The sequence below is a fragment of the Rhinoraja longicauda genome, chromosome 10 (assembly GCF_053455715.1).
Source record: "Rhinoraja longicauda isolate Sanriku21f chromosome 10, sRhiLon1.1, whole genome shotgun sequence".
Classification (NCBI taxonomy): Eukaryota; Metazoa; Chordata; class Chondrichthyes; order Rajiformes; family Arhynchobatidae; genus Rhinoraja; species Rhinoraja longicauda.
Window position 1 is genome coordinate 10,377,895 of NC_135962.1, and position 121,896 is coordinate 10,499,790.

Genomic DNA, 121,896 nt, shown 5'->3' on the forward strand with positions numbered 1-121,896 from the left:
AGACCATGGCCCTTGGTTCTCATTCCTTCTCTCCAGAGATGCTACCGGTCCCGCTGAGTTACTCCAGCACTTTGTGTCGCCCTTGGTTCTAGATTCTTCAGCAAGAGAAATCCGCTTTGTTACATCCCTTCTGAGAGTTTGATAAAATGAAATCTTTCCTTTTCTAAATTCCAGAGAATAGAGGCATGGTGTAATCAATCTCCCTTCATACAGTTAAGTCTACCTTCTAGAGACCAACCTGGTAAATGTTTGTTCCACTGTATCTTTGCCAAATAGATGCTGGTCTACAAAAAAAGAGTGCTGGAATAATTCAGTGGGTCAATCAACTTCTTTAGAAAGACAGAAATACATATCTCTAGCTTCACAATTTGCAACTCCTCTTCCTTTTGTCTCACATCTTCTGTCTTTTCATCCCTGCCTTTGTCCAACCATCTGTCTATCAAACCCACCCTCATCTGTATCCACATGTTATTGCCTGTACTGGCTTTGTCCTGCCTCTGGCAGGCAGGTTTGCTTGTGTTACACGTGTGGGTTTAAACTAAATAGTGGGGGGGAGGGGTTGACAAATTGGGAATATGAAGATGGAGTTAAAGGGGAAGCGAATACAGGAGAAATTGCAAAGGACTCTAGAATAAATGGGAAGGAAAGTTCTAGATGGGATAAGAGAGTAAGGTCAGGGCCAATGGTGCGAGAGGGGAGGTGAATACCGAAGTTAAAATGTTGTATATAAATGCGCGAAGTATAAAAAATAAAGTGGATGAGCTTGAGGTTCAGTTAGACATTGGCAAGTATGACGTTGTGGGAATTACAGAAACATGGCCACAAGAGGACCAGGGCTGGGGTATTCAGGGGTATACAACCTATCGAAAAGACAGACAGGTGGGCAGAGGGGGTGGGTCGCTCTGTTGGTAAGGAATGATATTCAGTCCCTTGCAAGGGGTGACATAGAACCAGGAGATGTAGAATCAGTATGGATAGAAATGAGAAATTGTAAGGGGAAAAAAAACCCTGATGGGAGTTATCTAGGCCCCCAAACAGTAGCCGCGATATAGGGTGCAAGTTGAAACAAGAGCTAAAATTGGCATGTCGAAAATGTAATGCGACGGTGGTTATGGGAGATTTCAACATGCAGGTAGACTGGGAAAATCAGGTTGGTACTGGACCCCAGGAAAGGGAGTTTGTGGAGTGCCTCCGAGATGGATTCTTAGAACAGCTTGTACTGGAGCCTACCAGGGAGAAGGCAATTCTTGATTTAGTGTTGAGTAATGAACCTGATTTGATAAAGGGAACTCAAGGTAAAAGAGCCATTAGGAGGCAGTGATCATAATATGATAAGTTTTAATCTACAAATTGAGGAGAAGGGAAAATTGGAAGTGTCAGTATTACAGTATAGCAAAGGGGATTACAGAGACATGAGGCAGGAGCTGGCCAGATTTGACTGGAAGGAGGCCCTAGCAGGGAAGAGGGTGGAACAACAATGGCAGGTATTCCTGGGAATAATGCAGAAGTTGCAGGATCAATTCATCCCAAAGAGGAGGAAATATTCTAAGGGGAGTAAGAGGCACCCGTGGCTGACAAGGGAAGTCAAGGACAGGATAAAAATAAAAGAGAAGAGTATAACATAGCAAAGAAGAGCGGGAAGCCAGAGGATTTGGACTCTTTTAAAGAGCAACAGAAGATACCTAAAAAGTAAATATGGGGAGAAAAGATGAGGTACGAAGGTAAGCTGGCCAATAATATAAAGGAGGATAGTAAAAGCTTCTTTAGGTATGTGAAGAAGAAAAAAATAGTTAAGGCAAATGTGGGTCCCTTGAAGACAGAAGCAGGGGAATTTATTATGGAGAACAAGGAAATGGCAGACGAGTTGGATCTGTCTTCACTAAGGAAGATACAATCTCCCAGATGTTCTAGTGGCCAGAGATCCTAGGGTGACGGAGGAACTGAAGGTAATTCACATTAGGCAGGAAATGGTGTTGGGTAGACTGATGGGACTGAAGGCTGATAAATCCCCAGGGCCTGATGGGCTGCATCCCAGGGTACTTAAGGAGGTGGCTCTAGAAATCATGGACGCATTGGTGTTCATTTTCCAATGTTCTATAGATTCAGGATCAGTTCCTGTGGATTGGAGGGTAGCTAATGTTATCCCACTTTTTAAGAAAGGAGGGAGAGAGAAAACAGGAAATTATAGACCAGTTAGTCTGACATCAGTGGTGGGGAAGATGCTGGAGTCAATTATAAAAGACGAAATTGCAGAGCATTTGGATAGCAGTAACAGGATCGTTCCAAGTCAGCGTGGATTTACGAAGGGTAAATCATGCTTGACTAATCTTCTGTAATTTTGTGAGGATGTAACTAGAAAAATGGACAGGGGAGAGCCGGTGGATGTAGTGTACCTTGACTTTCAGAAAGCCTTCGACAATGTCCCTCATAGGAGATTAGTGTGCAAAATTAGAGCACATGGTATTGGAGGTAGGGTACTGACATGGATAGAAAATTGGTTGGCAGACAGAAAGCAGAGTGGGGATAAATGGGTCCCTTTCAGAATGGCAGGCACTGACTAGTGGGGTACCGCAAGGCTCCGTGCTGGGACCGCAGCTATTTACAATATACATTAATGACTTGGATGAAGGGATTAAAAGTAACATTAGCAAATTTGCAGATGACACAAAGCTGGGGGGCAGTGTGAACTGTGAGGAAGATGCTAGGAGGTTGCAGGGTGACTTGGACAGGCTGTGTGAGTGGGCGGATGCATGGCAGATGCAGTTTAATGTGGATAAGTGTGAGGTTATCCACTTTGGTGGTAAGAATAGGAAGGCCGATTATTATCTGAATTGTGTCAAGTTACAAAAAGGGGACATACAACAAGATCTGGGTGTCCCAGTCACTGAAAGGAAGCATGCAGGTACAGCAGGCAGTGAAGAAAGCCAATGGAATGTTGGCTTCCATAACAAGAGGAGTTGAGTATAGGAGCAAAGAGGTCCTTCTACAGTTGTACAGGGCCCTAGTGAGACCACACCTGGAGTACTGTGTGCAGTTTTGGTCTCCAAATTTGAGGAAGGATATTCTTGCTATTGAGGGCGTGCAACGTAGGTTTACTAGGTTAATTCCCGGAATGGCGGGACAGTCGTATGTTGAAAGACTGGAGCGACTAGGCTTATATACACTGGAATTTAGAAGGATGAGAGGGGATCTTATTGAAACATATAAGATTATTAAGGGGTTGGACACGTTAGAGGCAGGAAACATGTTCCCAATGTTGGGGAGTCCAGAACCAGGGGCCACAGTTTAAGAATAAGGGGTAGTCCATTTAGAACAGAGATGAGGAAAAACATTTTCAGTCAGTGAGTTGTAAATCTGTGAAATTCTCTGCCTCAGAAGGCAGTGGAGGCCAGTTCTCTGAATGCTTTCAAGAGAGAGCTAGATAGAACTCTTTATTCACAAAATGCTGGAGTAACTCAGCAGGTCAGGCAGCATCTCGGGAGAGAAGGAATGGGTGACGTTTCGGGTCGAGACCCTTCTTCAGACTGATGTCAGAGGGCGGGACAAAGGAAGAATATAGGTGGAGACAGGAAGATAGAGGGAGATCTAGGAAGGAGGAGGGGAAGGGAGGGACAGAGGAACTATCTAAAGACAGATCTCTTAATGATAACAGTCATCGGGTATGGGGAGAAGGCAGTAACGGGGTACCAATTGAGAATGATCAGCCATGATCACATTGAATGGTGGTGCTGGCTCAAAGGGCCGAATGGCCTACTCCTATTGTCTTCTTCCTTTTCCCCTCCCCAATCAGTCTAAAGAAGGGTTCCAACCCAAAACCTATCCATTTTCTCCAGAGATGCGGCCTGACCCACTGAATTACTCCGGCACTTTACGTCTTTTGTTTTATCAAGTATGTTCTTTATTAGACAGAGACCAAAACTGTACACAATGGTCAAGGTTCCTGCTCACCAAGTTCAAATCATCTCATACATCAATATATCAAGTGTCTTCTTAATTATTAGCTGAACCTCACTTTCACCATCAGTAACAAGTCATTTAAACATCAAGATTTCCCTGTCATCATTTAAAAAACTCCTTTTCAGTTTTGTGCACCAAATAATATTATCTCTCCATGTCATTGCCCAGTGACTATGTTGACCATAATCCTCCCAAAGCCTTGTTACACACCTTTCTTCTTTATAATTACTCTAGTTATGAGCAGAGATTAGACATTTGATTTCCTTCAGCCAAATTACTGATGTACATCATGAATAACTGGGGGGGGTGGGGAAGCTACGTTAATCCCTGTAGCATCCAATTCATCACAGCCTGTGAAAGGCTCATTTATCCCAACTCTTTAGTCCTGTAGGATATCAGTGTCGGGCACGTCACACCTGACGCCTGTGGAGTGAGGCACCACTACAAGTGATCTCAGGTATCCACTAACTCAGCTGTTTTCTAATTGTGTTTCACACTATTTCCTTGTTTTATTTTGTAGCCTTTATCTTTTCACAGCTTTGTGGACTCAGTGCATATTCTACCTTCGGTGAATCTGCATTCTTGTGATGATCACAAGATTTTCATTGTACCTGCACCTCGGTGCACTTATACACTTGACAATAAACACAACTTGACTTGGCCTGCATTTTAAAAAAAAGAGACAAGACTTGGGTGAAAGAGCCCAGCCACTTGGCTTTGCACGGAACCATTACTCAGCAGGAAGAGCGGGCGAGCCACCCAGCTGATGGCCGGCACTGGCACCGGCACTGCCGTCAGTCCCCTGAACCACAAGCCCCTGGCCCGGGCAAAAGGTCAGCCCCACCGCAGGCAGGTGGCGGCCACCAACTCTAGATAGGCAACAGTGCTGCGGGGTCGGTGCCGTGGCCGTGCCGCGCCGCCATGGACGTGGGCGCGACCCCGGCGCCGCGCTTTAGCCGTTACATAAACATGGGTGGGGACGGCGGGTCAAGGCAAGGGGGCGCCGAGTCAACACCTTACCTCAGTGACCGAGCGAGCGAGCGCCGCTCTCAGCGCCTCTAAGCTTAACCCAACGTCCAGCGTCCGACAGGCACATGTAGGCACGGCCGGCGGAAAACAAACTCAAGTCTAATTCAGCGCCAGGGACGTGGCGGAGTCGGCAGATCCAGCCGCTGTCCCTGCCCCGGTCCCAGCCCCACTCCGGCCGCAGCCTCACCTGCCACTGCGCATCGAGCGCCGAGTCTCCGTCCGTCGGAGGGAGGGAGGAGCGATTGGGCGGGACCAAAGACAACAGCCCTCACGATTGGTCAGCCGGACGATCGCGTCGGTGGCATCTCCGCGGCGGATTGGCCCGAACGAGGTGTCTGTCAACGCCTACGTCAACCGCGCAACGCCGGCGTCTCCGGTGACGTCAGCGCGCTGGAAGTTTGTCCAACTGCCGGCGCTGCCGCCGCCGCGGCGCATGCGCCTGCAGTCCTCTCCTGGTTCCCAGCCGGAGGATGTGGAGGACAGGTGAGGCACTCAGAAGTGAGGTCCTGGTATAAAAGTTTAACATTCACTCTTTCCTTCAACGTTCGAGTGTAAATGTTGATTAAAACCTTCAGCAACTGCTTCTCCTAACTGGCCATCTATTAAAAAATAATTGGGCCACTTTCCAAAATTACATTCCAAGAGAAAAGGGCGGATTATTGGTGTCCCTGATCCGTGATGTCTCATTATTATTGCCAACGTGACGGAGCAGGCAAAACCTGGAAAACCACAATATGCCTGAATTGGCCAATCTCGGAAGTGCCCTCTGAGAGAAAAGCTGTATTTAGAGGTTTTAACAGAGTACAATGTGGGAATAGGCCCTTTGACCCACCATGTTTGTGCCAAACATGATGCCAGGTTAAACTAATCTTCTCTGCCTGCACATGATCCATATCTCTCCATTCCATATCCATGTGCCTATCTAGAAGCCTCTTAAATGCCACTATATCTGCTTCCACTACCACCCCTGGCAGTGCCTTTTATTTTAGATTTTTTTTTTAGATTTAGAGATACAGCACGGAAACAGGCCCTTCGGCCCACCAAGTCCGCTCGGCCCAGCGATCCCCGCACATTAACACGATCCTACACACACTAGGGACCATTTTTACATTTATCCTGTCAATTAACCTGCATACCTGTGCGTCTTTGGAGTGTGGGAGGAAACCGAAGATCTCGGAGAAAACTCACGCAGGTCACGGGGAGAACGTACAAACTCCGTACAGACGGCGCCCGTAGTTAGGATCGAACCTGAGTCTCCGGCGCTGCATTCACTGTAAGGCAGCAACTCTACCACTGCGCCACCATGCCGCCACATTTTATAGGACCATAGAATGTCAAAAGAAGTAAAAAAACATCTGGGATCCAAGTGAACATGAAAAGTTGAACCCAAAATTAGCTCAGAGAAAGCATTAAGAAAGAGAAAAGTAAAATGTTCAACAATACTGGTAATAACTAAACATTGGAATGGAGATCCAGATGATTATACAGAAGATTAAGATCGAGGATTCATGATGACTTGATCATATGGATTAAGAACCGACTTAGACAATAGACAATAGACAATAGGTGCAGGAGTAGGCCATTCAGCCCTTCGAGCCAGCACCGCCATTCAATGCGATCATGGCTGATCACTCTCAATCAGTACCCCGTTCCTGCCTTCTCCCCATACCCCCTAACTCCGCTATCCTTAAGAGCTCTATCCAGCTCTCTCTTGAAAGCATCCAACGAACTGGCTTCCACTGCCTTCTGAGGCAGAGAATTCCACACCTTCACCACCCTCTGACTGAAAAAGTTCTTCCTCATCTCCGTTCTAAATGGCCTACCCCTTATTCTTAAACTGTGGCCCCTTGTTCTGGACTCCCCCAACATTGGGAACATGTTCTCTGCCTCTAATGTGTCCAATCCCCTAATTATCTTATATGTTTCAATAAGATCCCCCCTCATCCTTCTAAATTCCAGTGTATACAAGCCCAATCGCTCCAGCCTTTCAACATACGACAGTCCCGCCATTCCGGGAATTAACCTAGTGAACCTACGCTGCACGCCCTCCATAGCAAGAATATCCTTCCTCAAATTTATTCATGAAAGACAAGAGAGTTGTGGTGGAAGGTAGATATTTCAGCTGGAGGTCTGTGATTGGAGTTTTGCAGGGATCTGTGAACTTTACTCTTTGTTTTTGCCTGGACGTGAATTTAGATGGGTTTGTGACTAAATATGCTGAAGACACCAACATTGGAGGAGTTGCAGACAGTGAGGAAGGCTGTCAGAAGGTGTAGCAGGACACAGCACAGCTTAGGGCAGCATGGTGGCACAGGGGTAGAGTTGTCTTACAGCGCTTGTAGCAATGGAGGCCGGGATCGATCCTGACTATGGGTTCTGTCTGTACGGAGTTTATACGTTCTCCCCGTGACCGCATGGGTTTTCTTCGAGATCTTCGGTTCCCTCCCACAATATAAAGACGTACAGGTTTGTAGGTTAATTGGCTTGGTATAAGTATAAATTGTTTCTATTGTGTATAAGTTAGTGTTAATGTGCAGGGATCGCTGGTCGGTGCGGACTCGGGCTGAAGGCCCTGTCTCCGTGCAGTATCTCCAAACTAAACTAAGCTGCAGAAATGAGCAGAGAAATGGCAGATGGAGTTTTACCCGAGCAAGTATGACGTGTTGTACTTTGGGAGGTTGAATGTAGGGGGAAAGTATGCAGTTGATGGCAAAAGCCTTAACAGCATTGCAATGCAGAAGGATTTGGAGTCCAAGATCATTGCTCACTGGAGGTGGCAGCACGATTGGACAAGGTGGTAAAGAAGGTGTATGTTATGCTTGTCTTCATTGCTAGGGGCATTGAATATAAGTGTCAGGAAGTCATGTTCAACTCTATCGGAGCTGTACTTGGAGTATTGCATGCAGTTCTGGTCGCCCCATTACAGGAAAAATGTTGAGGCTTTGGAGAGGGTGCAGAGGAAATTTACCAGAATGCTGTCTGGATTAGAGGGTTTCAGCTACAGGGAGAGATTGGGTGAACGTGGAATGTTTTGTCCAACATGTCAGAGGTTGAGGGGAGGGGAGAATTTATAGAAGTATATAAGATTGGATCGGAATAGTCAGTAGACAGTCAGAACATTTTTCCCACGGTGGAAATCTTCAACACTAGAGGGCATACCATCAGTGGTGAGAATACAACAGGCTGGAATCCAACCGTCCATCCACGACATTTTGCAGCTTTACAGGCTGTGTCCCTACCCAGTCGCCATTAACCAGAAACCTAATTGGATAAGTATTGTGGCTACAACAGCAGGTCAGAGGCAAAGTTTCCTGTGGGGAATGATGCACCTCCTGACTCTCCAAAGATTTCCCTCCACCTGCAAGCCATAAACCAGGAATGTAATGGAACATGCTCGAGTTGCCTGGTTAAGCTCGGCTCCAATGGCTCAAGATCAAGTTCTAGGCCAAAGCTGCTCTGTTATTTGGCCTTTTATCCACCACACAGAACAACACTGCCTATCACAGTGACTGCAACATGTCACATCTACAAAATAATTCCTTTCCCTGGCAACTTAGACATTACTTCTGTCAACGAAACCAACAGCAGTAGGGCCCCAACTGTAGGTCCCCCTCCAAGTCGTATACCATCTTGAAGAACATCAGCGGTCCTTCATAAGCCGAAGCACTGCTGAATGACTTGCATCACAAGCTTTGCAGCAGTTCAAGAAGCTAGCTCACATCTTTTCAAAGGTAATTAGGGGTAATGACAGTGAAATGTCAAGCCCAAAATTAACTTGTGGCTGTTATTTCAGTTTTCTAAGGTGAGAGGGACAATTTTAGGAGCAACTTTTGATGGAGGATAGGGCATTGGTTGACAGAATGAGTGCCAGAGGAAGTGATGGAGGCTGGTACACTTATGGCATTTAAAGGACATTAAACTGGTAAAATTGCAAACTGCTGGAGGTACGCAGTGGGCCAAGTAACATCTGTGGAGGAAACTGGGCAGACGATACTTTGAATCAATACCCTTCTCTCTATAAATGATGTCTGACCTGCTGAGTTCCCCAGCAGTTTGTTGTTTTTTACCCAATCATTTGCATCTCCACTTGGACAAGTACATGGAAGGGTTTGGAGGGGTATGGCCCAGCTGCAGGCTAGTGGGACTAAATACACTTGTCAGCATGGATAAGTTGTTCCAAGGTCCTGTTTCCATGCTGTACAGCTCTAGGACTCGAGGCCTCTCCACTTCCCCTCTCTCACGCTTAAAACTTAATCTGTTCCAATATCTCCTTATGTGGTCTTGATACATGGAAATGTATCAAGGTTTGTTTCCTAATTCACCCTGGCCATTTGGTGTCACATGAACAAACGTATGACGCCCAGCATTTAAAGCCAGATTTGGGATGGCAATGTGCATTATTGTTGATGATGATATTGGGCGGCACGGTAGCGCAGCGGTAGAGTTGCTGCTTTACAGCGAATGCAGCGCCGGAGACTCAGGTTCGATCCTGACTACGGGTGCTGCACTGTAAGGAGTTTGTACGTTCTCCCCGTGACCTGCGTGGGTTTTCTCCGAGATCTTCGGTTTCCTCCCACACTCCAAAGACGTACAGGTATGTAGGTTAATTGGCTGGGTAAATGTAAAAATTGTCCCTAGTGGGTGTAGGATAGTGTTAATGTACGGGGATCGCTGGGCGGCACGGACTTGGAGGGCCGAAAAGGCCTGTTTCCGGCTGTATATATATGATATGATATGATATGATTGCTTGACATTGCATAACATCAATCTCATTGTCAAAAACCACCACCATCATGAGGCAATGAATAAGTTTATTGGCCAAGTATGCATATACAAGTAATGTGCCTTGGTGCTCCGCTCACAAATGGCAACAGTTAACAATTAAGAATAAAGCATAACCACATCAAAACAATAAGGATACAACATCACGGTCTAAACATGTGGGTGAAAATAAACCAGAGCAAAAAAGAGACTACAGACTTTGGTTATTGAATAGAACTATCACTCGTGGAAAAAAGCTGTTTTTATGTCTGGCTGTGGCTGCTTTGACAGTCCAGAGTCGCCTTCCAGAGGGAAGTGCTTCGAAGAGTTTGTGGCCAGGGTGAGAGGGGTCAGAGATGATCTTGCCCACTCGCTTCCTGGCCCTTGCAGTGTACAGTTCGTCAATGGGGGGAAGGTTGCAGCCAACAACCTTCTCAGCTGTGCGAACGATACATTGCAGCCTCCGGATGTCGTGCTTGGTGGCTGAGCCAAACCAGACCATGATGGAGAAGGTGAGGACGGCCTCCATGATAGCAGTATAGAATTGGACCATCATTCCCTGTGGCAGATTGTGTTTCTTCAGTTGCCACAGGAAGTACATCCTCTGTTGGGCCTTTTTGACTGTGGAGTCGATGGTGGCCCCCCATTTAAGGTCCCTAGAGATGATGGTTCCAAGGACTAGTTCCAGATGTGACTATGGTGTTGTTGATGGTGAGTGGGGGGAGGGGAGGGTGATCTCTTCGAAAGTCTACAATTAGTTCCTCTGTCTTGAGAGCATTGAGCTCCAGGTTGTTGCGATGGCACCAGGACGCCAGCTGTGTCACTTCCGCTCTGTAGGCAGATTCCTCCCCATCCTGGATCAGTCCAATCAGGGTAGTGTCATCCGCAAACTTGAGGAGCTTGACAGAGGAGTCTGTAGAGGTGCCGTCATTGGTGTAGAGAGAGTAAAGGAGAGGGGAGAGTACGCAGCCTTGCGGAGCTCCTATGCTGAGGGTCTGCGGATCCGAGATGTGCTTTCCCAGCCTCACATGCTGCTTCCTGTCCGTCAGGAAGTTGATGATCCACTGACAGAGGGGTTCAGGCACAGTCAGCTGGGAGAGTTTGGAGTGTAATAGCTCTGGCACAATGGTGTTAAAAGCAGAGCTAAAAATGTAATGTAACCATCTACCCTTGTTTTTTCTGGTGTGTTACATTGCTGAATTACTCATCAGCATTAACCATCAACTTCACTGGATAAATACTGTGGTTGAAACATTGGTTGACTGCTTTACACTGTATGTTCATGATGACCTGAGTCACATAATGGGGAAATTCTTATTTTTGTCCATATCTGCCTTGATATGTGTAGGAATGATCCAAACAATCCTCCTGTGGGAGGTCACAGCCAGGGACACGCTTTGTCACCTTTCGCAACCAGCTCAAGAGTCATGAGTGTTTAATTGTCAAGTGCAGCAGGACCAGGCCAATGAGATTCTTTCTTATTGCACCTTTACAGGCACATTAAAGTATCAACAAATTAATATACAATAATGCAATAAATTATCAGTTATGCTAGGTAACCAGACCACAATACTGCACTCCAAACTATGTGGTGTAACCTGATACAAAATCCATAGTAGTTCTGTGCTGAGGAAGGGTTGTAGTTAGGGTTGTGCAGGGTGGCTCAAGTGCCGGATGGTTCATGGGAAGAAGCAGTTCTTGTTTCTGCAGGTAACTGTTCTCAAGCTCCTTGCCAATGGCAGCAGCAAGATGAGAGCAGAGCCAGGGTGATGTGGGTCTTTGGTTCTAGCTGTATTCTTGAGGCCGTACTTCATAAATAACCCTTTGATGATGGGTATGTCAATACCATCCACCACTATCCACTATCCACTAGTCATTATCCACTACTTTCCTTCATTCTAAGTTTAGGGGCAGCACCGTGGCATACGGGTGGCACAGTGGTGCATCGATAGAGTTGCTGCCTTACAGTGCCAGAAACCCAGGTTGTATCCCGACTACAGATGTTGTCTGTATGGGGTTTATATGTTCTTCCTGTGACTGCGTGAGTTTTCCCCGGGTGCTCCAGTTTCATATTATATTTTATTTCATATTTCATATTTCAGATACAGCGCGGAAACAGGCCTTTTTGACCCACCAAGTCCGCACCGCCCAGTGATCCCCGCACACTAACACTATCCTACACACACTAGGGACAATTTTTACATTTACCCAGTCAATTAACCACATTCCAAAGACGTGCAGGTTTGTAGGTAAAATAACTTCTGTAAAAATTATTCCAAGTATGCAGGATAGAACTAGCGTAAGAAAATAACTGCAGATGCTGGTACAAATCGAAGGTATTTATTTCACAAAATGCTGGAGTAACTCAGCAGCATCTCAGGAGAGAAGGAATGGGTGACATTTCGGGTCGAGACCCTTCTTCAGACTGATGTCAGGGGGGCGGGACAAAAGAAGGATATGGGTGGAGACAGGAAGATAGAGGGAGAACTGGGAAGGGGGAGGGGAAGAGAGGGACAGGGGAACTATCTAATAGATAACTAACTCATAGAACTAGCGTATGAGTGATTGCTGGTTGGTGCGGACTTGGTGGGCCGAAGGGCCTGTTTCCATGCTGTATCTCTAAACCAAATGAAAGTTATTGAACCAGGATGTGAAGCAACAATCGGTACTCTGGATTGTACACCTGCAGAAGTTCAGTAGAGTATTAGGCAACGTTCTGAATCTCCTCAAAGCTCTGAGCAAGTAACAACGTTAATGAGCTTTCTTTGTGATTGCATCACTGAGCTCAACCCAGGCCAGATTTTCAAAGATATGCACACCCAGGTACTTGAAACTGTTGACCCACTTCACTGCCGTCCCACTGATGAAGACAGGTTCATGAATCCTTGGCTTTCTGTTCCTGAAGTCAATAATCAGCTTCTTGGTCTTACTAACGATGAGAGCAAAATAGTTGTTCTAGCACCACTCAGCCAGATTATCCCACTTGTACTCTGATTCATCATTGCGCATTGACTGTCTAATGACAGTGGTATTTGTGAATTTAAAGGGGGCGTTAGAGCTGTGTCTGACTTCACAGTCACGAGCATGAGAGTAGAGCAGGGGACTGAGCGCACAGTCTCAGTGCCCCTGCACTGATGGTCAGTGAGGAGGAGAAGGTGTTGCCAATTCGTACTGATTGAGCTATGCCAATGAGAAAGTTGTGGATCCAGTTGAAGAAGAATGAGTATCTACGCAATTCCTTGAGTTGGACGATAAACTTAGAGGAGATAATGGTATTGAGCGCTGAGCTGTAGTGAATGAGCAGCCTGACATGCAAGTTCATGTTGCTTAGCTCAGCTTAGCTCAGCTCAGGCCTCATGAATACATCTTACATCCAATGTAGTGGAGTGCTTTGAGGGGTTGGTTCTGGCCCAGATCCACTCTTGCTTCAGAAATGACCATGATCTGCATCAATCTCCTCCTCACTGACCAACAATATAGGTGTACCTCAAAGGCTGCCTGCTTAGCCACTGCTCTATTCTCTTTACACCTATGACTGTATGATTTAGCACTTTCTCCATCTATACATTCACAGACCATACCACTCTTGTTGGACGAATAATGGTTGTGATGAGCTAGCGTACAAGAGTCAGATAAAAAGCCTGGTTAAGCTCTGCCAAAACAACAGCATGTCACACAATGTCAACAAATCCAAGGAACTAACTCTTGACTTTAGAAAAGGGGAGTTGGGAACCTACATGCCAGTTTTCATCAGTGGATCCATTGTGAGAAGAGTAAGTAGCTTCAAATTCCTGGAATTGACATCTTGGTTTACCTGTCCTGTGCCCAGTACGGAGATGCAATCATGAAGAAGATGTTCTAGCATACCTACTTTCTCAGAAGTTTAAAGAGATTGGTTACAGCAGGATTCTGATCAGCTGGGCAAGTGCGCTGAGGAATCGTTAATGGAGTTTAATGCAGATGTGTAAGGTGTTACATTTTGGGAAGTCAAACTAGGGCAGGATATTCACAGTGAATGTTGTGGACAGAACAGGTTTAGAAGGATATGGGCCAAACGCAGGCAGGTGAGACTAGTGTAGATGGGTCATGTTGGTCGCTGTGGGCAAGTTGGGCTGAAGGGCCTGTTTCTACGCTGAGTGACTCTATAACTCTTTGACTCTAGTAGTGGGATCTAGGACTGCAGGTACATCGTTCCCTAGAGTGGTGTCCCAGATAGATAGGGTGCTCAGGAACACTTTTGATACATTGGCTTTCATCATTCAGGGTATGGAGTATTGAAGTTTGGATTCTATGTTACAGTGTACAACAAGTTGGTGAAGTTGCAGTTTTGGTCATCCTGCTCTAGGAAAGATGCTGCTAAACTGGAAGGTTTAAGGCCAAACATAGGCAGGTAGGACTATCATAGATGGGGCATCTTGATCGGCAAGGACAAGTTGGGCCAAAGGGCCTACCTGTGTTCAAGAGGCTATATAGAGTGGTGGACTCCACTTAGTCCATCATGGGCATATCCTTCTCCTCTGTTGAATGCATCCGAAGTGCTGCCTCAAGAAGAAGGTGTCTATTATCAAGGATATGCACCATCTGGGTAAGGCCTACTTCTCACTTTGACCACTTTGAGGTGCAGAAGTCTGGAGTTCAACACCACCAGGATCAGGAACAGCAACTCTCCGGCTACCATTCGGTTCTTGTACAAACCTGCATAACTCAGATCCTACCTCAGCTCAACGGACCATCTCTTTCACTACATGGACTTATCCTCAGATTGTGGCTTGCAATAATGTTTTGTATTTTTGCAGCCTTTTTCTTTTCACCATCCTGGATAATTTATGTTTTATTGATGTACAGTGCATTCTGAAAGTATTCAGACCCCTTCACGTTTTCCACATTTTGTTACATTACAGCCTTATTTTTAAATGGATTAAATTCATTTTTTCATCATCAATCTACACACAATACCCCATAATAAAAAAGCAAAAACAGGTGTTTCGAAATTTTTGCAAAGTAATTAAAAAGAAATAACTGAAATATCACACCATTCAGACCATTTACTCAGTACTTTGTTGAGGCACCTTTGGCAGCGATTACACCCTCAAGTGTTCTTAGGTATGACGCTACCAGCTTGGCACACCTGTATTTGGGTAATTTCTCCCATTCTTCTCTGCAGATCCTCTCAAGCTCTGTCAGGTTGGATGGGGAGCGTCGATGCACAGCTATTTTCAGGTCCCTCCAGAGATGTTCGATCGAGTTCAAGTCCGGGCTCTGGCTGGGCCACTCAAGGACATTCACAGACTTGTCATGAAGCCACTCCTGCATTGTCTTGGCTGTGTGCTTAGGGTCATTGTCTTGTTGGAAGGTGAACCTCCGCCCCAGTCTAAGGTCCAGAACGCTCTGGAGCAGGTTTTCATCAAGGATCTTTGTACTTTGCTCCGTTCATCTTTCCCTCGATCCTGACTAGTCTCCCAATTCCTGCTGCTGAAAAACATCCCCACAGCATGATGCTTCCACCACCATGCTTCACCGTAGGTATGGTATTGGCCAGGTGATCAGGGGTGCTACTTGGCATTCAGGCCAAAGAGTTCAATCTTGGTTTCATCAGACCAGAGAATCTTGTTTCTCATGGTCTGAGAGTCCTTTAGGTGCCTTTTGGCTAACTCCAAGCGGGCTGTCATGTGGCCTTTTACTGAGCAATGGCTTCCTTCTGGCCACTCTACCGTCAAAGCCTGATTGGTGGAGTGCTGCGGATATGGTTGTCCTTCTGGAAGGTTCTCCCATCTTTACAGAGGAACTCTGGAGCTCTGTCAGAGTGACCATCGGGTTCTTGGTCACCTCTCTGACCAAGGCCCTTTTCCCCCGATTACTCAGTTATCCTTTCGGGCTCACACCTGTCGTTTCATCTCTGACTTTTGTCCAACAATTTGCCCACCAAAAAAAACCCTCATCTCTGTTCATCTAATACCGGCCATGCTTTGCCCTGCCCCTCCTCTCTTCCAGTTTTCTCTCCTCTCTTCCAGTTTTCTCTCCTGACCTCTCTACAATCAGTCTGAAGAAAGGTCTCCATCAGAAACGTCACTAATCCATGTTCTCCAGAGACACTGCCTGACCCAGATTATTCCAGCATTTTGTGCCTTTCTTTGGTAAGGTACAGTTGCAGTTCATTATTGTTACAGCATTAATCTTTGTATTGGCTCATCTGTTGAAAACCATTGTTTTCGTATTATTTCCAATAATATCCCAGCAACTGTCTCCTCTTGAATGATGAACAGCTCAGCCAAGGACAATAAAGATGAGTAAGCTCTACTTGTAAAGTTACAAGAGTAACAGTGAATTGAATGAGTGCAACGCTACACAAGAAGTAGAGAAGAGAAAGGTGTAAAGTAGGTGTAGCAGAGATAGCCTAAAATTCAATGAGATCTCATCAGCCATGAAAGTCCCTAGACTCCACATTCACACTTGTTTGAATTCTCCAGTGAACCGCAGGTGTGTACACTGAGTCAATGTCACTCCCTGCTTGATCCTGGGATATTCAACTTTGAGCTGAATTATTTTGAATTGTATCTTATGAGCAGAAATGTGAGACCATCCTCAAAAAAGTAATCATATCTGTGGCTTGGTTTTGCCCCATTCTCTTGCTCCTCCCCTCTTTCTGTCCTTGCGATGTGCAAAGAGCAGCAACTGTTAACAGAAGTCGCTTATCCCAGCATTGTTACCTTGTGCTTCAGAGTCAGTCAACAACAGTTTACCTTCTCCCCTCCACAGGCAATTGCCAAAGATATTCATGACATGATATGACTATATAAACTAGATAATAAATAATCTACATATGTATAGATGAAACATCTTAGAAACGTTTCAAAGGAGCATTGTAAATATGTCATAAATTATGTTTAGATACCTTGTTATATTTTACAAGAACCTTTGCTTTCCTAATCTAACCTTTGCTCCACTCATTCTCACAAAGTTGGCTCGTCAGACAACCTGTCTCCAAATATTCCAGATAAGACACACTGAAAGAATCCACTCCGATTAACACCTCAAAAAGCAATGCTGGACTTTGCACTGTGGAACGTGTCATAAATTGACAGATCTTGTCAGTCAGTCACACAATATATTTAAATTGTATCCCCAACCTCCGGTTCCAGATCACCACCCCACCACACTGGCCAACCGTTATCCCACCCACCCACCCACCCCCGGTGCCCAGCTTCTCCCACACCCACCCACACTCTACCCCTGACCCATCCACCCACACTCTACCCCCGCAACCCCCACCCACTCACACTCTACCCCTGACCCACCCACACTCTACCCCTGACCCACCCACCCACCCACACTCTACCCCTGACCCACCCACACTCTACCCCTGACCCACCCACACTCTACCCCTGACCCACCCACACTCTACCCCTGACCCACCCACCCACCCACACTCTACTCCTGCAACACCCACCCACCCACACTCCACCCCTGACCCACCCACCCACACTCTACCCCTGACCCACCCACCCACACTCTACTCCTGACCCATCCACCCACACTCTACCCCTGACCCACCCACCCACACTCTACTCCTGACCCATCCACCCACACTCTCCCCCTGACCCACCCACCCACTCTCCACCCCTGACCCACACTCTACCCCTGCACCACCCACCCACCCACACTCTATCCCTGACCCACCCACCCACTCACACTCTACCCCTGACCCACCCACCCACATTCTACCCCTGCACCACCCACCCACATTCTACCCCTGCACCACCCACCCACCCACACTCTACCCCTGCACCACCCACCCACCCACCCACACTCTACCCCTGCACCACCCACCCACACTCTACCCCTGCACCACCCACCCACATTCTACCCCTGCACCACCCACCCACCCACCCACGCTACAAGGATGCCAACAATGGCATTAGTAGGATGACTTGGGGTGGCCTGGCGGAAGGGAATGGGTGGGAGAGGGAATGCAGGGGTTACTTGAAATTATAGAAATCAATGCTCATACCTCTGGGTTGTAACCTGCCCAAGTGAAATATGAGGTGCTGTTCCTTCTGCCTCCTTAGAGAGCATCTTAATTGATTTGTATGAAGGAACTGCAGATGCTGGTTTAAACCAAAGGTAGACACAAAATGCTGGAGTAACTCAGCGGGACAGGTAGCATCTCTGGAGAGATTGGAATGGGTGACGTTTCGGGTCGAGACCTTTCTTCGGACTTAATTCAGACTTCAGATCGTAATTGATGGGTCTTCCATCCCTTTGCAATTTTATTTCAATTTCAACCAGGTGACACATTTTGATTTTGTTTTAGTTTTGTTCAAAAAAATCCCATTTTGGTTGTGGTTAATCTTCAGAGTTGGTTGTGGCTGTGGTGTTTATACTTCGTGTGGTTTATTTGATGGACTGTGCTGCATTCACAACTCTGCAATTTCTTGCGGTCTTGGGCAGAGCAGTTGCCATACCCAGCCTTGATGCATCTAATAAGGTTGTTTTCTCTGGGTCATCTATAGAAAATGATGGGAGTGATTGGAGACTTGCTGAATTTCCTCATCGTTCTGAGGAAGGAGAGGCATTGGTGCGCTTTCTAGATTGTAGCGTCGGTGTGTTTTTAAAGACTGTAAGATGTTCATACCTTCTGGAGATTTGACTTTGCAAATCACTGTTTAATCATTGAGTAGTAATTTTGTAACTAACCTTGTGTTTACATGACATTTCTTTGTGTACATAATATGCCACTTGTTTTTCAGTTAATGTTGTCGCTCCATGGTCTCCAGTACTGACAGTGTGTCCTCTACATTACAACAGGCCACTGATGTCCCACTGTCTGCCCTCCCACTGATGTCCCACTGTCTCTTGTAAACATCGGGTAAGTGATCATGCCTGTTATATTGTATAACATTAAACAAACACGTGATTTGTTGGTTCCAGCTGTTATCATGCCCATGCAAAAGTTCAGAAACATTTATACATAACCTTTATACATAAACGTTATAACCATCTGACTGCTGCTTTGTAGTGTAATTCCTCCTTACCCAGTCAGTTAACTGGAAACTAGGGCATTCGTTTCAGTCTGGTTGTTGGTAACTCCCCCGGGGCCAACAGCAGCTTTGATCTCCCTTCTCTGTTTTGGGGAAGAACTTGAGGGCTTCTCGTGTTTTTTTGAGCCATTAATGAGGAGTGACTGATCGTTTGCAACAAATATTTGCACAGCAGATCCCAGAGACCGATTATTATTCTCTAAAGTTAATAGAGAAAATGCTGGAGATGCTGAAAAGGTCGCTCAGCATCTATGGAAAAAGGAACTAGTAACATCTCGGGTCAATAATTTTTCATGGGAACAAGAAAAGCGAGAAAACAAATTTGCTTTAAGTTGCGGAGAAGGGGGTGGGAGGATAGACAGAACAGCAGGAGAAACCTAGGTTTGATCCTATCCTTGGGTGCTGGCTGTGTGAAGTTTGCATGTTCTCCCTGTGAATGCGTGGGTTCCTCCGGGTGCTCTGGTCTCCTCCCACATTCCAACAACATATGGGTTTGGAGGCTAATTAGCCTCTTTAAAATGCCCCAAGCATGTGGGAGTGGAGTGAACGTGTGATAACATAGCACTGGTATGAACGGGTGAGTATGGACTTGTTCCATGCTGCATCTTTCAATGTGGATCGGATGGGCCAAGACTATCTCACTGACACAGTGCCAACAAGGGAAGGTGGTGAGTGCTTATTAATCACATTTAATCCATGGGTAGAGGTGTAAACATAGAGATGAATGAGAACGGTGGAGAGAATGCTGGGACCATGAGATGCAGGGCAGCAATTGCTGTAACTCTGACCATGATCGGATAGTATCTGTGGAGGGAGTTAATGTCACTAATGGGTAACTTTGTATTAGAATCTGCCTGTTCTGACACAAACAAGAAAGGCCTGTGATCTGGAATTGTTGCATTTAATATTTTGTCCCAAGCATGATGGCACACGATGAGCTGTTGTTCCTTACTTTTCAGATGGACATTGTAGGAACATCAAAGGAAGCCAAACTCACACAGGTTAGAATGGGAGTTGGATGGACAGTTAAAATGTCAGACTGCTGGAAGCATAGGGTCACCCTTGTGAACTGAATGAGGGTATTGTGGAACGTGGTTACCCAACCTGTGTTTGGTTTGTCCAATGTAGAGACCATTTGTGAGCAATAAATAGAATAGCTTAGATGGAAAGAAGTGCAAGTGGATTGCTGCTTCACCTAGAAGAACTGTTTGGGTCGCTGGATGGTGGGAACGGATGTCATGAAAGGCCAGGTGTCACGTCTGGTTTTTTTTCCAGATTTTCCAGCACTTCAGAGTTTTCCTTTGTGATTGTTATTGGCCAGAACTTCCCTACCAATGATACAGTGAGAGTAAATTAAACCTTGATTTATTGTCAGATCTGGGAGATGACAAATCCAGCAGGGCAGCAGTCCATCAGCACTGCAGCCAACACTGTGCAGAAGTCCCTGGACTGTGACTTGAACCCACAGCCGCCCATAGAGAGGGTCTGTCACTGAGCCAAAGGTGTCTGGTAACCGGAGGGGCAGGTGTTGGTCCTGCTGTTGAATGGTGAGATGGTGGTGATTGTGACAGAATGGGAAAACAATTGGTGGTTGCGCAATTTCTATTCTTTCTGCCCTCTTACCGTGTGCTTATAGAAAGCATTCACAATTCAGCTTTAAATTTTCTCCCATTGAATTTTTTTAATGAGATTCCACCATCAGGTCCTCAGGGATCAATATTTCAAGATGAAATGAAAACGTTATGCTTCTTAGGATCCATGTTGTGAGCAAGTTGCAATCACAGTCTATGACCCAGTTAAAAATGTGGAATATTTGAAATAAAATTGGGCAGAAATGCTGCCTTAATCATTTTGAATATAAATTAAGCAAGATTCATAAAGACCATAGAGTCAGTTCCTCAGTATAGCAACAGTGAACCTGACCATGGAGTCACCTCCTCAGTGCAGCAACAGCTAACCTGGCCATTACATTTTGTCCCATCTAAGTGAGTGCTGATGTGCTGAAGCCTACATGAAGTCCCCACAGCCACGGCTTGAAAAAAAATTGGTCCTTGAAGCAATCTATTGTCTTTGGATCAGTCTTGAGTTAAGGAACAATGTCTGCCTTCAAAATTGCTGCAAAAGTTTAAATCAGCCACTGTTACATGTTTTAGAGAAATAGAACTGATGTGCCTGAATGTCTGATATTTGTTGTTCACTTGCTTTCTATTTGCACTCTGGAGATGATTTGTCTTTTGATCTTTGAGGCCCTGTCCTTGTGATTTTACGCTTTGCACATTGACAATCTTTTATGTCTGGAATTATACAGAAAAGATAGCCCCGATTTACATTTCAAAATGCACTATCAATGGAGATGTATCTAAAGTACGTCAGAGTTAAATCCCAAATGGTCCTTTGATAATATTAAATCTCAAAAAGATACCGAACTCTGGAGAGATAACTGCTCATTAATATTAATGTGTTCCAACCTGCACTGACGACATCTTCACTGAGCAAACTCACATCTCCCTTTTAATATAGTTTCATTTGCTTTGAGGCGGTCGTCCTCTTTGACGGACCTAGCTTTTTTACTTTAAAAAATACCAATAATTTAGGAAAGTTACACTAATGCTAAAAGTTTTGCTTTAAATATTCTTATGCCTTTTCTTTCTACTTATGCCGTGGTGCCTTTTTAAAATGACGAACCACACAATTCCTCCTTGAGGCTTTTCTACTGTTGGCCAACTGGATATTGTCACTCTGGCCTGCTCTCTTCTTTTTTCTTATTTAATCGTATCTCCAGTCATGTCTTCTCTTCCTCTGCCCCTGTGATTACTTCAAAGACACTCACACAGAGGCAGTTATTCCTCCGCTCCAGCTAGCCTCTCCTGCGGAGTTCCACAAGGCTCCATCCTAGGCCCCATTCTCTTCTCTCTATACATGCTCCCCCTTGGCCAAATCATTCAAAGGCACGGCATTTCTTTCCACTGCTATGCCGATGACACTCAGCTTTACCTCCCCCTGAAACCCAACAACCAGTCAAATTTAAACAGCCTCTTACACTGCCTTGAAGACATAAAATGTTGGATGGCACAGAACTTCCTCCAATTAAATGAGAACAAGTCTGAGGTCATCCTATTCGCCCCCCCCCCCCCCCCCCCCCCCCCCCCCCCCCGACTCCATCAAATTGATAACAGGCAGTCTTGGAAGTCTATCCTGCCTAGTCAAACCGCATGTCAAAAACCTCGGCATGATATTTGACTCTGCATTAAAATTTGATAAGCAAGTCAACACTGTGGTAAAAGCCAGCTTCTTCCAACTTCGAACCATAGCTAAAATCAAACCTTTCCTCCAATTCGACGACACAGAAAAAATCATTCACGCTTTCATTTTCTCCCGCCTAGACTACTGCAACTCCCTATACACTGGGATCAGCCAATCTTCCCTGTCCCGCCTGCAACTGGTCCAAAACGCCGCAGCGAGACTCCTGACGGATACCCGTAAAAGGGACCACATCACCCCGATTCTGGCCTCTCTCCACTGGCTCCCTGTACGGTACAGAATCAACTTCAAGCTCCTCCTATTCACGTATAAAGCCCTAAATGGACACTCCCCCCCCTACATCAAAAATCGTCTAACCCCCCTCTCTAACTCCAGGTCTCTCAGGTCGGCCGACTTGGGGCTACTCACTATCCTGCGGTCTAGGCTTAAGCTGAGGGGTGACCGCGCTTTTGCGGTTGCAGTTCCTAGACTGTGGAACAGCATCCCTCTCCCCATCAGAACTGCCCCCTCCATCGACTCCTTTAAGTCCAGGCTCAAAACCTATTTCTACTCCCTAGCGTTTGAGGCTCATTGAGGAGGCGCTGTGAACTGTTTGCGTGCTACTGTATGTTTCATTTTTTTCCCCATTGGAACCTAATCAGATGTACAGCACTTTGGTCAACGTGGGTTGTTTTTAAATGTGCTATACAAATAAAATTGACTTGACTTGACTTGACCTCTTGTGCGCAGTAGACCAGGCTAACATCATCCCACCTTATTGATTTCCAATCTCCACCTTCAAATCAAATTCTTTTTTTTTCTCTGCATCACCTTCCTCTGTCACTATTTCCACCCTTCCCTCCCCCACCTGACATTTACCCACCAAACAACCCTCCTCTCCTGCATCGACCCACCACTTGCAGCTTTTACCCTACTTCTCCCTCTACTCTTTCAGACCAGAGGAAGGGCTTTGACCTGAAATGCTAATGGGTCATTTTCTTCCACACTAGCAATATTGAATGTATAGATACTAAGAATGTGTTAAGAGTTTTGCACAGTTTATTGCTTTTATAAATATTTTTTATCACAAATAAAGTTTATTTGTGAATTTAAAAAAAATGTCTATATCCTTTCACAGATGCTGCCTGAACCACTGAGTTAGAAACATAGAAACATAGAAAAGTAGGTGCAGCAGTAGGCCATTCGGCCCTTCGAGCCAGCACCACCATTCAATATGATCATGGCTGATCATCTAAAGTCAGTACCCCGTTCCTGCTTTTTCCTCATATCCCTTGATTCCTTTAGCCCTAAAAGCTAAATCTAACTCTCTCTTGAAAACTTCCAGTGAATTGGGGTCCACTGCTTTCTGTGGCAGAGCATTCCACAGATTCACAACTCTCTGGGTGATTTTTTTTTACCTCATCTCAGTCTTAAATGGCCTACCCCTTATTCTTAAACTGTGAGCCCTGGTTCTGGACTCCCCCAACATCAGGAACATTTTTCCTGCACCTAGCCTTTAAGAATTTTATGTTTCAATAAGATCCCCTCTCATCCTTCTAAATTCCAGTTCCTCCAGCAGCTCTCCCTTTTTTTCTAGTCCAGATTCCAGTATCTTGTCGCAACAGCCCAGACTGCCCACTTGACTGTCTCACCAAACTTTCTGCCCAGAGAGTTGGTTTGGGGGTCTTCATTTCAGCTAGTTCTGACTCAATTCGTACCATAATTCGCCAACCAATCCCCCCAGAGTATCATGTCTTCCATGAACTTATTGTGGTGGATCAGATGAATGTCTTGACATTGAGGGGGATCTGGCTGAGTGTTGCTGGCACCCTCCCACTTCATTAAAGCTCCCTGCCTGCTTGGATCTTCTACCTCTGGCTCTGCCCTGGATCTTGGCACCATATTACATTAGTATGCCCAAAACCGTGTTCTTGATCTTCCTCCGAGCTATTCACCTTGTCCCCCGAGCACTCAATGAAAATTTTGCTATCTCTTTGCACAAAAGACAGACTTATTTAGAATAAAAAGAATGTTGGTTATTCTCAGCAGGTCAGGCAGAATCTGAGGAGGAAGAGAAGGTGTAAGTACTTCAGGGTCAATTAGCCTTTGTGAACTCTGAGAAGTTTAAAGGTAAAAAGGTTTTAAGATACAGACAAATGAAGAGGGAAAGGCAGGAGAGATTTAGTGATCAAAGTATTATTTGTGCATAGCTAAAGAGGAAAGAGAAGATCACACTGGAAGGGCTATTGGGAGAAATAGAATCATTATCTATAGTTAGAAAAAGAACATGCTATGGGTACTGGAGACCAGGAATGATGCCAGGGATTGCAGGAAACGTGGAGACTGTTGAGCATAGTGCTGGGCCTTGAATGTAACGGGAACATTGTAGGAGGCCAAGAACCAGCAGGTCAGAATGGAGGGTTGAAAAAAGGAAATGCAGATGTGGGTTTACAAAAAAAGACACAAAATGCTGGAGAAAGTTTGGCAGCATCTCTGGAGATCATGGATGACATTTCGGGTCTGGACCCTCTTTCAGACTGTTGCCTGCATATTTTGGGATATGGAGTGTTGCCTGGACATTTCCGGAGGCAGGAAGAGTAATAATTAAACAGAGATACTCGGCAAAGTAATCTGTGGTCAGTATTTAGTCTCCACAGTAAAATAGACTGCCCATTGGTGTTCTCTGGTGTCCTTCCAGATATCCGGTAACCACAGCATGTTCCTTTTGTAATTATAGATAATGAAGGCAATGTACTCTCGCTAATGAAGTGCTTGTGACCATTTTCCTTCATGTGCTTCATCTCTGCTTCTTCTTTTTCCCTTCTTCGTTTAAGGGGATAGGCCAATGATAACCACTGGCTGTAATCTCATCTACTTCCATGCATTCCATGCCATTTCCTTCTCCGATCCTGTTTTCTGTTAAGAATCCGTTCACTCTCTCATTCTCTTGCTGGTCGTCACATCATCTCTGGTATCTTCACCTCTGTCCCAGTCCTACTTAACCTCACGTTGCACTCTACCACCTCCACATCAACGAATCGTCCTCCACTCTTTCAGCAACTCCAACATGATGCTGCTTCATCTTCCCTTCTCCTCCCCTCCCTCACAACATCCCTTCATCTTCCCTTCTCCTCCCCTCCCTCACAACATCCCTTCATCTTCCCTTCTCCTCCTCTCCCTCACAACATCCCTTGCAGCATTCCCATGGCTTGACCTGTCCTGCACGTGATGTTTCACTCTTCCATCTCCACCAACATTCACTTCGATTCCCACATCACCTCCCCGTGTAACTGCACGCAATGCAAGAACCTTTCAATTCCTCCCAAAACATCTAATACTGGGAAGAATTAACTCATTATCTACAATTACAAAGGAACATGGTGTGGATACTGGAGGAAAGAACTGCAGATGCCGGTTTAGAAGGTAGACACAAAATGCTGGAGTAAGTCAGCGGGTCAGGCAGCATCTCTGGAGAGAAGGAATGGGTGACGTTTCGGGTCGACTGATCAGTCTGAACAAGGATCTCGACCCGCAATACGGGGAGAAAAGATGAGGTACGAGGGTAAACTAGCCAATAATATAAAGGAGGATAGCAAAAGTTTTTTTAGGTACGTGAAGAGGAAAAAAATAGTCAAGGCAAATGTGGGTCCCTTGAAGACAGAAGCAGGGGAATTTATTATGGGGAACAAAGAAATGGCAGACGAGTTAAACCGTTACTTTGGATCTGTCTTCACTGAGGAAGATACACACAATCTCCCAAATGTTCTAGGGGCCGGAGAACCTAGGGTGATGGAGGAACTGAAGGAAATCCACATTAGGCAGGAAATGGTTTTGGGTAGACTGATGGGACTGAAGGCTGATAAATCCCCAGGGCCTGATGGTCTGCATCCCAGAGTACTTAAGGAGGTGGCTCTAGAAATAGTGGAAGCATTGGAGATCATTTTTCAATGTTCTATAGATTCAGGATCAGTTCCTGTGGATTGGAGGATAGCAAATGTTATCCCACTTTTTAAGAAAGGAGGGAGAGAGAAAACGGGGAATTATAGACCAGTTAGTCTGACATCAGTGGCGGGGAAGATGCTGGAGTCAATTATAAAAGACGAAATTGCTGAGCATTTGGATAGCAGTAACGGGATCATTCCGAGTCAGCATGGATTTACGAAGGGGAAATCATGCTTGACAAATCTACTGGAATTTTTTGAGGATGTAACTAGGAAAATTGACAAGGGAGAGTCAGTGGATGTGGTGTACCTCGACTTTCAGAAAGCCTTCGACAAGGTCCCACATAGGAGATTAGTGGGCAAAATTAGGGCACATGGTATTGGGGGTAGGGTACTGACATGGATAGAAAATTGGTTGACAGACAGAAAGCAAAGAGTGGGGATAAATGGGTCCCTTTCGGAATGGCAGGCAGTGACCAGTGGGGTACCGCAAGGTTCGGTGCTGGGACCCCAGCTATTTACGATATACATTAATGACTTAGACGAAGGGATTAAAAGTACCATTAGCAAATTTGCAGATGATACTAAGTTGGGGGGTAGTGTGAATTGTGAGGAAGATGCAATAAGGCTGCAGGGTGACTTGGACAGGTTGTGTGAGTGGGCGGATACATGGCAGATGCAGTTTAATGTAGATAAGTGTGAGGTTATTCACTTTGGAAGTAAGAATAGAAAGGCAGATTATTATCTGAATGGTGTCAAGTTAGGAGGAGGGGGAGTTCAACGAGATCTGGGTGTCCTAGTGCATCAGTCAATGAAAGGAAGCATGCAGGTACAGCAGGCAGTGAAGAAAGCCAATGGAATGTTGGCCTTCGTAACAAGAGGAGTTGAGTATAGGAGCAAAGAGGTCCTTCTACAGTTGTACCGGGCCCTGGTGAGACCGCACCTGGAGTACTGTGTGCAGTTTTGGTCTCCAAATTTGAGGAAGGATATTCTTGCTATGGAGGGCGTGCAGCGTAGGTTCACTAGGTTAATTCCCGGAATGGCGGGACTGTCGTATGTTGAAAGGCTGGAGCGATTGGGCTTGTATACACTGGAATTTAGAAGGATGAGGGGGGATCTTATTGAAACATATAAGATAATTAGGGGATTGGACACATTAGAGGCAGATAACATGTTCCCAATGTTAGGGGAGTCCAGAACAAGGGGCCACAGTTTGAGAATAAGGGGTAGGCCATTTAGAACGGAGATGAGGAAGAACTTTTTCAGTCAGAGGGTGGTGAAGGTGTGGAATTCTCTGCCTCAGAAGGCAGTGGAGGCCAGTTCGTTGGATGCTTTCAAGAGAGAGCTGGATAGAGCTCTTGAGGATAGCGGAGTGAGGGGGTATGGGGAGAAGGCAGGAACGGGGTACTGATTGAGTGATCAGCCATGATCGCATTGAATGGCGGTGCTGGCTCGAAGGGCTGAATGGCCTACTCCTGCACCTATTGTCTATTGTCTATTGTCTATTGAAACGTCACCCATTCCTTCTCTCCAGAGATGCTGCCTGTCCCACTGAGTTACTCCAGCATTTTGAGTCTACCTCCGTGTGGATACTGGAGATAGTTATAGAGCTGTACAGCACAGAAACAGCTCCTTCAGCTCAACCTATCCACGCTGACCAGGATGTCTATCCAAACCAGTGTCATTTGCTTCCATTGGAATGGCACCAGGAAATGCGGAGATCATTGAGCTGAGTGGTGGGCCTCGAGTGTGAGTCAATCAAACTTTGCTTCCGCTTGAAACAGCGATTTTATTTACTGTGTTGACTGATCAAAGATCAGCAGACTGTGGAGCATCTCCCTCCAGTGTAACCTTGAGCTTCTGGGTCACTTATCACTGTAAGGGAGGAAGACAAGTATCAAATTAGGAAAGACAATTCATCACCAAAAAAATGTTGACTGACTTTTCATTTTAGCATTGTGTCCGTAATGTAAACGTGTTTATTCCAAGGGTGAAAACCACTCGTGTTCTATTGTATACTTGGCACATCAAAGATGATTTCTGGTGGGAGCTGACCACTGCCATAGCATTCCTCAACCTAACTGCTACAAATGACAGTTCATCTCTACATTGTTAACTCCAAACTTTTCCGAACACCTTTCTGGGAGTAATCCATTTCACAATTTCATGACTGACTTTACCCATTCCTTTTACTGTTGACTAATCCCAGTATTGCAGCCCAAGGCACTGAGAGGAGATTGTTTGCCGGCTGGTGCTTTTGCAGGGGTAGGTAATCATCCCACTCTGATCTTGCCTTTTGTGTACATGTGTGTCAGAATCATGAAGTCCATGCTGATCAAGTTGCCTAACTTTGCCTGCACCTGCCCCATATCCCTCCAATGCTTTCCCATCCACATACCGATCCAAGTGTCTTTTAAATTTCATATTTGTACCCACCTCTACCACTTCCTTTGGCAGCTCGTTCCAAGTACACACCAACTTCTGGGTGAAAAGGTTTCACCTCAGGTCCCTTTTAAATATTTCCCCTCTCACCTTAAACTTATGTCCTCTAGTCTTAGACTGCCCCACCCTGGGGACAGGATTGTGACTCAGCCTCTCCAGCTGCTCCTTATTACACAAATCCTCCCGACCCAGTCATTATTTTTGTATCCTTTCTATAGCAAGGTGACTGGAACTGTACACAGTATTCCAGATAACGATGCCTAGTACAGCTGCAACACAGGTCCCAACTCCTGCATTCAATGCACACACTAATGAAGGGAAGTGTGCCAAATACCTTCTTCACCATCCTGTCCACCTCTATTGCCATTTTCAGAAAACTATGTACCTGCATCCCTTTATTTCTCTGTTCTGCAATATTCCCCAGGACCCTATCATTTACTGTTTAAATCCTGCCCAGGTTTGTTCTGTAAAAACACCTCATATTTATCTGAATTAAATACTTTTGCCATTACTTGGCTCATTGGCCCACTTGAACAAGATCCCAGTGTAATCGTCGATAAGCTTCACTGTCCATTGTGCTACCTGTTTTAGCTTCATCCGCAAACTTACTGACCATTAGCAAAAATAAATAATGCAATCGCATCCAACTTGTTAATATAAATAATGAACAATAGTGGACTCAGCACCTACCTCTGTGGTTCACCACTAGTTACATGTTTGCAGTCTGAAAAAAACACCTTCTACCACCACCCTCTCTGTCTGTTACCTTCAAGCCAATTTTGTATCCAACTGGCGAGCTCATCCTGATCCCGTGTAATCTAACCATCCAGACCAGCCTGCCATCGGTACTTTGTCAAAAGCCTTCCTAAAGTCCGTCCACATCAATTTCTCCCCATTGGATATATTTATTTTTACATCTATGCCATATCTTTAATGATCTTTACTTTAATGATCCATATTCTTCCATTATCTCCATATTCATGTGCCTATCTATTAGCTTAAACACCACTGTCATATCTGCCTCTAGCAACTCTCATGGCAACACATTCCAGGCACCTAACGCTCTCTGTTTTAAAACACCGCCCCGCACATCTTTAATCTTTCCCCCTCTCACCTTAAAGCTATGCCCACCAGTGTTTGACTTTTCCACCCTGGGAAAAAGGTTCTGACTACTCTATCTATGCCTCTCTTAATTTTAGATGCTTCTGTCAGGTCTCCTCTCACCCTCTGACGTCTCCACATCCTTCCTGTAATAAACAGCACACAATATTCCAACTGTAGACTTCCTGATTCTTATACTCAATGCCCCAACCGATGACGGCATGCATACCATTCCTTGTTCACCATTCTTTCTACTTGTGTTGCTACTTTCAAAAAGCTATGGACTTGGACCACAAGATTTCTCTGTACATCAAAGCTATTAAAGGTCCTGCCATTCACTATTCTTTCTCCTTACATTCAATCTCCTAAAGTGCACATGCACCCAGATGAAACTCCATCAGTATTTCTTCTCCCACATCTGTAACCAATCTATATCCTGTACCATTTAGTGCATTTCACCTCAAATATAATCCATATCCATTTCCTCTTCTCTGTACACAGCATCTGACAAAGGGTTCTGAGAGGTCAACTGTCTATTTCCCTCCACAGATGTTGCCTAGGCCACTGAGTTACTCTAGCACTTTGTTTCTTGCTCAAGATTGTATTATCTGTAGTCTCTTGTGTTTGTCCCGCCCCCCTGACATCAGTCTGAAGAAGGGTCTCGACCCGAAACGTCACCCATTCCTTCTCTCCCGAGATGCTGCCTGACCTGCTGAGTTACTCCAGCATTTTGTGAATAAATACTTGTGACTGTTTGGATCAGTTGGTCATACAATAGACAATAGACAATAGGTGCAGGAGTAGGCCATTCAGCCCTTTGAGCCAGCACCGCCATTCAATGCGATCATGGCTGATCACTCTCAATCAATACCCCGTTCCTGCCTTCCCTCCATACCCCCTCACTCCGCTATCCTTAAGAGCTCTATCCAGCTCTCTCTTGAAAGCATCCAACGAACTGGCCTCCACTGCTTTCTGAGGCAGAGAATTCCACACCTTCACCACTCTCTGACTGAAAAAGTTCTGCCTTAAATCAAAAGATCATAGAATTTAAGCCTCTTCCAAGATTTGAGCACATGATCCAGATTGACACTGGAGTTCAGGAATGAGAGTGTTGCCTTGTTCAGAATTCTTCTTGTAACAAGACCTTGCATTAACACAGCACTTTCAGTCAGGCAAAACAAGGAACTTCAAGGGTGTGTCATTGAAGAAAGTTAATCACGGAGCCACACGAAAACATGTTGGAACAGGTCAGCAGAGACAACGCATGAAAGATATGGGGAAAGGAGGGTAACGTGTTGGTGAGGTTAGGGAAATGCACGGCAATGCTGAGGTGTAGTGTAGCATTGAAAAGTGGGATGCACAGGCAGCCAGAGCTGGAGGGGTTTCAGACATTGGGCGGGTTGTAAAGATGGCGAAAGGTCCATCGAGATGGGGAGGAGCAAGCTGAAGAGGAAGGTTGCCCCTCAGTGAGGTACAACATTAACTCTGATGATCATGTCTGATGATTATGTTGGTCTGAGTTGAGAGATGAGTTGTTTACTGGCCAGCATTCTTCCTTACCAAGACCAACTCAAGACCAACTAAAACAAATTAACATTACTTAACAGATTTTGTTCTGGAACCTTGCTATGAGTAAAGTAGTTGCGTTTAACAGTATTTCATCATGTGAACTTTTGCAACGTGAACACTCTTGTTTCTTGCTTTAAAATGACCCCCCTCTGTTATTTAGACCATGGTTCACAATTCCTTTGCGGTTAATGCAGCTTTTAACTGAAGCCGGGGATCTCTGCTGGTGTCTTTAGACTGAAGTCCAAGATTGCAGCATGTTGGACGATGCAGGTGAGGGCAGAAGTTGGGAAGTGAAGCATAGAAACATAGAAAATAGGTGCAGGAGTAGGCCATTCGGCCCTTCGAGCCTGCACCGCCATTCAATATGATCATGGCTGATCATCCAACTCAGTATCCCGTACGTGCCTTCTCTCCATACCCCCATATCCCTTTAGCCACAAGGGCCACATCTAACTCCCTCTTGAATATAGCCAATGAACTGGCCTCAACTACCTTCTGTGGCAGAGAATTCCACAGATTCATCACTCTCTGTGTGAAAAAAAACTTTCTCATCTCGGTCCTAAAAGACTTCTCCCTTATCCTTAAACTGTGACCCCTTGTTCTGGACTTCCCCAACATCTGGAACAATCTTCCTGCATCTAGCCTGTCCAACCCCTTAAGAATTTTGTAAGTTTCTATAAGATCCCCCCTCATTCTTCTAAATTCCAGCGAGTACAAGCCGAGTCTATCCAGTCTTTCTTCATATGAAAGTCCTGCCATCCCAGGGATCAATCTGGTGAACCTTCTCTGTACTCCCTCTATGGCAAGAATATCTTTCCTCAGATTAGGAGACTAAAACTGTACGCAATATTCCAGGTGTGGTCTCACCAATGCCCTGTACAACAATGAAGCATTGGGGACACAAGTATAAACAGGTGGGCCTTTGGGTCCTTGATCTCTGCTTCACCATTCAAGAGGACCATGTCTCAGCACCACTTTCTTGCAACAATCTCATTTCTCTTAACATTTGAAAACGTACCGATTTGTTTTGAACATATTCAGCAACTGAGTCTATTGGGTAGAAGATTCCAAATTTCTCCTCATCTCTGACCTGGATGGCCATCCCTTTATTCTGAACTGTGACGCCTGGTTCTTATCACGCCAGCCTGAGAAGGTTTCCACATCCATCCTGTCAAGCACCACTAGAATATCACTTTTTCACAAACATGCCCATGAGTTTTAAAAAGTGATGCCATCTTTTTAATCTCACGAGTCTCTGAATTCAACGAAGTTCTATCGGAAAAGCGCCAAGTCCTTGTCAATCACCGCTCCCCTGACCCATGAAAGGTAAACAGAAAATGTTTGGTTCGCTTGTCTTCAGCAGTCGAGGCATTGAGCGGGGACAAGAGTGGGGACATCTTGTTACAGCTGTACAAGACGTTGGTGAGACCGCACGTGGAGTACTGTGTGCAGTTCAGGTCACCTAACTATAGGAAGGATGCCATTAAGCAGAAGAGGGTGCTGAGAAGATTCACATGGATGTTTGCCAGAACTGGAGGACTTAAGTTATAAGGAGAGGTGGATTCATTGGATTTTTTTACCTTGATGCATAGGAGGTTGAGGGTTGACCTTATTAAGGTATGTAAAATGATGACAGGCATAGATTAGGTGTTTAGCAGTCTTTTTCCCAGTATAGGTGTGTCTCAAACTAAAAGGTGCAAGTTTAATATGAGAGGGGAAAGATTTAAAGGGGACTTGAGGAGCATCTTTTTCACACAGAGGTTTAATTTTTAGATTAGAGATACAGCGCGGAAACAGACCAGCGATCCCCGCATATTAACACTATCCTACACGTGCATACTAGGGACAATTTACATTTTTTTAAATACAAAGCCAATTAACCTACAAACATGTACATCTTCGGAGTGTGGGAGGAATCCAAAGATCTCAAAGAAAATCCACGCGGTCACGGGGATAACGTGTGAGCTCCGTACAGACAGCACCCATAGTTGGGATCGAACCCGGGTCTTTGGCGCTGTAAGTGCTGCAAGGCAGCAACTCTACTGCTTTGCCACAGTGCCGCCCAGGGGTGGAGGGTATGTGGCACGACCTGCCAGAAGAAGAAGTAGCAGAGGAAGGGTGCAATTACAGCTTGAAAGTCGTTTGGAAGGTACAGTATATGGTTAGGAAAAGTTTAGAGGGATATGGACAAAATGCAGGCAAGTGGGAATGAGCTCAGTTACGCCCTTTGGTCAGCATAGATAAGTGGTGCTGTTTCTGTGCTGTATGACTCTCAGTCTATGAGTTAGTGCAAGGGCTTGTGCCAAGGGAATGTTGGAACAACATTCTGTCACTCTTGTGGGCACCTCCTGCACAAGCTGTGGTTGAGTCTGCGGCTCCCACATCAACCACCTCAGAACCCTTGGAACTGGAGTGGAAGCAACTCAACCTCGGATCCTGAGGGACTGAGCAACACAACCTCCCACCCGTTTCAAACACGAAGGAGATCAGTTTAACTCCAACGTGTGGTAATATTGACTTTTTATAACATTTTTATAATGTTTTAATTGGGTGGTAGAACCATATTCAATAACTTTCAAAAGGGAAGATAGACACAAAATGCTGAAGTAACTCAGCAGGACAGGCAGCATCTGGAGGGAAGGAATGGGTGACATTTTGGGCCATGACCCTTCTTCAGACTCCGAAGGTATCGCAAAATGCTGGAGTAACTCAGCAGGTCAGGCAGCATCTCTGGAGAGAAGGAATGGGTGACGTTTCGGATCGAGACTCTTCTTCAGACTGAAGAAGGGTCTCAACTCGAAACGTCACCCAGTCCTTCTCTCCAGAGATGCTGCCTGACCTGCTGAGTTACTCCAGCATTTTGTGATACCTTCCATTTGTACCAGCATCTGAAGTTATTTTCCTAATTCTTCAGACTCCAACATTTTGTGTCTATCTTTGGTTTAAACCTGCATTTGCAGTTCCTTCTTACACTTTCGAAAGGGAAATTGTTAAGACTTCTCCAAGGAATATTGGCAAGGGAATGACCAGGAGCGTGAGACCAACTGGAGCTGAGAGATAAATATAATGTGCCGAACAGCTTGCTTCTTCATGGTAAGAATTTGCTTATTAGAATTGACAGCAAAGAGCCTATGAAATACCAGATACAAGAATGAAAATTCATCATAAAAAGGAACAGTGCCAAAGGGTTAGGGGTCTTCCTGTGCTTAAAAACCAAGGCAGAAGTCCAGGGAATTATACAGCAATTAGCTTTGCACCACTGCTGGGAAAGATAATGGAATGTTTATTCAAACATGTGATCGAAAAAACTTCTGCATCTGGAAATATAATAAAGAACAGTCGGCAGCATTTAAATATTCCATCTAGGTCATACCTGACCCAGTTGGAATATCAAATGACTAACAAAGATCAGAGAAGGGAATGCAGTGGCTGGAATATATTTCAATTTTTATAGGCCCTTGTAAGGATAGTAGAGGTATAACTAAAGTTAGAGTGTGTCATGTCACGGAGAAGAGTAGATTGCAGGCTTACTACAAAACAGAAAGAGGTTAAGGGCTGGTCCCTCAAGCTGGCAAGGAAAATGGATGTGGTGGTGTACACATGTAGGTGCTAGGCCGGTGTAGTTCACAGGCTACATTATTAACAACCTGTACTCTGCATCACTGGGTTGCATTCACCTTTCAGAACATGGAGTGGACAAGCACAGAAACACGGATCAGAAAGTTGTAAACTAGGCATGGGCAGGCCAGACTTTAATGGCGATGCAAGAGACCAGATGCTTTAATGGACTTTAGTCGGAGGTGACAATGAGTTCATTTACATAATTTCAATTTATCACTTCAGCCTTTTCATTAAAAATAACACTTCTGCATCCCCTGTGAAGAAAGAGTTCAGCTCTTTCCTTTATCCTTTGCAATTTAGGGAAAGCTGTCATCAGCACCACTCCCCGAGACGCTGTGTCCATTCAACAACTGAACCGGTCTGCTGAGGGGGAACGAAGCAGGGTCCGTCTGGGTGCTGATGGACAAGGAACTGCTCCATTCCTGCTGCAGGTAGTCACACTGCATGTCACCCTTGCAGAAAGCAATGCGATTTCTGCATCACTTGTCACCGCTTCAGGAGATACCGCAGCACCTCACAACCAAAGAAAGGCTAGCAAAGTGTTTGTTTGTTGTCAGCAGCAAGTTTATGTGTAGCAACAGCAAACAGCACAGGATAAATGATCAGATGATCTTTTATAAAACGTTTATTGAGGGATAAATATTGGTCCGGAGTGTGAACAGGAATATTCCTTCTCTTCCACAAGTCATACGGTCTGTTCCATCCACTTGTAAGAACAAGTGGACGGCTGGCTTCACAACTCACCGTAATGATGTGTTACAAATTGGAAACATTCTCTCACTACTGCCTTGGAGTGCGAGCCCAGATTATATGAAGGAACACTTGAACCAAGAAACTTATTTAAAGGCTGTACTTGTGGCCTCAAGAAAATCTGGACAAGAAGATGTCATCAGGTACAAAGTTTTCTTGTTATGAAGCATATTATTTTTTAAATAGCTGATGTACTGCAACACCCCAAATAAACACAGTTCAATGTTCTTGCACTCAAACTCTTGGAGATGAAAATTGGAAAGGGGCTACACTAGAATGAATGATGCCTGATTGTTCCATGTACCTAGGGTACCTAGATATAGTCAATGCTTTGTTTTGCAGACAACCTAGGCAGTACACAAGTGTCGCCAAGCGTTGGCGCCAACAAAGTTACAAAAGTACCAAATAGTCCTATCTATTGCCTACCGCTAAATGTGGCAGCAGCTCCTCCCTTCCACCAGTTCCCCCCTTTGTTGTCAGTGTCCCCCCCCCCCCCATGCTGGTTCCCCCTTTATTCTCACTGGTCAATAGACAATAGACAATAGGTGCAGGAGTAGGCCATTCAGCCCTTCGAGCCAGCACCGCCATTCAATGCGATCATGGCTGATCACTCTCAATCAGTACCCCGTTCCTGCCTTCTCCCCATACCCCCTCACTCCGCTATCCTTAAGAGCTCTATCCAGCTCTCTCTTGAAAGCATCCAACGAACTGGCCTCCACTGCCTTCTGAGGCAGAGAATTCCACACCTTCACCACCCTCTGACTGAAAAAGTTCTTCCTCATCTCCGTTCTAAATGGCCTACCCCTTATTCTCAAACTGTGGCCCCTTGTTCTGGACTCCCCCAACATTGGGAACATGTTATCTGCCTCTAATGTGTCCAATCCCCTAATTATCTTATATGTTTCAATAAGATCCCCCCTCATCCTTCTAAATTCCAGTGTATACAAGCCCAATCGCTCCAGCCTTTCAACATACGACAGTCCCGCCATTCCGGGAATTAACCTAGTGAACCTACGCTGCATGCCCTCCATAGCAAGAATATCCTTCCTCAAATTTGGAGACCAAAACTGCACACAGTACTCCAGGTGCGGTCTCACCAGGGCCCGGTACAACTGTAGAAGGACCTCTTTGCTCCTATACTCAACTCCTCTTGTTACGAAGGCCAACATTCCATTGGCTTTCTTCACTGCCTGCTGAACCTGCACGCTTCCTTTCATTGACTGATGCACTAGGACACCCAGATCTCGTTGAACTCCCCCTCCTCCTAACTTGACACCATTCAGATAATAATCTGCCTTTCTATTCTTACTTCCAAAGTGAATAACCTCACACTTACCTACATTAAACTGCATCTGCCATGTATCCGCCCACTCACACAACCTGTCCAAGTCACCCTGCAGCCTTATTGCATCTTCCTCACAATTCACACTACCCCCCAACTTAGTATCATCTGCAAATTTGCTAATGGTACTTTTAATCCCTTCGTCTAAGTCATTAATGTATATCGTAAATAGCTGGGGTCCCAGCACCGAACCTTGCGGTACCCCACTGGTCACTGCCTGCCATTCCGAAAGGGACCCATTTATCCCCACTCTTTGCTTTCTGTCTGTCAACCAATTTTCTATCCATGTCAGTACCCTACCCCCAATACCATGTGCCCTAATTTTGCCCACTAATCTCCTATGTGGGACCTTGTCGAAGGCTTTCTGAAAGTCGAGGTACACCACATCCACTGACTCTCCCTTGTCAATTTTCCTAGTTACATCCTCAAAAAATTCCAGTAGATTTGTCAAGCATGATTTCCCCTTCGTAAATCCATGCTGACTCGGAATGATCCCGTTACTGCTATCCAAATGCTCAGCAATTTCGTCTTTTATAATTGACTCCAGCATCTTCCCCACCACTGATGTCAGACTAACTGGTCTATAATTACCCGTTTTCTCTCTCCCTCCTTTCTTAAAAAGTGGGATAACATTTGCTATCCTCCAATCCACAGGAACTGATCCTGAATCTATAGAACATTGAAAAATGATCTCCAATGCTTCCACTATTTCTAGAGCCACCTCCTTAAGTACTCTGGGATGCAGACCATCAGGCCCTGGGGATTTATCAGCCTTCAGTCCCATCAGTCTACCCAAAACCATTTCCTGCCTAATGTGGATTTCCTTCAGTTCCTCCATCACCCTAGGTTCTCCGGCCCCTAGAACATTTGGGAGATTGTGTGTATCTTCCTCAGTGAAGACAGATCCAAAGTAACGGTTTAACTCGTCTGCCATTTCTTTGTTCCCCATAATAAATTCCCCTGCTTCTGTCTTCAAGGGACCCACATTTGCCTTGACTATTTTTTTCCTCTTCACGTACCTAAAAAAACTTTTGCTATCCTCCTTTATATTATTGGCTAGTTTACCCTCGTACCTCATCTTTTCTCCCCGTATTGCCTTTTTAGTTAACTTTTGTTGCTCTTTAAAAGAGTCCCAATCCTCTGTCTTCCCACTCTTCTTTGCTATGTTATACTTCCTCTCCTTAATTTTTATGCTGTCCCTGACTTCCCTCGTCAGCCACAGGTGTCTCTTACTCCCCTTAGAGTCTTTCCACCTCTTTGGAATAAATTGATCCTGCAACCTCTGCATTATTCCCAGGAATACCTGCCATTGCTGTTCTACCGTCTTCCCTGCTAGGGCCTCCTTCCAATCAATTTTGGCCAGCTCCTGCCTCATGCCTCTGTAATCCCCTTTGCTATACTGTAATACCGACACTTCCGATTTTCCCTTCTGCCTTTCCATTTGCAGAGTAAAACTTATCATGTTGTGATCACTGCCTCCTAATGGCTCTTTTACCTCTAGTCCCCTTATCAGATCAGGATCATTACACAACACTAAATCCAGAATTGCCTTCTCCCTGGTAGGCTCCAGTACAAGCTGTTCTAAGAATCCATCTCGAAGGCACTCTACAAACTCTCTTTCCTGGGGTCCATTTCCAACCTGATTTTCCCAGTCTACCTGCATGTTGAAATCTCCCATAACCACCGTAGCATTACATTTTTGACACGCCAATTTTATCTCCTGATTCAACTTGCACCCTATGTCGAGGCTACTGTTTGGGGGCCTATAGATAACTCCCATTAGGGTCTTTTTACCCTTACAATTTCTCATTTCTATCCATACTGATTCAACATCTCCTGATTCTATGTCACCCTCACTCTCACTGGTCCACCTCACTCTCACTGGTCCACCCCACTCTCACTGGTCCACCCCACTCTCGGTGATCCACCTCACTCTCACTGGTCCACCTCACTCTCACTGGTCCACCCCACTCTCGGTGGTCCACCTCACTCTCACTGGTCCACCTCACTCTCACTGGTCCACCCCACTCTCGGTGGTCCACCTCACTCTCACTGGTCCACCTCCCTCTCACTGGTCCACCCCACTCTCCCTCATCCACCCCACTCTCGGTGGTCCACCTCACTCTCACTGGTCCACCTCACTCTCACTGGTCCACCCCACTCTCGGTGGTCCACCTCACTCTCACTGGTCCACCTCCCTCTCACTGGTCCACCCCACTCTCCCTCATCCACCCCACTCTCGGTGGTCCACCTCACTCTCACTGGTCCACCTCACTCTCACTGGTCCACCCCACTCTCGGTGGTCCACCTCACTCTCACTGGTCCACCTCCCTCTCACTGGTCCACCCCACTCTCCCTCATCCACCCCACTCTCGGTGGTCCACCTCACTCTCACTGGTCCACCTCACTCTCCCTCGTCCACCTCACTATCACTGGTCCATCCCACTCTCGGTGGTCCACCTCATTCTCACGAGTCCACCCCACTCTCGGTGGTCCACCCCACTCTCACTGGTCCACCTCACTCTCGGTGGTGTGGTTCCCGTCGACTGATGGCTCGGCTGATTTGGAGTCCGTGGTGGGTGCCCAGGCCTACTGGGCAGCTTCTCCGTCATCTGACCGGCAGGTAAGTCTTCCTCCGTCGTCTGACCGCGGCTTTTTGCTTGCCGGGAGTGTCCCGGCCCACTGCTTGCCAGCAGACGATAGAGAGGCGTTGGAGGGAATATTCTCAACAGAGTAGACTTGCATGCTTCTCCATGGCAATAGTATCATGAACTTGCATTTATGTAACAGTTTCTAAGGAGTAAAATGTTTCAAGCTTTTTCACGGAGGCACAATCATCCACAGAAATATTATGTAGGTGTGCACCAGCAGATAGTTCATGACAACATTGTATCAGGCAAGAGCTTTGGAGATAGATCTACCACCTATCACAACCAAATCTGAAACAAGCCTGTAGATGGCAGACAGCTGAATCTGGAACATTATTCTGGGGCAAGAATCCAGAGATTACAATCCGTGATGTTACTGCTTTTTACTTTTCTGCCAAACTCCTTCTATTCACACTGCAGGACCTCATACTTTTTGCTACCTATGTCATTGGTACTAATGTGTCTAACAACCTCTGCCTGCTCACCCCCCCCCCCCCCCCCCTTTAGAATGTCTACAACCGTTCAGAGACATCCTTGACCGTGGCACCCAGTAGGCAACACACCATCCTGGAGTCTTGTTTGCAGCCACAGAAGTTCCGGCCTTTCCCCCAAACTCTCGAGTCTTCGAACACCACAGCTCTTCTTGTCGCCACCCTCCCCCGCAGCGCCTCAGAACAAGCCATGGTACCACTGATCCAACTGCTGCTGTGATTTGTCCCCTAAACGGACATTCTCCTCCTAACAGTATCCAAAACAGTAGATTTGCTTGAGAGGAGAACAGCCATAGGGGACTCTGCAGCGAAAAACAAAGTGCTGGAGGAACTAAAAAGTCAGGCATCATCTGTGAAGGGAATAGACAGATGATGTTTCAGACGGACGACGACAGTGATGTAACATTTGAAACATGGATGATGGACACAAAAGAAGAAGAAAAAGGTCGGGACCATTCTTCAGATTGACTCACTCCCATCTCACCCCCCGGAACATGCAGCCCTCTACTTCTCAGTGCTAATCCCAATGTTGTCCTCAAATGCACTGCGAAGGGAGGTGCCCTTCTATTCTGGCAGACTGATTTCTACTGTTCTGATAGTTCCCCAACCCTGTATTGTCTGTTTCAATCTCCTTCTAAAAATCTACGAACATGACTGCCCTGGCTGATGCGTTGCTTCTGTCTGCTTCTGTCCCACCAAATCATTTCCAGACACATTGATTCTGTCATATCCCCCCTTGTCCAATCCCTTCCTATCTACATCCAGGATACCTCACAACTCTTCAACACATCAATAACTTTCAATTCCTTGGCTTCATCCATTACATATCATATCATATCATATCATATATATACAGCCGGAAACGCCTTTTCGGCCCTCCAAGTCCGTGCCGCCCAGTGATCCCCGTACATTAGCACTATCCTACACCCACTAGGGACAATTTTTACATTTACCCAGCCAATTAACCTACATACCTGTACGTCTTTGGAGTGTGGGAGGAAACCGAAGATCTCGGACAAAACCCACGCAGGTCACGGGGAGAACTTACAAACTCCTTACAGTGCAGCACCCGTAGTCAGGATCGAACCTGAGTCTCCGGCGCTGCATTCGCTGTAAAGCAGCAACGCTACCGCTGCGCTACCGTGCCACACCTCCATTCCCCACCTAAGGCCCCTCTGGTTCTTCCTTGAACAGAGACCCAATCAGTTCCCCTCAGCTAACACTCTCCTCCACCTGGCAGAACTTGTCCTCACCCTCAACAACTTTTCTTTGATTCCTCTCACTTCTTTCTAGTCAAAACCATGGGGATTTGCACAACCCCCAGCTATTCTCATTGGTTACGTTCAATACTCTTGGTTCCAAGTGTACCCTGACACCATTCCCCAACTCTTTCTCCACTGCCCCCCTGCACCTGTGCAGAACTCATTGATGTCATCAACTTCACCACTAACTTCCAACCTGCCCTGAAATTCACTTGGACTATCTCTGACACTCCTCTCCCCTTTCTGTCCCCATCACAAGGGACAGTCTATACACCCAAAACTACTACAAACCTATTGACTTCCACAGCTACCTTGACTACACCTCCTTCCACCTTGCCTCTTGTAGGAATCCCATCTCTTATTCTCAGTTTCTCCGTCTCCCCTGCATCTGTGTTTGTTTCAGGGTTGTGAGCTGTTGCAGTTACTCTGCCCGGTGACGTTGCAGCAAGTGCTTCTGTCTTTGAGCTTAGTTCAGTTTATCGTCACGTGTACCGGGGTACGGTGAAAAGCTTCTGTTGTGTGCTATCCAGTCAATGGAAAGACAATACATGATTACAATCAAGCCATTTACAGTTTATAGATACATAATAAGTGAATAAGGTTTAGTGCAAGGTGAAGCCAGTAAGGTCCAATCAACGATAGTCCGAGGTTCACCACTGAGGTAGATAGTAGTTTACTCAGCCTAGCGGAGCTGGTCCTCACCCTCAACAACTTCTCCTTTGACTCCTCCAACTTCCTCCAAGTCCAAGGCGTAGCTATGGGCACCCACATGGGCCCCAGCTATGCCTGCCTCTTTGTAGGGTTCGTTGAACAATCCCTGTTCCAGGCGTACACTGGCCCTATCCCTGAACTCTATCTCTGTTACATTGATGACTGCAGCGGTGCTACCTCCTGCACCCATGCAACACTCATGAACGTCATCAACTTCGCCACCAATTTTCAACCTGAACTCAAATTTACTTGGACCATCTCCGACACCTCCCTCCCATTTCTTGATCTGACAGTCTCCATCACAAGAAATAGACTATTGGCTTACATCTATTACAAACCCACTGACTCCCACAACTATCTCAACTATACTTCTTCCCGCCCTGCTTCCTGCAAAGACCCTATTCCCAATTCCTCCATCTATGCCGCATCTGCGCCCAAGATAAGGTGTTCCATACTAGAACATCTGAGATGTCCTCATTTTTTAGGGAATGGGGATTCCCCTCTCCCATCATAGATGAGGCCCTCACTCATGTCTCCTCGGTACCCTGCAGCTCCGCCCTTGATCCCCCTCCCCCTAGTTGCAACAGAGGCAGAGTCCCCCTGGTCCTTTCCTTCCACCCCATCAGCCGTCGCATACAACACATAATCCTCCGAAATTTCCGCCACCTCCAACGGGATTCCACTACTAGCCACATTTTCCCATCTCCACCCCTTTCCACCTTCTGCACGAGACCGTTCCCTCCGCAACTCCCAGGTTAACTCATCCCTTCCCATCCAAACCACCCCCTCCCCAGGTACCTTTCCCTGCAACCATAGAAAATGCAACACCTGTCGCTATACCTCGTCCCTCGACTCTGTCCAGGGACCCCGACAGTCCTTTCAGGTTAGGCAGAGGTTCACTTGCACCTTCCCAACCTCATCCACTGTATCCGTTGTTCAAGATGTGGACTCTTATACATTGGCGAGACCAAACGCAGACTGGGCGATCGTTACGCGGAACACCTTCGCTCAGCCTGTGTGAACCAACCTGATCTCCCGGTTGCTGGACACTTTAATTCTCCTTCCCATTCCTACACAGACTTTTCTGTCCTCGGCCTCCTCTATTGTCAGAGTGAGTGAGGCTAAATGCAAATTGGAGGAACGGCATCTCATATTTCACTTGGGCAGATTACAGCCCAGTGGTATGAATATTGATTTCTCTCACTTCAGGTAGCCCTGGCATTCCCTCTCTCTCTATCCCTCCCCCACCCAAGTCACACTAGCTTCTCATTTTCACCCTACAAACAGCTAACAATGGCCTGTTTCCATCATCATTACTTTTTTGCATATATTTCATTCATTGTTCCTTATCTCTCCACATCACCATCCATATCTCTCATTTTACTTATTCCCTAACCAGTCTGAAGAAGGGTCTCGACCCGAAACATCACCTATTCCTTCTCTCCAGAGATGTTGCCTGTCCTGTTGGGTTACTCTAGCGTTTTGTGTCTATCTTCGGTTTAAACCAGCATCTGCAGATCCTTCTTACACAGTAGTTCAGGACTGCTCTCTATTTGTGGTAGGATGATTCAGTTGTCTGATAACAGCTGGGAAGAAACTGTCCCTGAATCTGGAGGTGCGTTTTCACACTTCTAACAGCTTTTGGACGTCTTCAAACAAGAGTCTTTCAAAATCGTGACATCCGAACAGACACCAAAATGTTAGTGTTCAAAGCAGTGGTGATTCCAACGCTCCTGTATGCATCAGAAACCTGGACAACATATAGATGCCATCTGAAAACACTTGAAAAGTTGCATCAACGATGTCTTTGAAGCAGCTTAAATATCAGCTGGGAAGACAGAAGAACCAAGATCAGCGTGCTGAATGAAGCAAAAACATCAAACATCGAACCTTCGCCATCAAGAACCAACTAAGATGGAGTGGTCATGTTGTTCGGATGGAAGACGAGCGTCTACCAAAGCAAGCCTTCTACTCCCTGCTTAAAGAAGGCAAACATAAAAGAGGCAGACAAAATAAGAGATTCAAAGATGCCTTAAAAGCCAGCATGATGAAATGCGAAATCGACATCGAAAACAGGAAACTCTGGCGAACCATCATCCAAAAAGGAACAGCAACCTTTGAAGCCAACAGGTGCGCAGAATTAGAAGAAAAGAGAAGTAAACTGAAAGAGAGGCAGCAACAACCAAAGCCCGATCTAACATCTGGAATTACCTGCTCTGAATGCCAAAAACTTTCACAGCCAGGATTGGACTCATGTGCAACCTGACAGTTCATAAAAACAACGGAACGTAGACCATCATCCTCGAGGTATAGCCTCGACAACGACGACGACCTTTTGCCTGATGGGAGACCTTGCACTGTGACTGCCTCCAGACCGCCTACCATTGGGAATTGAGGGAAGCTCTTAGTGACTGGAGTAACAGTGCATGCAAAGGAAGGTGATGTTATTTGTTGGAAGTCAATCCTCCCAGTCCCAGGAATTCTCTGCAGTTCCTCAGGACAGTGTCCTAGACCCAGCCGTCTTCAGGTGCCTCATCAATGACTTCCCTACCCATCGGACAGTCAGTAGTGGGAATGTTTACTGATCGCTGCTTAGCTCCAAAAACTCAAGTTCAATGTCACATTGACAAAGCACTCTATCCATTCTCTAAACATTCAATCACTCCATTGCCGCTCCCGGTTGCATTGTCTACAAAACACACCACAGACATCATTACTTGACCTGTTTAATTTCAAATGATTTAATTGAAATTAAATTCCCTTAGGATCAATCATCTGCATCCTGTGGATTATTCAGACCACAATGTTTACATTTCTTACTCGTCAAGATTACTGACGTCGCCTTCCAAACTTGCACGTTTGCCAACAGCATTTTCCTCCTGCAGCTCGCATGATGTTGTGAACCGTAGATATATGACCACTTTGTAGCCAGTGCATCTTTGGAACCTGTTGACAATACTGGCAAGCATCCGCAGTGGAAAATCTGCTGTGATTCAGGAAGAAGCTTCCCACCATCTTCACAAACATTGTGAATGAGTGACAAGCGCTCATCTTTTCAGCAACATCTTCATCTCGTATGTGAATCAAGGGAAGGGATAATAGAACAAAGAGCAGTTTAGCACAAGAACAGGCCAGCCAGCCCACATCTGTGCCAAACATGGCGCCATGACCATCGTTTAACCTCACTCGATCTGTACATAGCCCATATTCCTCCGTTCGTTGCATATCCATATCCAGAAGTCTTTTAATTGCCACTAACATGCCTGCTTCAAACACCACCGTGGCAGCACATTCCAGGCACTCATCTTCTGTGTAAAAAAAAAATCCTGTCCCGCACATCTCTTTTAAACTTTGCTCCCCTCACCTAAAAGCTGTACCCTCAAACATTTGATTTTTCCATTCTGGGAAAAGTTTCTGACTGTTTACCCTATCCGTGCCTCTCACAATTTTATATACTTCTATCAGGTCTCCCCACAATCTCTGGCATTGCAGAGAAAACAATCCAAGTGTGTGCAACCTCCCCCTGCACCTAATACCTCAAAAGGTGAGTGGGAAGCCAGAGGATGGGACTCTTTTAAAGAGCAACAGAAGATAACTAAAAAGGCAATACGGGGAGAAAAGATGAGATACTAAGGTAAGCTAGCCAAGAATATAAAGGATGATAGTAAAAGCTTCTTTAGGTATGTGAAGAGGAAACAAATAGTTAAGACTAATGTGGGTCCCTTGAAGACAGAAGCAGGTGAATTTATTAAGAGGAACAAGGAAATGGCAGACGAGTTGAACAGGTACTTTGGATCTGTCTTCCTTAAGGAAGACACAAACAATCTCCCAGATGTACTCGTGTCCTAGGGTGATGGAGGAACTGAAGGAAATCCACATTAGGCAGGAAATGGTGTTGGGTAGACTGATGGGACTGAAGGCTGATAAATTCCCAGGGCCTGATGGTCTGCATCCCAGAGTACTCAAGGAAGTGGCACTAGAAATCGTGGACGCATTGGTGATCATTTTCCAATGTTCTATAGATTCAGGATCAGTTCCCATGGATTAGAGGGTAGTTAATGTTATCCCAATTTTTAAGAAAGGAGGGAGAGAGAAAACGGGAAATTATAGACCAGTTAGCCTGACATCAGTGGTGGGGAAGATGCTGGCGTCAATTATAAAAGAAGAAATTGCGGAACATTTGGATAGCAGTAACAGGATTGTTCCGAGTCAGCATGAATTTACGAAGGGGAAATCATGCTTGACTAATCTTCTGGAATTTTTTGAGGATGTAACTAGGAACATGAACAAGGAAGAGCCAGTGTATGTAGTGTACCTGGACTTTCAGAAAGCCTTCGACAATGTCCCACATAGGAGATTAGTGGGCAAAATTAGAGCACATGGTATTGGTGGTAGGGTACTGACATGGATAGAAAATTGGTTGGCAGACAGGAAACAAAGTAGGGATTAACGGGTCCCTTTCAGAATGGCAGGCAGTGACTAGTGGGATACCGCAAGGCTCGGTGCTGGGACTGCAGCTATTTACAATATACATTAATGACTTAGATGAAGGGATTAAAAGTGACATTAGCAAATTTGCAGATGACACAAAACTGGGTGGCAGTGTGAACTGTGAGGAAGATGCAATGAGGATACAGGGTGACTTGGACAGGTTGTGTGAGTGGGCAGATGGATGGCAGATGCAGTTTAATGTGGATAAATGTGAGGTTAACCACTTTGGTGGTAAGAACAGGAAGACAGATTATTATCGGAATGGTGTCAAGTTAGGAAAAAGGGAAGTACAAAGAGATCTGGGTGTCCTTCTTCATCAGTGACTGCAAGTAAGCATGCAGGTAGAGCAGGCAGTGAAGAAAGCTAATGGCATGTTGGCCTTCATGACAAGAGGAGTTGAGTATAGAAGCAAAGAGGTCCTTCTGCAGTTGTACAGGGCCCTAGTGAGACCACACCTGGAGAACTGCGTGCAGTTTTGGTCTACAAATTTGAGGAAGGACATTCTTGCTATTGAGGGAGGGCAGCGTAGGTTCACTAGGTTAATTCCCGGAATGGCGGGACTGTCAAATGTTGAAAAACTGGAGCAACTGGGATGGTATACATTGGAATTGAGAAGGATGAGAGGGGATCTTATTGAAACATATAAGATTATTAAGGGATTGGACACGCTAGAGGCAGGAAACATATTCCCAATGCTGGGGGAGTCCAGAACCAGGGGCCACAGTTTAAGAATAAGGGGTAGGCCATTTAGAACAGAGATGAGGAAAAGCTTTTTCAGTCAGAGAGTTGTAAATCTGTGGAATTCTCTGCCTCAGAAGGCAGTGGAGGCCAATTCACTGGATGCTTTCAAGAGAGAATTAGATAGAGCTCTAAAGGATAGCGGAGTCAGGGGGTATGGGGAGAGGGCAGGAACGGGGTACTGATTGTGGATGATCAGTCATGATCACATTGAATGGCGGTGCTGGCTCAAAAGGCCGAATGGCCTACGCCTGCACCTATTGTCTATTGTCTAATTCAGGCATCATTCTGGTAAACCTCCTCTGCACCCTTTCCAAAGCATACGCATTCTTCCTGTAATGGGGTGACCAGAACTGTACGCAATATTCCAAATGCAGCCTAATGAAAGTCCAATAAAACTGCATAGGAGTGTAGGAAAACGGCATCATCACTTCCTTACTCTTATACTTAATGCTCCGACCTATGAAAGTAAGGATGTCATATGCCTTCTTAACCACTTGCGTTCCACTTTCAGGGAGTTATGGACTTGGACCCGAAGATCCCTCTGTACATCAATGCTGTTAAGGATCATGCCATTAATTGTATATGTTCCCCTTACATTTGACCTCTCGCTTGTACAGATTAAACTCCATCTACCATTTCTCCACCCACGTCTGTAGTTGATCTATATCCCGCTGTATACTCTCACAGTCTGCAAACCCAGCAAACTTGGTGACATCTGCAAACTTACAAGCCTGAATTTCGTCCTTCCACAATAAACCTCTGTCTTCCTATCAGTAAGCCAGTTCCATATCTATACAACCAAGTCATTATTAATCTTGTGGATTTTAATCTTCTGGATCCTGTGCATCTTAATCTTTCGGTGACGTTTCAGAAGGGCCCTGACCCGAAACGTCACCTATTCATGTTCAACAGAGATGCTACCTGACCTGCTGAGTTACTCCAGTTCTTTCAGTCCTTCAATGTAAACCAGCATCTGCAGTTACTTGTTTCTACAAGGGGAGAAAGTTGTCAGAGCTAGTCCGAGTGAATTTGAGAGCAAGTTGGATGTTAGTGGCAAAGTTAATGAAATCAATGAGTTCTGTACGGGTGCAGGAGGCAGCCCTGATGCAGTTGCTGCTGTAGTGGAGACTGGGGGGTGGGGCCCGTGTATGTTTGGAACAAGGACTATTTAACCTAACCAACTAAAAGGCAGGCAAAGCTAGGGCCCATGCGAGTGCCCATGGCTACAACTTACAGCTTTGGAGAAAGCGAGTGGTCAAAAACGAAGTTGTTGAGGGTGAGGACAAGTCCTGCTCGGTAGAGGAGAGTGTTAGTAGATTTCATTTGGTCTCTGATCAAGGAAGAGCCGGGGGACCTTGAGACTTTCTTAATGGGGGATGGAGGTGAAAGGGGCTGGATGTCCATGGCATGCCTGGGGGCTGAGAAATTGAACGATATTGAAGAGTTGATGGGCATGTGAGGTGTCTCGGAAGATGTAGGTTGGAAGAGACTGGACAAGGGGGGGATAGGATGGTAACAATGTGTCTGCCAGGGCAGTCCTGTTTGTAGATTTCGGGAAGGAGATAAAAGCAGAGCAGAGCAGAGCCGGGGAACTACAATTTGGAGGCTGTGGAGGGGAAATGGACAGAGGAGATGAGATTGGAAACAGTTTGGAGATGATGGCCTGTAGAGTCATGTTCAAGGGGTAGGTATGAGGTGTCCAAGAGCTGGCGCCTGGCTTCAGCACGGTGCAGGTCAGCCTGCAGACTACAACAGCACCTCCCTTGTCGGTGGCTTGATAACAATGTTATGATTGTTGCTGAGTGAGCGGAGGGCTGTGTGTGCAGAGGGGGTGAGATTGGAGTGGGTAAGGACAGTGGAGAAGTGAAGACGGTTGATGTCACGCCAGCAGTAGCAAATAAAAAAACCCAGAGAGAGTAGAATGCCGGCAAGGGAAGACCATGAGGAGAAGGAATGTTGGAGATGGGAGAAGAGGTCATCACTGGGTTGCGGGAGCTCCTTGGCAGAGCAAAAGTACCTGAGGCAGAGGTAACAAAAGAAGAGCCCGACATCATGGAGGAGGGGGGGGGGGTCTTGCAACCCTGTGTGGGCCTTGGGGTAGAAGGGTGTGGCTGAGGAATGACCGTTCTGCATTGGGAGTGATGTCAGAGGGGATGGTGAAACCCCCCTTGATGATGGGGATAAGGGCTGGGGTCAGAGAGGTGGTGGGAGGTTCAGGGAGGTACTATGGGTGGACCCAGCCGCACATAAAGGAATGCTGCTGACAACCTTTTGTACTTCAATGTACTTTTTTTCTAATTGTGTTTTGCAGTAAGGTCCTGTACTTTGCACAATCTTTTTCTTTTCACTGACGTTTAGAAATAACTAGACCAAGTTGGGTCTAGTTGGGCCCAAACCTCTCCTTCATTGGTGCAGCACCCTCTCCTCCCTCCTCCTCTCCTCCCCCCCTCCCTCCCCACTCCCTCCTCCATCCACTCCCCTCCCCTCCCCCTCCCCACCCACTCCCCTCCCCTCCCCCCTTCCCCTCCTCCTTCCCTTCCCCCCACTCCATCCCCCTCAACCCCCCTTATCCTCCCTCCACCCCCACCCTCCCTCCCCCCTCCCGCCCTAAGAGATAGATTTAAACTTTAAAATGTGAATAACTTAAAAAATATAACACCGATTTCAATGAAACTTCTTCCATTAGCACCAAAGGGACGACGGTGAGTAAGGTGGGCCTAAAATTGTCGCGCTATCGTGTACCGTTTTGGCTGTAGTTCAGGAACAAACAAACAAACAAACGAGAGTTTTAGTACATGGAGATATCATTTATGTTCTGTATATTTGATGCATCAATGTGCCTGTAATGGTGCAGCTAACAGGACTTTCAATATATCTGTATCTCACCGTACTTGTACATATGGCAATAAACTTCACTTGTGGAGAATAGGCTGGTGGAGTGGAAGATGAGGATGGGGGAAATCTATTTTTCCACTGTCTAGGAGAGGGGGTGAGGCAACACTATGGTGAAGGGGGTGGCACAATTCAGGAAGAAGCACCCACATGGAAAGTTTCATCCACGGAACAAATGCAGAAGGAGGAACTGCGAGAATGGAATCAATAGACAATAGGTGCAGGAGGAGGCCATTCGGCCCTTCGAGCCATTCAATGTGATCATGGCTGATCATTCTCAATCAGTACCCTGTTCCTGCCTTCTCCCCATACCCCCTGACTCCGCTATCCTTAAGAGCTCTATCCAGCTCTCTCTTGAATGCATTCAGAGAATTGGCCTCCACTGCCTTCTGAGGCAGAGAATTCCACAGATTCACAACTCTCTGACTGAAAAAGTTTTTCCTCATCTCAGTTCTAAATGGCCTACCCCTTATTCTTAAACTGTGGCCCTTTGTTCTGGACTCCCCCAACATTGGGAACATGTTCCCTGCCTCTAACGTGTCCAACCCCTTAATAATCTTATATGTTTCGATAAGATCTCCTCTCATCCTTCTAAATTCCAGTGTATATAAGCCTAGTCGCTCCAGTCTTTCAACATATGAAAGTTCCGCCATTCCGGGAATTAACCTAGTAAACAGCACATGAACAGGCCCTTTGGCCCACATTGGCTTAGCCGAACATAATGACAACTCTTATCTGCCAACACATAATCTTTCTCCCTCCATTCCGTGCATATCCATGTGCTAATCCAAACACTTCTTAAATGCCACTCTCGTATCTGCCTTCACCACCACCTCCAGCAGCAAGTTCCGGGCACTCACCACCCTCTGTGTAAAAAATAACTTGGCCCGTACATCTCCTTGAATCGTCGGCCCTCTCACCATAAAGTTATGCCCTCTAGTGTTTGACATTTCCACCCTGGGAAAAAGGTCCTGACTATCTATGTCTCTCCTAATTCTAAGTATTATTAATTTGATTCTTACAGGTGGCAGTGCGGGGGGAAGTATAGTCAAGGTACCCAAGGTTTATTTTTTTCTAATATTTTTGTTTTTATTTCAGATTTCCAGCCTCTGCACTAACTCCAATGCTGCAGAACTCCGTAGTGTTGCACCAGAGTGTTAGCGGAGATTTTGTGGATCCAGCCTCTGGAATGGGACTTGACTTGCTAGTAGAGATGAGATCCCTCCCCACAGGAAGAGTAACTAATGAGGGGGATTCCAATGCTCTGATCCATGTTGGCTTCAGATGGAAGAGCTCATGCATCCCTCAATGAGTGTCAAATATTTCCGTCTGCAGTCCATTGTATCCGGCCGCAGAGACAAGAAAAAGGAGAGAGAGGCGAAACGGGTTAATTTAGTCTTAATTCCCTTTTTCAAAAAATAAGTAAAATAATAATGACGATGATGTTAATCAGTTATGTAAATGGTGAATATTAAAATCTGTGTACAGTCTAATACTCCGATTTGAATTGAGATGAAATGGCACAGGAGAGATTATCTTCTCTTAATGCATGGTTATTCATTGTCTTCATGCATGGTTATTCATTCATTCATTCATTCATTCATTCATTCATGTTCTGCCCATTTGTATTCACCCTCAGGGAGTGGTGCTGAACCATCTGTACAGCCTGGAAATTGGACTATGATTCAACTCATCCGCGACGATCTTGGTGCCTAACTCAATGAGTCAATTTTCATAAATTTAACCCATATCCCTCTAAACCTTGCCTATCCATAGACCTGAGCAGATGTCTTTTAAATGTTGTAATTGTACCTGTCTTAACCATTTTCTCTGGCACCTCTTTTTATAGACCCACGACCCACTGTGTGAAAATGTTTTCCCTTGGGTTCCTATTAAATCTTTCCTCTCAATCTATGCCCTCTAGTTTTTGATTTCCCAACCCTGGGAAAAACACTATGTGCATTTACCTTATCTTATTCTCCCCATGGTTTTATACACCTCTATAAAATCATGCCTCTGAATCCTACTCTCCAGAGAATAAAATCCTAGCCTACCCAACCTACAGCTCAGTCTCTCGAGTCCCAGCAACATCTGGGATTCGAGAGACTGAGCTACAGGTTACACAAGAAGCTAATGAGACTGCAATAGGAGGATTGTGTTCAGTTTTTGTCACTCTGCTATTGGAAATACCTCATTAATCTGGAAAAAGCGCAGAGAAGATTTATAGTAACATAACATCCTAAATTCTCTATTCATTTCTATAACCGATGAAGGCCAATGTGCCAAAAGCTTTCTTCACCGCCTGTGAATTATGGGAATTATGTACCTGTCCTCCGATATCGTTATGTTCTACGTCACACCCACGGCAATATCGTTTACTATGAAATCCTAGGACACAAAATGCTGAAGTAACTCAGTAGGGCAAGCAGCATCTCTGGAGTGAAGGAATGGGTGATGTTTCGGGTCAAGACCCTTCCTCAGCTCAGTCTGGACACCTCCATTGCCAGAGTGAGGCCACTTGCAAGCTGGAGGAATAGCACCTCATATTCCGCTTGGGTAACTTAAACCCAACGGTATGAACATTGGATTCTCCAATTTTAAATAACTAACTAAAATACCCTCCTCACTTCTTCCCCTCCCCCTTTTTTCCTCCCTCCCTCCCCTGTGCCCCAGCATCAGAGGAGAGAAAGGATGGTGAGTGTTTGGGGTCTGAGGGCCATCGCTGTCCAGCCAGGAGATCAATCTTGGGTCAGTGAGGCCAACAGAAGGGCTGGGAGCAGCACCAGGCCTACCTCAGAATGACCAGGTGCCATCTGAGTGGAATGGTAACAATGGTAACGTGTGTGCTAAATGCCAAAAGCTACTTGCAATGGAGTCCGAGCCGAAACATTCACAGCCTCGTTCAGCCAGAAGTGGATGATCTAGCTCAGCTTCTTCCAGAGGTCCCCATCATCGTATGAGCTTATCTCCAGCCACTGACATGGTAGCAAGAAGTGGTTAACTGCACCACGTACAGTTAAGGCTGTGGTTTCAGACAACATCGCATTTAAGATACTTGAGACCCGTGCTCCAGAACCAGCTGCATCTCTGGTCAAAATGTTCCAGTACATTATGTATTGCACCAGCACTTTATGTATTTTTTTGTACTTGAAAGTTGTTGGTGCTGCTGTCGTCCATCGTTCAGGCAAGTGGAGCGTAGTCCACCACGCTCCTTATATTCCCTGTGGGAGATAAAATTACCTTGAGGGTGTCGGGAGGGGAGTCATTGCTGCAGGCTCCCAGTCTCAGAACTGGTCTCGTACCAACCATGTTTATGTAGCTGATCCAGTTGTGTTCATGCTCATTGGATGTTGCTGGCAGCAGACTCAGCGATGGCTAAGACATTGAATATCAAGGGTAGGTGGTTAGACACACTCCATTTGGAGATGACCATTGTCTGGCACTCTTATGGTGCAAATGATACACCACTTTCAGCTCATACCTGAATGTTATCTGCATTGGCATGGGCTGTTCATTTGGTGGGAGGTTGTGACAGGAATTGAACACTGATGAAGCATCTGAAGAAGTTTGGGTCCAGGACTGCTCTGAACAACACCTGCAGAGATGTCTGAGGATGATTGATCTCTAACAACTACTAACATCGTCCTTTATGTGAGGTCTGACTCCCACCACAGGAATGTTTTCCTTTAGATCCCCATTGATCCTTCAGTTCTACCAGGCTCCTTAATGTTGAGGGCAGTCACTCTCACCTCAACTCTGGAATCTAGCTCTTTGGTCCATATTTTGACCTTGGCTGTGCTGAGGTCTGGAATGAGTTTTGCTGGGAAAACCCAATTTCAGTAAGCAAGCTATGTGCCATTTGACAGACTGCCAATGACAGCTTTCATGATGTTATTGATGCTTGACTGTAGACAGATCTAATGGTGACTAGATTTGTCAAGCTTTCAGTGAAGAGGAGGTACCTGGACAATTTTCCACATTGTTGAGGAGTTGAAAGTGTTGTGATGTACTGGAACAGTTTGACCAGAGATGCAGCTGGTTCTGGAGCACGGGTCTCAAGTATCTTAAATGCAATGTTGTCTGAAACCACAGCCTTAACTGTACGTGGTGCAGTTTACCACTTCTTGCTACCATGTCAGTGGCTGGAGATAAGCTCATACGATGATGGGGATCACTGGAAGAAGCTGAGCTAAATCATCCACCTCTGGGTGAACGAGGTTGTGAATGTTTCGGCTTGGACTCCAGTATTCACACACTGGGGCCTGTCATTGTGGAGATGCTTTTGGAGCCACTTCCTGTCGTGAGCTGATTCATTGTCACCATTCATGAACCGATGTGGCAGGACGATGTGGCGATGTGGCAGAGCTTTAGTTGGTTGTAAGATTACCTGGCTCCATTGCAAGTAGCTTTTGCCATTTAGCGCACACGTAGTCCAATGTTACTATTCCACTCAGACGGCACCTGGTCATTCTGAGGTAGGCCTGGTGCTACTCCCAGCCCTTCTGTCGGCCTCACTGACCCAGGGTTGATCTCCTGGCTGGACAGCGATGGCCCTCAGACCCCAAACACTCACCATCCCTTCTCTCCTCTGATGCTACCCAACCCGATGAGTTCCTCCAGCAATTTGTTTTCTTAATTCTCCAGGAGAACAATCAATAAGTTCTCTGTTCCCTCAATGGAGATACGAAAGGCTGTGTCAGGAGACACGGGTTAAAAATAAAGAGGTCGAATAGTTAGAGAGCAGTAAAGGAATATTGACCTGGGTGTCTGAAATTGCTGGAAGCGGAAACACATGGTGGACTTGAACCCTCTTGAAGTGCTGTGCAAGTTCAAAGGCAGAGGCCAGGAGTGAGTAGTGGCAATGGGCTTCGGGCTGACATGGTCATGCGGGGCTGAATGGCCTCCATGAAGCTATTAAACTCCCATCATTTTTCGGTGTTTCATTTTGTCCAGTGTGTAGTGGAAGGGAAGAGTAAGAATTAAATTGAAAACTAATCTCCCAAACCAAGGAGAAGTCAGCTTTGTGCAACAGATCACAAGGGAAGATAGAAAAGGTGACTCAGCTGAAAGAGACACAATCATATTTTATAGATAAAACTAGTTAGTCACAGTTTCACTTCAATTATTTATCCATTTCCTTATTGAATGTTGCTCTAAATCTGTTTCCAACTCTAAAGAACTGCATTGCAACCAATTTGTTTCATTTCCACTGGCCCCTGCTGTCGAGTGACCCATTTTCCCACCATGAGAAGCAAACTTCTTCATTCACCTATCAAAACCATTTGTGATTTTTTATAGCTGTCACATCTTTGCTGCTCTACAGAAACCATCGCAGTTTCTCCAATCTCTTCACATAATGAAGTATAATTCACATAAACTCTAGTAATTGACTGTGCACCCACACTGTCTTGACAAGCTAGGTCCTAGTTACTTGCCAGAGATGTAGCATAATTTCTTTGCTTCTATGCTCTTTCTTTATGTTACTGCAGGCAGCCAAGCTTCTGTGTGTCGACACGAAATGCTGGAGTAACTCAGCGGGACAGGCAGCATCTGTGGAGAGAAGGAATGGGTGATGTTTTGGGTTGAGACCCTCCACACAAGGTTCTGTATGTCCCCATAACAGGTTTCTCAAGTGTACTGCCACATACACTTTACCCCCACATCTTTTTGAAAATCATGGTATCAGCACAGCCCATTGAGACTCCAGCAACTCTTTGCTTCACCACTGACTCTATGCTTCTTTCATCAACTGTTTGACCTGAACTAGATGTTTACAACCGTGGGACCACATTTGACCAAAGGTGTGTTTTGGACTCGTTAACTCGGCACGTACAACCCTGTTACATTGCCATGGTCCCACATTGGTCGCTAAACATTATATCCATTGTTGTTACGATCAGGATGATCTCGTTCTCCCACCGTTCCTGTGATTTCTGATCTACATTGATCCCAGTCAAGCTGTCCTACAATTCCAAAGATCGCTGCTTTGCTTTCAGTCCATCTCTGACCTCCCCCACCTTTGTTTCTGTCAAGTCCTCCCACCACCATACACGTGTTTCTCCAATGATGACCTCCTGATCATCCCCATCGCACTGCACTTGTGTCCATGTCTTCGACTGGCACTGTTTACTGGAGTCCTCTCTCTAAATGTCTCCAGCTCTCATCCTTTCTTCTGCTGATGCTCCTTAAGGTGACACTCTTTGACCAGGGTTTAGGACATCTCCCGCAATATTGCCTAACCTGGCTTGGCATTAACTTTTGTCAGACCTATTCAGTGGTAGGCCTTGATGCTTTGATACATTACATTCACTAGAGAAATAGAAGTTGTGGATTGATGATCTAATTCACCGTGCACACAGGAAGGTGCTGTCAAGAGTGTAAAGGACAGCCAGAAATTATTTAAACTGTTAATCTGATCAAGTGTTTCAGATGGCACAGTAAACTGAACGGACGTAGTTGCCACAGCAACCAGCTGCCACTAGAAGCTCGGGGTAAGTTACCTTCTTGAAATCCATCCAGGTTATTTATTATTTCTTTAAATAATATATTATTAATAATGTGAGGTATCGCTTGTCAATCTTTAGTCACAATGTGCGCCTTAGACTCTATGACTGGTAGCTTGACATTCCAGAGTATGGGGGGAGGGAGGGGTAAAGTTGGGGGGAATCTGTAGTTTAGTTTAGAGATACAGCGTGGAAACAGGCCCTTCGGCCCACCAAACCCGCGCTGACCAGCGATCCCCACACACTAACACTATCCTACATACACTAGGGACAATTTTCAATTGTACCAGCCAATTAACCTACATAGATGAATATCTTTGCAGTGTTGGAGGAAACTAGAGATCCTGGAGAAAACCCATGCAAGTCACAGGGAAAACATACAAACTCCAGACAGAAAAGCACCCTTAGTCAAGATCAAACTCGGGTCTCTGGCGCTGTATGGCAGCATGACTGTGCCACCGTGCCGTCTATAATATTAATCTAGGTGTCCAGTACTGTAATAATCATATATCATATCATATCATATATATACAGCCGGAAACAGGCCTTTTCGGCCCACCAAGTCCGTGCCGCCCAGTGATCCCCGTACATTAACACTATCCTACACCCACTAGGGACAATTTTTACATTTACCCAGCCAATTAACCTACATACCTGTACGTCTTTGGAGTGTGGGAGGAAACCGAAGATCTCGGAGAAAACCCACGCAGGTCACGGGGAGAACGTACAAACTCCTTACAGTGCAGCACCCGTAGTCAGGATCGAACCTGAGTCTCCGGCGCTGCATTCGCTGTAAAGCAGCAACTCTACCGCTGCGCTATAATGAGGGAGAATGCCCAGTAGATTCTTTAAATGGGCCATACTGGTGGAACTAAAATGGCAATCATTCTGCTGAGAGTGGGGAAAACCAGGGAGATGATGGTGGATTTCCACAGGCGTAGCCATGCCCCCTCGACACCGGAAAACATCCAGGGAATGGACATTGAGAAAGTGGACTCATAAGTACCTGGGTGTTTACCTGAACAATAAACTGGACTGAACTGATAATATTAATGCACTGTATAAGAAAGGCTAGAGCAGACTGTACCTGCTGAGGAGACTCAGGTCCTTTGGAGTGCAGGGGGCACTCCTGAGGACCTTCTTCGACACTGTGGGGGCATCAGCCATTTTCTATGGAGTGGTCTGCTGGAGCAGCAGCATCTCAACTGCTGACAGGAAGAGACTTGATAAACTGATCAAGAAGGCCAGCTCGGTCCTGGGATGCCCCCTCGACTCAGCGCAGGCGGTGGGAGAGAGGAGGATGATGGCAAAGCTATCATCACTGCTAGACAACGACTCCCATCCCATGCAGGACACTGTCACTGCACTGAGCAGCTCCTTCTGTGACAGACGTCTTCACCCCAAGTGTGTGAAGGAGAGATATCGAAGGTCCTTCCTTCCTGCTGCCGTCAGACTGCACAATCAGCACTGCTCCCAGCAGACCAGTACATAAAGATAATTACCATTATTTTATTTTTTAATGACTGCTTATTTCTTTTTGCTATCCACTTTGCTGCTGTAACCCTGCAAGTTTCCCCATTGTGGGATGAATAAAGGATTATTATTATTTGAGGCCTTTCAAAATGAGCAGGAGCTAGTTTCTTGAAACTGGCAACTCGGGTAGATGCGGTGGTGAGGAACACATTTGGCATGCTTATTTCGTTGTTAAGGGCATTGAGTATATGGACAGCTATATGGACTGGAAAGGTTTAGAGAAATATGGTTAGATGGGCATCTTGGTTATGTGGATGAGTTGGACCAAAGGGCCTGTTTCCATGCTTTATGACTCCATGATAGAATTATACAAGTAGATGGTAGTAGATATTACATACTAGGTCCAATATAAACTAGAATACCCTCGTGTGAAAGCCACAGAGGGAACAAAGTTATTATAGTGAAAGTAAAAGGAAATTGTGAGCTTCAGGGTGAAAGGCAAGTACAGCAAGTTGAAGTCAGGTCAAGTTGAGTTTCTTGTCAAATGCATAAATATAGTGAGGTACAAGCACAATGAAAATCTTACTTCCAGCACTATCCCAGACACATAGATTCAGTTAACACACAAAACATAAATTATATATATATATATATATATATTACACATGAAGTTTCTAAAAGAAAGAAGACTACGCAAAAAGACGATCAAGACATTGGTACCTCGGTATCCTTGATGTTCAAGGATACCGAGGCTTTTACGAAGAGAAATTGAACCATGGTACTCAAGAAAGGGGGGTACTCAAGAAAAAATTAGAGGAGCAAAGAGGAGCAAAATTCCATTCGCAAGCAAAATTAAGGTAAAATACCTCAGCATTTTATATGCTACGGGTAAGAGGGTAACCAGGGAGAGAATAAGGCCCATTAGAGACAATCAGTGTGTGCAACCAGAGCATGTGGTGAAGAGATCGTAGTTGGATAATTCAGGGAGGAGAACAGTGTATTCCTAGAACACATTACCAGTGAAATTGGTACATGGCAGGTCGTGTCTTACGAATTTGATTGAGTTTTTTGAGGATGTGATGAAGGTGATCGATGAGGGTAGGGCGGTGGATATTGTCTACATGGATTTTTGTAAGGCATTTGATAAAGTCCTGCATGGTAGACTGATCCAGAGGATTTATAGATTCAAAACTGGCTTCCTGATAGAAGACAGAGATTTTTAGATTTAGATTTAGAGATTTAGAGATACAGTGCGGAAACAGGCCCTTCGGCCCACCGGGTCCGCGCCGCCCAGCGATCCCCGCACACTAACACTATCCTACAGACACTAGGGACAATTTTTACATTTGCCCAGCCAATTAATCTACATACCTGTACGTCTTTGGAGTGTGGGAGGAAACCGAAGATCTCGGAGAAAACCCACGCAGGTCACGGGGAGAACGTACAAACTCCGTACAGACGGCGCCCGTAGTCAGGATTGAACCTGAATCTCTGGCGCTGCATTCGCTGTAAGGCAGCAACTCTACCGCTGCGCCACCGTGCCATCCGGAAAGTTGTGCTGGAAGGATAATATTCATGCTGGAGGAGGTCTGTGACCAGTAACGTTCTGCAGGGATCTGTGCTGGAACCTCGTTTATGATGTATAAATGATTTGGATTTAAATGTAGATGGGTTGATTAGTAAATTTGGAGATGACACCAAGATTGCGTGGGTTACAGACAGTGATGAAGGCTGTCAAAGTATACAGTGTAGCGGTGTCGGGTGTGTAATGAAGCAAGGCGCCGGTTGGATTCAGGAACGCTGTTTATTTAGAGTATTGAGAGGATCTAAGGAAATGTTTTTTGCTCTAGAGTAGGATTTGGAATCTGGAACACACTGAGGCAGAAGACTCTCGCAACGTTCAAGAAGTATCCAAATGAACACTTGAGTCACCAAGGTGTGGAAGACTAAGGACCAAGTGCTGGCAAATAGGATCAGTGTGGACATGTGCTTTTTGCTGGGCATGGACAGGCTGGGCCGAAGGGGCTGTTTCTGTGCTGTATGTCTCTGTAACTCAAAATTAACAGGCAATGGTGCCACCTGGTGCTAGCAATGAGAATAATTTTTTCCCAGACAATCTGTCCTTTCACCTACCCACATTCAGGGACCCCAAAACAGTCTTTCTCAAGTGAAGCAGAGAGTCACCTTCACTTCTTTCAGTTTGGTGTACTGATTCGGTCTTCACAATGTGGTCTTCTCTACATCGGATGCACCCAACACAGATCTGGTAACTACCTTGCAGAGCATGTTGTTGGAAGGAACTGCAGATGCTGGTTTAAAACGAAGGTAGAAACAAAATGCTGGAGTAACTCAGCGGGACAGGCAGCATTTTCTGGAAAGAAGAAATGGGTGACGTTTCAGTTTGAGACCCTTCTTCAGACTAGTTAGGGATAAGGGAAACGAGAGATATAGACAATGATGTTGAGAGATAAAGAACAATGAATAAAAGATATGCAAAAAAGTAACAATGATAAAGGAAACAGGCCAATGTTAGCTGTTTGTTGGGCGAAAAAGAGAAGCTAGTGCGTCTTGGGTGGGGGAGGGATAGAGAGAGAGTAACCCCGGCATTCCCTCTCTCTCCATCCCAACCCCACCCAAGAGATGCTGCCTGTCCCGCTGAGTTACTCCAGCTTTTTGTGTCTATTTTGAAGAAGAGCTTCTCATCTTTCACCTGCGCACATTGCTGCCATCTGGACAATATCAAATTCTCTCACTTCCTCTGACTGTATTACAACTGGCCATTACTGCTGCAACGAATCCACTCATTATATTGGTTCAGATGTTCTCCCTCCATCAGCACATCCTGACTTGCTGGGTGTGTCTCACATCCCTGCACTTCACACTTTTGAGAGACATAGACAGTGATAGAGAGATATAGAACAAATGAATGAAAGATATGCAAAAAAGTAACTTTGAGTTCTGGTTGATTACTGCGCAAACACCCCATAAGTGGTTATCTCGCGCAGATCGGAGTGACTAGAGTAGTGATTCAATTTTGAAGTGGGCCTTTTTGACCAAGTTGAGGAGATGTAGTTGCTCAATCCCCTTTTTAAATGACTGAACATCGGGAGCGGCGCGTGTGTTGGGTGGTAGCATATTCCATTCCCTTATCGTCCTAGGGTAAAGGGAATATTGGCAGCAAAGTTTATTGAAATTCAGCGAGTTGATGATGTAGGGACCGGTATTTTGTCTTGTTTCATGGCAGTTGGTGCTCTGGGATGACGGGAGATTTGATGGCGTGATTTTGTGAATCTCTTTGTAAGTCTTAGCCTGATTCTGCGCAGCTCTAGGTTATCCCATCGGAGAGAAGTCAGCATATTATTCACGTTTGATTTGCGCTTGTAGTCATCACATACATAGCGAGCTGCTCGGCGTTCTACTTTCTCCAGGGTGGTCTTGTTGTTGTTGTTGAAAGGATCCCATACAGCTCCACAATACTCCAATTTGGGCCTGACCAAGGACTTGTAGGCGTTCTCTTTGAAGGATGCACTACATGCGTGGAAATTTCTTTTAAGAAGGCCGAGCGTTCTATTTGCTTTTTTAGACACTTGACCAATATGCGTCGTCCAACTTAAATCTTTGTTTAATTCGACTCCTAGATATGGATGATGGTCGACAACAAGTAATGTATGGCTACCCATGTTGTATTCCAATAAAAGTGGTTTAGTCTTGTGTGAGACCTGCATGGCATGACATTTGGTTGTATTGAATGACATCTGCAAGGTTTTCCCCCCACTCACAGAGAGCATCCAAATCCTTCTGTAAGGACAAGCTGTTTTCTGGTGTTTGAATCTCTCTATAAATTATGGCATCATCCGCGAAGAGTCGAACTCTGGACGAAACTGCATTTGGAATGTCATTGATGTACAGTAGGAAGGGCAATGGACCCATGACAGTCCCCTGTGGCACACCTGATGTCACAGGAGTTTCAATAGACATCTCTCCCTCCAAGAGAACTTGCAAAAAGATTTCAATCCATTTAACAATGATAAAGGAAAGGGTCCATTGTTAGCTGTGTACTTGGTGAAAACGAGTTATACAGGCAATGAAACTCATCAGGACGCCAGTGAAGGTAGTGCAACGACGAGGGTGGGTGAGGGACGGAGAGAGAGGGGATGCAAGGATTACTTGAAGTTAGAGAAATCAATATTCATACCGCTGGGTTGTAAGCTGCCCAAGTGAAGTATGAGGTGCTGTTAACCACTTGGCTAGTCGCAGGTACAGGCCCATTCTCACAGATCCAGGGGACCAGATATCAGGAAGGCCAGTAGGTGCCTTCAACTGGAGCAGAGCAGTCCCTAAACAGGGAGAGGTGCTGTCTCTGCCTGGGGACTTTATACATCCTCACCTGTGTGGTACCAATGTACAGGCAGCGACTGGTTGGTCTGTCTGTCAGTAAGCCTGGAGCTACGCTGATGTGTGCGCGATGCTTCAGCTCTGAATGTAATCATCATGATTCGTGACCTGGGCAAGGTTAAAGCAGCTGAATCCCTTTTGCACCACCCCACATCTACAGACAATCCCCTCCTCCAACCACCCCTCCCATACCACCACGAACCTGATAACCACCCCAAGCCTATAACCACCCCACCCCGACAAACCACACCACCTTCGCAACCACCCCACCCACACCACCACCCCACCCCAACAACCATGCCACCGGTATCTCCACCCCATCCCAACAGCCACCCCAACAACCACCCCACCCCAACAACCACCCCACCCCAACAACCACCCCAACAACCACCCCACCGCAACAACCACGCCACCCCAACAACCACGCTACCCCAACAACCACCCCACCCCAACAACCACCCCACCCCAACAACTACGTGACCCGTATGTCCACCCCATCCCAACAAAGCCACCCACGCAACCACCCCACCCCAACAACCACCCCACCCCAACAACCACGTGACCCGTATGTCCACCCCATCCCAACAAAGCCACCCACGCAACCACCCCACCCCAATAACCACACCACCTTCGCAACCACCCCACCCACACCACCACCCCACCCCAACAACCACCCCACCCCAACAACCACCCCACCCCAACAACCACCCCACCCCAACAACCACCCCACCCCAACAACTACCTCGCCCCAACCACCACCCCACCCATACCGCCACCCCAACAACTACCCCACCCCAATAACCACACCACCTTCGCAACCAACCCACCCATACCTCCACCCCATCCCAACAACTACCTCGCCCCAACAATCACCCCACCCATACTGCCACCCCACCCCAACAACCACGCCACCCATGCCTCCATCCCACCCCAACAACTACCTCGCCCCAACAATCACCCCACCCATACTGCCACCCCACCCCAACAACCACGCCACCCATACCTCCAACCCACCCCAACAACCACGTGACCCGTATGTCCACCCCATCCCAACAACGCCACCCACCCATATCGCCACCCCACCCCAACAACCACGCCACCCACGCAACCATCCCACCCCAACAACCACGCCACACATGCAACCACGCCACCCGTACTTCCACCCCACCCCAACAAATACCTCGCCCCAACCACCACCCTACCCATACCGCCAGGCCACCCTCTCAACCACCCAACCCCTACAGCCACCTCACCCCACCCCAACTATCACCCTACAACCGCCCCACCCCAACAATCACCCCACGACTACATGACTTGCCTCTAGACCATCCCACACTACTAAAAATGTCACACACTTAAGACCAACCCACTCTGACAACCACTTCACCCCCCTCTGCCACCCCACCCCTACAATTTCCACACCCCCACCCACCCACCCACCCTTCCAACCACCCCGTCCCGACAACAATCCCACTACAACCACCCACACATGGACAACCACTCAGAAACCATCCAGATGCACTGATTCAGTTACATCCAGCTGCCAGTGTAATAACAATCGTTCACGTGTGGAAAGAGAATTTGTTGCTCATCGTCAGCATCTCTTGTATGTTCAAGGCTGTGTAAACTGGCTCCGATGCTGGATTCAGCTGCCTAGGTGATTTTTGACAGAGTCTGATCTCAGCAGCGATCTCCCAGTGTGCGGCAACACCTCAGTCCATGTGCAAGTACATGATCCAACAGTTTTCATCGCTTGTACTGCAGGGATGAGGGCAGCCTGCTGGGAGTTTAGTTGTGTTGCAGCAATTAAATTGCCAACGTTTCAACCAGAGATCATGTTCACATCCCACCACGGCAGCATGGAAGATAAACTTTGGTTCATAATCTGGGAATTCCTGTCCCCAAGCCTCAGCCCAGCCACACACCCTTGACCCCTGAGCCCACTCACACAATCTGCCCATGCCTCAGATCCTGCTCACATCCCAACACCCATCTCCCGATCACTCTCACTACCCAAATCCCTGACCCCATCTTTCTGACCATGATCCGACCTCTGCTCATTCCGATGCTGTTGTATCCATCACCCCTCGGGCCACTTGATTGACTTGGCAATAACCCTCATTGTGAAGAACATCCCATCAGACCAATTCTGAACCTTTGACTCCTCACCTTTGGCCTCTGGTCCTAGCTTCCCTACTAATGGAAAAGGCTTCCCACTGTCTAATTGTTGATTTGCTGGCCGGGCCTGTGGGTCATCTCCTCTCCACCCTTGGGCCTACCCCCCACTCCCTTCCCCTTAGGTCATGGCTGATCTCTTCCAGGCCTCATCCCCTCTTCCGTGCCAGTTCCCTCAGCCCTCAATTCCCTGATCTTTTCCCTCCTCCCTCTCCCGGTGATCCAGCTCCCACAACCCTCCGGGGCAGAGAATTCCAGAGATCCATCATAGAAACATAGAAAATAGATGCAGGGGTAGGCCATTCGGCCCTTTGAGCCAGTACTGCCATTCAATATGATCATGGCTGATCATCCAGAATCAGTACCCCGTTCCTGAATTTTCCCCCATATCCCTTGATTCCGTTTGCTCTCAGAGCTATATCCAACTCTCTCTTGAATATATCCAGCGAATTGGCCTCCACTGCCTTCTATGGCAGAGAATTCCACAGATTCACAACTCTATGAGAGGTTCCTGTGCACCTCCTTTTTAAATGGCCATTTGTAACAATGGCCCTTGTTTGAGATTTGCCGGGTGATGGGAACATCTCAATGTCTGCCCTGTCAAGCCTGGGTGCGTAGGTCCAAATGGCATGTTTCCTTCTGTATGACTGTGGGGAGGGGGGGGAGGGGAAGGTGGCCCCTCCTCCGATAGATCAGCCACAAGGAGCTGGGGTGACCATGGACTGTTTCATTGATGCTGGTCGTGAAGACCATGGAATCTCCTTGTGATCACGGCCACACCCATTCACCCTTTTACCACCCATGAGCCAGAACTGGAGCTTGTATTTCTACATCTCCCCCCGGGTTTAAACCTGTGGAAACCGCCTCGGTGCAGCATTCAGCAGTTTTTGACACACTTTCTGGAGGACATGCTTATGCATCGTTTCGTTTCGTCAAACCTGAAATGTCACCTATCCATGTCCTCCAGAGATGCTGCCTGATCTGTTGAGTTCTTACGGCACTTTGTGTTTTATGCAAGCTCGCAACATCTGCAGTTTCTTGTGACTGACTTAGCTCTCTCTGCTGGCAGACACGATCTCGATCACCATGGTGGCTCTGATCTCGATCACCATGAAGTGCTTCGAGAGGCTGGTCATGGCGCACGTTAACATCAGCCTCCCAGACAGCCTGATCCTCTCTAATTTGCCTATCATCGCAACCGGTCGACAGCAGACTCCGCCTCCTTGGCTCTGCACTCATCTCTGGAACATCTGGATCTGTCATGCTCTTATTTATTGAATATAGCTCCACCTTGAACACCATTGGGAGGCGTGGTGGCACAGCGGTAGAGTTGCAGCTTACAGCGCCAGAGACCCGGGTTCGATCCTGGCTACGGGTGCTTGTCTGTACATTCACCCCGTGACCTGCGTGGGTTTTCTCCAAGAACTTCGGTTTCCTCCCACACTCCAAAGACGTACAGGTGTGCAGGTTAATTGGCTTGGTATAAATGTTAAAATTGTCCCTAGTGTAAAATAGTGTTAATGTGCGGGGATCACTGGTCGGTGCGGAATCGGTGGGTCGTAGGGCTTGCTTCCGCCTTTTATCTCTAAACTAAATTAAACCATAAATCCAACCAAACTCATCCCCAAATTCCTGGATTTAGAACTCAATACCCTCTCTGTAACTGGATGCTCAACTTCCTGAACCATGGACTACAATCAGTAAGTATAGATGACAAAACATTCGCCAGGATACTCTTCAACACTGGTGCCCTGCACTGTGCTCCCTATACACTTGGGACTGTACAGTCAAATTCATCTCCAACTCCATTTACAAGTTTGCTGATGACACCACTGTCATGGGCGGATCTCAAACAATGTCAAGATGAAGTACAGGAAGGGAAAAGAGAACTGGAGGGAACGGAGAGAGGAAGACAGAGAACATGGCATCAATCTCTCCCTCAATGTCAGCACGATTAAGGAACTGTTCATTGAATTTTGGAAATGGGGCTCAGTGCATAATCTTTAAGTGCATGGACTCTTCCTTTGCTCTCAACCGATTCTTCCTTTGACATTGTTGCTAGCACATCATTTTGGAGAGGGTTGGAGAAAATATATTCAAACTGGGACAGTTTTGTTTTCTGATTAAATCTGAGATTGGTTTTTCAAATATTTTTATATTAATTGATGTTTATTTTGTTAAAAATAGCATCAAGTCATGTCATAAATATTCAACCATAATAGCCGGAGTTCTCAGTCAGCCCTGCGGTCGGGACGAATGGCCAGCAAGTGTGTGCCTGGTGTTTGACTCCAGTCCCCACCCCACCCCCTCACTCCCCGCGCCGTTGTGTTTGGCTGCCTGCCACTGTATGTTTCTTTTTTTTCCTAGTCAGATGTGCAGCACTTTGGTCAACGTGGGTTGTTTTTAAATGTGCTATACAAATAAATTGACTTGACTTGACTTGACTTAACCCTCACCCCACCCCCCTCACCCTCTTAACCCTCACCCCCTCCCTTCCCCACCTCACTCCCTCCCCCGCCTTGATTAGTACAGGTGTCAAGGGCTATGGGGAGAAGGCAGGAGAATGGGGGTTAGGAGGGAAAGATAGATCAGCCATGATTGAATGGTGACTTGATGGGCTGAATGGCTTAATTCTCCTATCACTTATGACCTTACCCCCACCCCTCCCCCCACCTTACCTCACCACCTCTATTACCCCCACCTCACCCCTCTTACCCCCACCTTACCTCCCCACCCTTCTTAACCCCCCACCTCACCCCTCCTACCACCCACCCCTTCCCCCATCTTACCCCCCCCCCCCCCAACGCAGCCCCTGAAGTGATGGCAGAGAAACCCCGTTGACAAGGCAAAGCACATTGGCGGTGAGTGACTTTTTTTTAACAAAGTGTTACGTGTTCCCTCTCTTCCCTGCGATACATGAGATATATATATATATATATATATATATATATATATAAACATACAGCTAGAAATCTTAAACCGTGCCTGGAGCACGCGTAAAGGGAGCGAGTGTTTCACTGAGAACAAGTACTGCATGCAAGTGAATTCCCTCTGAAACCGAATCGTTGCATCGTGACAACAGCAAATGTGTCATTTGCAAGAACAAGTGTCGGCTTCTCCAATGTGTCAGCTCAGTCTTCACAACCAGATCAGGCAGCGAACGATAAATAAATAAATAAATAAACTTAACCCTTTCTGGAGGCTCAGGTCCCTTGACTTCAAAAAAGTTCTGGGTACGTTGTCGTTCGATGCAGTGGTGGGAGCAGGTGTTTTCTCTCACCTTGGGTTATATTTTCCCCCCAATACACTATCTGCTGTGACCTAACCCATTGTTTCGCCCTTTCTTTGCCTCTCTCTCTCCCCCTCCCCTTCCATTTGTCAAAGGTCCAGCGAAACTGCCCGAAGCAGTGACTTTTTTTTGCCCGCCCTTGTCCTTGTTTCGGTGGAGGGAAGGGGGTGAGTGAGTCATTAACAACTGATTTCTCGTCGGTGTCAGGACTTCTTCGCCGCCTGGCTTCCGACTTGTGTGTGTGGTTTATATGAATATATATATATATGTTGGGAAATGACACGCCGACGATTGAAACAATCCCGCTGCGGTCGTGCAATGACCCGCCTGCCCTCACAGTGTGTAGGGAATGAACCATTCTCAGGTAGTTAGCAATGTAGTAAAGACACATCCCCCCCCCCCACCCCACCCCACCCCCATCCCCCAAACAGCATCACTGCAGCTGAGCGTATTAGACCGAGGAAGAGAGGACCCCGTAACCTTCCTGATAAATATGCACCAAAAAATATAAAAATGCGGGATCGATCCACGTCAATGTTGTCTGGGTCGCTGGGGAGTAAAGCCGGGGCCAGATTATCTATTTGAAGGAATAGCTCGGAGTGGAACGATAAAGAAGATGGGGAAAACCAGGACCGAGACGCACAATGATGTGTTGGTCACCATCACCAATCTGACCACACCCTGACTCTGCCCGAGCCCACACCAAATAAATGTACACTCCATCAATGTGATGAGAAATGCCGGGGCGATATATATATATACATGCATATCTGATATATTTTTTTTTAAATCCTCTTGCAAAATTTGCGGATCTCTCTCTCTCTCTCTCCCCCTTCCCCCCTCCCCCTCTCCCCGCCTGAATAAAGTCACAAGATGTCGGCAGAACAAGGTGCTGAATTTGGCTCCTGTCGGATCTGCCTGAAACGGATCACGTAGCCCCGTCCTTGAGTGCTGCCCTGGCCCGGATACACTGAAGTGGAGAGACGGCCGCCTCGGCAAAGGATGGTATGTGGGAAGCCCTCGGGTTTCATGATTTTGTTGCCGGATCATTGCAGCCTGGCCTCTCTTACTGCTGATGGATGGATTGCCGGGGAGGGAGGAGTTAGACGGCGACCATAGCTGAGATGGAGACTTTGTCCCATCACCGTCGCCTCCCAACTGGGCTGAACTTCACTGTTGTGCATTTTACCCTCCCCGGTCCCTCACCCTCTGGTTTGTTTTGTAGATGCTCCGCGTTTTATAGTATACATGGGGCAGTGTTCACAGAACAGAGCAAAACAACTCACTGAAATGTAGGAGGACGGTGATCGATACTCTGAAGAGACCTGGTGTGTGGGAATAAACGGGCTCAACGGGGGAAGGCTGATCATAAGCCATTGGAGCAGAATTACGCCATTCGATCCATTGAATCTATTCGGCTATTCAATCGTGGCCGATCTTGCCCCCTCAACCCCTTTCTCCTGCCTTCCCGCAACCATTGACTCCCGTAATAATCAAGAATCTGTCATTCTCCACTTTTAAAAAAGTACCCAATGGCTTGGCACACAACCTTGGGTGGTAATGAATCCCACAGATTCACCACCCTCTGGCGAAAAGAAGACCCCCCCTCATCTTCATTCTAAAGGTACATATTTTTATTCTGAGGCGGTGCCTTCTGTTCCTAGACTCTCCCACTAGTGAAATATCCTCTCCACATCCACTCTATTCAGACCCTTCACAGTTCAACCTTTCATTGATGTCCCCCTCATCATTCCCAGAAGTACAGGCCCAGAGCTATCAAATGCTCATCATGCCCATTCATCCCCAGGATCATTCTCGTAAACCTCCTCTGGACCCTCTCCAATGCCAGCACATCCTCCCTCAGATATGGGGCCCATAAAAATCTCACAATACTCCAAATGCAGTCAGACCAATGCCGTAAAAGCCTCAGCATTACATCCCTGCCTTTATATTCTAGTCCTCTCAAAATGAATGCTAACATTGCATTTGCCTTCCTAACTACTGATTCGACCTGCAATGAACCTTTTGGGAATCCTGCAAACATCTGAGTACACGTCCCAGAATCTGGCAGCACTGGGTGGGGAAGAAGGCATTTGGGATACCTTCCTTCATTAGCTGAGGCACAGAATATCATCAGTAACGTTGTGGTTCCATTAAATATGCATTCATATTTTCCTACTCCATGAATGTTAATTCCTCTGAATGTTAGAATAAATGGTCCTGTTCTCTGGGTTCCTGGGTGTCTGCTTGACAAGCTGTGCATGATTTGGGTTGGTGGAGAATATGAACAACTATTCCTTTCATGAACTCTGTGTCTTTCCACACAGTTGCCATGGATGAGGAAGATGGCATGAGTTTGCTGGATGTTATTTGGTGAGTTTGTCAATATTCGTGATAAATCCAAATTTTTTGTTTACATCAACATTTTGAAGAGTTTCTTGATGGGCTGTTTCACTAAATAGATTCAAGGGCATTTCCACATTTGTAGTGCCAGGCCATGGTTTCTGGTCGAAGAGAGCTAGAAATCACAAGGTTGGAGGTGGGTAAATGGCCAGAGGGGTTGCCCAAGAGCAGGAAGAACTTTGGAGATGGGAGAATGAGTCATCATCAAGAACTCTGTCAAAGAAATAGGTATGCAGGCGGTCCAGATGAAGGGTCTCGACCTGAAATGTTATCTATCCATTTCCCCTCCGCAAATACTGCCTGGCTCACTGAATTCCTCCAGCAGTTTGTTTTTTTCCATGGTTTCTGGACATTTGAATTAAATAGGATTAATGAAGCTAATGAAGTGGATAGCTTCGAATTCACAAATGCAGAAATCTCAATTATCATATCATATCATATATATACAGCCGGAAACAGGCCTTTTCAGCCCTCCAAGTCCGTGCCGCCCAGCGATCCCCGTACATTAACACTATCCTACACCCACTAGGGACAATTTTTACATTTACCCAGCCAATTAACCTACATACCTGTACGTCTTTGGAGTGTGGGAGGAAACCGAAGATCTCGGAGAAAACCCACGCAGGTCACGGGGAGAACGTACAAACTCCTTACGGTGCAGCACCCGTAGTCAGGATCGAACCTGAGTCTCCGGCGCTGCATTCACTGTAAAGCAGCAACTCTACCGCTGCGCTACCGTGCCGCCATGAGCCACAGATGGGAAGCTATTTGAACATCAGATCACAGCTCATCTCTGTTTAAACCTCATGACTCACATTTACTCCATATCGATGCATCAATTCTAAAATTTATGACTACCCCCATAATTCACAACATTTGTGGCTGTGGGGAGAGTGTTCAGATTTTTTCCACCTTCAGTGTGGAAAAATGCTTCCCAACGTTGCTCTCAAAAGCTCACATCTAGCTTTAAGACCGTGTCCTCCACAATGTTCTGTGTGCCCTTTTCTATTGCTTTTGTTATTTGAAACGCCTCTATCACTTATTGCTCAAGTTTTTAATTTCTAAATTTGAGGAAACACAAACCAAGCTGGCCAACCTCTCTAGGGGAAGCCTTTAGGGCTTGAGATTGTTCCAGGAGTCTGTTCTGCACCCAGTCCCGTTTCAGTTAAGTGTATTGTCACGTGTACCGAGGTACAGTGAAAAGCTTTTGTTGCGTGCTAACCAGTCAGTAGAAAGACAGACAATATATGATTGTCGATGCACGTCCTATCCTTCTGACGTGCAGTGCTCAGCCTGAACACCATGTTCCAGCCCAGTTAGAAATTTGAGGCATCACTTATATTCCTATCTTCTCTTGATCTTTCTTCCACCCTTGTTTTAGACAGTGGTGCAATGTTTGGCTGCTTCAAAGCACCAGAGTCCCGGGTTCAATCAAGACCTGGAATGTTGTCTGTGGAGTTTGCACCTTCCACCTATGGCTGCATGGGCTTCCTCCTGCTGCTCCAATTGCTCCCACATCACAAGCACATGCCAGTTGCTGGCTTCAATGCTGCAGGAGAATTGTTGCTTCCGTATAGACCAGGGGTAGAATCCGGGTAGTTGATGGGAATGTGGGAAGAATAAAATGGGATTTGCATTGAACCAACTAATTGGGTGGCTGGTAATCAGTGCAGACATGATCAGTGTTGAATAACTTAATGACTATGTACTTCTTTATGTTGTATTGAAGCGAAATTAAACATTGAGCATTTCAGATGTAAATTATTGCCTTGATTGACTCAAATATAATGAATACAATTTCTCATTTTACCAAATGAGCACATTTCATAATGCCATTTAAAAAATTTAAAAATAACCTCTTTTCTGATCTGTGTTCCAGTGATCCTCAAGCCCTGAATGACTTTCTGCATGGATGTAACAAGGTGAGTAATATACACATTTACCATGTTCTCCATAAATAATAAGACCAGTGTGTGGCACTATGGAGAATGCGCAGAGCGTGAGACTGATGGGATATCCATTTAAAAAAGCCGAAGAAGGGCTGAATATTTTCCTGCTGATGCTGTTGCAGGAAGGTTGGGGGTTTGAGGGGGGAGGGGGTCAGAGGCTCTGACTCCAGCAGTTGGGTGGCTGGATTTGTTCTGAATTTGCTGTTTCTGGACGGCTTCTTGATGCATAATCATATTGGACTAATGCAAAATGTGGAATGTAGAGTCAGAGACTTGTACAGCACAGAAACAAACCCTTTGACCCAACTCATCCATGTCTAAGTGAGCTAGTCTCATTTGTCTATGTTTGACCCATTTCCCTCTGAACCTTCCCTATCCATATACCTGTCCAATTGTCGGTTAAACTTTGTCGTTTTACTGGGCTCTTCCACTTCCTCTGGCAGCTTGTTCCATGTACACACCACCCTCCATGTGAAAATGTTGCCTCTCAGGTTCCTATTAAATCTTTCCCCGCTCTCCTTAAACCAATACCCTCTAGTTTTGGACTCCCTTACCCTGGGGAAAAGACTGTGACCACTCAGCTTATCAATGCCCCTCGTGATTTTACACGCCGCTGTAAGGTCACCCCTTAGGCTCCAACGCTGTAGACCAGGGGTGTCAAACTCATTTTAGATCACGGGCCGGAATGGGCAAAATGCGACTTCATGCGGGCCGGATCAGTTGTGCAGGCGCGAACGCACGCACACGCACGCGTACTCCCACACCTTTCGTTGCCTTCGTTTTTTCAACCTGCCTCAGTCTCTACTATAACTACTAAGTGTTTCAATTTACGAATTTCGTTTCTTATAAAAAAGATTGCCCAGCAAGCATTACTTTTATGATTGGTATTAAAGTCGTAGGCTACAAGAAAGTTGTGATGAGAGAGAGAAAAAACGATGCTATTTTGGCTAAGATTGTTTCGGGAGCAACCCCCTTTCCATTAATAAACCATTTGAAATCGAATATTAGCAGATACAAATGTAGAGCTAACGAAACAAATTGTAAATGTGGGCTACACAATTGCACCTAGTTTTTATTAGCCTGCTTCCAGCAATCAAACTCAGACAATGAACACAGTTAGCCTCTAACTTTTATTGAAGTGATCACATTTACAATAATAGAATAGTCAGAAAATGAATGAATCACAATATTATGACACTCAATATTTCATGATGCATTACAATTACATGTCGCAGTACATCGAACAGTATCACTCATTTTTCACTTGCTGCTTCCAGACACCTGACATCTCTTGGCTTTAACCAGCCTGTGAACATCAGGGACCAGTCTCTTGGCAGTTGTGATTTTCATAATGTAATTTAGATGTCTGTGTGTCAGCTGTGAGCGCAGTTTGGATTTGTTAATGTTCATTAAGGAGAACGCCTGCTCACAGAGATATGTTGTCCTGAACATGCAAAGGATCTTTGAGGCAAAGTCTGTCATCTTGGGGTACATCGGGTCCCAGGTATTGATAGAATGAGTCCAGACCCACAGTCTCAAATTTATATTGTGTCCTGTCCATGTTGTCATTATTCCCACGAGCAACACGCACAGTCTGCAAAGAGGGGAAATGAGCTGGGTTGCTCCGGGATAGTTGCATTTCCCACAGGCCTAATTTAACTTGAAAGGCACGAATGCTGTTGTGGTATTCTTTAACAAGTTTGTTGCGGCCTTGCATGTTAACATTAAGCACATTTAAATGCTCTGTTATATCCACCAAAAATGCAAGATCATGAAGCCAGTCTGGGTCATCCAACTCTGCCACTGGCTTCTCTTTCTCATTCATGAATAGTCCAATTTCCGCACGTAATTGAAAAAAAAGTTTGAGCACAACCCCTCTGCTCAACCCAGCGGACTTCGGTGTGGTAGGGAAGGCTGTGTTCAATGTTACTTAAGGATAAGTGTCAAATTGCCAATGGATGAGTCCCTTGGCTCTAATAAAATTAACCGTTTTGATTAGTACATCCATGACATTGTCCATTTTCAGGCTCCTGCTACATAACGCCTCTTGGTGTATAATACAATGAAAATTCCAGAATCCCTGCTCTGGATGCTCTGTCTGCACTTTCTCTTTGAGTTTCGCAACAACACCTGCCTTTTCCCCGTCCATGGACGGTGCACAATCTGTTCCCACGCTGACAGCGCGACTCCAGTCAACCCCCAGTCTGTCCAAGGCCTCGACGAGGCTGGAGAAAACGTTGTTCGCCGTTGTGGTGTTTGTCATGGGCACCATCTCCACGAACTCCCCGGTGACGGTCAAAGATGCATCAACACCACATGTAAATATTCCCAATTGAGCTACATCAGTCACGTAGGTGCTCTCATCAATTGCAATGATTTCATGTCTTTTAGTTGACTGTTCAAATCTCCTGCAAGGTCCCCGATTCTCTCTGCCACAGTATTTCTTGACAAGCTGATATTACCACAAGCCTGTCTCTTCTCAGGGCACACCAGCTCAGCCGCCATCAGCATGCAAGCTTTGATGAATTCCCCCTCTGAGTATGTCTTTGACGCTGCAGCTATTTTGTTGGCAATAATATAGCTGGCCTTGACAGCTCCATCATGAGTCTCTTGACTTTTGGTAAACACTGATTGCTGGTTTTCCAGAGCTGCTTCAAGCTGGTTTACCTTTTGCGTTCTGAGTCGTCCTGCGTACTTGTCATATTTTTCTCTGTGTGACGTCTCATAGTGTTGTTTGATATTGTACTCTTTTGCCCCAGCCACTAGTTGCGATCATATCCGACACACAGGTTTGTCGTTGACCTCACAGAAGAAAAAAAGATCTTTCCAATTATAGTTGAATATCCGACCTTCCATGTCAACTTTTCTTTTCTTAGAAAGCATTTTGAACCACAGCAGCAAACAGTCTCAGCCTTGGTACGGGTGTTAATTACCCGAGTACTCTGTGTGTTTATACTGTGTCTGGCGGTGTAAGTGGGGCCCTGGTGGTCTTCATGTACAGGGCGGTAGGTGCTTCTGCACAGCGGGTGGTTAACTGCCGCCTATTGCTTTCTAAGTACACAACAAGCGGCCGGTGCAGCAGGCGGCACAGACAGGGGTGGGAAAGAGAGCGGCGAGGGGGCGAGAGAGAGAGAGAGAGAGAGCAGCAAGGGAGAGAGCGCGGCAAGGAAGAGAGAGCGGGGAGAAAGAACGGCTGCCGTACAGATACATAATAAATGGTCGTGAATATACTTTTTTTTCTCCCCCAAATCATCCCGCGGGCTGGATTGGACCCCTTTGCGGGCCGGATGCGGCCTGCGGGCCGGATGCGGCCCCCTTTGCGGGCCGGATGCGGCCTGCGGGCCGGTAGTTTGACACACCTGCTGTAGGGAAAAAAGACCCACTGATCCAGTCTCTTCTTAAAACCAAACCATTTAAGTCCCGGTAAAATCCTCGTAAATCTGATTTGCATGCTTTCCAGTTTAACAACATCCTTCTGGGTGACCAGAGCTGTACACGGCGGCACGGCAGCGCAGCGGTAGAGTTGCTGCTTTACAGCGAATGCAGCGCCGGAGACTCAGGTTCGATCCTGACTACGGGTGCTGCATTGTAAGGAGTTTGTACGTTCTCCCCGTGACCTGCGTGGGTTTTCTCCGAGATCTTCGGTTTCCTCCCACACTCCAAAGACGTACAGGTATGTAGGTTAATTGGCTGGGTAAATGTAAAATGTAAAAATTGTCCCTAGTGGGTGTAGGATAGTGTTAATGTACGGGGATCACTGGGCGGCACGGACTTGGAGGGCCGAAAAAGGCCTGTTTCCGGCTGTATATATATGATATGATATGATATGATACACAGTACTCCAAATGTGGTCCTACCAACGTCTTGTGCTGCTGAAACATTTGGGGGAGTGCTTTGCCCACTGTGGGTCAGTAGTGTCAGAAATAGAAACAGCAGCGGCTCGCACAGTGTACGTGGACATTGAGAAGCAGACAATGATCAAAGCTGGGAAAAATTGGAGCATGCGCATGTTTTAATTAGTGGAGAAGATGGAGGGGTGGGGAGGACAGAGATTATGTCAGTGTTAGGCTATAGACCAGTGGGATGAGGTGACACCAGAGGGGGTGATGCTAGCTGATAGGGACATGTTGAGGTGATACCGGACGTGGGATGGGGAGGGTGTGGGGGATGTGGCACGAGTCTGCAGATGTTGGAAGCTGAAGTAATAAACAATCTGCTGGAGGAACTCAGTAGGTCAAGCAGCAGCTGTGGAGGGGGAGGGATGGCCGGTGATTCAAATCAAAACCCCCGGCTGCGGGCTGTACCAGAGACTCGCCCGACAACATTCCTTCCTCCCCACAGATGCTGCCCGACTCACTGAGTTCCTCCAGCAGGTAGAAGGAGACCAGTTTCACCTGACACCAGAGGTAGCTGGGGAAGGAGGGAGCCATTGACGGGCCTGTCTTTGGGAGACTGATTTGTGTACAAGGTGAGCTCTCTCCACCAGGTGCCGGGTCCGCCCCCATCAGACGGTGAGGGAGGGGCCAGCCAAGCGGCAGCACCCGCTGCCTGTGCCCGGATCTCCGAGCTGGAGGATGACCTCGTGGGCTGGCCGTCCGCCTCCACGGGGAGTGGGGAGGTTACCGGTGGCAACCTGCGGCGGAGCCGACCAGAGGGGGTGCACGTCAGGCAGCAGACCCGGCGAAAGGAGGTCCACATTGGGCAGCAGACCCAGCCAGAGGAGGCCACACAGTACAACATGCCCTCCGCAGGATTGGCCACCAATCCTGGGGGTGCAACCCTTCCACAGCAGCCTCCTACCCCCAGCGCCCCTCGACCTCTCCCCCCCAGCAGCCCTCGACCTCTCCCCCCCGCCACCTCTCTACCCCTCCCCCCCAGCGCCCCTCAACCTCCCACTCCCAGCACCCCTCGACCTCCCACCCCCAGCACCCCTCGACCTCTCCCCCCCACCGCCCCTCGACCTCTCCCCCCTGCCGCCCCTCAACCTCTCCCCCCCAGCGCCCCTCGACCTCTCCCCCCCAGCGCCCCTCGACCTCTCCCCCCTGCCATCCCTCGACCTCCCTCCCCTGCCGCCCCTCGACTTGTCCCCTCCGCCACGCCTCGACCTCCCACCCTTGCCGCCCCTCGACCTCCCTCCCCCACCGCCCCTCGACCTCTCATCCCCAGCGCCCCTCGACCTCTCCCCCCCAGCCCCCCTCAACCTCTCCCCCCCAGCACCCCTCGACCTGCCCCCCCCAGCACCCCTCGACCTCTCCCCCCCGCCACCCCTCAACCTCTCCCCCCCGCCACCCCTCGACCTCTCCCCCCCGCCACCCCTCAACCTCTCCCCCCCAGCACCCCTCAACCTCCCACCCCCAGCACCCCTCGACCTCCCACCCCCACTCCCAGCACCCCTCGACCTGCCACCCCCGGCACCCCTCGACCTCCCACCCCCAGCACCCCTCGACCTGCCACACCCGGCACCCCTCGACCTCCCACCCCCAGCACCCCTCAACCTCCCACCCTCAGCACCCCTCGACCTCCCACCCCCAGCACCCCTCGACCTGCTATCCCCAGCACCCCTCGACCTCTCCTCCCTGCCACCCCTCAACCTCTCACCCCCAGCACCCCTCGACCTGCTATCCCCAGCACCCCTCGACCTGCTATCCCCAGCACCCCTCGACCTGCTATCCCCAGCACCCCTCGACCTGCTATCCCCAGCACCCCTCGACCTCCCACCCCCAGCACCCCTCGGCCAGCCACCCCCAGCACCCCTCGACCTGCCACTCCCGCCACCATTCGACCTCTCACCCCCAGCACCCTTCGAACTCCCACCACCACGCGACCTCCTGCCACTCCTCCGCCCCTCACCCCCGCCACTCCTTCACCTCTCACCCCTTCACCTCCGCTGCCCCAGCCGGCCAACCCTCACTCCACCAACAAGAGCAGCAGCGGGCATTGTCTAGTCCGGCAGGTGGGATTGAACCAGGAACAACTGATGGCCAGTGACCAGACCACATCCAATGGCAGCCCTGCAATCTCCAGCCTCAGACAGGCCGGTCCACCCTTTGCAATGTCCATTGGCCCGATTCATCAGCAACTACTTGCCAAAACTGGCCGCTCTTCAGGAAGCTGCGGCCCTGCTTCGCCTTTGGGCAACCAAGTGACCCCCAGCTCGCTGGTGTGCGTGTTGCCGAAAGGCTCCAGCCTACCTGGGAACTCACTCTTTGCCAACGCAAGCCTCTCACCGCCAACACAGCCCGTCACCCTCAAACCAGCCACATCTCGACAGGTAGTCCACCCCCCTCCGTCCAGCATGAATGTGGAAGTCCACAGAGCTTCCCCTGCAATACAGCCAAAGCACTGCCTGAATATCCAGACCAAAGCACTCCAGAGAAGCCCAAAGCCTTCCCTTAGGCCAAACTCTCTGGCCCTGCACACCATGGAAGCTGCCATGCAGCAGCAGACAGCTGTGCTGAACCCGACCTTCCCAGTGGATGCTCCCGTCCGGAACGTCGTTCTGCCGCCCTGGGCTTCCAGCCCGATGACAGGGCAAACACAACCAGCACAGCCCCGCCTGCACAACCCCACGAGCGTTCATGTCATGACCCAGGCCAGCACCCTCTCAGTTCCTCAGCCTGTGGTTCCAGCCAAGAGACGGTTTATTCTCCCAGGACATTTGGCCTCAGTGGTCAGTGGACACCAGCCACTGCCGGCCGCTTGTGCCGGAGCTGGTTTGACTCTGGGACTGCCCAGGCAGCCTGCCGCGACACACATTGTGGACCATCGGGATCCTTCCGGGCAGTTAAACGCCAACAAGCCTTCAACTGCACAGACCCTGACCGGCCAAAGCACGGCATGGCACAGGACGAGCTTTGGGCAGGTGTCTGCAACGCCAGGCAGGCAGCCGGTGGTTGGCGGTGGAAGAGCTGGTGTTCTCTCTGGACACGGTCAGCTGGCTTCTTCCGCACTGCTTCGGGTGCCGACCCACCCGGACGCTGACTTCCCACGGTCACGATCATCCGAACACTGCGTGAGATCTGTTGTACAGCCCGTGTTGCTGCCAAACCGGATAACCGTGCCCGGCGACACTGGCCCCACGGAGCAGCCTGTGACCCTGCAGCAGCTGAGTGCCATCTCCTCCGGCAGCTTCGACGTGCAGCCACAGGCTTCCAGGAACGCAAAGCTGACACCTGGTCTCGGACTCCTACACGCACGCGCCCCGCCTCCGTATTGCCCCCACGCTCCAGCCCAACTGCAGGGGTCGTGGCATCCTCCTCCCCTCTCAGTCACGCCCCCACAAACTGGCAACACTCTGGGTGAAAACACCGGTCAATGCATCAGCCAGCTGGAAGGGAGAGACACACTCATCTGCGACCAGCTCTTGATGTTCCAACAGGTCAGTGCTTTCTGATGGTCGGAAATGTATCTGTACTCCAGGGTAATGGAGCATGGAGGTTGCATCAATGAATGGTTAAATTACTGATCTAGTAATCCAGAGCTCTGGAATAATAATCTGCATAAACTAAACAATTCTTACAATCCCATCAGAGAAACAGCATAATTAAATTTGATTAATTTTCATACCGGTTCTCCCCAGCTTACAAACGCCCTACTGAAGTACAGCCCGCACGTACGAGCGAGTGCTTTGGAGACGGTCAGGATGGATTTGCTGGCTGTTGCTGGGCACTGACATTCTAGTTACCGCAATGAATCCCATCTAGAGGCAGACATATTACAGCACAATACAGGAATAGACCTTTTAGCCCACAATATCCATGCCAAACATGATGCCATGTTAAACTAATCTCTTCTGCTTGCACGTAATAAATATCTCTCCGTTCTAAGAGAAGATGCAAAGATATTCATCAAGGATCCTGCAATCTCCTTTCTTGCCTCTTTCGATAACCTGGGAGAGATCCCATCGGGCCCTGGGGATTCATCCACCTTAATGCTCTTCAAGAGTCCCAAGACCACCTCCTTAATCTCAAACTGCCCTTGCATATTAGTATTCTCCACACTGATTTCACAGTCCTCCATGTCCTTCTCCTTGGTGAAAACTGATGCAAAGTACTCGTTTAGTACCTTGCCCTGACTCCAAGCACAAATTCCCTCCTTTAACCTTGAGCGGCCCAACCTTCTTCCTGGTTACCCTCTTGTTTTTAATGTATTAAAAACCTTGGGATTTTCTCCTTTCCGACTCACCAAAGCCATTTTGTGGCCCTTTTTGCCACATGAGTACTTTCCTCCATTATATTCCTATAAGTTCCTGTCTGATTCCATCCTCCTAAATCTTGCATGCATTTCCTTTTTCTTTTTGACCAAATTTACAACCTCTTTGATCATCCAACATTCCCTTACTTTGCCATCCTTAGCCCTTCTCCTTACTGGAACATACTAGTCCTGAACTTTGATCTAATGGCCTTTAAACAACTCCTTTATGCCAAATATGGCCAGATAAAAACTATTTTACCCTCCCGATGTCCTGCCTAATAATGTAATTTGCCTTACTCCAATTTAGTACCTTCCAGTCTTCTCCCTGTTCAAAACAATTGTAAAATGTCCCCAACATTCCCTTCCACTATAACACCAGTTGGACTCATTTACGCACACAAGGTCTAATATCTTTCCCTCTCTGGTTGACTATCCACATACTGTTTCAAGGAAACGTCTTGGATGCACCTAACAAATTCTGCACTGACTCAGCCTAAGTCCCAGTTAAAATTGGGGAAGTTAGGTCAGCCTAGTTGCTTTGGCATCATTCGGTAATCTTATCTACATGCCTATTCCTTTATGTCCCGCTTGCTATTGGGGGGCCTATAGTAAATCCCATAAGAGTGCTTGCACCATTCATATTTTTAAGCTTTAATCATGTCACTTCAGTGGCTGAACCCTCCAATATGTCCTCTCTGAGTGCTGCTGTGACAGTCTCCCTGAGATTTAACTCTTGCCAATCCACGGACTGTGAATTTTCTCCCAAGGAAGGCAGGAATTGCGGGATGATCAAGCTAGGAGACGCAACTCATCCACATCTTTTCCTTCCCTCTCAATCACATCTGAAACATTGAAATTCCAGAACTTTGAGCTGCCAGTTGTGTCCCTATCGCAACCACATTTCAGCAACGGCCACAACATCATAGTTCCAAGCACCAATCCAGGCTCTAAGTTCTTATGTTTTTTTCCACGATACCCTTTGTATTAAAATAAACACACTTCAGCCCATCAGCTTCACCATATTCCTTCACCTCTCCCTGTCTGTCCTTCCTTTAAGACTTACTGGTCCTGACCTGTATCTTCCCATAGCTCCTTCCAATTTCCAAGCTACTACTCTGGTTCCAACCTCCCCGCCTCTCTAGTTTAAACCCTCAAGTTCATATGCAACCTGTCCTTGTACAGGTCACCTCTGGCCCAGAGGAGATCCCCGTGGTTCTAAAAATATTAATTCCTTCTCCCTGTACCAACTCTTGAGATAAGCATTCATCCATCCTACCTTCCTATTCCTATTCTCACTAGCACGTGACACGTGGAGTAATCCAGAGATTACTGCCATTGATGTCCTGCTTTTTTACTCTTGTCTGCCTTTTTCGCCTCACTCTGCAGGACCTCTTCCTTTTGCTCATCCATTTGTGCCAACATGCACAATGACTTCCAGCTGTTCGCCCTCCCCATTGAGAATGTTCTGCAGCCACCTGGAGATGCCCTGGACCCTGGCACCAGAGAGACAACACATCCCGGGCTTCTCATTGAGCCAGAACACCTGCATGTTAAAATATCCCTTATTTCATTTGAGAATAAACATTGTTGACTTGCATACAGTACTTTTCTCAACTTTCAAGGTTCCAATTCTGCCTGGTAAATAAGTATAAAGGATTGTCACTGCTTATCCTCAGCCTGGAGCCATGGAGTAGTGTTCCATTGCCCTGAGCAGGCGGAATGGGAGAGCAGGGATGGAGGTGTGTATTGACCACCTCCTGTTCCAATGAATAATAACCATGTTCACATATATGTAAAAGGTTATGATCAGCATAAAATACTGAATGGACCGGTGTCTTTCTCAGGAGAAGGCTGATAATAGTCTTTTAAAAGGCTTTTAAAAGATAAGCCTAATCTTCCGTTTTGGGGCACAACTAAAATCAGGGCCGACGAGTATAAAAGAGTCTTTAATGAATCAAATAAAGAAACACTTTTACCCAGGGACTGGTTAAGTATGAAACTCAGTGTCTTAGTAATCGAGTGTAGAGCCATTTTAGGGGATGCCGGGTGGAACGTAATGTCACTGTTTTGGCTGAGATGGAGTTGAGGGAGGTTGTGCTTGAACTGGGGCAGAGATGTTTGTCCTGTATTTTTAATGGCTTTCCCTGAGGGTTAAATCTTCCAAAGTCAACATGCTGAAATCAGGTTTCTGTTACAATTATCAGAGCCTGTTTATTTTCCAATCACAGAAAGAGCAGAAGCAGCAACTTCTTTACCGACAAGTCTTGAAGATGCAGCAGGAGCGAGGACTGTGCCTGACATCTTCCAGCCGCCCGCCAGTCAGCAGTGCCGCAGTACCTGTCATCACCAGTGGGGGGAGTGGAGCTGCAGTGCAAGCAAAGACGAACCTTGTGCCTGCAAACGCTGTTCCAATGGAACCCGAAAACGACACCGTCACACCCCGGCCTCAGTCCAGCCTCTTCCTGCCAGTTCTGGCAAGCCAGGTATGATCGATTCCAGCTCACAGCAGCTTTGTTGCATGATTACACAGCGTCCCAAAGCAAGAATCTGTAAGGATTACAATGATACTTCAGCCTTTTAAGCTTGTGATTTTTGTCCTCAGCTTTATTCAATTATTGAAGGTCAATTGACATCCCTGCCAGATGCTCATTGTAGTCCTCCCACAAATCAACACAGCTCGCAACGTAAGATGTGTTTTTAATGCGGCCAACATCCCAAGGTGCTCAGGTGACAATGGTGGCATTGAGTCACAACAAGAGGTGTGAGGCAGATGACCAAAGTCGGAAAACCTAGAGGACGAATGAGAAAGAGAGGAGTTAAGGAAGGATGTTCTAAGATTCAGGATATTGAGATTTGAAGCCTTGATGTCTGGTTTTGGAGTGATTGCATCTGGGGATACTGAAGGACCCCGAGGGGAAGAAGCACAGATTCCCAGAGGATCGGTGAGCTGCAGGAGTTCGGAGATTGGGAAGGCTGACGGCGAGAAGATGAAAAGTCAGCAGGAGAGGTGGTGGGAATCCTGGGGTACTGGGTCTTGCATGGGGAGCAGCAGGACTGTTCCCTGATGGGGTACGGTCAGCAGCGACTGAGGGGAGTCTGATCCTTCTCTTGGTTTAACCTGGCTTTACAGAAGAATAAAAGTGGTTCAGAAGGATGTGGAGAATGGGGGACTGGTGAGGCCGGAAGGCACAGGGAAGACGAACTGGAAGGAAAGTGACTGGAGCATTGGCAATGTCTCGCGGCCAGCACTCTAATGCAAGTATCCAAGAAATAGCCACTGTCTGAAGGCACAGGTAGATTGGACATTGTAGCTATAGGTTTAGTTTAGTTTAAGGTTTAGAGACACAGGTCCTTTGGTCCACCGAGTCCATGCTGAGCATCGATCACCCATTCACAAAAATTCTATGTTATCCCGCTTCCGTATCCACTCCCTGCACACCGCGGGCAATTTACAGAGGCCAATTAACATACAAACCGCACCTCGTTAGTGTAAAGTAGATCAATATTTCTCGACGCAGGCTTTCGAACAGAAATAAAATTGAATGGCCAACGTACAAGCCGTCCATCACCAGGATCCTTTTTCGGTACGGAGGATGGAGCTAATGTTAGCAGCTCCTTCCCCCACAGACAGAGGTAGTGGACGCTTGTACTCGACGTGACACAGCTGCACAGTACCCTCCCGCTCTGCAGGCCACTGGCTTCATCCCCACAAGGCTGAGTCGGAGAACAACTCCAGGGAATACCTCTGTGTCCTGTCGGTTTCCCACTTTTCCAGAACAACAAGGGAAGGGTTTCAGCAGCACAGACGGCGAGGCTGCTTTGACTCTTTCTGGCTGCTCCTCATTCGCAATGGGCAGGATATCAAAACAAGAGGGCATCCGATTATAGTGGGAGGAAGGCGTCTGAGGAAGGAAGTTGAATTTTTTAGTACACTGCCAGAGAGGTGGTGGCATTAGATCCAATCACTATGTTTAATAGACATTTAGACTGGCACAAATAGACAAGGCACAGAATAATGTTCACCGCTGCACGGTGGCGCAGCGGTAGAGTTGCTGCCTTACAGCGAATGCAGCGCCGGAGACTCAGGTTCCATCCTGACTGCAGGCGCCGTCTGTACGGAGTTTGTACGTTCTCCCCTGCGTGGGTTTTTGCCGAGATCTTCGGTTTCCTCCCACACTCCAAAGACGTACAGGTATGTAGGTTAATTGGCTGGGCAAATGTAAAAATTGTCCCTAGTGGGTGTAGGATAGTGTTAAGGTGCGGGGATCGCTGGGCGGCGCGGACCCGGTGGGCCGAAGGGCCTGTTTCCGCGCTGTATCTCTAAATCTAAAATAAATCTAAATCTAAAATAAAGACTGAGTGCAAGTAAATGGTATTAGCTTAGATGGGCATGAGGAGTAGCATGAATATGGTAGGCTAATGAGCCCGTCCCTGTGGAAGGAAGAATCCTTTGACTTGTTGGCTTCAAGAGCAACATGAGACAAGGTTGCAACATTGCTGTGAGCCTGCATCCTTGCACCAATGCATTGGATGCATAGTTCAGCAGGAGTGAAGGCAAGCAGGGCGGGGCAGCCCGCTGGTTCCAGACTGGCCATGTTGCACTTCTGCTGCGTTCCAAGCACAGGAGATGCTACAAAGTGAAACGTGGTCTCTGAAGACCAAATGCATCCCGTACAGAGTGGGCAGCAATGGTAAAACTCTCACCTATCTCGGCTCCGGCCAGCAATAGATGGGGAGCAGTGAGGTGGAAACCATCGGGCGAATCACATTTGTACATGAGTGCCCGGGGCAGACCCACTTGTCATTCCAGCAGTGCCTGTGGGTCCCACCGCACAGCTCTGAGACATGGAAATGACAGAGGAGGGGACTGGGTGCATTCCAGTACTGGTTCATGCAATGGCAACCACTTCCACTTCAGAGGACCTATTCCTATGCTGAGGTCTGCCATCAGCAGTGGCTGGAATTGGAAATCTTTGGGCTCGCCGTGCCCTTTTGTCCAAGTAACCTCTGAGCTCCGCACCACCTCAAAGAACCTGCTGTGCAACTGGACCTCGCCTCTGGGCAGATTGCAGTGGTGTGGCCATCCATAGTGGGGGCTGCCTCCAGGCATCTCAGACCTGACCACATTAGTGTGGAAGATCCTCGAGAGAATGTTCTCTGCCAACTACTGCACTCCAGCCAGACATGCAACTGGCAAGAGACACCAATATTAGTTAAGGAAGCAATTGCAGTTGAGATTTGTTATGCCGTATTTGGACTATTGTGTGCAGAAGCACTGACAAGAGGAGGTGATGGAAGCAGTACAACATCAATGTTTAAGAAGCATTTAGACAGGCATGGATGGGTAAGGAATGGAGGGATATAGACCATGTGCAGGCTGATGGGATTAGTTTAATTGGCATAATGTTCAGCACAGGCATTGTGAGCTGAAGGGGCTGTTACTGTGATGTTCTGCCCTGTTCTGCAAGAATATTCAACCAATGCTAGAATATTCAACCAATGAGGCCATGAAAACTGAACTGAGGAACTGTGCAGAAGTGTATTACAAACTCCAAAAGATCAAAGGCAGATACAAGTGAAAACATATTGCAGAAATAGAGCAAAGTGGCCTTGGTGTTGGGGATTTCAACTTCACAAACAGAAAGTAAAAATAAGGTAGAGAGGATTCTGAATTCTTAAAATGCATCAAAAACAAAAGTTTTCAAATTAGTACATGGTGAGATCAGATGTGGTGGAACAGGTCTGGTGGTCTTAGAGAATGGAGCTAGGCAAGTGGGCATTGCGGAGTATGTGATTAGCATAGCAATGGAAAGGGGAAAAGGTAGAACAAAAGTAGTTCTGTTTGGTAATGGTCAGTTTTACCATGCTGAGGTATGACTGAGCTAAAGACTCCTGGTAACACAAAAAAACTGGAGTAACTCAGCGGGTCAAGCAGCATCTCAGGAGAGAAGGAATGAAGACTCCTGGAGACAATCACTTAGAGAGGAGGCTGAGAGCCATGTACCAATAGAAACAAAGGACAATGAGGGCAGTTGCAGCTTCCAACTGTTCAACCCTACAGAAAACACGGGTAAAATTAGAAAGAAAATGGCAAAATACAGAATACAGAGAATACAGAGCTTTATTTGTCATTCGGTACCGAGGCACCGAACGAAATTACATTTCCAACAGTCACACACACAAAAAAAAAACAACAAAAAAAAAACCCACAAGACACATAACCTCAACACAAAGCAGGTACTTTACAAAAAAGACAGGTAAAGTCAAGGAAATTCTTAAAAGGGTTTCGTAAAGAAATGAAGGGAAAGAGAAATAAGGAAAGGAAAGGGTAAAGCTTATTGGGGACCAAAATAGAAAGCTGGGTGTGAAGATGGAAGGGATGGACACTTTAAATGATGAACCCCTTGTCTCTATCTTCATCGAAGATGAGGGCACTGCATGGAAGTAAGTTTGGAAAAGTGTGATTCAATCAAGGTTTGTGAAGTGAAGGTTGTGTCTGCCTGTCCTGACAGAGTTCCTTGGAGAAAGCATGGAAAGCTGGTGAAGGTTATGATGAGTTGCAGGACAGATGATCAAAAAGATGGAAGCTCCTGGAACGCAAAGGGGAAGTAGCAAATTTCATTCAAAGTCAGCGTAGTGGCAAAGGGTAATGGTCGCAGGAGTTTTACAAGCTGGAGCCTGGGTATATGTTGCTACTGTAAGGGAGCGAGTAACAACTTAGTTTTGCAAATGTCTGAAGTTGGTGTCATGTCCTGAGAATCCTAGTGCTGGAAAGATTTGTGCTGCAAAGGTACCTTTCCCTTTCCCCATGTCCCTATGTCATGAATGAAATTAACCAGCAATTGCTTTGATTAACATTTGTGCAATGAAGAAGGGCACAAAGTGCTGGAGTAACGCAGCAGTCCGGACAGCACCTCTGGAGAACATGGAGAGGTGATGTTCTGATCGAGACCCACCGCTGGATGGTGCCACATACCCGACAGCCACAAGGCCAAGACCCGCAGCAGTGCCAGGGGATGCGGCCCAACGCTCACTGCTCCCAGTCTCTCTGAGGCCGGGACCACCCAAAGCTGCCACCAACCCACTCCCAGAACAGTCCTACCAACCTTCACCACCAGGCCGGGCTGCCCACACCATCCCCGGCTCACACTGCCTCCCTGGCTGCTTCCAGAACAAATCTTCCAACCCTCAACACCAGGCCAGAATGCTGACACCACTCCCGGCCCACACAACCTCTCCAGCCACTTCCAGGCCACACCTTGCCACCACCACTGCTGACCCTCACCTGCACACTGGCTGCCAACGGCCCACAACCGATGACTCCACACATCCTCGCCTCTCCCCGGGGCCATCAACCCACCTGGATTCCAGGCCCAGTTCCAGATCGACTGTCTGAAGAAGGGTCTCGCAACGAAGCGTCACCTATCCATGTTCTCTGGAGTTGCTGCCTGACCTGCCGAGTTACTCCAGCACTTCGTATTCTTTTCCAAACCTCGGCAATCCCTTACTTGGTTATCGCGGACAATCGGCATTCCCGCCCCCCTCGGTCATGGCTGACCATGGCTGACCATCCTAGTTGTTGGCTGCTTGCTCCAAACCTCGGCTAGAGCAGCGTTGCTTGTGGCTGAAGAGACCGATGTGGGAGTGACAGTCTCTGTCGCAAAGGTCACATTTGTGTGTGGTCTCTGGTCTGTTGAAGTTGCTGTGCTCCTTTCTGCGTGCCCGCTTGGCTGCTGCTGCGTTCATCAGTTTCTCTTCCAGCGTTTTGAGATGTTGGTTCAGGGTACCTCTCCTCCTCGTACGGGCAGCTGCAAGGCTCTCCCAGGACTCCACATCGATGTTGAGCACCTTCATATCTCTCTTGCAGACATCCTTGTGACGTAGCTGGGGGCGGCCGATGGTTCTCCACCGTAGAGGATGTATTTTAGAATATGGCCATCCTCCATGCGGTGGACATGGCCCAGCCATGAATAGAGTGTACATACCTGCCTGAGTAGAGTGTACATACTGGGAAGGCCAGCGCGAGACAGAGTCTCGGCGTTAGACACTGTCTTGCCAGGATGAACCCAGGATACGGCGGATGCTTCTAAGGTGGATGGTGTTGAGTCTTCTCTCCAGTCTGGCATATGTAGTACATGCCTCACTGCCTTATAGCAACGTACTGTTGACACAGGCGTTGTAGACTGCTATCTTTGTCTTCACTGTCAGCTTTGGATTGGTCCACACTCGAGTTGTAAGGCGAGCGAGAGTTGTAGCTGCCTTCCCGATCCTCTTGTCAATCTCTGTGTCCAAGGAGAGGTTGTCGGTGATGGTGGAGCCGAGGTACGTGAACTGATGGACGGCATCGAGTTCATAGTCGTCGATGGTGATGACAGGCGGTGCCTCGGTATCCTGTTCCAGGACGTTCGTCTTCTTGAGGCTGATGGTCAGCCCGAAGTCCTTGCAAGCCCGATAGAAGCGGTCCATCAGTAACTGTAGTTCCTGCTGGGTGTGGGACACAACTGCTGCGTCATTGGCGAACAACATGTCTCTGATGAGAGCTTCACGTACTTTTGTCTTGGCTCTGAGGCGGTTGAGGTTGAAGAGCCTGCCATCTGATCTAGTACGCAGGTAGATCCCCTCTGTTGTGGTGCCAAAGGCATGTTTCAGGAGCAGAGCGAAGAAAATCCCAAAAAGTGTGGGAGCGAGGACGCTGCCTTGTTTGACGCCACTGCGGATCGAAGGGCTCCGAGAAGCAGCCATTGAACTGCACTGTCCCCTTTGTGTTGATGTGGAAGGATTCTATCATACTCTGCAGTTTTGGTTGGCAGACAATTTTTGGGAGAGCCTTGAATAGGCCATCTCTTTTGACGAAGTTGAATGCCTTGGTGAGGTCAATGAAAGCAATATACAGGGGGATCCGCTGTTCTCTGCACTTCTCCTGGAGCTGGCGAAGGGAGAAGACCATGTCTACAGTTGACCTTCCAGCTCGGAAACCGCACTGTGACTCTGGGTAGACACGTTCTGCCAGCTTCTGCAGGCGGATCAAGATGACCCAAGCAAAGACCTTGCCGACGATGTTGAGGAGGGAGATGCCTCTCAACTCCCTTGAAGCGTCTCGCAATGAAGCGTCACCTATCCAAGTTCTCTGGAGATGCTGCCTGACCTGCTGAGTTACTCCAGCACTTTGTATCCTTTTGTGTATTAACCAGCATCTGGAGTTCTTTGTTTCTACTACTTGTGCAATGATGCTGTATTACTTGGCAATCACTTACTTGGTTATAGTGGACAATCGACAATCCCTCCCCCTCCCCCCCCCCCCCCCCCCCCCCCCCCACACCACCTTAATGAAGGTGTGTACTGTAATGTATTTTTCTGGAAGAAATTGCCAATATTCTGTCTCGCGCTAGCCGTCCCAGTATGTACACTCTACTCAGGCAGCGCAGACTGCAGTGGCTGGGCCATGTCCACCGCATGGAGGATGGCCGTATTCCAAAAGACACCCTCTATGGAGAGCTAACATCTGGGAGGAGAACCATCGGCCGCCCCCAGCTACGTTACAAGGATGTCCGCAAGAGAGATTTAAAGGCGCTCGACATCGATGTGGAGTCCTGGGAGAGCCTTGCAGCTGACCACACGAGGTGGAGAGGTACCCTGAACCAACATCTCAAAACGGGGGAAGAGAAACTGATGAACGCAGCGGCAGACAAGCGGGCACGCAGAAAGGAGCGCAACAACTTCAACAGACCAGAGACCACACACAAACGTGACCTTTGCGACAGAGACTGTCACTCCCGCATTGGTCTCTTCAGCCACAAGCGACGCTGCTCTAGCTGAGGTGTGGAGCAACCAGCCAACAACTAGGATGCACCACCCATGGTCAGCCATGACCGAGAGGGCCTAAGAAGAAGAACACTTTGGAATAAACCAGACCATTTTAACTATCTCACTAAGGAGCCTGTTCCATACAGACTGCTCACTCCCTAAAATATTGTTTCCATAAATTACTGTATCATTTTTCTTGTTCTAGCCTTCAAAGGTTCAACGGTCCGTTTAGTGCCACGTGTAACAATTAAGGTACAGTGAAACTCGAATGACCATAGTCATACTAAAAAAAAGCAACAAGACACACAACTACATAAAAGTTAACATAAACATCCACCACAGCGGATTCCCTACATTGCTCACTGTGATGGAAGGCAATAAAGTCTACCCTTCCTCTTTATTCTCCTGTGGTTGGGGCAGCCGAACCATCCACAGTTGGGACGATCGGAGCTCCCGCAGCTGGCGATAGAAGACCCCACGTCGGGGCGATCGAAGCCCCCGCGTCGGGGTGATCGAAGCTCCTGCGGCTTGGAGCTCCCGAAGTCAGTCTCTAACCAGGGACCGCGAGCTCCGCGATGTTAAAGTCCGCAGAGGCTGCCAACTCCACGATGTTAGGCCGCAGTGCAGATGGAGAATCCAAACGGGGAAAAAATCGCATCTCCGTCGAGGTAAGAGATTTTAAAAAGGTTTCCCCCAACCCCCCCCCATATAAAACAAGCTAAAGAGCACTAAAACATACATTCACCACATATTATAAAACTTATAAAATAACAAAGAAGAAAGGGACGAGACACACTGTTGGCGAGGCAGCCTTTGCGGGCGCCACCCGGTGGCCTTGCATCTCAGAACAAAAATGCAGTCACTAAGGATGTTTGTGAAAAGGAAATTGTGTTCACTAATTAAATGGCATTCTGTGAGCAGTAAAGTTTGATGGATAAAGGGGAGCTGGTGAAGTTCCACATCAAAGCTTATTGTGGAAAAAGTGGGTGGTAACATAAGGGTATAATTGAGTAACAGGAAACGAGAGGTATAATTGGTTGCAAATATGTAACAAGTGGTGTGCCACAGGAATCATTGTGGAGGTCACAACTTTTTACCATGTACATAAACAACAGATGAAGGCACCGAGGTATGGTTTCTAAATTTGCTGATAATGCAAAGGTAAATTATGAAGAGGAATAAACATTACAAAGGGATACAGCAGATTATTTAGACGAATGCTGGGTTACCCAATTTGGTTTTAAAAACTGAAAGATAGAGGGGTCGGCAGAGTGGTGCAACAGTAGAGTTGCTGCATTACAGCGCCAGAGACCCAGGTTCGAGCTTGATTATGGGTGGTTGTCTATACAGAGTTTGTATGTTCTCCCTGTAACCGCGTGGTTTTTCTCCGAATGCACCGGACACCGTTAACCCCCCCCCCCACTATGGTCTGTAATAATGAGGGTTTACTGTAATCCTAAAATGTATACTTGTAACTTACTAGCAGTAGTCAAACAAACCCCATTGTCTAAATATCACAATGCCAGTCGCTCAATGGGTTGTTTTGGAAACTGTCAAGGCAGCCTCTTCCAATTTAGGTAGGTTTCATGTTTCAATAACACCATTTCAATTAGCTGACCAAGAATTTGCATTTTTCTCAAATTTTCTGCTTTCTACCTTTTCCCATGGACCATATCAAGGGAGTGGAACGTATATATCAGAATAAAATACAATGTGACATATTAAATTTAAACCTTTTAGGTGATTCCCTGGTGGGTGATTACTGTGTGGGTGGGCTGCTGTGTGAGGCATTCCTCAGCCAGAGGAGCAGATGCTTTGTTTTAATATAATGAGATACATCAACGTGCAGATTGAAATATAAACTTCTCATTCTCTTGGCTGAACTTTCCTCCAAGTTATGAAAAAAGATCATTGCAAGTTTCCAGTTTTAGAATTCACATGCCGAAAGATGGCACACCCTTAGGGTCATTACTATGGAGAGGAATAAAACTGTTGGAACACTTCCTATTGGATCAGTAGATGGATAGGAAAGGGTCAGGGGAATATGGATCAAACACCTATGGACATCTGTGTCGGGATGGACGAGTTGGGGTGCTGGACCTGTTTCCGTGCTGTATTAATTACTCTATCTATATAACAAGGGGTATGGAGGAGGGGAGGGCGGGTCACATTACAAAAAATCTCAACTCGGTTGATTTTATAGAAAAGCAATCCTTGCGTAACGGAGAAGTCACCAGAATATACTGTGGTACACCTGGGAGTGGTAGGTTTAATTTAATTGAATTGCATCACATCTGAATACTGATCATAGCCAACATATAAAAGCAATATTCTAATCCAGCTTTCTAAAGCCCCACTATTTTCTACTTTATCTGCTGCCTTTCAGAATTCAGATACATTATATGATATTTCTGGCATATTTGAGGCATGGTTATTGTTACCAAGTTGATGTGCAACTTTCATAAACCACTGTGGTTCCTACAATGCAGCCCCGGTGGGACTTTTCCAAACTGGATGCATTAAGTGACAGTGAAGTAACTCCAAGTTGGGTTTGTGACTTGGTATCACCCCTGAACCTGCTCTCCATGAGACAATGGATGCATTGGGGATTCAGAGGGAGAAACCTCTCAGATGGCATTTGTATCTTCAAGGAGACCAATAGCAGAATCCTGGTTTAAGTTCTTCTCTCTCTCTCTCAAAAATATGTTTGCTTCCTTGCCACACGGACTGTGGTATCGTTGTTTGTGGTTTTTATGTATGTGTTTTGATGAAGTGTTTCAAAGGTTTGGTGAGTGCATATGTTTAAGCACTCTTAATTAAATATCGTTAGTTACCCCCAATTGGAATAATATTCAGGGTTGGGCATCGCACTGTTAGTGGGTCTTGGAGCAGGATGGAGAATTGTAGCAAGGTTCAGAACAGACAATGCATTGACATGGGCTTGACCTTCATGGATGAAGAGAGGTTGAGGAAGATTGGCATGGGTGCAAATAAATCAGACTTCAGTTCATGGTGTTCAGGTCCCATAGAGGATCCAGGTTCTTGTTGAGGTAAGAATTGATATGTGCCATAACCAACCTCTCAAAGCGCCACATCAGCGCGGATGTCAGTGCCACTGGTCGGTAGTCATTGAGGCACATCACCTTACTCTTCTTGGGCACTGGTATTATTGATGCACTTATAAACCAGGTGGGAACCCCAGTCCAGAGGAAACAGATTAATGAATATAAAATGGAAAGAGGGAAGAAGGGGAGAAATAGGTGTATGTTCATGTGGGGCACAGAGAGAAGGCTGGATGAATTTTAGGTAGTTACCTAAAATTGGGAATTTCAATGTTCATACCATTAGGTTGTAAGCTACCCAAGCAGAGTATAAGGTGCTGTTTATCCAGTTTACACGAGGCCTCACTCTGGCAATGGAGGAGGCCAAGATAGGCCAGTATGGGAATGGGAAGGGGAGTAAAAATGGTTAGCAATCGGATCATCCAGCCGACCTTGGAGGACTGAGTGCAAGTGTTCAGTGAAACAGTTGGCAAGTCTATGCTTAGACTTGCCAATTTACAGGAGGCCACATCGGGACCTCCTAATGCAGTAGATGTGGTTAGAGGAGGTGCAAGTGTACCACTGTCTCACCTGGAAGGACTGCTGGGATCCCTGGATGTGATGTCAAAGGGTGGTGAATCTGTGGAATTCATTGCAGCAGAAGGCTGTGGAGTCCAAGTTAATTGATATTTTTAAGGCATTGATGATTCTTGATTAGTATGGGTGGCAGGGGTTATGGGGAGAAGGCAGGAGAATGGAGCTAGGAGTGAGAGATAGATCAGCCAATGGCAGAGTAGACTTGATGGGCGAAATGACCTAATTCTGCTCTTATCCCATGAATATGATGGAGGAGGTGTAGGGACATCTCTTGTGCTGGGGAAGCACCTGGGGAGGGGCTGGTTTGGGAGGGAAGTGATGTGAACCAAGGAGTTGTGGAGGGAGTGGCTTCTGTGGAAGGCAGAAAGAGGTGGGGTAAAAAGATGTGATGTGGTGGGATCATGTTGAAGGTGTCGGAAATGTCGGAGAATGATGAGTTGGATGCCAAGGCTGGTGGGGTGAAAAGTGAGGACCAGGGGACCTCTATTTTTGTTCTGTCTGGGGGGTGGGGCAGCAAGAACAGAACTAAGGGACACAGAGGAGACGTGGGTGACGGATCCATCTATGATAACAGGAACGAAACCACGTTTACTAAAGAATGAGAACATCTCGGAAGTACTAGAATGGAAAGCTTCATCTTGGAAGCAGAAGCGGTGGAGTGGGAGATATTGAGAGTAGGGGATAGATTCTTTGCTGGAGGCAGGAAGGAAGGAAGTCCGGATAACTGAGGGAGTTAGTGGGCTTGTCATTGATGTCAGTCAATAATCTGTCCCCTGTGATGGAGACAGAGAGATCAAGAAAGGGAAGAGTGGTGTCAAAGTTAGTCCAAGTGAATTTAAGGGCTCGGTGTGAGTTAGTGATAAAGTTTATGAAATCAATTAGTTGTGCACGGATGCAGGAGGAAACCCTGATGTAGTCTTCAATGTAACGGAGAAAGAATTGGGGGATACTGCCAGTGTACATTTGGAACAAGGACTGTTTGATGCAACCAACGAAAAGGCATAAAAGGCAGCCCACGAGAGTGCCCATGGATATACCTTTAACCTGAAGAAGGTGAGAGGTGTTAAAAGAGAAATTTTTGGGGGAGAGGACAAATTCTTTCAGGTAGAGAAGAGTGTTAGTAGAGGGAAATTGATTGGGTCTCTGTTGAAGGAAGAACTGGAGAGCCTTGAGACCTTCCTGGTGGGGGATAGAGGTGTAAAGGGACTGGACATCCCTAGTACGGATGAGGCAGAAGGGGCCTGGCAAGTGAAAGTCATTGAAGAGTTGAAGGGCATGTTAGGTGTCTACCTGAGGAGTCTTGGATGTAGGTCGGTAGGGAATGGACAAGGGGGGATGGGATAGAATCAAGGTATTTGAAAGATGGACACAAAGTGCTGGAGTAACTCAGCGGGTCAGGTAGCATCTCTGGAGAAAAAGAATAGGTAATTTTTCAGGTCGGGACCTTCAACCTGTCTCCAACATTTCTCCTCCTCTTGGACTCCCCTCTCTGGAACTTTCTATCTCTGTGAGACATCAACTGTTTTGACTTTTCTCCTCCCCTTACCTTCTCTAATCTGAAAGAAAGAAAGAACGGTCCTGACCAGAAATGTCAGCTATCCTTTTTCTCCAGAGAATCTGCCTGACCCGCTGAGTTACTCCAGCACTTTGTGTCCATCTTTGGTATAAACCAGCATCTGCAGTTCTTTGTTTCTACATCAAGATATTTGAGATGTGTTCTGTCGGGCAGGTCAGGCAGAAACAATGCGTCTGCCAGGGCAGTCTTGGTGGGCTTTATTCTGGGAAGGAAATAGAAGCGGGCAGTGTGAGGTTGGGAACTACAAGGTTGGACGCAGTGGAGGGAGATGTGATCGCCAGAGGTGATGAGATTGATAACAGTCTGCAAGATGATAGGCTGGCGTTCATCTGTGGGGTCAAGGGGTCAGTATGAGGAGGTGTCCAAGAGCTGGTGCCTGACCTCAGCACGGTGGAGGTCAGCCTGCAGACTACAACAGCACCTCCCTTGTCGGTGGGCTTAATAACAATGTTGGGATTGCTGCTAAGTGAGTGGAGAGCTAGGCTTTCAGAGGGGGTGGGATTGGGGTGGGTAAGGAGGGTGGAGAGGTCAAGAAAGCTGATGATGTGCTGACAGTTGGAAATAAAAAGGTCCAAGGAGGGAGAAAGCTGGCAGGGAAAGTACATGAGGAGGAGGAATGGTGGAGACGGAGAAGGGGTCATATTCTTGAGACAGGTTTAGTGAATCAATTCAGAATAGTTGTGGATCCAACCAGGAAATTCTAGACCTGATCATGTGTAGTGAGATGAGATCCATCAGTAATCTCCCACTAAAGTGTTTCTTGGAGAAGAGTAATAATCATGTCATAAAATTTCATGTTCAGCTTGAAACTAGTATCTAGAGGTTCAAAGCTAATACTTGAAACTCAGGAGGTTGGTTGGATGAATGTACAGTGGAAGGGAGGACGTTAGACTCGTGGATGACTGGAACCACTTCTGGGGAAGATGCGGCCAGTACAAGCTGGAAAGGTTGCAGCTGAACTGGAATAAGTCCAGCATTGTTGTTGCTGCTGTTGGGGAGGGTTTAAACAAATCTGACAGAAGAGTAGGACAGAGTAGATATGCAGATGGAGGAAGGTATAGTCAAATGTAGAAGAAAAGCTGTCAATCCAGTCGGTAGAGCAGATGTGGGAACGATAAGGTTCTTGGAAAAGATAAGAGGTTAAATTGCATATTCTATTACACGGAGTCGGACTTGTAAGACAGGTGAACAGTGTTGATCAGCACATGGGAAGGTGATATTGTTGTGTCACAAAAACATATTTGAAAGAGGGGAAGGACTGGCAACTCAACATTCCAGTGTAAATGCTTCAGGTATAATAAGGCAATATAAAAGAGGAGGCAGCATTGCAAATATTGATTAAGGAATCCATGACTGTATTAATGAGGGGGGATATCCTGGAAGGCTCTAATAGACAATAGGTGCTGGAGGAGGCCATTCGGCCCTTCGAACCAGCACCGCCATTCAACGTGATCATGGCTGATCATTCTCAATCAGTACCCCGTTCCTGCCTTCTCCCCATAACCCCTGACTCCGCTGTCCTTAAGAGCTCTATCTAGCTCTCTCTTGAATGCATTCAGAGAATTGGCCTTCACTGCCTTCCGAGGCAGAGAATTCCACAGATTCACAACTCTCTGACTGAAAAAGTTTTTCCTCATCTCAGTTCTAAATGGCCTACCCCCTATTCTTAAACTGTGGCCCCTTGTTCTGGACTCCCCCAACATTGGGAACATGTTTCCTGCCTCTAACGTGTCCAACCCCTTAACAATCTTATACGTTTCGATAAGATCCCCTCTCATCCTTCTAAATTCCAGTGTATACAAGCCTAGTCGCTCCAGTCTTTCAACATATGACAGTCCCGCTATTCCGGGAATTAATCTAGTAAACCTACGCTGCACGCTCTTCATATGAGGCCATTTGGGTAGACATTTGAAACAAGAAAGGGGCAATCATTTTGGTGGGGTTACACCACGCACCAACTAACACTCCAGGAATATTAGGAGGTCTATGGTATAGATAGATCATATCAGAGCAGAGCTGAAAATTTGAAGGATCACAATCAAAAGTGTTTAATTATCATCTGCACTGGATCTGAACCAGAACAATGACTTACTTGTGTAAGAAGGAACTGCAGATGCTGGTTTAAACCGAAGATAGACACAAGAAGCTGGAGTAACTCAGCGGGACAGGCAGCATCTCTGGAGAGAAGGAATGAGTGACGTTTCGGGTCGAGACCCTTCTTCAGACATACTTATTTGCTGCAACTTTACAGGCCCTTAAGACGTAAAAATCAACAACAAAAATACAGTAAATTGTCAGTTACTCTAAGTAAACTAGACCATGACGAAATTGTGGGTGGAGAATTCAGGGAAGAGGGCGGTGAAATTCTAGAAGATGAGAGATCATACAGAATATGTCTTAGTGAGCTTTAACATGAATAAATCCCCAGGGCCTGATGAGATATATCACAGGGTGCTCTGGGAGGTAAGAGCCCTATTGTTAGGGCTCCAATAGATATTTCTGGCCACAAGTAAAATACCAGATAACAGCAAATGTGGTACATTTATTCAAGTAAGGTAACTGGGATAAGCCAGGTAATTATTAGGCCAACATCAGCGATACAGAAATTATGAGCAAAAAATTCTAAGGAACAGGATTTAGTCTTCACTTGGAAAGGCAGGGATTGTTAAAAAATAGTCAGTACGACTTTGTTAGGGAGAGATCCTGTCAGACCGGTTTGATCCAATTATTCTAAGAGATAACAAAGTGTATATAAGAGGGCAAGGAATTGATATTGTCTATATGGATTTCAGTAAGAGTAGGGGACTGGTTCATAAGATTAGGGCTGACGAGATCCATGGAAAGTTGGAAAATTGGATTGGTAATAAGCAAAAGGTAATGGTTGTGGGTTGCTTTTGTGCTTAGAAAACCCTAACGCTTAGCATAAACATCAGTAGTTTGGCTGTGAATATAAGATGGGCAGAACAATGGAAAAAATAATTTAATTATTGAAAGTGTGGGTTGGGAGGACCCATGAGGGTAGTACATCCACAATGAATGATTAGGCCCTCAGGAGTATTGAGGAACGGAGGGACCTTGGTATGCAAGTCCAATGATCTCTGAAGGTGGCAGCATAGATAGATATGGTAATGAAGGCACACAGAATTTGTACCTTAATGAGCTGGGCAGAGAATGCAATTCCAGGGAAGTCTTGGTGCAACTTTGTAAAACATTGATTAGGCCACAATTGGAGTACTGTGTACAGTTCTGGTGGCCACATCATAGGAAGCTCATTATTACTCTGGAGAGGGTAAGGAATAGATTCACCAGGATTTTGCTGGAGATAGAGTTTTGAGGAGTGACTAGATAAATTGCATTTGTTTCCCTTGGAGTAGTGGTGGCTGAGAGGGGACTGGAAAATCAATGTGCGTGAAACCCAAAGTTACTCTGCAAGTAAATATAGAAGATAAGTGGAATGTTGGCCTTTATTATAGGAGGAATGGAATACAAAGGTCGGGAAGTCTTGCTGCAACTTTTCAGGGTTTTAGCCAGACCGTTCCTGGAATACTGCATACAGCTTTGGTCTCCTTACTTAGGGAAATATAGGGTTACCTTGGAGGCAGTGAAGAGGGGGTTCACCAGATGGATTCCAGATGTGAGAAGTTATCTTATGAGGAAAGATTAAGCAGATTGGGCCTTGATTCTCTGAAGTTTAACGAGAGTCGATCGCTTTGGAGCATGTAAGATCCAGAGGTAGCCTGGATGCCGAGATGTTCTCTCAGTTAAGTGAATTTAGGACTCAGGACCCTTGGGATAACGGTTCAACATTTAAGTCTGAGATAAGGAGGAATTTCTTCTCCTGAAGGACTGTGAATCTCCAGAGTACTTTACCTGAGAGAGCTGTGGAAGCTGAGTCACTGAAGGCTGTGTTGGGTAAATTGTGCACCTGTGTGGGGCTGAGACAGGAAAGTAGGAGCAGAGATCATGACTCCAGCAACATGAGGATATGTAGTCAGAGGACACCGGGATAAGCTTGTTGTAAACGTACCTGATGGGAGAAGAGAATACGTTGATCTCGAATGCACAGCCAGAATGGGTGCTGGATAGTAACGTTTGGGAAGAAATTGGACAAATTAACTAAAAGGTAGAAAAACTTGTAGACCCATGGGAAAAGAGTAGGGAGGAATGGGATAATTGGGCTATGCAAAGAGCCAGCGCAGACAAGGTTGGCAAGAGTTGTAATGAGTTGGAGACGTTTGCACCAGTGGAACTGGTCGGGTATCGTTCTCCTCCCTCCTCACCATCTAACGTTTTGTAGATGTTCCCTCATACATCTCCCGCTTGGAGTGCTCTGCCTTTCATCTCCCAGCTGAGAATCAGTGCTGCACAACCTAATGAGAGGCTGGCAGTTCCTTTGTAAAACCTGTCTAGCAGTCACATTACCTGAATCAGTTGCAGGGTTGTTGACGGGCAGGACATAAGGGATGTGTTTACACAGGAACTATGACCCCCCCCCCGATATGCAGAATTAACCATAATTCATGGAGATAAGCTTGACGTCCATAACTGGAATACTCTGACCAAAGGATCATTGACACTGGTTACATCGCCAAAGGCACTCGTCGTCATTGGGAAAGGAAACGGTTTCCACCCATTGGTCTTTCGTTCCACTTTAAGTACAGTGCAAACGGACAATTGGTTTTAATTCTGTCTTCCACCAGACCCGGTTGCTGTGGGTGGCTGAGTGTGTTGTTATGCGTGCGCTCTGCAAGGACAGCGTCTCCACAATGGCAAGGGGCATTTCAGACCATTCACATAAAACCACTGTCCAGCCGTAGCTGCAAGTCTACGCTACAGGTAAGGAATCGACTGGAAAGTACCTTCACCTCAAGGTATCTTCACCCTTAGCTCACCTTTCCCAATACTCCCTTGCAGAAAACCAAACCACATTTACATCAATTCACGTCCGTTGCGTATTTATCTCCATTGCAAGCGCACAAGGACGTGTTGTGTCCTGTTTGATGAATGGAGTTAAAAACACATAAAAGGTGAGCCATTTCAGGTGACCAGCCAGAAGCACATTTCAACACAAAGGAGATAGTCACAGGGTCACACAGCATGGAAACAGGCCATTTAGCTCAACAGATCCATGCTGAACAAGATTGCCCATCTAAGCTGGTCCCGTTTGGTCCATATCCTTCTAAATAACTCCGATCCATGATCCTATCCAAATGTCTTTTAAATTTTGTTTCTGTACCTGCTTCAACAACATCCTCTGGCATCTCAATCCACATAACCAATCCTTTCCTATAGTTCATCCCATCAAGTCCTAGCAACTTCCTTGCAATTCTTCTCTGCAATCTTTACAGTTTAATGGCAACCTTCCATTTGTGGGATGACCAAAACTGAACCAAATACTCCCACATGCAGCCTCACCAGCAACTTCTTCAACGGTAACGTAACATCCCAGCTTCTATACTCAATTCCCTGACTGAAGGCCAGCATGCAAAAGCCTTCTTCACCACCTATCTACCTACTACACCACTTTCAGGGAACTATGTACCTGGGACCTATGAAACTGGGAATCTGAAATAAAAACAGAAAATGCTGGAACACTCAGCAGGTCAAGCAGCATCTGTGGAGAGAGCAGCAGAGCGAACGGTTTCTGTCGGACTCTTCATCAGAACTGGAGAAATAAAAGCGGTTTTAAATTCCGAGGAGTTTTTATATTAAAAAAACTGGAATGCGCTGCTAGGGAAATTGGTGGAAGTGGATACAATAGCAACATTTAAAAGGCATTTAGATGGACACATGAAAACCAGGGTATGGAGACATGGTTGACACAGACATCATGTGCTGAAGGGCCTGCTCCTGTGCTGTACTGTTCAATGTTAAAATAAATGTGTTAAGACTCTATCTTTGGGGACAAACAATTATAAATTTAAATTGTTGCTAAGAAATTCAGATTGGGTTTTTTAATCATTTTGTTATATAGGATTATTAGGAAAAAGAATGTCATAGGAATAGAGCCTATTGTTTTCCAAAGGAAGTTGAATAAATTTGAAGGAGAAGGCGACACAGCCAGACAGAGACATGCTTTGTTTTGAATTGTTCCAGCAAAGGGCCATATTAGTCACTGCAATGCTCATGACCTCTGCTGCAAAAAAAAATGCAGTTTAGGAGCATTAACGGAGTGAATTAGCTTGAGGCCTCTGAATTTGAAAAGACCTATTGAGTTTTAAATACATTTAATACATTGTTCTACTTTTCAAAAACAATTATCCTATAATATATGCTGCAGCAGATTTTTTTCCAAGTATCTGAGCTTGGTAAGATTCATTTTTTTGCTCTGTGACCAACGAGGTTGAGTGGGGGAGGTGGGGAAGGGTAAGATGGGTTGTTGTGTAAATGAACTGGGACTAATCTGCCCTTTCTACTGGAGTGTAGGTGGGTGCTGCATTGGTGGTTCCCTGCCGACAGGACTCGTCGGGGCCAGAGGAATTCATCAAGATGAGTCTTCAATACTTTTTGGCTTTTTCCATTGTGTTCCCAGAGGAGCAAGTAACTTTGGTGACCAATGTAATCTTGAACCTTCCATAACTCAAGCTTGACCTTTGACCTCAGGACCCCCAGTACCATTTATCCCTCAGGACTGAAACTGTTTGACTCTGCCAACTCCATGTACACAAAAATCAAGGTTTCTGGGTTTCTTTTTTAGCTTTGGTTAATCCTGAAACTCAAACCATCTGAATTGTAAATTATTTGTTTCAAATTTTCCTCTCAGGAGTTGAAGTGAAAATGGAAACATATCTTGACTGTGCCACTTTCCATTGTAAATGCTGTCAGGTGGCTCCCTCTGTCAGTAGCAGCAAATATAACCATTTACTCTTACCAAGGACAAAGTCAGTGTTAAGGTCATGGGAAAGTCCCTGTTTACCCTTTGCTCACTTTCCTCATTCTCTGTATCCAAGGAATCTGGAGTTATATTTGGAAAACGATTGTTCCTGCTCCTGGAAGAGTCCAAAGGCATAGCTGTGAAGTTAAAGTCAGTTTATCCTGAATGAGATCAGGAAGAATTGGGAAGGATACTGGAGGGAGGAACTCTCTCCCAGAAATCTGTGCAGGCTGATGATCAGTTGGATAGTGCAATGTGGAAAATTATGTTATTTACTTAGGGTAGCCTAAATTAAACTAATAGGGAGTTGTGGAAGAGATCAACTTGATCCATCTGAACATTGATTGGTCTTTTGTGGATCCAATGATCCCATGTATCCAGAAAAGAGAAGAAACTGCAGATCTGGTCTTGATCATCATTTTGTTGAAAGAAAGCTCCTCATTGGTGATCAATTATTGAACTGTGAACCTCAATAGTTCAAACGTTCAATAGTGCTTTATGCCACATATGCAACTGCACAGTGAAACTCATTTTGCATAAATTACATGTGGGCGCTGCCATTTTTGGCACCATGATTCAAAATTCAAAGTCCGGTCAGCCTGCGTGCTCAATGTACTGGAGCAGTCCCACGAACCAATGTCCCTCTCCTCGCTCATCCATCTTTGTGTCCCGGGACGTTTCCTGCAGCCTACTTGAAGGCGCTGGAAGCATTACCACCGGTCCTTGCTGCTCACGTCCGACTTCTCCAGATCCCTCCCGATCCCACCGACTGATGAGCCTTCGGGCGGGTTCCCCATCCCGTCGTTCGGCAAGCCTTTGGGCAAGGTCCCGCCTACCGCAAGGCTCCGGGCTGGTTCTTGGTCCCGTCGTCCGATAAGCCTGAACAATCCATTGGACACACCATCTCCCGTTTGCTTTGTGGGTCGCGCCTGGTATGATTACTGACCTCACGGGCTTGAATCTAAGTAAAGGGCTAATCCAATCCATTTCCAATTGGGAACGGGATTCTCCATATTACATCAGCAGGAAATGCGGAGTCAGCATTAGTCAATGCATTGTCATTTGATAAACTCATTTGGGAACTTAATCTGTTCTTTACATTATATTCAATGCAATTCAATGATACTTATTATTAATTTTGTTGTTAATTATTATATGATAACTATATTAATATGTTATATTACCATTAACTTTTGTAAAGACTTGTGTAAAATCATTAACTTTTTTAAAGACGTATGCAAGACCATTAACTTTTGTGAAGAACAAAAAAGGATACAAAGAAGAAGGGTCTCGACCTGAAACATCAATCCATGTTATCCAGAGATGCTGCCTGACCTGCTGAGTTACTCCAGTACTTTGTGTCCTTTTGTGTGTCAACCATCACCTGCAGTTCTTTGTTTCTAACTTTTGTGAAGATGTGTGCAAAATCCAGGCAGCTTGTTTTGGGGGAAAAAGAAGCATTTTTATTAAATCTCATGTTATTTTTTTGTATCTGGCAGTTTGAAGAACCAGCGGGGAGTTTGAAGCAATCAGTGGAAACTATTCAAAACAGGGACAACTTGTAAGTATACTGACTGTCTCCAAATCTGCACTGCATCTGATGTTCCAGGCATTATAAATATTTTTCTCTGATATTCTCTCTTTTATTCTCGGAGACGGCAGTTGAATTATTCTGTAGTTAGGCCTTCCAGCCCAGCACAAGAAGTCTTAGAATAGCACAGAGTTGTCTGGTTTGCTCCTAGAAACTGTCCTCCTTCATGTATATCAGAATCGTGGTTCAGAGAGGAGGTAGTGGCACACACTGTGGAGTCTGCCGACGCAAACTGCCCCTTACGAAATGGGCCCTAGATCCTTGGTTGGTTGGTTGGTCCTGTGGGCCTTACCAAATGGGCTTCCAGTGCCTAACCACTGGAAAATGTGTCCGTGCCTTCTGAAGAGGGCGCTTTATTGAGGGCGTGCAGCGTAGGTTTACTAGGTTAATTCCCGGAATGGCGGGACTGTCATATGTTGAAAGACTGGAGCGACTAGGCTTGTATACACTGGAATTTAGAAGGATGAGAGGAGATCTTATCGAAACGTATAAGATTATTAAGGGGTTGGATACGTTAAAGGCAGGAAACATGTTCCCAATGTTGGGGGAGTCCAGAACAAGGGGCCACAGTTTAAGAATAAGGGGTAGGCCATTTAGAACTGAGATGAGGATAAACTTTTTCAGTCAGAGAGTTGTGAATTTGTGGAATTTTCTGCCTCAGAAGGCAGTGGAGGCCAATTCTCTGAATGCATTCAAGAGAGAGCTAGATAGAGCTCTTAAGGATAGCGGAGTCAGGGGGTACGGGGAGAAGGCAGGAACGGGGTACTGATTGATAATGATCAGCCATGATCACATTGAATGACGGTGCTGGCTCGAAGGGCCGATTGGCCTCCTCCTGCACCTATTGTCTATAAGAGGAAGCAGCTCTACGTTTCTATGTTAATTTCTGTGCCACGCCGGGAAGTGGAGGGGTGGGAATGAATGGAACTGCCACAATGGGACAAACGTGATCATTTTTATCTCAACTTCCTCTACCCTGGCCCACACCCTGAAAGGGATGAGGTAATGATTTCTGCTCTGGACATATGTGACTTTGGCTTCCGCTTCTTGTTGGCGCGCGGAAAAATGTTACATAGGATCTGGTTAGACAAAGTGTTCAGCCCTTGTCAAGAGAACAAGGAAAATTCCGCTATTCTGTAAAACTAAGTTTTCTTTGACAAATATAATGCTTTTTTTTACAATTGTTGATCATTACAAGAGTCATTTTTGGATTAGTTAGTTGCACATAAAAATAACCTGGTGCCCCTATTTATTAAGACAGGACTGACTAGATCTTTTGAACCAGAAAAGCCTTAAACATATTTAGCACAATGTTCTTATACAAAGTACAGGTAGTTCTGCTATAATGCGTGTTTTCACAACATGAATTGAATAAATTAGGGAACACTGCTTGTATTACGTAGGCCAATTTGGCTATTTTGATCAACATCTAGAGAACCGTTTGAGGAGCATCCTCCTCTCCAACACCACCTCCAATGGATCCAACTCCACCCCCAGGATGGAGCCAGCCTTCCTGATGAGCTCGTTAATCCTGTTGGCATCCGCGGCCTTTGCCCTGCTACCCCAGCACACGATAGCGAAGAAGATGGCACCGGCTACCACCGATTGATAGGTGATTTGCAGCATCTTACTGCAGACATTGAAAGAGCAGAGCCTCCTCAGGAAGTGCAGACAGCTCTGTCTCTTCTTATACAGTGCCTCAGCGTTCCTAGACCAGTCCAGTGTACTGTCCAGGTAAACTCCAACATACTTGTACTCCCTGGTAAACTGCACATCCACACCCTTGATGGAGACAGGGGACAGGAGTGTTCCTCTCCTCCTAAAGTCCACCACAAATTCCTTAAAGGAATAAGGAATTCTTGGGAATATTTCCACTTTTCATCATTGGCAAGACCCCATTTATATACTTGGTGTCTTGGAGAGTTGAGGAAATCGCTCGAATTATGGAGTGATGAGTTAATAGAACTAAGGGATTTGTTCGCGTTACACAAGTTAATGTGGAACTAGAACCACAAAGACTAGCACGGATAAGGTAGCCGAGATCATATCTCGGGGGCTGACCATCTGATAAACTTGAGAACCTGTTTTCAGACTTCAGAATGTAAAATGATGCAGATTCTGGAAGTGTGAAATAAAGAGAGAATGCTGGAGGTTCTCATTGGGTTCAACAGCATCGACCTGGACTGTTAGCTCTTTCTCTCCCTGCGGGCGCTGCCTGACCTGCTGACTATTTGTGGGAATTCATGCAAGGAGAAAGTCTAAGTCTAACTTTAAAGTCTAAAGAGAGTGTTTGAATGGGGGAAGAATTTGGTTTGTAAGATGTAGCATTTAGTTAGCAACAAACAATCTGCTGGAGGAACTCAGCAGATCAGGTAGAATCTGTAGAGGGAAATGGACAGACAGCATTTTAGTTAAGTTGTTTCAGAAGCAAAGTGATCAACTCTGTCAGAACAGTGTTATTTGGGTAATTCAATGGCTAGACATTGGTATTCATCTTGAGTCTTTCTGTCAATACGGCGAAGAAATTGATCATGCTGCCTTATCTGTTTATTGTAAACCAAATTATTGGATACTGACATCTCTTACAACACTGTTTAACAAATTGCTCAATGACATTTTATGAGAAGTAAAGAACTTGTTTTGATATGGCAACTTTTCACTGAAGGAATATTTTGAGGAGTGGTCATCATCCATATTAAAAACACGGTAGCCAGTTAACACAGCAAGATCTCGGGTATCGGGACTGGAGGGTTTGAGTTACGAGTTACTGGAAAAGATGGGGCATTTTCCTCTGGAGTGTCAGTGGCGGAGGGGTGAAGAGGTATGCAGCATCATGAGGGACATAGGTAGAGTGAATGGTTACAGTCTTTTGCCCAAGGAAGTGGAGCCTAAAACTCGAGGCCATACATTGAACGTGAGACGCGAAAGATTTAAAGGGGGCCTGGGGGTCATTTTTTTCACACAGTGAGTGAGTGGCTGTGGAATGAGCTGCCAAAAGAAGTGGTAGAGGTGGGTACAACTACAATGTTTAAAAGGCATTTGGACAAGTTCATGGATAGGAAAGGTTTAGAGGGATATGGGCCAAACACAAATGAGACCAGCTCAGGTGGTCACTTTGGTTAAGTTGGGACAAGGGCCCTGTTTCTATGCTGTATGATTCTATGACTAAGCAGCAGTGGGAAAGTGACCAGATTTTGTGTTATTCTGTGGAAGTAATTCTTTTCTAATTATGACACATGCAGGTTACTTGAAAGATTCTGCAAGGACCAGACCTCAGTTATGCAGCCCGATTGTAACGCTCCGTTTCATTCCTTTGAGGACACTGTTTTGAGTCTTTTGCCCTATCACGTATGCGAGGGGACAATGCCATCCAGTGTGGATTTTAACAAAGGTATTCTTGAAATTGAATTAAGGGATCTTGCTGCAGAGGGGATGGAGCAAAATGCCAACATAATTAGCTGGGTGGTTGGCCTTAATGATATGAACAAATGAATTATATTCGCTGTTTACGTTAAACACAGTTGGCGACCAACTCATATGGGGGGGGGGGGGGGGCAGTGGGGCTCTCTGAGGAGAGATTAAGCAGACGGGCCCAAGCTCTTAAATGTAGAAGAATGAGGGGTGGTCACGTTCCTAAGAGGCTTGACAAGATCGATGCAAAGATGGTGGGTCCTCTGGCTGAGGCATCTTGAATGAGGGTCACAATCTCAAAATAAGGGGTCAGCCATTCAAGATAGAATTGAGAAAAAGGTTAGCTATGGAGTTCTTGATCCAAGAGAGCTGTGGGACCTCAGTCACTGAGTGCATTCCAGACAGGAATTAATAGATTATTGCATATCAAGAAACTGTACCACAAGGGACTGCAGATGCAGTAATCTTGAACAAAACACAAAGTGCTGGAGGAACTCATCAGGTCAGGTAATATCTGGAGAGAGAATGGACAGGTGACGTTTTGGGTCAATACCCTTCTTCAGACTGATCAGGGAGATGGGTTAGTTCAGGAAAGTGACACTAAAATAAAACCACAGTCATGATGTTATTAAATAGTAAGGCAGACACAAGACTCTATTCTTGCTTCTATCTCTTAACTGCTTATATTGTATGGAAAATGGTGGTGTCATCAAGGTTGTGATCGTTTCACTGCTGAGCGAGGTGATGTGTTAAGGATCAATGTGTAGAATTAGGAAATAAAAAGCTTCTAAAAATTGAGTGGGAATTATATGAACATTCCACAGCTGTGGGGTGACAACAATCAGAAGAACCCAAAATAGAAATCTGTGTGATTTTAATACCAGGAGAGTTTATCTTTCGTTTTAATAGAGATATACAGTGTAATTACAGTATAATTGAGACATAACACATCAGATGCTGGAATCTGGAACAAGAAACAAACTGCGGGAGAAACCCAGCAGGTCAGGCAGCATCTGTGGAAGCAGAAGGTCCATCCACTTTTCAGGAGGAGACCCTGTACCAGGATTGATTTGAATATGATGGTATGATTAAGTTCAGTTGCATGTATGCAAAGGAGAATTACAAATCAAATTACTGAGATTCTTCGCCTTACGAATGGATCAATGCAGGCATTGAGACAGCATTGCCCAGGGTAACTGAACAACATAAAACATAATCAGAACACCTAGCACAGGTCCCGAGAACAAGGAGAGGCAGAAAGGGCATAAATGTAAGGAACCTCCCAGCAGTTCTGTGCTGAGATAGAAAGGACAGTAGAAAGAGACACAACAGATTAGGCAGAGGTACAAAAAGGTAGCATGCAGAGCCTAGCAGAATGAGCATCTCCATGAGAACAAGATGGTCAGCAGCTCCTACATCTCTGTTCCCCTCTCTCCTGTTGTGTGCAGATAGTCTGTGCTACATCTCCCCCACAGTGATGACATTCTTTCTGTTCCTAACCTTTATCTATATGGCCTCATTTGAGGATCCTTCAGGGATCCCCTCCCTCAATGTGAAGTAATACACTCCTTAATGAACAATGCAGCACCATCGTCTCTTTTACTGCACCCCTGCATCAGGTGAAAGTTCTGTACCCCAGGATGCCGAGATGCCAGTCCTGCTTGTCTTTCAACCATGCCTCAGTAATGGCAACAATATTGTAGTCCCCATCGATAATACTAAATTGACTCCCTGCATTATACTAGATGCAATTTTGCTTTGTACTTTTCTCAGGTACATTTATCCTTCTGCTCAGCCTACTGGACCTAATTGCCTTTTCTCCTCAAGGTAATTGCACCACCCTATCTAAACTGATTCTGAGCCCGATTCCTCTCCCAACTCAGTTTAAACCTCCCCCAACACCAGCAGCAAACCTCCCTGCTAGGATGTTGGTTCAACATTTCCTTTTTATACAGGTCCCACCTTCCCCAGCAATGGTCCAAATAATGCAGGATCCTAAAGCCCACACTCCCTGTATCTCATTTAGCCATGCATTTAACTGACCTATCCTACTTCTCCACTACTAGAGCTTGAGGTTAGGTTTGGACTGACACTGGGTCCAGCTTGATCAGTTACAGATTGACTTTGGTAAAGTTGTGCCATGTCAGAAGTAGGAACAAGGAACTGCAGATGCTGTTATAGACACAAATATGCTGGGCATCTGCAGTTCCTTGTTCCTACTTCTGACATGGCACAACTTCACCGAAGTAACTCAGCAGGTTAGGCAGCATCTCTGGAGAACATGGATAGGTGAAATTGCAGATCTGGATTGAAGAAAGGTCCCCACTTATCCATGTTCTCCAGGGGTTCTTCCTGACCTGCTGAGTTACTCCAGCCCTTTGTGTCTTTTTTCGTGCCATGTCAGAGTGGCAGTGTTGGGCAGTGTTGGGCTGGGGATCCAAGCAGCTCGGTCTGGATTGGTTTGCGTAGGTTTAGGCTAGGATTTGAATTGTTTGTGTTGGATTCAGATGTGCCCTGGTTGGATCAAATTTGGGATTGGATGTGGTTGAGTCAAATTTAGACAGTCAGGACTTTGACCTGAATCGTTAGCTCTGTTTCTCTTGTCACAGAGGCAGCCTGACTACCTGAGTATTTCCACATTTTCTGTTTTTAGGTTTGAATTGGCTATGATTGGGTTGGGTTTAGATTGGGCCTGGTCACATCAGATCAAATTTGGATTGGCCCTGGTTAGATCTGGCTCATATTAACCCTGGTTGGATTGGGGTAGGTTCGGATTGACCATAGCCAGGTCTGGTTGTGATTGTATATAATTTCATACCCAAATGGAACAATATTATTTTCTCCTTCAAATATTTTTGCAGCTTTCCTTGAAGGAGATCTTTATAATTCAACTACTCACTTCTTGTGAATATAAGTTCCATATTGTAACCATTGTCTGAGCAAAAAAACATTCCCCTGAACTCCTTCATGGGCTAAAGACCATCTGATAGATATGGGGTTTCCTTCTGGAATTTCCTCAGCACTAGTCCTTTTGTGTGTTCCGATCTGAGTCCACTCTCTGTGAAAAGAAAAAGTGTACACATTTTGTACACATTACACAAAACGTGTACAACGGGAAACCTGGCCTTGATGGTGCTCCTTGTACAACCCTGCAGATGAAAGCTTCTGATTGAATGAAGTAACCTCCAGTATTTTGTAATTGAATGTTAGGTTACAAGATGTAAACTTCACGTTATCGTACACTTCGTAGTATTCTTACAGTTCTTCTGGATCTATCTGCCCGCAGTGGATGAAGAGTTTCAGGTTGCGTCGACAAATCTCCTCAAGCAAACCCAGGCCATGCAGAACAAATATCATATGCTGCTCCTCGAAGAGTCCAGGGTAAGGTCTTCAAGATATTTTAAATGATCTTCAGAGATCAAAAATCAAATCCCTCTAATGTAGCTCAACAATAGGGGTTCTTTGCTTGGAACAGAGGTCAATGGATCCCATACCCTTACTCAGTATTAATAGTCTCCAGCTGTGGTTGATGGAGAAGAAGGTTGGCCATTTCTCTTTGCCCTCCTTAGCCCAGGAACACTAGTAACAGCACTTATCTTCTGAGTGGCACCAAATAATATCAGTGCTTAAAAGGTACAAAGCAGAATTGAGCTATCCTGGCGTAGAACATCAATGACTAGGATCAGGTGTAGGCCATAGATCCTTTTTGTGCCCCTTTGCCATTTCCTAAGATCCCAACTAGTTTTTAACCTCACCTTCACCACAACACTCAGAGTGCCCAATATCTGCCCATCCCAGTTCTGTATCGAGTCAGCGACTGTGCATCCACTGTCCTCCTGGGCGCTGCGAAGCTCCAACCCTCTTAGTGAAGACAACTCTTCTTGTCTCTCTGCTGAATTGTCAGTCCTGCACAAAGATGCCCAGATCATGACCCATGATGGGTGAGAAGAGTCTCTCAACATCCACTCTGTCAAACCGGAGCAATTCTACACGTTTCCAATGAGATCACCTTTCATTCTGAACGGACCTCTTTTCCCTTTTCATTGTATACCTGCACTTTTTTTCTCCTTTATATTTATTCAATGTTTATTGCTGATGTAAATTTAGAATCTTTTTGATTCCTCTACTCAGGGTAAAAGGTCTCTGTGAATTAACCCAATCTATTCCCCCCATGATCTTATACACCTCTGTAAGATCACCCTTCATCATTGTGCACTCCCAGGAATAAAGTCCTAGTTTGCCCAACCTCCCCCTACTCCTTAGGCCCTCAAGTTCTGGAAGCATCCTCGTAAATCTTCTCTGCATTTTTTCCAGCTTAAGAACACAAGAACAACCTTCCTATAGCAGGGTGATTAAAACTAAAGACAATACTTTGAATATAGCCTCACAATATCTTGTACAACTGTAACATAACATTCCAACTTCTATATTCAATGCCTTGACTGATGAAGGCCAATGTACTGAAAGCCTTCTTGACCATCCTGTCTACCTGTGATGCCTCTTTCAGGGAACTACTGTATGTACCTACACTCCTAGAAACAAGAAACTGAAGATGCTGGTTTTCACATAAAAAGACACAAAGTGCTGGAGTAACTCTGGGTCAGGCAGCATTCCTGAAGAACATGGATAGGTGCTGTTTCAGGTTTGGACCCTTCCTCAGACTGAATCAGTTCACTTAACCAACTGATCAAGACCCTGCTATAATATTTGATAACCATTTTCACTATCTATGATAACACCCAGCTTAGTGCCTGTCATCTGCAAACTTACTAATCATGCCTTCTACATTCTCATCCAAATCGTTGATATAAACCACAGATAGCAATGGGCTCAGCACCGACCCCTGAGGCACATCACTGGTCATTGACTTTCAGTCTGAAAAACAACCTTCCACCATCACCCTCTGCTTCCTTCCATGAGGCCAATTCACTATCCAATTGGCTAGCTCGCCCTGGATCCCATGTGATCTAAACTTCAAAAGCAACCATCATGCGGAACCTTGTCAAATGCCTTGCTGATGTTCATACAGACAACATCTCCAGACTCCAGAGATGAACACCAGGCTCCCTACCACAGCGTCTAACCTTAATGTTCCCCAGCCCCACACTGCCCATTTCTATCTCCATCCCAAAATCCACAAACAAGACTGCTCTGCCAGACCCATTGTTTCTGTCTGCTCCTACCCCCCCCCCCCCCCCCGAATGTACAGTTCTAAATACCTTGATTCTTTCTTATCTGCCCTTTGTCCAACCTACATCCAAGACACACACTCTTCAAAACTTCAATAACATTCAATTCCTCGGTCCCGATCGACTCATCTTTCCATGAATGTCCACCACCTTTACCCCTCCATTTTCCACTAGGAAGATCTCAAGGCCCTCCAGTACTTTCTTGATTAGACACCCAATTGGTTCCCCTTCTACTAACACTCTCCTCTGCCTGGCAGTGTCCTCAACCTCAACAATTTCTATTTTGATTCCTCTCACTTTCTTCAAGTTAAAGATGAAGCCATTGGCCCCAGCTGTGCCTGACTTATTGACTTTTTGTATGTTACATCGAACAGTCCTTGTTCTGAACGTACACTGGCACCATCCTCCAACTCTTTCTCCACTCTATCGCTGACTGCACTGGAGCTGCCTCCTGCTACCGTGCAGAACTCGTGAATTTCATAAATGTTACCACTAATGTACACGCTGCCCTCAAATTAATTTGGACTATCTCTGATGCCGCTCTCCCCTTTCTTGATCAGTTATCACCATCACAGGAGACAAACTATCTACTGATGTCTACTATAAACACACTGACTCCTACAGTTACCTGGACTCCACCTCCTCTCACCATGCCTCTTCCAAAGTCACCATCCCCTCCTCTCAATTTCTCCATCAGGTCCCAAGATGAGGCTTTCCACTCTAGGACATCGGAGATGTTCTCTTTCATTAGGAAACGTGGTTTCCTGCCTGCTATTGTAGATGGATCCTTCACCTGTGTCCACAGTTCTTCCCTCACTCCCCCTTCCACAAAGACAGAACAAGGATAGAATTGCCCTCGTCCTTTCCTTTCAACCCTCCAGACTCCGCATCCAACACATCATTCTTCAACATTTCTACCACCTTCAACGAGGGTGGCCTAGCGAGCAGCGGTATAGTTGTTGCCTTTAATCGCCAGAGACCTGGGTTCGATTCTGACTACGGGTGCTCTCTGTATGGAGTTTATACATTCTCCCTTTGAACATGTGGATTTTCTCCGTGTGCTTCTGTTTTGCCTAATACTCCAAAGATGTACAAGTTTATCGGTTAATTGACTTCTGTAAAATAGAAGATTGTCCCTCGTGTGTAGGATAATGCTAGTGTACGAGGTGATCACTCGGGCCTGTTTACCCTTGGTATCTCTAAAGTCTAAAGTGATCCTACCACCAGCCACGTCTTCCCATCCCCACCCCTTTCTGCCTTCTTCAGAGACCACTCCCTCTGCACGCCTTGGTTCACTCATCTCTTCTCACCCAAACCACCCGCTCTCCAGGTACTTACCCCTGCAACCACGAGACCAAGCGTAGACTAGGCGACTTATGCTTGATCCGCCAAGACCTGCTGCATCTCCCGATTGCTAACCATTTTAACCCCATCCCATTCCCATTTCTGTCCTGGGCCGTGTCCATCATCAGAGTGAGGCCAAACACAAGCTGAAGGAACAGCATCTCATATTCCGCTTGGCAACGCGATGATCACTGAATTCTCCAATTTTTGGTAACTAACCAATAACTCCATCCCCTTTTTTTTCCACTCCTTCTCCTTCCTGTGTCCCACTTTCATTTGCACCCATTTCTCCTACTATCCCACTCCTTTCCCCTTATGTTGGTTAGTAAAGTATATTAAAAGGTAAGCCAGTAAGCCAGCTGCGATTAACTTTTAGAGAATGGATACATAGTTTATGTGAGGAAAAAAACAGGATGAATGGTCTGGCTGTACCTATCAATAAATGTGTTAGCAAAGTTAAAGCTTGTAAAGTGGCCTAAAAACAGGAACAGGTTTGAGTGAATTATCCATTCCATCCACAGATGCTGCCTAACCCATTGAGTTATTCCAGCACTTTGTGTTTTGCTTAAATTTCTAGTATTTGCAGTTCTTGAGTCTGCAATGAACTTGATATATTTTGAAAGTCCCTGGTATTTTCAACCAAAGGCAAGGTGCAGACAACATGTGATCAGATTGAATGGTAGAACACACTGGAGGGGATGAATGGCCTTCTCATGCTCCAATCTTGGTAAACTATTGGTCCTGGTGCTCACTGCTTAATTTTCTCTGTTCTTCAGAGGACAAAATCCTCCGCTGAGATGGTGATGATCAATCGGATGTTCATTCAGGAAGAAAAGGTGGCTTTCCTGGAAGCAAGACAACTGGCCAGGGACAGTCCTGGTGAGATACCTCTCAATACTTTAACATCAGCAAACTTCGGAGGTGGGGACGTTCAAATGCAAACACGGCGGGGCAGATTGTAATTCAAGTCAAATGTTTTTACATTTTTATGACCAACTCAACCTATAACCTTTAATCAAAGCAATCTACTGCTATATTTTTGGATATTTGTTACAGTTATGTGGTAGTATTAAAAATCGTAGGCATTGCCTCTAAGAAACACTTTTCCCAACCGTTGGACATCCTAGGCCACTTTCCTGTCCAGTTGATGTCAGGTGTTGTAGCACAGCAGAGATTCTCGCCAATTTTACATAGTAGAGCCCCATAAATGGCAATAACATATTGTAGTGATACTGGTTGAAGGACAAATGTTGTCCAGACACAAAGTGACCTCCAGCCTCTGCATTCGTTACCTCTGTGCCAGTGAGGTGAGCAGTTGGATCTTGGGTTAGCTACATTCCAGGTGACTCCAGCTCCTACAATGCAGCACTCCCTCTGGAGAACCAGCGAGATCTCCACAGGGGCACTTGAGCACACTAAAAAAATCAATTGACTCAAGTGATACCTACTGAGCCAAAGCTGGCACTCTTCTCCAGACTTCCTTCACTTCCTTTTAAGGCAAATAGAAAGTTGTAACACAGTTTCCAGTGTACTACTTGTAGATTGGCAGACTCAAACAGTGGTGCAGTACAGGGTGGGAGAGCTCAGTGCGATGAGGAACCGTGCAGACACTTGGGCCATTCAGCTCTGAAGGTGAGCGCCTGTGGGTTGGGACCCTACCCTGGTAATTAGTTGCAAGCAAGTTAGAAGTGGGAGATTGGGATGTTTTTACACAACTAACATAATCAAGGTCGAGTCGCACCCTGGCCACTCCCTCTTCTCCCCTCTCCCATCAGGCAAAAGGTATAGAAGTGTGAAAACGCACACCAGCAGATTCGGGGACAGTTTCTTCCAAGCTGTTATCAGGCAACTGAATCATCCTACCACAACCAGAGAGCAGTGCTGAACTACTATTTACCTCATGGGTGACCCTTGGACTGTCCTTGATCGGACTTTCCTGGTTTAACCTTGCACTAAATGTTATTCCCTTGTCATGTATCTATACACTGCGAATGGTTTGATTGTAATCATGTCTTGTCTTTCTGAAGCTTTTCACTGTACCTCGGTACAGGTGAAAATAAACTACACTGAAACTTAGCAGACAAACCTAAGACTGAAATGAGGACGGTTCTCACGCAATTAATTCCCCTCTTGGAGTATTTCTCTGCCAGAGCAGAGAGAGCTCAAGGCCAAACCCTGCCAGCATCATTATTGTGACACAGATCGTTCACTCCACCCATTGTGCCCATGCTGGCCGCCAGCAGAGCAGTCCCATCGGTCTCAATCCCCCTCTCCCGAAAACCTTGGTCATTATCCTCCCTCACAGGCCCACCCACTCCTCCCTTTGCTGGTTATTGAAGTAGGAAGAGCCAAACCCCTTCCCGTCAGTCATTAGAATCGAAGAATGATTTAGCATTTGTCCTCTCGTTCTAAGGGTACCATGCATCTCTTTCAGTCTCAGTCCTCTTCAGGGATTTTGTTCTGAGGTTTTAGACTGAGTTGAGGAGAAACTGATGCAGAGAATCGTAAATCTGGGGGTTTCTCAGGCCAGAGAACCTTAGATTCCCAATCATCCAAGGCTGAGATTGGAAAAGTTGTTAATATGATTGAGAGCAAGGAGTGATAGAATGCAGAGTAGATGAGGTCAAGGATGAATATTGGAGCTGAGTCTAAAGGTTTGATGACTCATTGCTGCTCCTAATTGTATATCAGTGTTGTGAATGTTTGTTTCATTTATTTTTAGATGCGTATATTTCGTCGGTTTTCCAACCAGACATTGATAACTCTCCACCGTCCTCTGCTCGCCTTCTTGTTGCTCCCAATACACTCCCAAGTACGAAGCAGCTGGCGGCTCCTGAGCTGGTTATCAGGCAGGCCAGGAGCTGGTCCTTGGACACTGGTGCGAGGGCCTTGCCGGCTGGAGAAGATCCAGTTGTCTCCAGCCCCCCCAGCCCTCCGAAGATCTACACTGTCAGAAGCAAAAGTGGACTCAAGCTGAAGATAAAGCAGGAGGCGGGTTACAACCAGGTTGTCCATAACACGGAATTTGACCATCCACCTGTAGGTCCAGTCAAGCAGCTCTCGGGTACCAGAGGCTGTACCCCAAGTCCTTTCAATCACAGCAACAGAGTTTGCAACTGCACCACCCCGTCCCTGGCTGAGAGACGGCTGCTGGAACGTTTGGGCACCAGGGACCTGTCGAAACAAAGGCTCCACCTTGCGAAAGGCAAACTGAATCACCCTTGCTGTTGCAGCCCCGTTCTGGTACCTGATCCAACCAGAACATACCTGCCACTGGACAGTGCTGCAAATAGACTGGGAGACGACCAGAAGGTCAGTCATAGCTGCTGCCCACTGGGCACTGGAGCTCGGCAGTTGACTTCCGACAGCAGGAATGCAAGCAGCAGCTTGCCGTTCAGAACCAGGGGCCGGCCAGGAGGGAGGTGGGGCAACCACACAAGCAACGAGGTAGAGGATACCATCGCGCGGGGTCTGATGGAGGTGGACTCCATCTGCCATCTGCCCTGGGAGTTGTCTCTCCCTCGGCCCAAGCGGCGCAGGTCTGAGTCGGAGGAGAACGGCAGCTTCTCCAGCGACAGCCCCCAGGACAATGCGTTGAATCAGCACCTGCAGAGCGCCATCAACAGCATCCTGGACCTGCAGAGGCTGCAGACATCAGAGGAAGAGCCTCCTGAGTTAGCCGAGCTGAGCACCCCTCCCTGCTCCCCCAGCCCTTCCTCGGGGGACTTCATGCAACAAGAACACGAAAGCGGTGTCCTTGGAGCTGAGACGTCCACTCTGGGAGAGGTAGTAAACAGCATCTGATGCGACTAGGGAGATGCTGGAACGTACGAGGAATAGATTGGAAATTATGTTTTATTTTACAAAAGTTGCACCTGTCTTTTGGTTTGAGTGCTGAAAACTAGAGTTGAACAGTCCCCTGGACAGTGCCTACACAGATTATTATATAATACCAGTTGTGCAGGAGAAGATCAAGCTGTAGATAAAGCAGCTGACACCTACACAAGCAGTTTTGTACAATAGCATTATTTATTAACACTAAAGACCAAATCAAATGTTTCAATCCTTGATAAACCTCCAAGTGTACCTCAAAGTGTGGAATGGTCAGGTGGAGGATTTTATTGATCACTGGTTTACTCATCTCACAGCACTGAGCCCTGGTTTTTGCAGCCCTGTGTTTCTGACTGCCTTTAACATACATGTTCCCTCATGGCCAACATTTTCAGTCATGTTGGGTTAGTACTATGGTCCATGGTTGTATTAGTTCCTCCTTCCTCTGGAGACAAGTTGACACCAGTTCCCTGGGGGTTTCTTTCACACACGCCAGCAGGTCATAGTTCAATCATGAAGTTCGGGTCCTGACCCGAAACGTCACCTATCCGTATTGTCCAGAGATGCTGCCTGACCCGCTGAGTTACTCTAGCAGAATGTGTCTTTTTTTGTAAACCAGCATCTGTAATTCCTTCTGTGTAGGAAGGAACTGCAGATGCTGGTTTCAACGGAAGATAGATACAAAATGATGGAGTAACTCAGAGGGACAGGCAGCATCTCTGGAGAGAAGGAATGGCTGAAGTTTCAACGCAAAGAAGGGTCTCGACCCGAAATATCACCCATTCCTTGTCTCCAGATAATGCTGCCTGTTCCGCTGAGTTAGTCCAGCATTTTGTGTATCTGTTGGATTTTTAAACTTAAGTTGTTGAATTATTTTGAAATGTGTGTTCAGAATTCGCATGAACAGATGAACTTTATCGATGAAGATTCTGTCTATAGGAATTATGAATCAGTGCTTATAAAGACAAATTCTTCTTAATCTGGAATTGTTGCAAAAATTGCAACTTTTAGAATATATTTATTTGTAAGAAATGTATTCCACTGATCTATATTTAATTTCAAAAAGTATGATTTAAATCAAGATTGTCTTGCACTTTTTCGGGGATCATGTCACCTTGATATAAACCAGAAATGTTTGTTTTATTTACAATTTTATATCTTTGACATTGGGTTTTGCAGCTTTAGTCCATAATCAGCCATTTGCAGAAGCATCTTCATATCATATATATACAGCCGGAAACAGGCCTTTTCGGCCCTCCAAGTCCGTGCCGCGCAACGATCCCCGTACATAGAATTTTGTGGTTCAATGAACGTCAGAGTTGGCACTTTTACCAAGCTTGGTTTGAGAAGGATAGCACTTTCACCTTTTTCGAGTCAGATTTATAATGCTGTTTTTATAATTACCACAGGATATTTAAATCTGAATAAAATCCCCAAAGTTGAAGCCGCATTCAGTAACAAAACTGGTTTCTAACTCTTACGGATGTATTAATGAGGGTTTACTAAAGTTTCGAGAGCTACAACAGGTCAAAGAATGCATGCAGATCTGAGTTAAAAGTGGCTTCCTGATCCCCTGTTATCGTGGTCGGCAACGTTGATTGATCCTCATCTGTTGTTAAAGGTCAGAGAGAATACCTGAGTGACCTCCGTACTCCTCCTGTCGATTGACGTGGAGCGTCCTCAGGCTGAGGTCAGTGCATTCCCATCTGTGCAGCTTGGAGGGCGTCAGTCAGTAAACCTGTTGGAATGTGGGAATCGGGATCCAAAGATGTCCGTGGGAATTGTGCTGCCATTGTGGTTTGGAACAGGATGGAGGTTGTGGAGTGCTTGTTATATCATCCCACAGGCGAGGAGAGGGAGGGGTCCAACTAAGGAAGGTGCCGGGTTCGAGGAGCAGGAGTGATCCACTGAATTACCCTGCACACTGGCCCCTTGACGTGAGTATGGAGAGCTCTCACTGGGAGCACTGGCAGAGTGAGATGAGGCAGAAGCTTTCTCATCACGCAGGTGTGGATGTGTGCTGGGCTATCACTTCAGTCAATGTCTTCACTTTATTCATTGTCACCGTATTTCATTCTGTTCAAAGCAAATTTTCATTGTCCTGGTACTTGGTGCTGACTGAAATGGAGGTAAACTAATTTTAAATGTTTTTAATCCTACTAAAAAAAAGAGATCTGGTTTTCCTATGGCGGAAAAGACAAAAAAAATGCACACATATTCTGTCTGCACATTCTGGCACATTTTGGACCTTACAAATAGAACATTCATGAAGTATTCATTGGGTCAGGCAACATCAGTGAGGCATCAGTCTCAGACCTATGTATAGACAGTTGGGACATTAGGAGGGAGGGTGTTTCCATCAATATCAGGGAGCCCCAGTGAGTGTTAGTGACCACAAAGGCCAACTTCTACCTCTGCCTTTTTAGAGATTCCGACAGCCTTCATTGATGTGTTTCTGTACATACCAACAGAAGCACAATGCGCTTTGTGAAGAACATGCACATGATTGTTGGCCAACATGAGATATCCAGATGTGTCCCACTGAAAGTTGAACAGTCCCATCCCTCAGTATCTCAGAACATCCCAAACACCTTCAAATAGTTTAAGATATGATCACTGTGGTTGGGCAACTTACTCCAGCACAGCAAGGGTGGCACAGTGGCGCAGCTGATAGAGCTGCATCACCCTACACTCACAGTGCAAGAAATCCAGGTTCATATCTGACCTTAGGTGCTCTCTACGAGGAGTTTGCATGTTCTCACTCGGACCTCTTGGGTTTCCTCCAGTTTTCTCCCACATCCCAAAAAACATGCCCCTAGTGGATGCGGAAGTCCCTCAGTCCTGCAGGAGGACTCAGCCTGGGTTTTGAGCAAGATTCGAACCCTGCATCGTGCCAGTGAGGACCGCTCGGTCACTGCTGAATCTCCGCAGATGCATCCCGACCAGCTAAATCTTCATTTCCACTCTGGAAAACCCAGCTTCTTCCAATGAAAGAGATGTTTAAATAAGCAGGAAAAACTCTAGAGTGAACCGTCTGCCCCAGGATAAAGTCGTCTGCTGCATTTTCCAGCAGACAAAAAAACACCTTTTCAGAGGTTCTGAGCTTGGCTAGGATAATTTAAGGTGTGTTAGAGTCATAGAGGTGCACAGCATGAGACAGACCATTCTGCCCAACTTGTCCATGCCAACCAAGATGGCGTTCCAAACTGGTCCCATTTGCCTGCTAAGCCCTTTCTATCCACCTATCTGTCTGTTCTTGTGACAGTATTTTGTTTCCGGGCAGAGACTGCACAGGTTTGTGTTGAGTGAGTATTAATGTACATGCTGAAGGTATTTATTCACAAAATGCTGGAGTAACTCAGCAGGTCAGGCAGCATCTCGGGAGAGAAGGAATGGGTGACATTTCGGGTCGAGACCCTTCTTGAAACGTCACCCATTCTTTCTCTCCCGAGATGCTGCCTGACCTGCTGAGTTACTCCAGCATTTTGTGAATAAATACCTTCGATTTGGACCAGCATCTGCAGTTATTTTCTTAATGTACATGCTGTGTCAGGGGAAGGGCCAGACCTGATCTGGGTGTTAAGGGCAGCAGTGAACTGCCTCCCGGACCCCCTCCCGTCTAAACATCGGACTGAAATGCAGTCTGCGGATGGCTCGGCACCAATGTCTCCGTTCCCCTTGCATAGTAGGTGTAAACCATTCAACCCAATGAGTCTGTGTCAGCTTGAGCAATCCTGTCAACCGGTGAAAAAGGTGGGTGCAAATTCATCACATTTGGACCGATAGATGGATAGGAAAGGTTTATATGAATATGAGGCAAATGCTAGATGGACTAGCTCAGGTCAGCACTGTGGTCGGTTGGACTTTGTTGGGCAAAGGATCTGTTTTGCTGTATAATTCTGTGACTCTATCAATGAGTCCCATTTCCTCAATTTTCTTCCTGTTACCTATTTCTTCTCCCACTAGCCCACGTTAGGCCACTCCAACTGATATAGGAGACTTACAGTGCCTTTACCAGCAATTTTTGCAAAATTAACTAAAATAAATATCCAAAAATCCCTGCATTCTGTAGCGTCTCAACCCAAAACATCACCTACCCATGTTCTCCAGAGATGCAGCCTGACCCACTGAGTTACTCCAGCACTCTGACATCTTTAATAAACCAGCATCTGTAGTTCCTGTATCTCCAAAAATCACTCTCGGTTCTTTACCCATTTTTTCCCCTACAGGC

At 46.4% G+C, this 121,896-nt stretch overlaps 2 protein-coding genes and 1 long non-coding RNA gene across 6 annotated transcripts in view; 2 read left to right on the forward strand and 1 right to left on the reverse strand.

The window, feature by feature from the left end:
* The window catches only part of numb (NUMB endocytic adaptor protein), a 119,341-nt gene extending 114,168 nt beyond the window's left edge, over positions 1-5,173 (reverse strand). For all 4 annotated transcript variants that reach the window (XM_078406195.1, XM_078406198.1, XM_078406197.1 and 1 more), the window contains exon 1: positions 4,978-5,173. The gene's annotated coding sequence lies outside the window, so the exon portion shown is untranslated. The remainder of the gene's footprint in view (positions 1-4,977) is intronic.
* A 63,551-nt stretch (positions 5,174-68,724) lies between these two features.
* Positions 68,725-72,190, forward strand: LOC144597599 (uncharacterized). The gene is made up of 3 exons (XR_013547762.1): positions 68,725-68,867; positions 70,190-70,235; positions 72,145-72,190. It is a non-coding gene; the product is annotated as an uncharacterized LOC144597599 (long non-coding RNA).
* A 2,171-nt stretch (positions 72,191-74,361) lies between these two features.
* On the forward strand, positions 74,362-118,252 carry LOC144597725 (uncharacterized). Its single transcript, XM_078407257.1, has 9 exons — positions 74,362-74,532; positions 76,701-76,945; positions 77,819-79,592; positions 82,636-82,890; positions 103,799-103,860; positions 107,133-107,281; positions 110,588-110,682; positions 114,611-114,713; positions 116,557-118,252. Exons 1-9 carry the CDS (start codon positions 74,362-74,364, stop codon positions 117,636-117,638), a joined length of 3,936 nt encoding a protein of 1,311 aa, XP_078263383.1. The 3' UTR covers positions 117,639-118,252.
* The last annotated feature ends 3,644 nt before the right edge of the window (positions 118,253-121,896 follow it).

Bases quoted from the DNA above. Each gene is read 5' to 3' on its own strand.
- LOC144597725 (XM_078407257.1), top strand. From the start codon at position 74,362: ATGGACGGTGCACAATCTGTTCCCACGCTGACAGCGCGACTCCAGTCA. The intron at 107,282-110,587 runs GTATTCTTGAAA...ATCTGCCCGCAG, and splicing joins CAGTGTGGATTTTAACAAAG to TGGATGAAGAGTTTCAGGTT. The intron at 110,683-114,610 runs GTAAGGTCTTCA...TCTGTTCTTCAG, and splicing joins TGCTCCTCGAAGAGTCCAGG to AGGACAAAATCCTCCGCTGA.